This window comes from Mytilus edulis, chromosome 1, assembly GCF_963676685.1.
Source record: "Mytilus edulis chromosome 1, xbMytEdul2.2, whole genome shotgun sequence".
Classification (NCBI taxonomy): Eukaryota; Metazoa; Mollusca; class Bivalvia; order Mytilida; family Mytilidae; genus Mytilus; species Mytilus edulis.
In genome coordinates this window covers 113,970,126-114,074,101 of record NC_092344.1, presented here as the reverse complement: position 1 = coordinate 114,074,101, position 103,976 = coordinate 113,970,126, and the positions used below count along the sequence as shown (strand labels likewise).

General features: G+C 32.7%; 3 protein-coding genes across 3 annotated transcripts; all 3 read left to right on the top strand.

Moving 5' to 3' along the window:
- Window positions 1-19,877: 19,877 nt before the first annotated feature.
- LOC139500415 (uncharacterized) lies at window positions 19,878-21,988 on the top strand. Its single transcript, XM_071289157.1, has one exon. The coding sequence runs from the start codon at window positions 19,937-19,939 to the stop codon at window positions 21,554-21,556; it is 1,620 nt and encodes a 539-aa protein (XP_071145258.1). The 5' UTR covers window positions 19,878-19,936; the 3' UTR covers window positions 21,557-21,988.
- A 16,976-nt stretch (window positions 21,989-38,964) lies between these two features.
- LOC139500478 (putative defense protein) lies at window positions 38,965-44,046 on the top strand. Its single transcript, XM_071289244.1, has 5 exons — window positions 38,965-38,982; window positions 40,002-40,185; window positions 41,063-41,217; window positions 41,610-41,704; window positions 43,789-44,046. Exons 1-5 carry the CDS (start codon window positions 38,965-38,967, stop codon window positions 43,985-43,987), a joined length of 651 nt encoding a protein of 216 aa, XP_071145345.1. The 3' UTR covers window positions 43,988-44,046.
- A 6,522-nt stretch (window positions 44,047-50,568) lies between these two features.
- On the top strand, window positions 50,569-78,903 carry LOC139500405 (N-acetyltransferase ESCO2-like). Its single transcript, XM_071289148.1, has 11 exons — window positions 50,569-50,677; window positions 57,034-57,124; window positions 58,430-58,756; window positions 59,867-60,673; window positions 63,190-63,262; window positions 65,838-65,969; window positions 66,735-66,830; window positions 68,314-68,391; window positions 76,993-77,058; window positions 77,910-78,085; window positions 78,402-78,903. Exons 2-11 carry the CDS (start codon window positions 57,057-57,059, stop codon window positions 78,529-78,531), a joined length of 1,953 nt encoding a protein of 650 aa, XP_071145249.1. The 5' UTR covers window positions 50,569-50,677; window positions 57,034-57,056; the 3' UTR covers window positions 78,532-78,903.
- The last annotated feature ends 25,073 nt before the right edge of the window (window positions 78,904-103,976 follow it).

Genomic DNA, 103,976 nt, shown 5'->3' with positions numbered 1-103,976 from the left:
TTGTAATTTTTTTCATAGTTTTAATATATGAAAAATCTAGAGAGAATTATTTCCCGCCAAATTTTCAATGGCTTATATCTCGAAAACGAGCACACCGACCCTCCATTTTTTCTACTTTTTTAGTTTCTTTATTTATATACTATCAATTCATAAGTCTTTTAAAAAGCTTGTTATTTTTTAACAGAGTAGCGAACATCCTTAAGCTCGATCGCATTCGGACAAAAAATTTAGTTATATATAAACCCTACTATCACTTTCCTTCTTATTCAATGAAATAACACTACGCACACAAGAACTGAAAATACAATCTTTACATGTAAATCACCTTCCTATGAAATAACACAAATAAAGCCATATATTTAACATATCAGAGAATACTCCCAGTTACTCAAAACAAGCTCAAAGCTGAGTGCCCTGTAACATGCCATAATTCCTTACACTATAATATCCCTGACTGTATTTCACAGTAGATTATATAAACCTATCATAAACAGAACTAGAAAACATCATCTTGTGCCGTGACAAGGACAAACCGGTACATAATGTCAATGCACAAAACATACGAAGCAGTTATTTAATCTTGATTCAACTAAAATTAACGACTAAAAAGCATCTAATAAGTCTCTATATATCAGCTAATTAAGACCGAAACAAATTCTTAAACTTGATAGCCTTATACATATTGATGCCGTCAAATCTTAATATGATTTTTATCTTTAAAAAACTAAATCAAGAAAAGAGCTAAGCACGCATGAAATTTATAAAGTCTCATATTTGATGCCAAGGGTTATCTTTTGAAAGATGTTAAGCAATACAGCACCTTAACTGCTTTCGAAGACCCAAAACATTCAAAAGTTGCACATACCAACATTAAGATAAGTATAATCACAATCTAAACTTTATAAAACTACAACTACTTGAAACCGTTCAGAAACAACCAGAGTATTTTCACAAGTAATTTGAAAAAAAATCCCGCGAAGTTCGCCAACTTTTTTTTTAATAAAAAGAATTATTCGTTTAGAAAAGGACAACAATATTTCATCCACCTAAAAAAAGATTGGAAACATTGGAGTCATGTCACAAAATACACTCTTTCCTCGTTTTGTCGAAACTGATGTACACGGGAAAATTCTGATAAAAAATTGTCTTGATCCTTTTCTAAATAAATGTATGAATGTTGTAGATATTCGAATATTTCAGAAATAAATAAAAATTCATATCACAATACTACTGAAATCCGAGGAAAACTCACAAAGAAAAGTCCCTATAGTCAATTTGCAAAATCAAAAGCGCAAACACATCAAACGAAATGAGAACAACTGTCGTATTCCTGACTTGGAACAGGCATTTTCGTATGCAGAAATAGTGGATTAAACTTGGTTTTATAGCTAACTAAAACTTTTCTTGTTTTGACAACGATGTGTGAACAAAACAAACTGACACGATAAGCATAAATGTGAAAAATAGGGGTACAGCAGTCTGCATTGTGTAATCACCATAAAACCAAACAAATATTTAAACAAACATTTACCGTGACACAATAACACTATGACAGGATATATAAGTACAGAGCCATACCATATATTACAAAGACACAAAATGGCATAAAACCAAAGCATATAAGCAAGAATATAAAAATGAATAATAACATTACAAAAATGAAAAATAATATAAAAATGAAAAATAATACAAAAATGAAAAAAAATGAGAATACAAAAATTATCATAGAAAAATGACAGGATGTATAAGTACAACGCCCCGTCATTTTTCAAAGATTTACGAAAAGGCATATAGAATAACATATTGGCAAAAAATAAAAGACAATAATAAAACATTTATCATAGAAGAAAAACACAATAACGGGATGTATAAGTACAGAGCCACGTCAAATGGGTACCACCAAAAACAGACTAAACAGCAAAAGTAATATTCATAAAGACAAATAAAAGAATACTATAATACGTTATTAAGATGACACACAACGTCGGTACCAAGAATATACACAATACGCCTATAAGTAGACATTTGCGGAAACTAGGGTCTATACCTAGGATTACACTGTTAAATTAGACTTACGATTACAGGTGACAAAAACAAGGGATCATATCAAAATACAAAAACAAACCAATAATACAGATTTTCAAAATAGCAAATGGTGTCTTCTATACATAAAAAAAGATGTAAACAACACGTTAAAATTTCATGTGTCATAAGCGCTTTTCTGGAATTACCATCAGGATCGCACAAAGCCGAATATTTGATGACACGGTTTTATAAAGACCGAATGTGTAGATAGATGTATGATTTATATTATCAACAGGAGCAATAGACTTTCCCTGTGAAACAGGGTACTTTTAATACAATGGTTAGTATACGAAAACTAGCAAAAATATTGTTCAGAGGATACTCTTCAAACTGTTTCATTTGAAATAGTAATGTTGATGTCGTTTTTGTTATGCACGATTACAACTTTGTATCCGGAATTGTTGCCTTGTCGACTTAAATAGATTGTGATTTTTTTGGCAATTTCTTCTCGCCTGCTACACGTTTGCACTTTTTTTTTTTTATCTCTAACAATAAATTGAATAAATTTAAGTATAAACTTGTGTTGGAATGAACAACGTCGCAGTGAGACTCACTGAGAGATCACGGGTTGTACCGTGGATCGGAACACCCCTTTTCTTGCCAATCAATGCTTTTGAATAGTAATAAATGGTCGATATTCCTCTTTATCTTGGGTTCAGTTGTAATCCCATTTTGAAAATGGCTGGATCGACCCATGTTTCGTAAGTGCACTCTATATAACAATTCCATGAAAATAGTACCAGTCCTCGGAAAAGGGGTTAAAACTCATATTTCGCACATACCAGTCCCATCTATGTTCATGGGGGGTAATTATCGACACTGCGAAAACAAAACAAAAAACGTCTATACTTAATGATTCAAAAGATCTCTAACATCAATTGCATGAAAGAAACACAACTTGGAACTCGTTTGTCATTTTTTGTTTGTTGATGTTGAAAACATAGATAGTCAAGTATTAACTATTTGAGCACACATATTGAAACGTAGTCAGTGGATTAAATAAATTAATAATGTAACTACAAAGTCAAGGAAGATTCCAAAGCTCAAATGTTCGAATGTTCACAAACTGTCTTTAAAGTTGAATTGTTCGAATGTTCAATACCTCACACGGACACGTGATCGCATAGTGGTAATACTGTTCAGTCCTAATGGAGAACATTCGGATATTAGGTGCATGGGTTCCAGCATATCCACGAGGGGGAGACCTTGGCGTAATCTCCGGTATCAATCCGTCCTCTGGTACGAGTCCAAACTGGATCTTATATAGTTCAGAAGGGTCATCCATCAGCTTTCAACAATAGCCATAAATGTCAACAGTTTATAGAGTAGTCTAGCTATTAAATAATACATGTACTAGGTTGGGCAGTTGACCATGCACAATGCAATTAACGCCAGCAGAATACATGTACCATAAATGTCTGGAAGCTAAATGTACTTTTATTAATACACCTTGCTAAATATTGTTCTGATAACACATTGTGTTACAATATTCATACATTTCAACTGAGTCAGACGTACAGTATAAACTATATTTCGACATAGAAAAGTTCGTTGATAACTGTTTTTTTGTGTTTTTTTTTAATTGAAACCAAGAACGTAGACAAAAGTGTTTGTCCTATTCAGGAAGAACAAAAGATTTCAAAATGATACCGAACGGCAAGTGAAATTTCATGAAGAATAAATAGCTCAATAACACCTGTCTGCTGTATGTCCTCATTTTCTTTAAAACAAAATAAAAGAGAGAAAGTATGTCTTAACATAAACATGATAACATGCTCGATGGTTGATTGCACCTTTCCTAACACAAAGTATTGCTGACTTTTTTTAGCAACTGTCCCAATCTAGCGACTGCAACGACAATTGCGATATTTTGTGTGTCTTATGCTAAATTTATTTTTGAAATAATGCTATTTCATTCTCTCATACTTCGTACATTTACAGCATTTTCAACCTAGATAACACCGTATACAATAATTAATTTAAACCACATTGCTGCAAATAAAAAATAATGTTGTTCAAAAGTCCCTAAACAAATGGCAAAATGAAAATCTCAAACGCATAAAACGAATGTAGAAAATGATGAATTGAACTGGTTTTATAGCTAGCTAAACCTCTCACTTGTATGACAGGTGCATCAAATTCCATTATATTGACAATGATGCGTGAAGAAAACAATCATTGCTTTATTAATTTTAAATTTTTATTTATGTACGTTAAATCCACCCATAAACGGTTGAAAACTTTTAAGTACTGGGACCGAATGGCTAAATTGATTAACATTGGCTCTGACGTAGAATCGCGCATTTGACGTCAAATTTTCAATTCTGTTCTATGAACTATGAACAACAAAATTATGTATTATAAAAAAATGTCCGTTCTTCATTTACATTGTATACCTTACCTTATAACAAAATTATTTTAATTTACCTGAATTAATTATTCTATTTGGCGGCATTTTGTTCAATTCTGTTTTTCTGAAATTGTTTAATATATAATCCTTTATTTTATTGATTTTGTACTTATCATAGATCAATTTATTCGTTCAGTGTATTATGTCTTTTGATTGGTTTAAGCCATATTTTTGTTTTTGGGGGGGGGGGGGGGGGGGGGGGTCATATTTTAATTGATATTTTATAGTGTGTCTTTTTTATGTTGTGATGTTACACTATTATTTCGGATAAGGGTAAGGGCGGACACATATACAAAAACGTTTGAAACCCGCTGCATTTTTTTGCACCTGTCCTTAGAGAGAGTTGTCTCATTGGCACTCATACCACATCTTTTTATATCTATATCATAACCACATCACAGATTAATGCCAATTCTGATCATTTGAAGGTTCCTACTATGTATTGGTTACCTAAACTACACAATAAATCAATAAATATCGTTTCATCGCGGCCTCTAGTAAGAGTTCTACAACTAATATTTAAATGAACGTATCATAAACTTTTGTAATAACATATATGAAATAGTGGATTTAACTAACTTTTGAGTGTAATACATTCTTTATATGTTTAGATAATTACATGCTTTTGGTGGTCCTTTACATTCTGTTGAAATTTTTGACTTTTCAACTTTTTTACACTACACTTCATTTTTCAACTCATTTAAAGCCCTTTTCTATAATTAGAAAGGTAGGTATGCTAGAAATACTTACTAGGGAGTGTTGAGATGATTAAAGCTGTTAATTTTCTCCTCAAAATATTGATGTACGTTTCGACAACAAAGTTTATCGACAGGTTGTAGGTAATCATATGGGCACTAATTGCACCCCTTTAATAGCTGACTTGTTTACTGTTATGAATCACAGTTTATGACCAAACACAATAAAGACCCGTGCATTTAATTGACAAATTCAACAACACTTATAGTTATCTTGATGAAATGTTTCGTAACATAATTAAGAATTTTCGAAATACACTGCCGAAATTGACCCAAAGGAACTTACTTTAAATAAATCAATGTAAGAGTTAATAACTGTCCTTTCCTATATTTTGATATTTTAGTTTTACACCGGAAACTATCTACCAATATGTACCATTTGTATTGTTAATTTTTCTTTTTTGGATGGAGATGTTCCTTTGGCACCATCTTACGGTGCTTATACTCGTTCGCTATGTCCGTGACTGTTGAGACGTTTTAGATCTTTGTCGACGTATTTGTTTTGTTTTTTTTTTAATTTATTAAGATTATAACATAATGCTGACTGCTGTACGTACCCGTATTCTTAACATTTTAACTTATTACGTCGGTTTGTTTTGTTTACACATCGTTGTTAGTACAATGTTAATTGTATGCGACTATTTCAAGTGAGAGGTTTAGCAAGCTATACATCCGGGTTTAATCCACAATTTTCTACATAGAAAAATGCCCGTACAAAGTCAGGAATATGACAGTTTGATGTGTTTGAGCTTTTGATCAAACGAATGGATAATAAATGTCATATTCCTGACTTGGTACAGACATTTTCTTCAGTAGAAAATGGTGGAATAAACCTGGTGTTATAGCTAGCTAAACCTCTCACTTGTATGACAGTCGCATTAAATTCCATTATATTGACAAGCATGTGTGAACAAAACTTACAGACATAATACGTAAAAATGTCAAAAAAGGAGCACAGCAGTCACCATTTTGTTTTAGATAAATCACTATGAAACAAACAAATGTGTACCAATAAAGTACAAAAAGCATATAGATAAAGTATATTAGCAAAAATGAAAAGACAAGAATACAAAAAGTTACCATAGCACAATAACACAACGACGGGGTGTACAAGTATCAGGCCATTGTGGCAGAGTCATATTTGATTGATATATTAAATATGATATTGTTGATTATTAATTTTAATAATATCATAGGGAACATGTTTACTAAGTTTCAAGTCGACTGGACTTCAACTTCATCGAAAACTACCTCAGGGCGACCAAAAACTTAGAGAACGTACGTTTAATGCGCTCTGGATATACCCCCTGTACAATACTGTACATAAAATTGCATTAGGAACGGTTCTTTCTCTTTATCTTGTCTAGATTGTGGTGCAAATTCGTCTATTATACTTCGTATCTTTATGCAATTTGATAATTATCAAGAAAACGCGAATAGCTGGGTGACAACTATAAAATTGCTTATTATAATGGGCATGGAACGACTCTGTTCCCTTAATTGTTTGCTAAGAATTACACGGAATTTCTGCCCAAAGCTTAAGTGGGAACAAAGAATCTTCAGTTACATAGTATTCGGTCAGATAATCGGCGAATTTGACACATCACTTGTGTTTCCATGATGAACATATAAACAGCTTAAACATTAAACCAGTACAAATTACTGTTCATGGTTATAGTAAGGCGAGTATTATTCAACCAGGTACGTTTTCACTAAAATGGCCTAATAAAACAGGTGAAGGAATTAATCCTGTGCTAAAATGGGCTCTAATAATGTCCCCTAGTAGTTTAAAAAAATTCGCTAAAATGTCCTGTGCCCGACACCATTTATTTAGTGGTAAATTTGTAGTTCAATGGTATTTGTAATGCTGTTATATAAGTTAACATATATATATATATTAGATTGTAATTAGATCAGTTTAGAAGAACAGCTAATGTTAGGTCAATGATATTTGTCATTTGTATCATTTTGCAAAATCTGTTTGAGTTCAATCGAACAATATTTTCTTAATTCCGTTTGTAAACAGTGAGAGGTTATTGATTATAAAACTAACAAGTCAAAACTTTTTGATGATGAAGATTTAAATTTTTAATATTAAAAAATGATTTTCTAATATTAGAAAATGATTTCTTAATATTAAAAAATGATTTTCCAATGTTAAAAAATTATTTCTTAATATTAAAAAATGAATTTCTAATATTAAAAAATCATTTATTAATATTAGAAAATGAATTTCTAATATTAGAAATTACTTTTGATTTACTAATATTAAAAAGGGAATTTCTGATATTAAGAAATGATTTTCTAATATTAATAATTGATTTTTTAATATTAAAAATTCATTTTTTAATATTAAGAAATAACTTTTTTAATATTAGAAAATCATTTTTTAATATTAAAAAATGATTTTCTAATATTAAAAAATGATTTTCGAATATTAAAAAATGATTTTCTAATATTAGAAAATAGCTCTTTTTGTCCACTTTGGCTTGCCATAGTATTTTAATATTAGAAAATCTTTTTTTAATATTAAAAAATGATTTTCTAATATTAGAAAATAGCTCTTTTTGTCCACTTTGGCTTTCCATAGTATTTTAATGTATGAATGTATGCATGTATTTTGTTTGAGGGCACCGATGAAAATTAGACTAGTTCTAATGGAGTTACCCTATTTCATAGCCATACTTAACATTTTAATATTCAACATTCTATTACTTTAAGGATGTCCTTACGTGAGGTTTTGGAATAAGCGTCAAATTTTCGGACTCCTTGGTGTTTTTCCATACGATACATATGTTATTTAAATACTCTTTGAAGGGATTGAATGTATGTATTGAATGGTAAGGAATATTTGGAGTATGAAACAGTAAAAGATTAAATCATTAAATAATAACACATAGCCATATTCAACATTTTAATATGAAACATTCTATTACTTTCAGGATTTACTTACGTGAACTTTTGGAATAAGCTTCAAATGTCCGGACTCCTTGGTGTTTTTCCATACGATACAAGGTAAACTATGTTGCCCAATAACACCTATTTATTTTTTAACTTAAGACTAAATAGCTCATAAAAGTTCATTTGACAAAATTTTATTTCTTTCTTATGATTTGAGACCCAAATTATACTAATGTAAATATGAGGCAAAGTCCGAGTCAGCCTTTTCCCGCCATATTTTATAAATCTCGAAAAGGAGCTCCATGACCTATCACTATTTTTAGCTTATTTTGATCCTTAACTAATGCTGTTCCAACTTCAAGTATCAATTTTGAATTCTTGATTTATTGAATTTTACCTTAGATCACCTAAGTACATCCTTAAATATTATAAAGTTACATTAAAAGTGATAGATAGACAAATTTGGTATTTGAATAAAACAGAACTCTGAAACTACATATTTTAGATGTAGTTGTGTGTTTTATTAAATTGGTGAATAAGTCCTGTCACTGGACTTATGAATGTTATATTTTTATTTATTTAGGATATGGATTAATACCTTTTATATGAGTAGTGCTCAGATTTTATATACACAGTACTGTGGTGTTTTCCAACTAGAACACTGACCTTAGTACCATATACATGGTAAGCATTGTGTTCTATGTTGTCTACCTGTAATGTCTGTGCTGTATGTGATATATTTATGTTGGTCAGAATTTGTATACTTTGTATACAAATCTATTTATGAAATGGACAACTCATTAAGAGATCTGAGATGTATATAATTATTTATGATTAAGAGATACATATGAATATTGTATATGAAATTTAACTAAAGAGTTAGATTTGTGTGCTTAAAGGACTTATTTGAGTATATAGATATCTAATGAATAAGTATGAATTGTAGTTATTGCCCTTTGCTCATAAGTTACATGTAATGTCTTGTCATGTGAATATTTATTATTTGTTGTTATATGGTGTACGGTCTAAATATTGTATATAAAAAGGAAACAACACTAGATCATTGTTTGTGTTGTATTTACCTAATTACACCATTTCATGTTATTTTCTTGTATCAGGAACCGATCAGTTCTCATGTAACTATTAATGTAATCTTGGATAAAATAACTCAAGTTGAATTGTTATCATATACTTAGATAAAAAATCTCAAACTGAAAAAAAGTATGTTGTAACATTGTATCATATATATTTAGAGTAAACAGTTTTAATTTTTACATGCATTACATATAAATGGTTTTAGCGGGCTGATATGAAAAAATTATCACATGTATCATACTATTTTCAAATGCCTTTCCGTAACAGATCGTAACATTATCGCATTACATTCCTCCAACGTTACTTGGCAAATTTCGGAAAATACACCTCAATGGCGCGTTTTCAGTGAATATTAATACAAAGAAAGGTACACAATAATTATAAGAAAACAGGAAAATGTAAAATGTATTATGTAAAATGCAAAACAAAATACAACTGATATAATAAATGCATCTTTCTAAATTTCCAGCATAATTTAAATGTTACTATACAAACGTGACTTTTCCAATCAGTGTTCGTTATATGTTTTGCTGATTTTATTTTATCGTCAATATAAAAATTTATTAAACTGTTGCTTTTCCCCTCTGTTGAGGCATGGAATAGAAAGGTTTCATAATGGATGGAATTACTTTTGGAATCCGACGTTTGTTCATTTTTGACTTTTTTCTAATTATACTTCAGAACCACTTAAAAGAATCAATATATTAACTTGTTATGTTTCTCCATTGTTGAAGCATATGATACAAATTCAGGTATTTCACGGAGAAAAGGTTCAAATATGTAGAGAGCAATTTGAAGAGTTCAAATACAATGTGTGGTAGAATTAACTCAATCTGTGGTTAGACACGAATTGTGTCCAAGTTGACGTTTGATAGCTAGCAATGATACGATGTTTTAACGTTCTTATAAGGTTAAAGATGAATAATCCGCCTAGACTGTAACACAGAAATAGATTAAGAATATTATCAAACGAACTATATAAATTACGGAACGGCGTAACAGCATAGCTGATAATACATCTGAAATGGAAAAAAATATATGTCTATGGTATTTTTTGTTCTATCCTTCTTTGTTAAAAACTTACTATTTAGGTGTTTTGTCTGGAATTTCCGAGTGACGTCGAATTGCAATGCGATTATCGGAAGCAGCTGATCCCTATTCTGATAATATCTATAAATAACATAAAAACGACTTAAAACTGTCCAACTAACACAAATAATAAAAGAAATGAATCATTGAATGTAACTATCTATAAATATTTCGGATAACAGATATCCTTCATCAAGGTACGTTAAGGTCCGTTTTTGGCCACCCTATTTTCTCATTTTTCAACTTCTGTTTTGGAAAGCTACTTATCACGTTAAAATATTCCCTAAGGTTTGAAGTTTGTTTGGCTGAACGTCAAAACCATTGATTCCAGAAAATGGATGAGGTTAGGGGGGTTAAAGGGCACCAAAAACGCCAAAAAAGGGAAAATCACTATTTTTTGGTCATGTTTCTTAAAATTTAATGGGGTGCGCCTATGTGACCCGGAGAAAATTACATCGATTTCGACAGCTAAGAAAGTGCTAATGACATTCGTTGGCGCAGGCAATTAAAAACTAAACAGTTGTTGTACAAAACACCTGAAAAGGGATAATTATTACAATATTTGAATAATAACAGAAGTTTACCCCCCGCACCTCACCCAGTTCCTAAAATTAGTGGTTTTGAACTTCATCCTAGCAAACTTCAAACATTAGGGAATGTTTAAACATAATAAGTAGCTTTAAAAACAAAATTTAAAAAATGAGAAAATAAGGGGGGGCTAAAAACCGGCCTTATCGTACCTTGTCCTTTCTTTTCGTTACAAGGCAAAAAGAGTACCGTTATGCGTAGTCATTAGCACGGATGGATTCACCCGTGCATAATTAACGGGAATTTAAATCATTCAACGGTTTGTATTCGACCAGTCTAGACCACAGTCACTTGTTTCTGTATATTGGAAGGTCGACTATCAATATCAATAGAAGAAGGTGGCTAACGATTTTTTTTTAGTCACGACCGTCTCCGCTTTGGACGCTTCTTTTACCATTAAAGTTAATGCAAAAAATCCTTACCATATATGAATCGTTTCATTGTATAATTTTCTTTAACACTACACAAATTTTATATCCCCTAAAGTGTTCCTCTTCACGGTAAACTATCTTTAATACACTAAACCATGGCGAAAATTTGGACCAACAACTTTTCAGACAATTTGTAAGTATATTTATAAAACCCAAAGCAAAAGCACTGTACAAATTACAATTACACCTTTTCATTTATCCCATTTGTTGCCAATGCTTTTAATTTTCTTACCAAAATCCTTACCGAGTCTATTCTCCCTTGACCAGTGTTGTTGTCTATGATTGTAATGATCAATCGATTATTATCTGCTTTAGTGTCACAGGAGAACTAAAATATCGACTGAAAGGAAGATATGGCCTGATTCGTAGTCGTATCGTAGCGATGACCCGTCATACTTTTTTGGTATGGCTGTTCTGCAATACGGTTTACCATATTTACACTGTAGGAGATACATTGCATTTAGTGTCTTGCAATAGACATTGCCAAATATGGTGTATTCCGTAATAAAATTAACGGTACCAATTTTCTTGCACCAGATGCGCATTTCGACAATACATGTCTCTTCAGTGATGCTCGTGGCCAAAATATTTGAAATCCAAAGCTTATATAAAAGATGAAGAGCTATAATCCAAAAGGTCCAAAAAGTATAGCCAAATCCGTGAAAGGAACCAGAGCTTTGCATGAGGGAGATACATTCCTTAATTTATAATAATTTCTATCATTTTGTAACAGTAAATTTTAATAACACAAAAAATCCGTATAGTCATGCCAGTACCGAAGTACTGGCTACTGGGGTGGTGATACCCTCGGGGACTAATAGTCCACCAGCAGAGGCATCGACCCAGTGGTAGTAATAAAATTAACGGTACCAATTTTCTTGCACCAGATGCGCATTTCGACAATACATGTCTCTTCAGTGATGCTCGTGGCCAAAATATTTGAAATCCAAAGCTTATATAAAAGATGAAGAGCTATAATCCAAAAGGTCCAAAAAGTATAGCCAAATCCGTGAAAGGAACCAGAGCTTTGCATGAGGGAGATACATTCCTTAATTTATAATAATTTCTATCATTTTGTAACAGTAAATTTTAATAACACAAAAAATCCGTATAGTCATGCCAGTACCGAAGTACCGTAACATAGAAGTGACTGATAAAAGTCTGGATATAAAGTATTTGTTTGTAAGTCAGAAATTACTTATTTCCGAATCCCTCGCAAGAGCCAAAAGACGAAAAGCCTTCTTTGGAAGTTAAATCAGTTCTCAACAGCAAGTTTTTAAGGCTTTTGCGACTGCGGAAAGCCAGTACAGATTGCTCTGGAAAGACTTGGGATAGCTTAGGATGGTGTTTTTTTACTATCTTTTTGCAATTTACGCGGATTAAATATTTTTTATCTATATATATTAATGTGTCATAAGTTGTCACATGTTAAAAAGCTTATTATAAAATTGAAAGTCGATTTGGCTGCATGGTAATAAAGATTATTATCCTTTACCACGGACACAATAGCTCATTTGAAAGATACACCATCTACTTGCAAATTTAAATCATATGTATTGTGTCTGTATGTCATAAAGTCAAAACATTGCTTCGTAATAAAGTGATTGACTAATATTTCTTATACTAATAAAGGTCTGTCTTGGAATGCACTGATATATCGTTTCCATGTATTTGCTACCTTTGTATTAATGTTCTTTACTTGACATTGACTAATAAGTATTTCTTTTTAAATATTGGATGAAATTACGCTAACCTTGCAACAATAAAGACGTAGCCTTCTTTGTAACCAATTACTTGGAAATCATTTAAATATGAATGAGATGTTGTAGAGTATTTAATTCGGTCGCTATTTTAGGAGAAAGCACTAAGGTACTTGAATATAAAGTTGACAACAAGACAAAGTATTTCATACAAATCAAATCAAACATATCAGAAAAATGAATTATTACATAAGATTGTCTAGCAAGTCCATGCACTTGCACTGCACTATCATTTACATAGTAGAATAGAATGGATTGAAATTTGACTGTAGAGTTTTTGATATGATCTGCTATATATATAACTGGTGACATATTAATATGACAGATAACAACAAACCAGATTATGATTATCCCATGATAACATCACTACAATATCATATTTATTACGGTGATATAAAATTGTCTGTCATTTATTTATCATCCACACAGGAATTCGGCTTAGAAAAAATATAAATCTATGTACCTTAACCTAATTTTCAGGAAGAGATATTTTTTTTCTGAGACAAGTGCCTGCGACATTTCATCAGAACTTGCGGTCATCAGATGTTCAATACTTCAGTTTTGATTGAGCTATGTATTAAACGTTAAACGAAAGCATAATTCCCCATCTTTTTCCTACATCTTTTTGGTTGCTAAAACATACCCTAGTAGCTTATAATCTGTCTCGTAGTTTGGTTACTAATTTTCGTTCTGGTCGACGTACATTTCTCTTCATCACTACAAGAAGGACGAAAGATACCAGAGGGACAGTCAAACTCATAAATCGAAAATAAACTGACAACGCTATGCCTAAAAATTACAAACAGACAAAAACACTAGTACACTCGACACAACATATAAAACTAAAGAATGAGCGATACGAGCCTAACCAAAAACTTGGGGTGATTTCATGTGCTCAGGAAGGGTAAGCAGATTCTCTTCCACATGTGTCACCCGTCGTCTAGCTCATTTTATATAACAGATCCGGTAAAAAGTCTAATTCAGTTTGTCACATTCATGAAAGAGAAGGGGATTGTACTTACGACGTAAGTAACATATCCGATATCATCTGTGAAACGGTAATTCCATAACGGTCAAACAACTCGTAATGCCGACCGTAAAATTTCCTAAGGGATGATTTCAAGTTCACGATTAGGAACTCTTGGTTTAATAGCTTCCTTGTGAGCAGCGACCCTCTATCAAGAAAATCATGATAGCAAATACAAGTACGGGAATAGCGTATCAATTTGGAGATATATACCCCGTATGCAGGTGCTGCTGGAATGTTGCTACTTAGAAATAGAAAGTTCACAATTTGAAAGCTGAAATCACCTCTTGTGTCGTAAAGTTTTCAACCGACCCTAATTGTCACATTCTAGATGTAAGTCATCTAGCTCATTTTATATAACAGATCCGGTAAAAAGTCTAATTCAGTTTGTCACATTCATGAAAGAGAAGGGGATTGTACTTACGACGTAAGTAACATATCCGATATCATCTGTGAAACGGTAATTCCATAACGGTCAAACAACTCGTAATGCCGACCGTAAAATTTCCTAAGGGATGATTTCAAGTTCACGATTAGGAACTCTTGGTTTAATAGCTTCCTTGTGAGCAGCGACCCTCTATCAAGAAAATCATGATAGCAAATACAAGTACGGGAATAGCGTATCAATTTGGAGATATATACCCCGTATGCAGGTGCTGCTGGAATGTTGCTACTTAGAAATAGAAAGTTCACAATTTGAAAGCTGAAATCACCTCTTGTGTCGTAAAGTTTTCAACCGACCCTAATTGTCACATTCTAGATGTAAGTCATGATATGAGACTGACTTAACTGTATCTGCTGTATCCTTTATCTCTAGTTCGCTTGGATATATGCGTTCAACAAAGTCATCAAATTTTGATTTTTTTAGTTAGAGAACATCATCTTTATAGCGGAAAGTAAAGTTAAAGAATATTACTAACTTGTTATCGTTCTTCCTAAGTAGTTCCTGTATGAAGTCACCCTCATAATAAAAGAGAAAAAAATTCCTATCATAATGACTATGTATGTAAAGTTACAAATTGATGCAACTATAACTTCATCATAAACTACCTCGACCAAAAACTTTAACCTGACATGGGACAGACGGACCAACAGACGGATGAACGAACAGACAGACAGACAGACAGACGGACGAACGGACGCACAGATCAGAAAATATAATTCCCCTTCTACTATCGTAGACGGTGCATAAAAAGTCGACAAGAAGAGGGGCTCAATTGGTTCCCATTTGAATGACAACAGTCTGTTGAGAAACACGTTCTCCGAACGTTACAAATGTGTTGTCAATCAAGAAATCAAGCATCTTGATTATGTCAGATTCAGAGAAATTGAATCAGAGTGATACTTTACAAAGTAGGATTTATCCCTTCCTAAGACAAGATACTTGTATCTACGTTGGTGATTCTTCTTTATGAAACAAAGCAATACCAACTCTTTCAATTTGTATTTTAGTTTGGAATGGTGAATACTTACGTAAAGCGTAGAAAAGTCAAATGTTTTAATACTATTGCAAGATGAAAGAGAGTTAGATTGTATTTACTCTAAAAGATCTTGGAAATTTTTTAGTATCCACATCCGCCTCCTCTAGAATAGGCAGTTTTACAATAATTTTGAAGCCCTGCTTTTATTTCTAATAATAGCTATCAAAGGTACCAGGATTATAATTTAGTATGCCAGATGCGCGTTTCGTCTACTCATCTGTGACGCTCATATCAAAATAGTTATAAACCAAACAAATAGAAAGTTGAAAAGCATCGAGGATTCAAAATTCCAAAAACCTATGCCAAATACGACTAATGTAATCTATAAATGGGATAAGAAAATCCTTAGTTTTTCGAAAAATGCGAAGTTTTGTAAACAGGAAATTTATAAAAATGACCACATAATTGATATTCATGTCAACACCGAAGTGCTAACTACTGGGCTGGTGATGTCACGGAATAGAAGTTCCTTCATAAGAAAAGTTCCAAAAGGAAAAAATATTCTGGAATATTATTTCCACAGGAATAAATATTACAGTAAGTTTTCCTCACGGAATAAATAGTATAGAATATTTGTTCCAACAGGAATAGGTATTATGACATTGTTTATAACAAAGTTTCCAGTGGGACTTCTGTTAGGTGGAACAAATATACACTGACAGTGATACCCTCGGGGACAAAACGTCTACTAGCAGAGGCATCGACCTAGTGGTGTAAATAATTATCAAAGGTACCAGGATTATAATTTAATACGCTAGACGCACGTTTCGTCTACATAAGACTCATCAGTGACGCTCATTTCAAAATAGTTATAAACCAAACAATGATAATAAATAGATGTTAATAATTAAGAATACGATTCCGTAGAGCACTTAGCAGACCAAGCAATACCCCGTTATGTGTAAGGACACTTATGTAGTTAACATATCCAATACAGTGATGAAAAATCCAGTTCTTCACCTTTGGTTGACATTCCATAGGAAAATAGAACAGACTTATTATTAACCAGGATTTCCTCCTCCATAATTGTCGAGATATGTTGAGTTTCCAAGTGAATTGTCAATACCTAATTCGTTCGTCAAGCAGTTAATGTAATGAGTTTTACCCACAAAAACGATGTTGTTTGTGGCGTTATCTGCGGGGACAACAACGTCTTTGTCATGGAGGTACGATAAAAGAGGGACGAAAGATACCAAAGGGACAGTCAAACTCGTAAATCTAAAACAAACTGACAACGCCATGGCTAAAAATGAAAAAGACAAACAGAAAAACAATAGTACATATGACACAACATAGAAAACTAAAGAATAAACAACACGAACCCCACCAAAAACTAGGGGTGATCTCAGGTGCTCCGGAAGGGTAAGCAGATCCTGCTCCATATGCGGCACCCGTCGTGTTGCTTATGTGATTACACATCCGGTAAATAGTCTAATTCGGTAGGTCAAATTCATGAAAGGGAAGGGGATTGTAGTTACGACGTAAGGAACATATCCGATATCATTTGTGAAACGGTTATTCGGAAAACGGATAAGTGTTTTGCAATATTTGGGTCTATTCAGATTGACGTAGCACGGGCATTGATAGACTCATTCAGTTTCTTAATTCTGATTTGTATAAACGACCTCACAGCCCTAATTCATTCGGAAAGAGTGTCTACGTCTGCTTTCTCGAGTTTAGCCCATTCCCTGGCTTAATCCTCGACTGAACCCATCAAAATTTCCAATTAATGGATTTATGCTCACGATATTTTCGACCTTTCGATACACATTTCAGAGGGATGTGATAACATGGCCAGCCGGATTATATGTGAATTGGGAACTAGCACAAGTGCAATCAGGCGGTCTAGACTTAAATTCGTCAATATTGAGATCCTGCAAAACGTATTTGTAATTGAAAATTTAGTTGCAATAGGTTTAGTATAGGTATAAGAAATGATTGGTACAGACTGATCTTTGAAATTAGGAGGTATTTTCGACTGAACTAATTTATGATGAAGGATATTGCCTAAGTTGACGCCGTCGAGACCTTTGTGGGCAAAGTAAAGATTAAGAAAATATCTGAGGGATGTGTTATTGGCAATGTTGAGTTCACCGGTAATAACATGGCCAGCCGGATTATATGTGAATTGGGAACTAGCACAAATGCAATCAGGCGGTTTTGCCTTAAATTCGTCAATATTGAGATCCTGCAAAACGTGTTTGTAATTGAAAATTTTAGTTGCAGTAGGTTTAGTATAGGTATAAGAAATGATTGGTACAGACTGATCTTTGAAAGAAGGAGGTATTTTCGACTGAACTAATTTATGATGAAGGATATTGCCTGAGTTGACGCCATCGAGGCCTTTGTGGGCAAAGTAAAGATTAAGAAAATATCTTTTCTCTTTTTCATCTTTTCCAATGCGAATTGGTTTGAAAAGTCTGTGACTTGCAATATCCGAAATAATAATTGAAGTTTGTATTGGTTTCAATGAGGGTTTGTAACAGAGAATGAAGTTTTGAAAGGGGTAATGAATTAAGTTTTGTGAGAATGTGATGAATACCTAACAGGTTTTGAATAAATGGCAGCATGTCATCAATAGAGATACCATTCAGAGTACGTGATGTATAATGACGATGACCATGGCTGCATCTACATCGAGGAGTAGAGTTGAAATATTCTTTACATTCACCGAGCTAAACAAAGGACTAGATAGAATACCTAAACCATCAATTTTGTCATTGCAACCATATTGTGTCAGAGTTCCCAATTGTCTAATCCAGGAGTACTCATTTTGTCAACGGAGAAATGAGGATTGTTAGAGCTGTGGTATATTTTTCGATAATGCAATCTGTCAGAGAAACGATGGAATGACCAGGCTAATTAAAATGCTGGTAAAGAATGTCGTTTGCATTGAAGTGTATGTCTGATCTATAACCGCAGATACGTTTTTTAGCCTTCCTTTCGTTTTACCGACGTATACCAATCCACAAAGGTTACACTCTAATCCGTAGACCTCATTTATCGATTTACAATTCAGATCATCGTTACATCTGATAAAATATGACTTCATAGTTAAACTGCTAGTGAATTGAGCATCTGTTATTAAAATTTCACTAAAATAAAAAAGTTTTGCAGCCTTTGGTCTCACATTTTGAAATTCGACAGTGTTGTTCAAATTCATCAAAACTCAAAATGTCTTTAAGGAGAACTGAACATGACTGTATATGTGTAATATTGTTATTGCCACAAGTGAATGTCCAACTTGCATATGCATTTATAATTTCTTATTGAGCTAACATCGCTCCAAAACCAATTAAACTTTCATGTAGATACAGTTGTATTTCCTGGATCAAAGAATTCTATAATCCTACTATCAATTCCGAGCCTCCTTGTCGCTAATGTCGCTAATGTAACATAGTTGCTAGCTGTATGCCAAAGAGATGTTGTAGTCAACTGCACAGTTTCATGGTTCTCATAAAAGTTATTAACCAATACAAATACCACATCAAACCGAGTATAGCGGTATCTATCTTTTGAAGTAACTAAGTTTTCTGGTGACTTAAGTAAAACAACTGATTTTAATTTATTGCACTTGGTGCTTATGTCTGTACGTGTTCATCTTTTTTAGCAATGATGTTGTTTTCTAGATTATAACTGAAATATTTTACTTTTTCAAAAGATACTACAGTCATGATTGATAGTAGCAAAAATAAGTTTACTTTCAAACGGTAAAGATTAATTATATTATCCATATATATCCATTGCAATTCATTTCAATTATTTATTTGTTTACAGTCAATAATAATGATGTCAAAATTATCATTTTAAGATAAACAATAATGTCTATATTTAGCTTTGTTTTTTAAATGCCTCAATGATAAATTTTCATAAAAATACAAATATTAGCTTACGCAACACCTATAAATACAATTTTTTTTGGTTACCATTCAAAAAATGATGTTTCTTTTTAAATGTAGACTTTCAAGGAAGACAATTAAATGAAAAAAGAAAAATATTTTTTAAACAAACAATATATCTTTAAAGTTAGAAAAACAAAGAAGAAAAACGACGAGTCATGCACGCCTTGCAATTATTTTCAAATATTAACTCTACTTCGAACCGTATTTTTTAATCAATACCAAAATTGACATTTCTGCGAATACACCTGTATATATCTACATTATATATGTGTTTCGCTGAAATGGGCTATTTTTGGCATATATTTTCAGAATACGTGTACACAAAATTTAAAGTGTCATAGTCATTTAAAATATTACTTGGAAATAATTATTCGACAATACAGACGTTGGATTTTTTGGACAGATTTGAAGGATGGCATTTTTCGGAGCTCAAATGAATGTTGTATGCACAATTTGTGAAAAGGGGAATTTGTTGAAATGGAAATGCTTGACTTGCAAAGAATTATTATGTGATGACTGCAAAGTTTACCATGAAAAGTTCCGAGCTACGAAAAACCATAAAGTCATATCGATTAAAGATCTTAATGAAGATAAAATACTTCAAGCCAAAGATCAGGTCGTAACATGTCGTGAACATGGCGAGTCTTGTCGTTTATTCTGCATGGACTGTCAGTTTGCCATATGTACAGATATTTGCATCAAACATCACGACGGACACCATTTTGAACCAATAAAAGATCTTAGACGTACAATAGAGGAAAATACAAAGGTACTGATAGATGAAATTAAAGACAGGACAAAATCATACTCTACGCATCGTGATAATGAAGTGGATGAGAGACAAAAACTAAAGAATGAACTTGAGGAAAGGAAACGAAAATTAATTTCAATAATCGAAAGTAAGTACGGTAAACTAACAAATGAATTACACGATTTTTTTCAAAATTCCAACAAAGAATCACAAACGGTCAACGATAACCAATCAGTAGCAGCCCTTAGAGTCAAACAAACCGCGTTAGAGGTAGTTATGACAACAGGAGATGTAGAGCAGCTAGTAAAACGATTTGGCGAGCTCAAAACAGAAGTGCGAGATTTATTACAAAAGATACCTGATGTAAATGAAATGTCCTTTCATGCAGGTGATATGGATATAGAATTTGGTTCACTTAATATCAAATCAACTCTAATTAGAGACATTTCCTCTGTACAGAAAATTGAAATCGTAAGGAAAATTCAAACAAACCTTAGAGACGTGGACATGATTTGTCCGAATAGCAATGATACCACATGGATAGGTGGTCAAAATGATGCACTTGTCCAACTGATACGGAATTCATCAGGACGACCAATAAATAAAATCGCTAATAATTTTAGCAATGGCTATGTTAGATCAGACAAACTTTACTTGTGCAGTTTGAACGAAAAGTCTATTTCAGTAGTTTCTTTTGATGGAACTGTTTCACAAATTAAAGATATGCAACCTCTTTATCCAGTGTGCATTTATGTTACATTAACTAACGATATAATAGTAGGCGCGATAGGCGAGCTTGAAAACTACGATTTGAACTCACAAAACAGAAGAGTTGTGATTACTATGAACGACAAAGGAAAGGTTAAAAAGGAACTTACGGTCGACGTAGGTGGTGTAAAGCTGTTCTCAAAACCATATCGATGTATGGTAAATGAACAATCAAGTGACCTTGTTGTTATAGATAAGACGAGTGCAGGAAGTGCAAAAGTCGTTTGTATTTCGCCAAACGATGATGTGAAGTTCAGATATGGTGGACGAGCACCGGCCGAACTTAAATGCAAATACAATCCTTCAGGTGTCGCATTTACAAACGATTATATTATTGTATGCGATTATTCAAATAAAGCTCTGGATTTTATTGATTGGGGAGGTCAAATGTTGAAATACATCTCTGTTGATATCAACGATGTATCTTCGGTTTGTTTTGATTCATTTGGACAACTCTGGATTGGAAATCACGACGAAAATCATGCTGAAATATTTATTACGAGACTAAAATGAACTTCTGGTGAATAATGTTGACGTTTTTGTACAAAAAGCACAAATTGATCCACAAAAGACTATTCTCAATAACTTTAAATCTACAATTCAATGTACATTGTAAAGGAACTAGCTTATCTATACATATATATATATTCATGCAAAAATTTACAATTTACTTTAAAGTTAAAAATTTGGGTCAAATCTTTGAATCTTTAAACTATTTAACATGTATCTATCACAGTTTCGATACCTACATTTCTAACTTACTAACAATATTCAGTTTTAGAAAAAAGAATAGAATATTTGTATTTCCTAAATTGCAGGGCCTATTATGGGCATCAAATCAGTTAATATTGATTGACACAATGTGCATGTAAATATATATTTAGTATACTAGCATTAGTCAGAATAAGACCCAACATCATTATATATTATATGAATGAAAGAATAAAATTACATTATATACATTAATTCTCAAATTATTTACTCGACTTAGTATCCATTCTCATGGCCATTGTTATATTATAGATCGTTTCTGTGTGTGTTACATTTTTAATTGGGAATGTGTCAAAGCGGCGACAACCCGACCATAGAGCAGACAACACCCGAAGGCCACCACTGGGTCTTCAATGTAGCGAGAAACTCCCGCACCCGGAGGCGTCCTTCAGCTGACCCCTTAAAAAAAATGTATACTAGTTCAGTGGTAATGGACGTCATACGAAACTCCGAATGATACACAAGAAACTAAAATTAAAAATCATACAAGACTAACAAAGGCCGGATGCTCATGACTTGGGACATGCGCAAAATTAAACGGGCGGGGTTAAACATGTTTATGAGATCTCAACACTCACCCTTTACCTCTAGCCAATGTAGAAAAGTAAACGCATAACAATACGCACATTAAAATTCAGTTCCGAGTCTGATGTCAGAAGATGTAACAAAAGAAAAAAAACAAAATGACAATAATACATAAATAACAACAGACTACTAGCAGTTAACAGACATGCCAGCTCCAGAACATCAATGAAACTGATTAAAAAATTATGTCTTCATCATATGAATATCAGGCACAATCCCTCCCGTTAGGGGTTTAGTATCATACTATCGTAACATATATTTGAAGAACATAACCTGTGTCATGCCAACAACTGCTTTATAAAAATGAATGTGTTTAGTTCCGATGCAAAGACCCTATAAGTGAATCAATATTAAAGCCAAAATATGCAATCTTTAATGCCCTGACAACAGTTTCGTAACTAAATCCCTTCTTAATGAGTATGTCGAAAGGTTTTGTAAGCTTTTAGGTGAAAACTGACATTTTTGTGCTTTGTAAAGAATATTACTATAAAAGATTGGATGTGAAATACCTGAACGTACAAGATGTCTGCATGTTGAGTTATATTTACGAATTATTTCCTTATACAGATGATAAAATTTAGTAAATGTTTTGACTAATTTGTGATATCGAAAACCCTAGTGTAATAATTTTTCAATAATACATAAACTTCTCTCGCTAAAATCTAACACGTTATTACAAACAGGAGTGAATCGTACAAGTTGAGATATATAAACACCATAAGTTGATGACAAGGGAACGTCACCATCTAAAAATGGATAATTAACGATAGGAAATGAAAAATCATCTCTTTTATCATATTTTTTTGTATTAAGCTCCCGTTAATGATATAGATATCAAGATCGAGGAAAGGGCAGTGGTCACTGTTAGTATTAGTTTTATTTAAAGAAAGTTCATCAGAATAAATTTCTTTAGTATACATACTGAAGTCGTCATTATTGAGAGCCAATATATCATCCAAATTTTTGTATCAAATATTGTGTCGATGGGTCTTTGCTAATTTTTGGCATTCATTGTAACTCATAACAATACAAAAACAGGTCCGCAATATTTGGTGCACAGTTAGTCCCCATTGGAATTCCAATAACTTGATGATATACGGAATCTCCAAAACGATCAAAAATGTTATCAAGTAAAAATTCAAGCGCAGATATAGTATCAAAGCATGTCCAATTGACATAGTTCTTTTGTTTATTGCTATTAAAAATAAATAAAAGAGTTTGAACATATTTACTCGCATTCTGACTTTTAGGTTTATTAGGGTAGTGAATGTTTTCTTAATAAGAATATAAGGCAAAGTGTTATATAGGGTAGAAAAATCAAAACTTTGAACAGATTCAAAACCACCAATATATGCATGCCATTTATCAAGTACTTCCAACGAGTTTTTGACACTCCAAAAGTAATTAATTCCACTATTTTCAGTTTTTGGTTCTGCTTGTAAAGAAGTAGCTATATGTTTGTGTTTGTAACAGATGTCGTTTTCTGAAAATGAAGTCAGTTGGAATGTTGGTGAATTCGAGATTTCCTTTTGCAGAACCTCAATATAAAATTTACGTCAAACAATAATGATATTATTAGCAGCTTTATCAGCCGGAACAAAAACAAATTCCTTGGCTAGTTCTTTTAGTTTATGTTTGATACGCGAAATAGGGTTTTTATGGTTGTTGTTAAGAGTAAAATGTTTCCCTCGGTTTTAGTTTTTAACCCGGATTTGGTTTTCTCAATCGATTTATGCATATCGAACAGCGGTATACTGCTGTTGACTTTTTGCATACGTGATCTCCTTCATTCAAAACAATCTCCGTTATGACAGCCCGATTTTTCCATAAGAGATACAGTTGATTTGATCAAGAGCCATAAAAATTAAGCAGATTTGTTTTTTAAATTATAAAAAATGTAAAAAATGTATTGAAAAACATTTTCTTTTGATTTCATAAAGTGGGCATTCTAATAAACAATTAAGCTCAATATCAACTTTACCATGATAGCAATTTAGTATATATTATGTTTTTTTAAAGCTGTTTGTCTCAATTTCTAAAGTGAGAGCGCCTATTCTTATTTAAAAATTGACTGGGGTTTTTTAAACCCTGTAATTCCAAATATTTTTCTTTTAAACAATCTGAGTTAATTGTTTGATACTGCAGTCAATTCCAAAATGATTAATAACTTTCCCATAGTTTATTTTTAATATACTTACATAAAGAACCAATTGATTGGTCAAAATTTGATAATTTAATCTCTCTCTCTATCGTATACGCTCACGGTGTAACGAATTTATCTCATCGACTATTTTAGCATGTGGCATTGAGATATATAATGGTTTACTTTTACAAATTGTCTAAACAACACGTTTAATAATTTCTTGCGTCCGAGTCGCTTTTCTGGATTTACCTTCATCAGGAACGGTCAAAGACAAACATTTGAAATCCGAAGATTTATAAGTACCGAAACCGTTGAAGAGCTATATGCCAAAAATACCTAAAAGTAAATAGCCAAATTCATCTTAAGCCAACTTTGCCTGAGGGAGTTGAAACCTTAGTTTCTTAATAATTACAAAATTTATAAACGGACAACTCTAGTAAAGGTTGTTAGATTGCATATATCTTGTGGGTTGTCACTAGGGATAGTTTTAAAATTATTAAATTAATAATCAGTACATCATTGTCCACTACAGTGCGATGTTTTGACAGTATTGCACAGTTTAAGATCTTTACAATGCTTAAACCTTGATCTGGTTTGCCGTTTCGCTTTGTTAAATGAATTTCAGAACAAAATATAGAATTGTTTGTTAATATCTGTCGGATGACACGGAAAAGTGTTCCGAAACTTATATCATCTGATTAATGCTATTTGAGCATCGGTAAACTTCTATTGTCATATATATTTACAGCAAGACACATTTATAGATTAACCATCCGCATGTGCCCCTGTTTGAAAGGGATAGTATCTTAATAAATATATTAAAAAATAACAAGTTGCGATTTTGTACATGTTATAACTTGTATAATGCAAAAATACAAGTTATAACATGTACAAAAGTACCTCATACATGTTATAACCTGTACACAATATTGCTTAAAAATTGTTTTAATTTGTACAAAATTTAAGACAAATCTTAATGAAGTAAAATATACATTTAAATTCACCAATGCATAAAGAACAACAATAAATAGGTCAGAACGTGTCTTTTCTGTAGAGGACAATGATCACAAAGTTTCAGAAATATATGATTCATGACTTATGTTGGCAAATGTATTTTCATGTAATTGTATGTTTTATGCAGTCCATGTTGCTTAAATAAGTGTGACACTATTTACTAAAAGCTTGCATTTCCTCAATGACAATTACATTAAATACTAGTACAGGTAACTAAATTCTTTCAAAAAATTTAAGAACAATGCTTATAGATTAGACCCTTGGTTTTCCCGTTTGAATGGTTTTACACTAGTAATTTGGGGCCCTTTATAGCTTGTTGTTCGGTGTGAGCCAAGGCTCCGTGTTGAAGGCCGTACATTGACCTATAATGGTTTACATTTTTTAAATTGTTATTTGGATGGAGAGTTATCTCATTGGCACTCACACCACATCTTCCTATATCTACTAATAATTTTAGGTAATACTCCTCCCTCCCGTTTTATGGCATGCAAAGACAAAAACAATGTCTTATATGCTTACTCTGTAAAAGCAAGAGAGAGCTGAAATAGTTTTCATTGGACCACGCTTCATTATCAATATCTTTGGACCTACTCTTCAACATTTTTTACCTTTAGCATGACTTCTGTAAATTTATAACTCATTTTTTTTATAAACTATAAGATCATTGCATGTGACTAATGTCATTGTGATGTTTTAAATATATATCCTCTACTTTGAAAAAATGTATTTGTGGCCTTTGGATGTTGTCTGTAGACACATACCCCATTTCCATTTTAATTTTATTTGTAGACACATCTATCCTGGCTATCCCCTAACGTCTTTTAGTCTGTTATTACTACCACTGGGTCGATGCCTCTGCTAGTGGACTATTATTCCCCGACGGTATCACCACCCCAGTAGCCAGTACTTCGGTACTGGCATGAAAATACGGATTATTTGTGTTATTAAAATTTGCTGTTACAAAATGATAGAAATTATTATAAATTAAGGAATGTATCTTCCTCATGCAAAGCTCTGATTCCTTCCACGGATTTGGCTATACTTTTTGGATCTTTTGGATTATAGCTCTTCATCTTTTATATAAGCTTTGGATTTCAAATATTTTGGCCACGAGCATCACTGAAGAGACATGTTTCGTCGAAATGCGCATCTGGTGCAAGAAAATTGGTACCGTTAATTTTATAATTGTCAATTAGAATTAAAGTATTTTACTATTGCCTTCAAAGTGGACATTCACAATTATAATTCATCAAATAAAGATATGTCCATAGATAGTCATAAGAGAATCATAAGAAATTTCCTAAGATATATCTGATGACAGGTCTTAGAATGCTTCGTAATATCGACCCCTGACCATTAACTGTATCAAAAATGGACAAATCCCACTAACATGAAGGAATAATAAAAAGTTATGAAAATGTTATTTAGGTTAATAACATCTGTTGCGATAATAGAAACATATCCTTATTTTTCGATTTTGTACAAGTTATAACCATTGTTAAGCAATATTTTGTACAGGTTATAACATATACGAGGTACTTATGTACATGTTATAACTTGTATTTTTGCATTATACAAGTTATAACATGTACAATATTTTTGTACATGTTATAACCTGTACAAAATTGCAAATTGTACACGACATGTACATACGTTTAAAATGAAAACTATCCATTGAGTTATAAAAAAACATATGCATTATTTTTTTGAATTGAGGTTTCTTATGACTTCAACATATTAATGGAAATTTTTTGCGTTGCTTTTACATCATTGAGGCAATCTATTTTTATTACAGGGTTTCACATATTTAAATCGGAATTATAGAAAAAAGGGATGTTGTTAGCAAACTTAAAACAGAAAATTATGAACACTTGATTATTTTCAGCAATACATAAATTGGATTAAGGGTCTGTGTACTCACATTATTTGTAAAACTCTCCTTATTCCTTTGAAGCGTGTGCTTCACATCAAGGCTTGTTATGCTTTACATCGACGCCACAGTACTTCAACTAATCAGGGAATGTTCATTTAGGGGATTTGACCTATTTTAACTCAAATTTTTGCATTCAGTTTATCAATTAATTGGAATTTTAGAAAAATGGAACATTGTTAGTTCATATAAAACTCAAAATGTACACAACCCCTAATATACAATGTTATATGGAATCGTCCAACATCAAGGACGTATATTAGATTATGTTAGTTATACGTCCTTGTTCAACATACATTCATCAAACGACTCAAAATGAAAACAACCCCTAAGATACAATGTTATAGAGAATGGTCCATAGCAGATGAAAGACATATAATTTACGAATACACGGTTTCCGGTGATTTTGTCAGTTGGTATGAATGACATTAGATGAAATAAAAATAAATATGTCAGGTGATAAAATATTCAATAGTTTTTTGGTGGTTGAAATGTCCCTGAAATGTGTTGGGATTATGCAGCACATGTATCCCTGCACCAGTTCACTGGCTTCAGTTTTGAATATAGACTAGTGTAGAGACTATAAATGTGTACAAACCTGAAATCTTACTATGTTGTAGAAAATATTATCATCAATTCATCCAAAATATATACACAGAGAACAATATATTTCACAATACATATGCATTTATCTAAATTTACATCCATTCGTACGGTCTCAATAGAAGAAATTCTCGCGAAAATGTCATGTGATATAAACATGGAATTGTCCACACCGATACAGGTGAAATACGTAGAATATCAATTGTGAACACAGCAATTAGATCAGATATAAAACCCGCATGAGCTCGGTGTAAAGTAAAAATCAAGTATTAAATAAATTTGCTCGCTTAACCTTGAAATTAAGACTAATAAAAATTGCGTCTATCGAGTGAAACCCCTAGATAAAATAATGCTGTGTTCTTGACTACTTCCCACCGGGATGATCGATACAAATGATTTATTCTTATATAGTATGTTAGATATGTATGGCTAGACATGTTATTGCATATGCAAAATCAAAAAAACTAAGGATTTTTTTATCCCAGGAATAGATTACCGTACCCGTATTTTGCACAATTACGGGAATTTTGGGTCCTCAATGCTCTAGAACTTTGTATTTGTTTGGCTTAACAACTATTTTGATTTGAGCGTCACTGATATGTCTTATGTAGACGAAACGCGCGTCTGAAGTATTAAATTATAATCCTGGTAACTTTTTAAAATAACTATTTTGATATATTCAAGAAGAGTCTATTTTTGTATATGGTTCATATGGACAATTCTGAGTTAGAAATCACGACAAGAGGAGGTTGTGATTTTTTTATGTTGCCATTTCAAGTAAAACGAACAGTAGGATTGAACCACAGATCTATATCTTATCCCAATTTGGGAAAAGTGCTGTTGATGTTTCTGATGATATATGAACGAAACTTTGTTATAATGAAACAACGGTATATTTTGGTCTTCCAAGTGCTCCACGAAACCTCTTCTAAATTATTAACATCTATTTAATCAGCAATCAAAGCCGGGCTTCAAATTTATTATGAAACCGACTTTTCTAGAGGTGGCGTGAATCAGATGTGGATACTAACTAATTCCAAAGATCTTTTAGAGTACATACAATATACGACTCTCCTTCAATGGTATTAAAACATTTGACTTTTCTACACTTTACACAAGTATTCTTTATCCTAACTAAAAGAGTGGCATTACTTTGTTTCATTAAAAAGAATGGCGAACGTAGATATAAGTATCTTGTCTTGGGGTGGGATAAATCCTACTTTGTAAAGCATCAAGTTGATTCAAACAAAAAAATCTCTGAAACTGACATTATTAGGAAGCTTGATTTCTTTGTTGACAACATATTTGTTACGTTTGGAGGACGTGTTTTCAAACAGACTGTCGGAATTTCAATAGGAACAAATTGTGTCCCTCTTCTTGCCGACTTGTTTCTTTATTATTATAAGCCTGGCTTCATACAGGATCTTCTTAGAAAGTAGGATAAGAAGTTAGCAATATCCTTTGACTCTTCTTTCCGCTATATAGATGATGTTCTCTCACTAAATAATACAAAATTTTGTGACTAGGTTGCACGAATCTATCCCATCGAACTAGAGATAAAGGATACTACAGATACAGCTAAGTCTGAATCATATTTCGACTTACATCTAGAAATTGACAGACAATGAGAGACGGGTGAAAACAAATCTTTACGACAAAAGAGATGATTTCAGCTTCCCAATTGTGAACTTGCCATTTCTATGTAACAACATTCCAGCAGCCCATGCATACGGAGTATACATCTCCCAATTGATACGATATTTTCGGGCTTGTATTTCCTATCATGATTTTCTTTGATAGAGGATTGCTACTCACAAGAAAGCCATAAAACCAGAAGTTCCAAACGGTGAAGTTGAAATCATCACTTCGTAAATTTTACGGACGCCTTCACCAGTTGGTTGGCCGTTATGGAATAACCGTTTCACAGATGAAATTGGAAATGTTCCTAATGTCGTTACTACAATACCCTTCCCTTTTTACGAATGTGACATACCGATTTACCAGATTTGTAATAACATCAGCAACACCGCGGGTGCCACATGTGGAGCGGAATCTGCTTACCCTTCCGGAGCACCTAAGATCACCCCTAGTTTTTGGTGGGGTTCGTGTTGCTCAGTCTTTAGTTTTCTATGTTGTGTCTCTGTACTATTATTTGTCTGTTTGTCTTTTTATTTTAGCCATGGCGTTGTCAATTTATTTTCTATCTATGAGTTTGACAATCTCTCTGGTATCTTTCGTCCCTCTTTATGGAGGTTCTCGCTACTTTTGTATATATAAAAAAAACCAAGCCACTATACAGACAAACACAAAGTAAATTCCAGACATGAATTGGTTTGTTTAATATGATTTAATAATCTCATACAAGATACAAAGTGGAGTATTCTTGGTCAATCAAATAAAGATCAAATGTAAATAATAATTATTATAAGAAGAACTTTATCTAAAATACTTATCATTTTGCTATTTAAAAGATAATTGAAAATGTTTACTTTGTTATTGTTTTTCAATTTAAAATTATATTGTCTTATATTCTGCTTGCTTTTATTTTTTTACAAAAAGACTAAAACTCCTCCACTTAAATCATATCAACAGCTTGAACTTCTGCGATCAGATGAATTCAGTCAAGTTTAGTCGTTTAATTGCAGATCGGCAGAATTCCACAGTCTTATTAAAAAGGGGAGACAGAGTCTAGATGAAATAAAATTGAGAAAGGAAATGGTGAATATGTCAAAGCGACAACCACCAGACCATAGAGCAAACAACAGCCGAAGGCAACCAATGGGTCTTCAATGTAGCGAGAATTCCCGCACCCGTAGGTGTCCTTCAGCTGGCCCCTAAAATATGCATAATAGTACAGTGATAATGGACGTCATACTAAACTCCGAATTATACACAAGAAACTAAAATTTAAAATCATACAAGACTAACAAAGGCCAGAGGCTCCTGACTTGGGACAGGCGCAAAATTGCGGCGGGGTTAAACATGTTTATGAGATCTCAACCCTCCCCCTATACCTCTAGCCAATGTAGAAAAGTAAAAGAATAACAATACGCACATTAAAATTCAGTTCAAGAGAAGTCCGAGTCTGATGTCAAAAGAAGTAACAAAAGAAAATAAATAAAATGACAATAATACATAAATAACAACAGACTACTAGCAGTTAGCTGACATGCCAGCTCCAGACCTCAATTAAACTGATTGAAAGATTATGTCTTCATCATATGAATATCAGGTACAATCCCTCCCGTTAGGGGTTTAGTATCATACTATCATAAAATATATGAGAAGAACATAACCCGTGTCATGCCAACAACTGTTTTTTTAGAAATAAATGTGTTTAGTTCCGATGCAAAGACCCTATCAGTGAATCAATGTTAAAGCCAAAATATGCAATCTTTAATGACCTGACAACAGTATCGTAACTATATCCCCTTTCAATAAGTCTATTTAAAGGTTTTGTTAGTTTCTGAGGAGAATACTGACATTTTTGTGCTTTATAAAGAATATTTCCATAAAATTTTGGATGTGAAATACCTGAACGTATAAGATGTCTGCATGTTGAGTTATATTTACGAATTATTTCCTTATACCGGTGATAAAATTTAGTAAATGTTTTGACCAGTTTGTGATATCGAAACCCCTGGTGTAATAATTTTCAGTAATACATAAATTTCTCTCGCTAAAATCTAATACATTGTTACATACACGAGCGAATCGTACAAGTTGAGATATATAAACACCATAAGATGGTGACAAGGGAACGTCACCATCTAAAAATGGATAATTAACAATAGGAAATGAAAAATCATCTCTTTTATCATAAATTTTTGTATTAAGCTTCCCGTTTATGATATAGATATCAAGATCGAGGAAAGGGCAGTGGTCATTGTTATCATTAGCTTTATTTAAAGTAAGTTCTACAGGATAAATTTCTTTAGTATACATACTGAAGTCGTCATTATTTAGAGCCAATATATCATCCAAATATCTAAAAGTATTGTTAAATTTTTGTATCAAATGTTGTTTTGATGGGTCTTTGCTAATTTTAGTCATAAATTGTAACTCATAACAATACAAAAACAGGTCCGCAATAAGTGGTGCACAGTTAGTCCCCATTGGAATTCCAATAACTTGACGATATACGGAATCTCCAAAGCGAACAAAAATGTTATCAAGTAAAAATTCAAGTGCATAAATAGTATCAAAGCATGTCCAATTGACATAGTTCTTTTGTTTATTGCTACTAAAAAATGATCTAAAAGAGTTTGAACATATGTACTCGCATTCCGACTTTTTAAATGCCCAGTTAATTAGGGATGTGAATTTTTTCTTAATAAGAATATGAGGCAAAGTTGTATATAGGGTAGAAAAATCAAAACTTTGAACAGATTCAAAATCACCAATATATGCATGCAATTTATCAAGTACTTCCAACGAGTTTTTGACACTCCAAAAGTAATTAATTCCACTATTTTCAAAGGCCTTATTTGAACAATTTATTATCAGGTTTTTTATTGTACCAAGTGTACTAGTAAGTAAAACAGACAATTTAGTAGTTGAACAATGGCTGGAAGATGAAATAAATCTATATTTGTAAGGTTTTTTGTGCAGCTTCGGAAGCCAGTACATAGTTGGGACTTTCATTGTGTTTGGTTCTGCTTGTAAAGAAGTAGCTAAAAGTTTATGTTTGTTACAGATGTCGTTTTCTGAAAATGAAGTCAGTTGGAATGTTGGTGAATTCGTGATTTCCTTTTGCAGAACCTCTATATAAAATTTACGTCAAACAATAATGATATTATTCGCAGCTTTATCAGCCGGGACAAAAACAAATTCCTTGGCTAGTTCTGTTAGTTTATTTTTGATACGCGAAATAGGGTTTTTATAGTTTTTGTTGAGGGTAAAATGTTCTTTAAAATGTTGTATTCGAATATCAACTATCTTCATTACTGAATTAAAAAAAGAGTCCAAAGATTGTTTGTCAGCTTTTTCCCGTTTTACCCATTTCAAACAGTAGGCGCGGAGTGAGTCGTTGATGATATTACGACACTCATTCCAGTTAATAGTTGACGGGGAACGATATTTAGGTCCTTTACTGAGGAATGATTTTAACTCTCGGTCGCGAACGATGTTAAGGTCTCCTGTTATAACATGGGAAATTGGTCCATAGGTGTATTCTGAATTACTGCAATTACACGACATAGGTGTATTTTCAGTGATATTTACATCTTTACACAATTGGCTATAATTAAACACATATTTTCGGGTAGATTTCTTGTAAATATAACAAATGAGAGGGAGTTCAGTATTATCAAAATATCCAGGAATTTGGTCTTTAACAGAATGGTCGTTAAAAATACCGGCAATATTTACAAAATCAAAACCTTTATTGACATACTTTATTTTAATAAAATGTTTTTTATGATCTTCAGGGCGATCAATTTTTGGAAACAGTTTAGAATAACAATATGCCATTATAATTTGGACAATTTCATACTTAGGACTGTAATATGAAATTGTGTTGCAATCCTCTAAAATTTTATTTAATTTATTTATAGGTAAAGATCAAAGCTTGGTTAACAGATAATGTCTGCCGTTGTTTTTTGAAATGGAAATTAGGTCCGAAATATTTGTATGGTTGGTCCGAAATTTTCTTTGATTGCGATTTTTTCTGCGTCCATGAGAACGATTTTTACGAACAGTTTTAGAAACTATATCCAAAATGTTAACAGAATCGGTTCTTGATATATTGCCAATTCCCATGATATTATCATTAAGTCCGAGAGGGTAGACTGTCTGTAATTTTTTAATCCAATTTAATTCATTTATTTTTCGTGATCGTACAAACTTGGAATGAGATTCACCAGGCTGCTTATTTACTACTTCTAAAGGTTGAACTGTTAAATATTTAATAGGATGACTGTGCTTCTTAAGATGTTGATAAATGATACTTTTGAATTTATTGGGTCTTTTAAAACGATACAGGTGTTCTTGCGTGCGTTTAGATAAATATCGCCCAGTTTCACCTACGTACTGAATACCGCATCCCGGTTTGTTTCATGTGAGTAAATAAATAATACTGTTTGTTTTTCAAGTAATATCAGTTTCAAAATTTAGAGAAAATGTGCGACCATTAAATGTGGACCTTACTGTATTGTTGGTGGAAAGACGGGGACACGTAAGTCATTTTTTGGCATGACACTTATCGATAGAAGGGTAACCACGATTTTTATTGTTAAAAACGTTAGCTATTGTAGTATTTTTAGATAAGCGATTCTGAAGATTGAGACGTGTAGATACCCTTTGAACGAGTTTAGTATTTAATATTTTTCCATTTCTAAGCTTCATATTTGTTTTTTGGTATGTAGATTTATTACAAAGGAGCAAAGACTGGCGTCCAGAATATGAACCATCACACAGTAGATTAAATTGTGTAAAAATGATAAAACTGTTCGGCTCAAGACGTCAAATGCTTATTGTCATAAGTTACCCGACAAATTTAACAAAAGATAGGGTATATCAAGGTAGCGACTGACTTCTGACTAAATAGATGAATGGGGCTGAATATTAAAATACTACTTTTTGATAGATATTACTAAAGTAATGAACATAGAGAAGTTCTCGCTCGGACACACACTCCATAATCTAGTATAATATAAGAGCATAAACCTTAAGCACGGGGAGGCACTCTACTGTCTCCACACGACACTAAAGACAAACTCTGTAAAAAATAAAATTGAGAAAGGAAATGGTGAATATGTCAAAGCGACAAGAATCAATCCAACCAAGAAAGAATTAATCACTAGATAATTCATACTATATTCTGTAAAGCTTGAACAGAAAAATACTTTATAGACATAACTGTAGTCTATTTGAGAATATCAGACCATAAATCTGAGATTTTGCTTTTTGAAAATTTCCCTGGATTTGTTTCTATTTATAACTGTTACATTGAGCATTACAATTAACGATTTTCTTATATTTCAATAAAGATATAAAAAGGGTGAAAACAGACAAATCGTACTTGTTAACAATTGTTTCCAGCAATTTTCCCCATTAAACTCTCCCAAGGTTAATGAATGAATCATCTTATGGGATTAAAATGAATGTACGCATTAAAATTTCATGTGATATTAATGAATGTATGTTATAATAGTATAATCATTATTTAAGGTCTTGTTTACAAAAAATTATGACCATTAAGTGTTTGATGTGGAAGTTACTACCAACAGTTGTGTACCCATGATAAAGTATTAAATGTCAACTAGATCATATGTACATCATATCACGTGTGAAATATTAACGTGTGTGGGCGTTGAATGAAAAGCTTCTTTTTGCATGAATGTCAATTTCATAACCTTTTTTATTATTTTAAGAAACACAAAAACAAACAAAGCATAATTTATTATTGAAAATATTGTATAGCAGTGTCGAGTAGCGTTAATATAACCGTATGAATACATAAAGTCAAAAAAATTAGATCAGATATGATGCATTATGGAAAAAAATATGCATCTATCAAGTCTAAGCTCCCTGGAGCAAAGTTGACCTTCGATGTATTTGATGCCTTATACGTTGCCACGTATTATGCATAATGACTCAAATAGTTCGTTATTATATATAATCACTGAAATTGACCTGTAATTTTACATAATAACATTTGTCAATTCCCTGTTTATATTTCAGTTTATCAATAATACAAAGATCAACTGTTTGGATGACATAGTATGAAAAAATAGTTGTAAAACTTTGAGAAATCAATGTTGAAATGAAAAAATGAAACCTAGTACTCTACCATTTAGCGAATGCTCTATAATGTACTTAGGGGTAAGTACGAAGATTCACTTCTAAACACTTATTATCATAAAATTTCCATCGATACTGATAACTGTACGTGTAGTATTTGCAAAAAATCAACGTGAATGTACGTTCATGCTCTGGATGTGCATAGTGCATGCAATGAAAGGATCTGGGACACATATTTTCTGTAGGTATAGCATTTTCAAATAAAGCAGCATGAATGTACGTTTATGCTCTGAATGTGCAGAGTGCATGAAAATGCAGTAACATAAAATGACAATAAAGTTTCTAGGAAAAAAATTTCTTTTTTCCAATTAACAATAAATTCAATGTGAGAAACTTACACAAATAAATTTGCAGAATAACAAGATAAATCTAAAAGCTACAAAATAAGAAATTAAAAGAGCATTGCAGACGCAAAATTTCAAAAGTTTTGCCAAATACAGATTATATATTATATATTCTTGTGATCGAAAACTCTTAATTTAAAAAAAAGTTTGTTAAAAGTTGATTTATGATTATCTCTATTCATTACAACACAGAGGTGTAGACTACAGGGCTTGTACTATTATCGGAGGTAGACCTACCCTATCCGTGGCATCGACCTATAGTGGCTGTTAATGCTAGTCAATGAATGAAAGACCCATAAAAATGTAATAGCAATTTTAATTGATAATTTAATCTGGTTAACAAACATGGAAAAAATATCAATATATCAAAGGACAAGTTTTCTGTTGAAAGTTAATAATCAAATGTACCAGGATTATAATTTAGTACGCTAAACGCGCGTTTCGTCTCCATAAGACTCAACAGTGACGCTCATTTAAAAAATATTTATAAAGTCAAATAAGTTGAAGAGCATTGATGATCCAAAATTCCAAAAAATTGTGCCAAAAACGGCTATGGTAATCTATGCCTGGGATAAGAAAATCCTTAGTTTTTCGAAAAATTCAAAGTATTGTAAACAGGAAATTTATGAAAATGACCACATTATTCATATTCATGTCAACACCGAAGTGCTGACTACTAGGTTGGTGATACCCTAGGGGAAGAGACGTCCACCAGCAGTGGCATCGACCCAGTGGTGTAAATAGTTATCAAAGGTACCGGGATTTATAATTTAGTACGCCAGACGCGCGTTTAGTCTACATAAGACTCATCAGTGACGCTCATATAAAAAAAATATAAAGCCAAACAAGTACAAAGTTGAATAGCATTGAAGATCCAAAATTAAAAAGTTGTGCCAAATACGGCTAGGGTAATCTAAAATCCTTAGTTTTTCGAAAAAAATCAAAGTTTTGTAAACAGGAAATTTATAAAAATGAAGACTATTGTGGCAAACCCCAATGTGTATAGAATGAAAGTGTTTGTAGAAAAGCTTGGTTATTGTGCAATTTCATGTCTTTTGGTAAAAAGATTAGAAAGATTTTCATATTTTGTGATTGTTTTTCATCAAGATAGTTCATACATTTTTAACAAATTTAAGAACAGATGAAATGATAACGGACAACCCTGTTGAATTCCCTTGTATGTTAAACGAATTGTAGGATAGATAGGGAACACGCATGGGTCGCTTTAGCATATATCTAAGGTATTAATCGATATCAGATAATCTAGCTATTATGAGTATAGCCAAACAACTTAATCTAATAATACTAGCACTGGTATAGCAACTTTACCTGACCATATAGGAAAATAGGTATTTAGTCGGATCTTAACACGTACTTGTGATTTGGTTAAAACCGGTTTTGTTAAAAATATACGAAGAAATGTCGAAATGTTCAGGACTTAATTAAATCCGTATTTCGGTAGGATGGTGCAAGCATACGATTTTTATTGCGTCTTACACTTTGAGAAGCGAATAATCTTCAACTACTTTATTCAAATATTGTGTAAAAACGTTAATTTTGAGCTATAAAAGTCAAGTGGCTCGAGTATTTTTCTGAGGAAGTTTTAAAAAATTGCAAAGAAATATTTTTACATTGGGTTAGCTTTCATTAGTCTTAACTATCTATAGATTAACAACTTTTGGTTATATTCATAATTTAGAATCATCATTGAAGGTGGGGGGCGATTTCGCAGATAATTAATTATATTGATGTGCCATTTGTATGCAAGAGTGACATTTCGTTGTATTATGTGCCAATTCAAAAAATTTATGGGAGTTTTCTCTCCCCTTAACAGGTTCATTATTTTATAATTAAGTTTAGGTTTCTGATATAATTTTGAATAATTACAAAATGTATCAATTCAATATATTTCAGTTTTTGTTATTGGTGTATCAAAAACATTGATGTACGAATATAATTTCATAAATTTGAAACGTTTAAAATGATTACATACCAATATAAAGAACTGTTCATCATTTTTGAAAAAGACTATGAACGAAAATCGATTTATTTATCTTCCCTTGGTGACAGATTGATTGGGAAATGAACCAGCGTAATATAATGGTAATCACAGAGAGGGACCAGCAAGCAATTTTTAATTGTAGCTTATTCAACGTTAAAACAATTTTCCACTATAAACGAATGTTACTTTATACAAATATAAGGACTTTGTTAGCTAAATCTATAAATTTTATTAAATATTATGATTTTTTATTGCAATAGATTAATATGCTACAGACTGGTATTTGATCAACACTATTCATATCTCCGATTGTGAATGTCAAATGATATTGAAAGTACAGAAAGTAGATTATTTTAAAAAAGTAAACGTGAATATGCCAAAGTTTTTGTTCAGATTTGCTACACCAAAAAGATAAGTGCAACACAAACCATTATTGGTTTCTATATTACATTTTCTTTCAACAGTTTTATTGTTTTGCAAAGTTCACATTTGAAATTCCTTAAAACTTAATTTAATCGATATGTTCCCATAGAGATCGGATGTAAGGTTTTTTCTCTCCCTCCACCCTATCTTTTAATTAAGTGAATAGATATTAACTTTTATCATTTCCCATTAATAAGTCAAGTCCACTCCTTCAATGAAAAATGATGATGACACATAGCCCCTTTACTCTATAAATAAGCAAACATTTAATACTTTACATACAAATAATGATCTATAATGACCATGTCGCCTTCATCAAAGGTAAGGTACAGACAGTAAAACATTTTCTTTGAAAATACATTACGGAGAATTCAATTTCTTTTCTTTGTTTTTACAAATAAAAAATTCAACAGATCTTTACACTTAAAGTTGATGTGAAAGTAAGGCATGCGGGTATATGTACACATGATAAATGTTTCCAAACAAATTTAATTGTTATTTAGGTTTCTTACATCCTTTACTCTTCAATCATATCATGTAACTGGTACGGCCTGCTTAAACGATAAAAAATCACAAAATATTTGACCTTTTAGCAACTGAAGTGTAGAAAGAAAGACCAGCATCATAAATAAATTTAGAAACAAATTGTAATTTGCCAAAAGAATTATCGTTTACTTGTAATGCTTAGCTATTGGCTATACGAAAGATTAAAACTTGCAATGTTATTAATGTTAGGTGTAAGCTTTGAGCCGCTGGGAATTACCTTTTTTCTTTAGTGAAATAATGTTTTGACTATAATTTGTGGTAAAAATGGAAACGATAATTTTTTCAACGGTAAGTTATAATAATTCTTTTATTATTTTTTTTTCTTTTTCCTTTGCCATTATAAAACCACAATTTACAATTCAGAAATGTGTCAGGAATAGAGCATACTTTCTGATTAGTCAATCATAAGCAAAGTTACAACATCAAACTATACGAAGATTAAAGTTTTCTGGTTTGACACTGAACACTTTCCAAGAAAGCTATTATCCATTCTTTGAAGTGTTCGAACTTTTCAATTTGCCATTTTATTTCGGACATTTTTTTTTTATTCTTCTTGGAGTTCCGGGTTTTTTTTGTTATTTTACTTTTAATGAATATTTTTTCTTGTTTATGAATTTAGAAATACAATGGGAAATAACACGACGATTGCTTCAGTGTGAATTTAAAAAAAAAAATTAACTTTTTTTAAACTCGGACAACATTGATTGATTATTGTTTGCATTACGCCTAGTAGATCTCAACAACAACTAAACCATTCTATTATTATAACTTGGAACCATGCATTCACATTTCAGATTATAGCTGTTCTTTGTGTTTTTGTGGAATCTGTTGTTGGTGAGGCATACCCTTTTGTGCAACCTACAAAACAGGAATGTAAAGACATGATGCCATCGAACTTTCAAGATAGGCCTCAACAGACGAATCGTACATTCACAATCAAAGTCACTGATAACATATATCAGCAGACTGCTGTAAAAGGTATAACTGATATCTCCTTATTTTAATCATAAGTCTTATTTTTAGAAGTTGTAGTAGTAGTAGTATCGTCACTTTAACTATATTTATTATTATAATTATTTAATGATTGGCTGTTATTTATTTTGAATTTATTGAACCATAAAATTAATTTTTGACTCTTCACATTGAATAATCCGCGAAGCGGATTATGTTAAATGTGAAGAGTCAAAAATTAATTTTATGGTTCAATAAATTCAAAATAAATTATTGCCATTCATTATAAATAAATTTCTATCAAAAATAAGGCTCAAAGATATATATTAATACGAATATCAACGTACACAGATGTTTGCGTATGAATACATAACGCTAGAATGGGCGTGTCTCCATAAAAATTGATAACATTGAAAATAAAGCTAATTCTTTTAACCAATCAGAAGACAGTAAATACACCAAATTTATTAATACAGAATGTCTTCTTTTTTTTTACTAAAACAATATTGTATGCGCAATAATAATCCTTTAGTAAAAATGTAAGTTGAGTAATTTATGTCAAGTTTTTTGTTAGGTCATAGCTTTAAGGCCTCCATGACATTATTTATGAAATAGTTTGTAAACAATATTGATATGACTAAACCGAAGGTTTTGCATAAGTTGGTGAAAGAGCTCTTCTTTTATAATTCACATATATGCCGGCTGAAAATAAACTCTTGCTTATTGGATGATTCTTATCAAAATCGCTCAATGTTAAAGTTTGACAACTAATTATTTTATCATATTGATCATTTGTTTTCTATTCTCCTAAAGAATAATAAGAGCGGTTTTTAATATATTTTGCCAATATTTTGCCAATATTTGCTTTATTTTGTTTTCCTTTTATGAATTGATCTTTTTTCAGTTACCATAGAACGACGTGACAATTTTCCAATTAAAGGATTAATACTTCAAGCCAGAAGGGCCCAGTGTGATGTAGCAAATCAGACAGAACCAGTAGGAACATTTTACCTTGATGGTGAAAAAATATTGCAACTCTTCCACTGTTCAAGGAAAGACGTAAGTACATAGTGTGTTGCTGTTTGAATGTTTCCATTTCCAAATGAACATGCCAGAAGAAAAAAAAACACATATCCATTCAAATGCACAAATTACATATGTTACATATAAAAAGGCGGGATACTACTGTTGCCTTTATTTACGGATGGTTCTTGTGTAAACGAATCAACTTGATATCTTTGATGAATTTTTCGTTGTTAATTAGAATTTTACAAGAAAAACATGTTTATATAAATGTTCTGTCTCTCTTTTAATATATTGCACACTCTATCTTTGTTTATCATATCAATGGCTTCAGATTGGTTGGGTAAAGATGAAAAGATGAAAAAATCAATTTATCTTAAATAATTGTTGATAAAAGATATCATCTAATATTTTAATTACAACACTAGGACAGTGTTGTAAATCGAGCATGGATGTCAATAGAAAGAAACCTAGAAGTACATTGGAGTAGCAATAATATAGACTTTGGACGAGTATATTTCATGTAAGTTATGATAGATCTATAATTTTTTTACTAGAAGTGGTCTATAATTTTCAGAGAACTAAGACTTTATTATTGTTACATCTAAATTTAAGTATTACTACGAAATGATGAACATACGATTTTTTTTACACTTCAAGTACCGACTGCATTTTTCTTTTTTAATTGTTGTCTGAATGACATTGCACAATATTTAAACCCCATCACATGATTAGTGATAAACGTGCATGACTTTTCTATTCCTGTTATGTCAATTTAACCATATTCTATTTCAAATTTCTTTCTAATAAGTCCTTTCTTGCACAGGTGAAGAATATAAATTAAGAGTATAAAAGAGTAAACTTTAAGTATCATGTCAAAGAAGACATAAGGGGACGCCAATTATGTTTCTGTTGGAAGGGAGGGACAGGAGGATTTTTCTCGAACGGGGTATTCATTTTCATCTGTTACTAGGCCGTCTTATATGTAAAGCGATACAGATCCACGTAAAATGTCATTTTCACTATTGAACACAACTATTTCCTATATATACACATGGAAAAAAGTATTGCAACAGCTTGATTTTTTAAAACTTGACAAATCAGCCTCTTATTTTGGATGGAATATGATAAAATATTCGTAAAATAATATTGTAACCTAGTTTATGATAACATTGGCATTTAAAAGAACAAAAAAATGTTTGGAAAAAAATGATTTATCTAATCACAATTTTAATAACAAAATGAAGTGTTTTTTGTACAAAATAATGCATTTTACAACTTTTACTGTAGTCGAACTTTACAATGTCAGACATTTCAAAATAAATCTTAAGATGATTGTTCACATCATCGTTGATCGTTATACGACAAAGAATTAGTACTTTGTGCGCAGCCTCAATTCAAACAGATAACCGCCTCTTGACGTCTTCTGATTTCTACCATAAATCGACTAATTTGTTGCTAAGGTAGCAGTAACCATTTCTAATGAAGGGCATTGTTTATTTCATGATGTGTTTGAACTGGGGTGTCCTTCCGCGCACTTTACGCCCAATAGTGTCCAATATATGCTCGATATGGTTCAAATCCGGGCTTCGATCGGGCCACGAGAGATGAACCGAATTCAATTGGAACAATGGATCTTCCTCCACGATGCTAATTTCCAATTTTGGCGAGCTCCACACTACATTGGATACGGACAACTGTGTGTCTGTTCGTAAGCAATGGTTCCCAAAATGGTCTGCTCGCACGATAACCAGTAACGATGAGTAAATCTTGAACAGTTCTTGTTAAAAGCTTATGTATGCCCACCACTCTCTTCTTAGGATTGTATTGTATGCAATGGCTTTTCTTCTGACCAATCTTCATTATGCTTGATTTTCCCTAGCAGATGGTATAGGAGGTCTTCTTGATCTTGGAAGGTCTTCAACACCGTTTATTGCCTGATTTTTATTCTCAAACGACTTATAGTGTGATGGTGATGACCAACAATACGTGCAGTTGTCACAGCGACATTCCTACTTCTCTTATGCTGATTATTTGCCTTATTTCTGCAGCTAAGACTTTTGGAGGATCCATTACAAGGTGTCAATCACATAACTTTATAAACTTGGTTATTTTAAGTATTGAAAACAATGAAGATAAAAACACCTGTTTTGCTGTTTACGGGTACAGTAGCTGCATGTGCAGATAAGAACTTATCGAGTAAATATTTATTGATTAAACTCAGGTGATATTTTAATAATGTTGAACTAGTTCTATTTCAACAAATTATATGACAAAAAAATAAAAAGCGTTTTTTTTTTTAATTTCAATTTCAATTTGGTGTTGCAATACTTTTTTCCATGTGTATATTTAGAAATATTCATTTCGATACTGTATCGGGCAAGATTATTGTTATTTTCAGTTCTCGAAATATTTTTCTAAAAAATTCTCCATGGCGTACATAGAATAAAATTAAATGCTAGTCCCCTTTAGTAGATGTGAAAATAAGTCACTTGTTAAAATATTTGTTTTAACTCGATGTTGAGTAAGGTCTGTTATCACTTATTTTTTCATCAAGATTGCTATTTTAAGATCTTATAATGTTTGACAATTTTCTTCTTTCAACAGAGCTACGATTGTTGCTACAGACAAATTATACTGGACAGATGTGACCAGTGAGATTATAAGACACTTATCAGATACCGATGCATCCACAGGTGAAGTTTGCCCTGCCTCTACAAGTAGACTAGGAAGTAGTTCTAACAGAAACAATGCCGCTGGTACTCTATTGTTGTTCTCATGTGTAATGTTTTATTTTACTTTGTAGTTCAGAATCTATCTTTTGTCTGAGTCATTGTGTCATAACATTGATAAAATTTACATTTATACTGTTGTGTTTCTGTGCAATTAGATATATAATTTGTTATTACAACATGACACTGAAGCAGATATATAAAAAATAAATATGAATTAGAGGAAGTTTCACCGTAAAAATCTACGAAACAGCAACCTACAAAACACAACTTTACCAAATAAGATAAAGAGTTAACATATATGGTCAACAATTGGTAGTTCTTGACTATTTTGTCATCTAAATGTGCTGATATTAAAACATTTGATAAAAAGACTAATCAGAGATTATACAAAATATGCCATCAAACACAATTTACTAAATGAACAATAAACAAATACAACATCTCAAGAGGTTCCTGACTTGAGGAACAGGACATCAATTTGTGTCAGGTTAATGCAATTTGTTTGTGCAATAACTTTCTTTTGCTGTAACTGATAGTATTCATTCAGAATGTATGATATATCGATCTCATTGTGTCCAAAAAGGGGCGGATCCAGGATTTTCAAAAGGCTTTTGCTGTACAAAATCAGAAGAAATAAAGAGGGTATCAAAACTACCCATGTAGGAGGGACTGTACTACCTTGCTCCCAACCCCATCCCCATCTGAATCACTAAAAAAGAATGTAAGCATGCAACTTTGACCACAAATCTTGAATAAATGTCACATTGAATATAGAAAATATTAAGAATCAACAAGAGAAATTTTATAAAATGTCTGTTTTTTCTAGTCTATATATGATTTGTTGTTTAAAACTAAAATTATTGATATAATTATACAAAACAGATATGAATAAAACGCTTTAAACTACTATTTTATCATATTGTTCCATGTCGGAAATCTACAACCTCGCTACTTAACTCATATTTAGTAATGAATACCAGGTAAGTGATTGTGTTTTCTTTTAAAAGTATGCTAAACATTTGCAATTGGTAGATTTGCAATTTAATGATGAACGTATAAAATAGTTCAAAATTAGTTCCAAAGAAGAAGGAAAAAGTAAAATAACAAAATAAACGAATTCAAATGAAAATTCAGAACAGAGAGTTAATAATCAAATGGCAAAATCAAGCACTAAAACATATCAAACGAATGAATAACAACTGTCATATTCCTGACTTGGTACAGGCATTACCTTAAGGAGAAAATGGTGGACTAGACCTGGTTTTATAGCTAGTAAAACCTCTGACTTGTATAACAGTTGCATGCAATTCAATTATATTGACAGCAATATGACAACAAAACAAGCAGACATAATAGGTAACAATGTCAAAAATATGGGGTACAGCAGTCAACATTGGGTTATCATCAAAATCAATATAAAAAACAAATAAATACGTCAACAAAGAACAACAAAAAAAGGCATCTAGACAAAGCACATCAGTAAAAACGAAGTCAAGAATACAAATATTTACAATAGCACAATAAAACAATATATATAACAAGATGTATAAGTATCGAGCCACGTCAAAGGGATAGTATCATAAATAGACTTAACAGTAAAAGTGATAATTTACAAAGACAAAGAAAAGCCATGAAGATGATAAATAATGTAAGTATCTACAACCTTTACTTCCAGACCTTCGTGTATTATTTGTGAAGTTGATACAGAATATTTATCAACAAGTCTTGGTTTATTCCGATTAAACTTTTGGGGAAAGGACGAGACGTTCTTTGGCATTGTCCTGGTTCGTCAACTTTTTGCCCAGACACTGGTGCCATTGTATATAAAGTATGTGCTTGACTACCGTATAAGTTTCTTAATGTATATCCAATATGCAGGTGAAGTTGATATATTACTACTAAGGTGGGGGGGATTGATAAGTTTAAAATCAAAATTGTCTCGTTTATTTTAAATTCTGGTACTGAGATATTCGCTTATGTCAAATTTGAGGTATATTGAATACAATATCTTGTCGAGGCAAACAATTTGCAGCAATGGAAGATTTAAGGGTCAATTCTCAATACCCTAATTCAAACACTCGACGTTTGTAAAAACTGCAAAACATGGAGATAACATTTCACTATGAAAACGTTGATGTTTTTGTTTTGTTTGATGCAAATTAAATTATATTGACAACGATGTGTGAACAAAACAAACAGACGTCATTGGTAAAAAACAAATGTCAAAAATACCATGGGGTACATCCGTCAACATTGTGTTATATATTGTACTAATAACCTTAATAATTATATATAAGCCAAAACGTACGAATCAAAGAGTACTATCAGTTACTGAAGCTGGTTCAGAGCCAATTCGATCATGTTTCACATGCCTAGACTTATCAGTACAGATACAACGGATTTAGTGTAAAGGATCATAACAGTGTGATAAAAGGTACTACCGTGTGCAATGCCTATGGATTGGTTATCGAAATAACAGTATAGTTCGAATTTTTAACTTTATTTCTTGAATTTGACAATTAAAAATATTTATAAGATTTCTATACAACGAACAAAATCCTCAAAGAATACTTAAGACATCCCTTTACAACAATATAGTATGTTCATACGAATATTTGTACAGGTTTTATATACACAGAACGAGGAAGACCCAGTTCGACCTCTTTTGTTTATACTCCAAAAGGAACAAAATATTAACAGACATATGATAGTTCAGAATTAGTTCTTTTAAAAGTATTAAAAACTGAAAGCAACACGTTATAAATGTCATGCAAACCTTAATCGGGAACGCTCAAAGCCGAAAACTTGAATTAGGCGTCGTGGGAGTTTGTGTTAGGTTACCCAGCGATACTTTATTACGTGTTGTTTGTGGGGACAACAACATATTGTCTAAAAGATAGCACAGGTTGTGTTTAAAGAGGGACGAATGATACCAGAGGGACAATCCAACTTATAAATCGAATTAAACTGACAACGCCATGGCTAAAAATGAAAAGGAAAAACAGACAAACAATAGTACACACAACACAACATAGAAAACTAAAGAATAAACAACACGAACCCCACCAAAAACTAGGGGTGATCTCAGGTGCTCCGGGTCAATTGTGTAATTGAAGATACATGAAACATAAGTGTTCATATGCGTCCTCAAAATATAAATATAAGATGGGGCTTTGTTAATTGATACCTATTTTGTTTTCCAAACGTAAGTGGCAAATAAACTCATCATAGATAACAGGATTGAAAGACGCGCATTTCGTCTAATAAAGACTCATCAGTGACGCTCGAATAAAGTTAAAAGGGCCAAAAAAGTACGAAGTTGAAGAGCATTGAGGACTAACAATTCCAACAAGTTTTGCCGAATACAGCTAGGGTAATCTATAGCAGCTTTTCCTTAGGCAGTAAAGCCTTAGCATTTCACAAATGTAAAGTTTTGTAAATAGTTAATTTATAATTATAACCATATTAATGATAATTCATGGCAACACAGAAGTGCTGACTTCTAGACTGGTGCTACCCTCGGCGAATAAAACCTCAACCAGCAGTGGCAACGACTCAGTGTTTGTAAATAAACTCATCATAGATACCAGGATTTAAATTTTGTATTTGCACCAGATGCAAGGGATTGGACCCAATTTATAACAACATCATAGTGACGTCCTCTCTCTTTCCAATCAAACAACTCTCAACAATAGACAAAATGAAATAGAACATTCTACATACGGTCTGTTGTTTTTGATTTATAATTTTGATTTGTATCAACATTGAACAAATCCTAAAGAAGTGAACTTTCGATAGTAGTTAATATATAGTTTCGTTCAGATGTGATGTATACCTAAAAGTTACTTCTTAAAAGTGATGTCCGTTATAGAAAATCAAGAGAAGAAGGTGGTATTTAATGAAGATGACAATAACTCCATCAACGCCGAGTTAAACAAAAATATTCACTGGTTTACCAAGCAGCAATAGAAGATAACATACATGTGTCGTCATGTTTTCATTACAACCATGGAGTTTTAAAAAAAAAGTAAAATCACAAAAATACTGAACTCAGAGGAAAATCTAATCGGAAAGTCCATAATCACATGGCAAAATCAAATGACAAAACACATAAAAAAACGAATGGACAAGAACTGTCATATTCCTGACTTGGTACAGGCATTTTCAAATGTAGAAAATGGTGAATTAAACCTGGTTTTATAGTCAATGTTTCAAAATCTGGTTGTGTTCTACACTGAGAGGTGATGCAAATAGAGATTATATAGTCCTGTGTTATATTTTTTGATGTTTCGAACCCGAAAATATGGTTTAATGATAAGATTGGTGTAATGAAAGATGATAAACATTAATTTAGCATTTGCAGTTATCGTAATCGTATCTTTTCTTGTTAAGTCGTCTATAACGATGGAAGTTGTAATCCTATGTAAATCAACCAACTATTTCCATATGGTTCGTCGTTCGTTTCAATGCCAGAAATATTAGTCCCGATATCAACACAATAAAGGTACCACAGTGGTGTTTTACACACGAAATAAACAAATATTTTCTTCATTTATTAACAGCTGCATACTGTAGGTTTATAATATAGTTCTTCTAGCAGATATATATTCTCTTGTCCAAAATGAATATTATGATAATACCACCGTTTTTCTACAAGACTTCGACTATTAAAACATATTGCAGATTGTTTAATTTCAAAAATGAAAGCTGTGCTCAAATAATCATAAAGAAATTAAAATAAATATAAATAGCCATTGTATTGAACCCTCCTAAACGGGACAAAATGTGTTTATGCTTTTGTGTTAACTTTTACCATACCAAAATTCTTGTTAAAAACTAATTATTTTGGGGGGTAAAGAAACCAAAATATTAGAAATTATTAACTATAGAATGGTACAGTATTTTAAAAACTGTTCATCATTGTAGCTACGGCATTTTCAAAGGTTGTTTTTAACGTAACTTGAGCTTGGTCAAAACATGATCCAATATATCTGAAAACCCGAAAATGATTTATTTTTTGTTGATATGAACCATGTCTTATAATCAAACATATTAAAAAGTAAAACAACAAAAAATACCTAAATCCTATGAAAACTTAAAAGGGAAAGTCTGTTATCAAACGGCAAAACCATAAGTCCAAACATGTCAAACGAATGGACAACAACTGTCACACAGCAGTCACCATTGTGTTATAATCTTAATCACTATAAAAACAAACAAATATTTAACAAAAAAACACAAAAAGGCATATAGACAAAGCGCATTAGAAAAATGAAGACAAGAATACAAAAATTTACCGGAATAGCACAATAACACAATGACTGGATGACTGTATAAGTACACAGCCACTTCTGTTGGTTTTTTTTTAAAGGGAAGAGACATTTTTCGACATACCACTGGCTTATCAACTTTCTAATGAGACACTAGTGACATTTTACAAATTCTGTGTAGTAGCTGTACATGTAGGCACTTGAATACCGAATCAGTTGGGATATATAGATTCCATATGCAAGTGAAGTTGGTATATTGCTACTAAGGCGGGGGAAATTGATGATTTTAACATTAAAATTTTCTCGTTTGTCATAATTTCTTGTAGTAAATGACTGTGTAGTCAAATTCCAGGTAAAAGTCCAAAATGAGGCGGAGAAAGCCGTGTCTTTTGTTTCTTTAATTTCTAGTTTTGGGGATACATCTATTTATTACATGTATCGTCAATGCTTCTAGTGCCATACATCCCATTCGTTTGTTCTTTTTTAATCGTAAAAACTGTAGTAAATTGAGGGGTCATATATACCATGTATTTCCCTATGCTTAAAAACAAATAGTAAAATATTCTGTTGTTTCTGTTTGAAAAGAAGGGTTCTATATTCAGTCATAGTCAATATCAAATGTTTGAAAGGCTTCTGTATAAGTACCCTTTCTGAATCGTAAAATTAAAGGGGGTAGACCCATAACCTGAATAATAATATTAAATCTCTTCGATACTCCTTTGTAATTTTCTTAGTGTTATTGTGTTTTAATATCCACAAATTTCACCTCTTTTGACAATTTGGTTTTCCACTTGTCCAAAACACCACACACGAACCCCAACTAATATGGAAAAAGGTTACATTTCAACTTGCGCAACATATGAAAAGGTGTATGATTTTTAAAACTAAATTATATAAAAAGAATTGCGTAATAGAACCCCCACGGCATCCCTATCAATTAAGTATTGAAGCCCCCTAGATATTAACGAACTACAGATCATAAAATAAAGCTCTATATAGAGCTTGTAACCGATACGACTCATAAAGTGAAAGAAACATAATATCACAAATGTTTAAATGCGTAATCATGCAACTGAGCAAACTATAAAGGTTGGCATAACTATAAAAAAGCAAATTGGTGTAAAATAAGCATAGTAAAATGAAAGGAAAGTTTATTTACATCATGTCTTTTTTTCACAGTAATGATGGGTTTTTAGAGAAAACGGACAAATAATTCAAGTACTGGATATTGATTTTTTAAAATTTTTACTAAGCCAATGGTTTTAACTACTAACTTAGATGGCTATATACTTATTATATCTATGCTACAATTAAAATTTAGATATTATTACACTTTTTTCGGTGCAATAGTGAAATACGGAAAAAATATTCCGTCATTGTGCCGTAAATTAGACTAGCTAATTGGCGGCAAATTTATTTTGGAGGGACATGTCAATTTAGCCCGATTAAATCCAATCTCAGAATATTTATCAAAGAAAATACGTGAAGCAAGTATGTGCATTATTTAACGGAACTGTATAACCACTATTATATTTAATGTATGTTCAAACTAGAAACCATAGCCGAAACGAACACTTCTTTTCAGATAAACATTCAGAAAACAATAACAAAACACAGTATCCACAGCATGGTTAGGATTCTGTCCACTAAATAGCCATGGCTGAACATTGAATTAATTTCACAAGTTTAATTATCTTATTTTTTTCCACGGAAACAAAATTGATAATCGTATTGGTATGAATTTGAAAGAATGATCATGAGCATGCATTAGTCCAAATAATTATGACGTCTTGAAAGGCTATTATAATTTTTTTCTTTGACGCCTTACATCAAAGAAAAAAATTATAATAGCCTTTCAAGACGTCATAATTATTTGGACTAGAGCATGCATGTAAAAATTGCTAAAATGCATAGGACATAGGTTTGTGACTGAATTGATTATTTTGAGTATTAATACACAGCCAGGTGTATATTTTTAAGCAGTTTAGCATGTTTTGAACTTAAGCTCAGTGCCATAGTGGGTTGTACTTGTAATTCCGACTTCATACCCAGGTCCTAGTCCAAATTATTATGAAGTCTGGCAAGGTTATTTTAATTTATTTCTGGGAGGCCTTCCTACGACGTCACAACACTGAAGCCATTTATTACGTCTGGAGTTTGAGCACAGGGGCTTGTTACAATTGCCGGGTTTACTATCCATCCGAACCCCTAAAAAAACACAAGGGAGGAAGCTCATTTGCGACAATGCTTCAAATTATTGCTGTAAAATTTTTCTAAGACTTTCACTTACTTTGTGACCTGAATAAATCTGTTCCCATTTGAATTATCTCTTCAATGACATATATTTATTACCTTAAGTAACCTCTATAACTATTGTAATCCTTAAAACAAACTCGACATTTCTGAAATAGAACGAATCGAGGCCCTACATTTTAAAATGAAAGTACTAAAGCGACACCTATCGGAAAATATATTTTCGGCACTCTCTGGTGTTTACCATAAATGTTATGTTTTTCGGAAGTCTACTGTATTTTAGATTTCAATAATGTAAAAATTGGCGGGAATTATTAGGTACACCAGTGTTCTCCCCAGGATTTTAGGATAGCACCAGGGTAACGCGTGTCGAAATGATTTGTACAATATGTCGTGTCGTGTTGCATCGCTTATTTTTTAACTTGTTAGTTTTTGTGCCTTTTTGTCTTTTGTTTTGTTTACTGTTTTATGTAGACTTTGGGTAAAAAAAAGTAAATCAAACAGTTTGTTTACTTAAATATCTTTTAAGAATAAATAACAGAAAGCACTTTTAGTCTTTAAACTAGTCACTTTTTATACTTTGATCAAGCCAATTTTGTCCTGATACTTGTATAGTTACACTACACATTCCCCACATTCCCCATTTTTGTTAGATTACACCATAACAATTAACTTTAAACAAGATTAAATTTTAATGTAGAAGGTTTAGTAAATTAAATACTATTTTCCAAAGCTTTAGACATGATTCTTTTAGACATCGATCTAGCTGTCATGTCTAGCTAAGTTCCAATCATTGTAAATTTATTTTGTAAAAGTTAATCATTAAATTTTTTTAATACTATTCAGCTATATCAACAGATGTTTTCAACAACCTCATTTTACTATACAGCCCTAACTCAGTCAGTAGATGTGAAACAACAAATGGAAGTGTTTAACGACCTTGACTGGCTATACAGTCCTCGCACGGTCGGTAGATGTGAAAATGAATATACTACTTATTTAATATAATATGTCTGTGCTTTAATAAAAGTATGATTGTCAAAAATAATTTGCAATATATTTTTGTTGTATACTCAAAGAAAGTTTTTGGGATACGATTGCTTTTAAGCAATCTGTAGACTTTTACCGTTGACTCAGGGCTCATTCCCTCACGTCAACTGTTTTATTCTAAACATTCAGCAACATCTCAGATTCTTATGATTGTCTTGCTTTAAAAGATAAAAACAAGCAAAAGGATTGAACATAAACAACTTTCCTGTAATGTTCTTCTCATAATCTCCATGTTTGATTTTTCCCTTGACTTATATGCGTGTTTTTAACAACACGGAAAATCAGATTTAAGCAGTATTTATATTTAGTGTTTTTATAAATTTAGATACACGTCAGAGGGAATTCCCCAGTTTTGATAAATGCGAGAGTTCTTTGAATTCCGATAATTCTATTTCTGTCATATAAGAACTGAAGTGGAGTTTTCAATATTTTACCGTTATGAAACTGATACTGTACTCTCATAAAGAAATTGAGACTCAATCATCATATCATAAATTAAATAAACGTTCTTGTTCCAAATCGCAAGTCGCGGGTTTGTTTATGTATTAATGCGCATGCGTATAGTTTTCTTGATTTCAAGGGGTATCAGATTGAGTGGTTGTTCTGGATTCCCCGCTTATTAATTAATTTGAAACTCGTTGGATTCTTTCTATGTCTGCCTGCTATTGAGGGTTTAATATTGTTGTTGCATAATTTAAAATCATATGCATCATTTATATTAAAATCAATGAAGTTTTACCTATAACACCCCTTTAGCCGAAATTGAGTCTTCCATATTATCGTTTCGAGTTGTCTCCCTTTCAGAAGTATTTCCCGTCAAAAAAAAATAACTCGTTAGATGTCGATAAACGTCGTATTATATTAAGAACGGTCTCAATTTAAACAGAGGAGTGTGTACGGAAGGATACATGCCCACTGACCCAAAGGAAATTAATAATTAAAGAGTTAGAAATGGGGTTCCTCCTAGAATTAACGGTGATAAGATACGAAGTGAATAGTCCGAGATTACTGGGTACAAGTCAAATCGGCACCCATAGAAAAAGTCAAATCGGCACCTGGTTAAATCGGCATCTAGTCAAATCGGCACCTATTTAAGAGTCAATTCGGCATCCAATAATATTTGATATAATATATGGGACTGGGAAATGGGGTTCCTCCTAGAATTAACGTTGATAAGATACGAAGTGAATAGTCCCGAGATTACTGGGTACAAGTCAAATCGGCACCCATAGGAAAAGTCAAATCGGCACCCATAGAAAAAGTCAAATCAGCACCTGGTTAATTCGGCATCTAGTCAAATCGGCACCTATTTAAAATTCAATTCGGCATCCAATAATACTTGATATAATATATGGGACTGGGACTATTTAAGTTTGTAATTTAAGTATAATAGCATAAAAGTCTCCTACGGTCCCAGCTTGTCTGGCAAATCAGCCGTCGGACATCAGAGTAATCTCGAACTATGAAGTGAAATACCTTCTCTCTCTCTCTCTCTCTCTCTCAGTGACTGCTGTGGAAAGTAAACTTGGAATTGATAGCACACAAATAAAACACAATAAGTACATTGCTCGTACACTTGTATCCGGGATTAGCTATTTTTAAAGTTGAGTGACTATTCAGATTTATATTACCTTTGCATGTGCAGTTGAATTAGTTTTGAAAATAATACTATCCAGCTGTACCAGGCCTTGCGGTCATAAAACTTTCGAGTCAGTTTTTTTGTACTCATACTCGAAAATCAACCAATGAAATCAATGAAATTGCTTGATTTCTTGTTTCGAGCATGATTTTTGTGCTCCAAGCACTGAGCAAAGTTTTATGCCTTCAAGGCCGTAGTCCAAATAATTATGACGTCTTGGAAGGCTATTATAATTTTTTTTCTTTGAAGCCTTACTTCGACGTCGAAGTTAGGCGTAAAAAAAAATATAATAGCCTTTCAAGACGTCATAATTATTTGGACTATCAAGGCCAGGGCTGCCAAAAATGTGTGAGACTCACGCATGTTCATGCTTTTTTGCAGCAGTATCCTTGGATCAATTTTTTCCTCTTTGATCTTTTCTATTTTGGCCAAATCTCACGAATTTGCTTAATGAAAAGTTGGCAGAACTGCTATACATGTGTCAATGAAAACTATATGGCAATCGTATCCCTCAGAGCATTCTGCTCTTTGATTTTCCTTGAGGTAACATCCTTATATAATTTTGCATTCGATTTGTACTTTATTTCTATTTTAAATGATGGGTAATATTTTAGGAGCACATTTTTGTAATACGCTAAATCAGGGGAAGTAACTAACGTTTTTAAAAATACGCAAATCTTTTATGACCAAAGGCTAGAGTAATAGAGCTTATTAACAAATGTCTGCTTGTCCCTCAAAAGTCTCATAAGTCTGTGATCATTAAGTTATGATCTCTTAATTAATTAAAACACAAGAATCATGTACATCGATTAAACCCAATCATCAAGGTTAATCGATCACGTGGTGTAAACAATCTTGGTTGTCAGAACTGGATTGAACTGGTTTGAACTGGTCAATTTTCATCTGAAATTTTATACCCCATGGAAAGGTTTACCGTTATATGATTTTTTTTACCGAAAATTTTAGCACCACGTTGAAAAATTATTCATCGCGGCAAGAACGATACCACCACGGTATAAAATTATACATCGCGGGCCCGTGGTCCTTTCAGGGCCTGGGGAGAACACTGGAACACACCGTCTTTCATTGTCATATTGTGGTAAACTCCCGAGAGAGCCGAAAATATATTTTCCGGTAGGTGTCGCTTTTGTACTTTCATTTTAAAATATAGGGCCTCGATTCGTTCTATTTCAGAAATGTTGAGTTTGTTTTAAGGATTACAATAGTTATAGAGGTTACTTAAGGTAGTTTTCCTTGCAGGTTTAAAATTTTTACCTTTTTTTGTGCTTATTGATGTAAAATATTTCCAGAAATATCCAAAAAAGAAATGATAAAAGAAGATACGATTCCATTTGAGTCAGGCAAATATTTATTTTGTTTAAAAAAGATTTCCCACAATTATCAATGAAACGTCACTTCCCACTTCCGGTGAATATAAAATATTAAATTTTGACGGATAATGTAAATCGCCGATTTTAATATTTGTATTCACCGGAAATGACGTTTCAATGATAATTGTGGGAAATGTATGGATGGAATAAGTATGGTATCGACGAAGACCCAAAGTTAATGTAAAAACAACCCACTAACATGAACAAGGACACAGTACCAGTTTAAACAAAATAAAGGTTATCTTAAATATTGTCTGGTTTGGAAGAAGTTGTACAAATGTATTATATTCTTTGAAATTGAAATTACAAAATCACAGGAACAATAACTATGATATTATTAGGGCCCCGCCTTTAGCCGGGTCGCCCTATAGTGATCAGTCTGTCCGTCCGTCCATCCGTAACACTTTAACTTTGTGTCCGCTCTATATCTAGAGAACCATTATGATTTCATACTTTATAGTTTACATGTTTATTAACCACCACCAGAGGGCGTGTCATGATGTATGTACAACTTCCTAGGTCAAAGGTCAAGGTAAAAAAACTTTGGTTTCAGTTGACAACCCTGTGTCCTGTGGTGAAGATCGTGTCCGCTCTATATCTTGAGAACCGTTATGATTTCAAAGTTTATACTTGACATGTATATGAACCAACACCAGAGGGTGTGTCATAATTTATGAACGACTGCCTAGGGTAAAGTTCAAGGTCAAAAACTTTGGTTTCAGTTGACAACCCCATGTCCTATGGTAAAGATCGTGTCCGCTCTATATCTTGAGAACCGTTATCATTTCAAAGTTCATACTTGACATGTATATAAACCAACACCAAAGGGTGTGTCATAATTTATGTGCAACTTCCTAGGTCAAAGGTCAATGTCAAAAACTTTGTTTTCAGTTGACAACCCCATGTCCTATGGTAAAGATCGTGTCCGCTCTATATCTTGAGAACCGTTATCATTTCAAAGTTTATACTTGACATGTTTATAAACCAACACCAAAGGGTGTGTCATAATTTATTTACAACTTCCTAGGTCAAAGGTCAAGGTCAAAAACTTTGATTTTAGTTGACAAACCCATGTCCTATGGTAAAGATACAATTTTTTAATGCACATTATTCACATTGGGGCCCACATAGATGGCTCCCATCTCAATGATATCTAGTTTATTTAGAAACATAAAGGTACATTGTAAGTATCACCACCTCTTTGCTGAATTATACACTTTTTATCTGGGCCCATAAAAAAATCCTTCCAGATCACTGCTTCTGTATATAGGGCAGCTTTCTGTGAAAGGGTTAAGTATTCAGTGAAATTTGTGGCCTACTACCTCACATCCAAATGCTGCCATTTAAGCTTACAGAACCATTCTTTACATCATCAGAACCCAGGAAGAATTAAATAGAAGCCATATTAAGCCTTTCAAAATTCTGTTGATTCTGCTTGAAAACTTGGTTACATGAACATCTAACATATATATGCACATTAAGTTGAGCAATGTTAATTTTAAAATTCATTTCAGAATACTACAGATTTGTATTTTTTATGATAATGGATACTAGACAAGCCAGAAAAAGAAGATGGACTCCGTCACCAGAAAAAAGAACAGCAAGGTAAATATACTGCAGAAAAATATTACATGAATTACCAGTCTGCACCGTTAGCCACAAGTCCGATGCCCCAGACTAGTAAATATTGATTCGGACGTAAAATTTTTCGAAATTTTATATAGTCATATAGGAACAAGTTTTGATATTTAGTGTCCAGACTTGTATAGATGAAAAAGTTTTTGGTGCAGACTGAATTACATGAAATATTTATAACAAACACATTGATTGAAATACATAATAAAAGCATGAAAAAGATTCCCATAAAGGAATGGAGACTATCATGTATATTACAATCGCCTTTTCATTTTGCATACTTACACTTAAGGCATGCGGGCTACATGTCTTGCAATCACTTTATTAAGTATGATATAAAATTAAGAGATGTGTCATTGCTGATGGCTCTACACATGACATGGCTATAATCAACTGTATCAATGTGCTAAAAGCATCCAATGTAGATAATGAAACATACATTAAGAATAAATACATTGATTAAAAACTCGTCTTTAAAACGAATGTAAGACATAAGCTGGAGAGAGTTTGGCATATATTACGTACTGTATCAGAGTCTATGTACTAGTTAAAGTAAACAAAAAAAATGGATAAATCTGTGTATTGAGATATGTAAATTGATTTTGCACACTTTCAAATGTAAACATACACATGGAGACCATTCAATCTTAGATTTTTACTGAGCTGACGATTGTAATTCAATTAGAGAAAGTTTTACTGAGCTAATGATTGTAATTCAATTAGATAAAGTTTTAAAAAATCTGATACAGTTGTTGTTCAGAAGAGGGACATAATCCAAAATATTATAAACATCTGACAGATATTTCATACCAGTCACTTATTTCATATATATAATAGCATATTTTTAAATGATGCATGCCTTGGACTTACCATAAATTACAGTAACTTGCCACTGAACTTAATTATATAACTGCAATCAGGAGGTACTGTCTGATCTAAGATAATATATGTCATAAAAGTTACACAATAGTTAATCTACAATATCGAGTATAGTATTTCAGTGACAATGAAATTGACAACAGCAGTTCTCTGAGAACAATTATTCTTCAATGTTTCAGTCACCTATATTTTTCACATTTATTATTTTCAACTTCAAGTATGTTTTGATATTTTACAGCTGTATTCTGTATCTCATCAAGATCTCATTTCAAATGAAGGTATATTGTGATCTTTCAAGTGTAGAACTTGAAAGTTTTCAATTTATTAAAGTCTGCTGTAGATTGATTGATATTTTTTTCTGGTTCTCTTATTTTAATGAAAATATTTTGTTTATAGGACAAGTTTGGACTTTACAGAGAACACACCACCACCAATAAAGAGGTTTAGAGAATCATCTACAGAAAGTGATGATGATTCAAAGTTTACAGTCAAATCATTTTATGGTGGACGGGAAAAGAAAAGCTTCCCACATTCCCCAGGAAGACGCAAGGCAGCAACAAAGGTTTTGAGCAAGTTGGAAGGAGAAGAGGAAGAAGAATTTCTAACACTAAGAAAGAATGTGCCAGGGAAGATCTTAAAAACCAGCAGTAAAGTGAAGAAAGATGTCTTCAAATTGTCTAGTACAAGCTCAGATTCAGAACCTGTCCAAGTCCTGAAAGATAGGTATATATACATTGTAGATTGGCTCAGAAAGACCAACTAAAATTTAGATCTAAATTTTGAATTTGTATAATATAGCACACATAATGGACTAATAGCCTCAAAGATAAGCTAGTCTAAAACACTTATCTGCCTTACAAATAATATTACTTGGGAATTTTGTTTTAATTTCTGTCAGACATCTTGCAAAATGCCTGACATTTCAGATACATTTTATACCTCTTATATTGGACTGAACCAATACCATTGCTTGACCATTTTAAATTCTGGTATTTAAGTAAACTTATATAGGTCGCATTCCTGCTGCCAGTTACAGAATGAGGGTCAGCTGCATCCAATCATTTCCAGCACTTTTTATACGCCCATCAAAATTTTGACAGGATGTATTATGGTATACAAAAGTCTGGCATCCGTCTGACCGTCCGGCATAAACATGTCCCACCATAACTTGAAAACAACTTATCCAAATTTCATGAAACTTAACATAGTCTTTTCTTATGATGGTCAAACGATCTGTTGATTTTACACACTTTCAAATATACATGTATATAATATACAAAGGGAGACAATTCAATCCAAGTTATCTGATCTCATGAACAGTTGAAAATACAATTTTTTTATTGAGCTGATGATTGTAATTCAATTAGATAAAGTTCTGTTAATGTTTTCACTTGATTTTGATTAATCTTATTACAAACTTGACTGAATGATTTAGCAGAAACAGGATTCCTAGCTATATAAATGACACAAAACACTCTTTCTTAAATCTTGTTGTAGAAGGTAAAAAAAGTTGGGGTCAGCAATTTCTATCTTAGTTTTGGTTGGGAACAATCGGATCAATTAATAATCAAATTTTCATGGTAATGATTTTTTAACAGTAATAATATTTAGAAAATCTGATAATCTGTTACTATATGGTAATGATACCGAATCCATGCTTACATGGTATGTATGAAAATTTTCTTGTGGGATGTATGAAGAAGATATATGTTTGAACTTGTATTTACTACTACAATATTGCATGTATCATTGGTTCAGTGAATTTTGTTTAGCCTTTTGATACTATTATACACTTTGTTTTAGTTTACTTTAAAAATATTGGTTTCATTACAGAACAAGAAATAACAGGTTCAATAAAATTTCACCAAAATCAAGTGGAAAGAAATCTGTACCCAGAAAGAAGAAGTCATCACCAAAATCTGCTAAAAAAGTGACAGCTGCCAACAAGAAAGAGTCAAAAACTCCTGTAACACCTGTCCCCGCTGAGGTTCAGAATATTATTAATGAGCAGATCCCAGGACGAAAGTTTTTTAAGTCTAAAAGTCCTGCATCAGCATCAAAAGCCATGGGTAGTGTCATCATAAGTAAAGGATTTAACTTGAAATTTCTTCCCAAGAGGAGAAGTTTATCAAGTCTTCCTAAACTGAGTCCTTCAAATATTATTATGAAGAAAAGTAAAGTTACAGAAGTGTTTGATGACTCACCTCAAAGAAGTACCAACCAAGTCAAAGAGTCTATCAAGGATTCTTTTAAAGAGGTTGATAGTAGTTTAGATTCTGGATTTGATGGAAAACTGTCTGAGCCTCCTAGTCAGTGCACCCCAAAAAAGATAATGCAAATAAAAACACAAAGTCCAGCTAGAAGTCCAGCTAGAAGTCCAAGAAATAAATCTGTATCAAATAAATCACCTGGAAAAATAGTGAACAAAAGTTTAAGTCAGACACAACAAGACAGTGACATTACTTCATTAGATGGGTCAGCTGATTTGTTCACAGACAGTACCAAAACTGATGATATTTCTGAAACAGGAAGTGAGATTTCTGGACCTTCTGTCAGAAAAAGCAATAACTTTTTCTCTATATTCAATGGTACCCCAAACACTTCACCAATAGTTCAAGCTGGGCCAAATAAATCACTGAGGTTGGTTAACTCATTTCTCCTGTTATCATGTTTATAGTAGCTTATTTCAAGTGCAGGCACAAATATTTCTGAAACTGTAAAGACCAAGAATAACAGAACCCCTTCAGCAATCTTCAGAATATACTAAAATCTGCATGAACTTATTCTTCTGCATCACAAATAGTCTATATATGTCATGAAAATACTTGGAATTTCAGATACTATTCATATTTATTGAGTTGTGTGTACATGTACTTGTGCTTTTTGTCGAGCCTGAGACTTTTGTCGCAGAAAGCTCAACAAAGGAAAAGTGATCTGGCAGTGGCCGCGTTAGGTAACTTCTTAAAAGCTTTATATTTTAGAAGGTGGAAGACCTGGATGCTTCATACTTTGTATATGGATGCCTCATGTTACGAAGTTTCTGTCATTCACATGTCCAATGACTATGTCCTTGACCTCATTTTCATGGTTCAGTGACTACTTGGAAAAAAAGTTAAGATTTTTTGTAATGTTAAATTCTCACTTATTACAAGTAATAGGATATCTATTTTTAGTATGTGCGTACCTTGTGAGTTCCTCATGCCTGTCAGACAGTTTTCACTTGACCTTGACCTCATTTCATGGATCAGTGAACAATGTTAAAGTCATAAGAAATGAGTGACTTGAACCAATGCATGTATACTGTAAATTCAGAAATAAATGCGAGGTTTTTATTATTGCGAAAAATGCGACTGCGTTGTAAACGCAATAATTTAAACTCGCATTTTGAAATATTTTATATGAATTTAACCGGATTTTTCTCAAAATCGTAAAAATTAAAATCGCATTTAAGTCTAAAATGACAAAATCGCAATAATAACTGCACGCAATAATTTCTGAATTTACAGTATATCATAAACTTAGTCTTCTGTGCACGATTTTATCATTTTTTAAGCAACCATATTGTTTAATCGTCAATTTTCTCTCTCTCGCCGTCTGTTATGCAGTGAAAAATGGCAGCTACTGAAATGTCCTCCTGTCTAGAAGCCGAAGTTTACCGATTGACACCTTAAAGTAAACAATAAACAATTTAACGTGGATGTTGAGCACGTGTTATAATGTACAATCAGATAATATAAAAAAGAAGATGTGGTATGATTGCCAATGAGACAACTATCCACAAAAGACCAAAATGACACAGATATTAACAACTATAGGTCACCGTACGGCCTTGAACAATGAGCAAAGCCCATACCGCATAGTGAGCTATAAATGGCCCCGATAAGACAATGTAAAACAATTCAAACGAGAAAACTAACGGGCTTATATTTATAGTATAAGTGGGGCTATAAAAAAGAATAGGTTTGTTTGCCCAAACGCTACCTACCCAGAAAAAAGCTGCCTACTCAAATTCTTTTATTGTCCTGATTTGAAGAAGTTTTTTTTTAATCAGATAGGCATGAAGACTAATAAACAACCGATACTTCAATTTCTCTTTTTGAAAAAAAATAAAAATGCCTACCTACCTACCCACTGTCTCAGCCTTTGGGTAGGGTTTGGGCAAACCAAATTTTTTTTAATTGTGGCCTGGGTCACGCTAAGGTCACTTTGCATACGGAAAATATATCGGTGAATTGAAGGAAGCAATTCAAATAAAGTAATCTTCTTCCAATTATGAACAAATTAAAGAATTTTCTTATGTACATAAGTTTTATAATGAAATCTATCTAATTAGTTATAAAAAGCATATGCATTATTTTTTTTAAATTTGAGGTTTCATATGACTTGAAGTTTTGGTGGTCAAGTCCATATTTCAGATACTGTAAGCAATAGATCTAGTATATTCAGTGTATGGAAGGACTGTAAGGTGTACATGTCCAACTGGCAGGTGTCATTTGACCTTGACATCATTTACATGGTTCAAGTTTTTAAGTTTTGGTCTTTTTTTCTAATACTTTATGCAATAGGTCAACTATATATTTGGTGAATGGAAATATTTTATGATCTATATGCCAGTCCTGCAGGTTTTATTTGACCTTGACCTCTTTTTCACGGTTTATTGCTCAGTGTGAAGTTTTGTGTTTTGGTCTGTTTTTCTTAAACTATAAGCAATGGGTCAACTATGTTTGTTGTATGGAAGAATTGTAAGCTGTACATGCCTGCCTGGCATGGTTTATCTGACCTTGACCTCATTTTCATGGTTCATTGGTCAATTTTTAGTTTTCTTGGTAATATTAGGTTTATGTGACAGTTGTAATATATATAATAAAGCTTTATATTTAGGACTATCAACATAATATTAAATGATTAGTAAAGAAGGCGAAACATTTCAGCGTGTGAACTCTTGTTTTTAAAAAATGGGGATCTGCACATACATAAAAATAATGTAGTTATAAACGGACACATACTTGTATTTCTTTATTCTCTGCACTAAAAAAACAATAAAAACACAAAAATTTGGCAAAACCTTAGGATCATGGTGGCAGTAGCTATATGTAATGCATTGTTTGAATTAAGAAAAAGTTATGGCCAGATGAAAAATAATATATATATTACAGAAAAATGTCACCAAGACAATCCCCCAGAATAAGAACCAGAATGGATAAAGAAAGTAGAGAACAAATGGTTGTGGTATGTACATTATTTAGTAATAATACATCATGTATATCTGGATGCATTTTTGACAAGATATCTAATTGAAATGTCACCTCTATCCCACTTCCCTTCTCTTACTGAAAAACAACAGGAAAGCCTCATTGCCCACCATCGTGAGTCATCATTCTCAATTTCACATTTACAAATATATTCACAGATTCTGGTTGAATTAGTGTTTGACACATAGATGTCAACCATAACGATTTTTCCGATTTTGTTATCAAAACTACGCTATTTAAGTCAAAAGTGGAATAGTAACGGATTCCCAGTCATCGCTGTTCAATTTTGTAAAATGCAGATTTTTATCTTTACTTTTCCAGCCTGGTTTTAGAAAACGCAAATGTAATGCTTTCGGTTTCTCGGGAGTTATGGACCTTTCGTTTGGTAAGGCCTAAAAAAAAATAATGTTGTGTTTCCAATCACCCCCTTGAAATTTTGAAGGGACGGTAGGTAGGGATTTTTTTTTTTTTTTTTTTTTTTTTTTTTTTTTTATAATATTATGAAATAAGCTTAAGTTATATAAAACTCAATTTCCAGTTACCAGACAAAAGTTTGGGATTTAATAGAAAGAGATTGATTACCCACTTTAAAAATCTCCCTGAGATAACTTTTAGTTTACCCCTTTTAAAATCCCCCTGAAATAACTTTTAGTTTACCCCCTTTTAAAATACCCCTGAAAAAAAGTCCAAACCTAAAAAAAAATTGGGCAGCACTTCCCCTAGGAAATTAGCTTTTTAAACCCAATCCCCCTATTTCAGGACCAAAAGTTTGGAATTGTCAGAGAAAGAAATTGAGAAGATGTGGGGCAGATTCATTTATAGGAACATGAACCAAACATCATCCAAAACCTACAGATAGACAAAAATATTATATACACTGTTGCCTGGCAGGACACTTTCTTTTGGCAAAGCATCTGTGGCTTTTCATCAGAATGTCTAAAGCGTTGATTGGCTGACCAGTTTCAGATGGATTAATATCAGGTTCATTTTGAAGAAGGGTCTGGCATGAAAATTTGATAAATTTAATTCCAAAAGATTGCATTGTTCCAACAGTTGTGTTATTGTCATCAATCTCGGTCCAGTCATTTTTGCCGGTGGCCGAGCACAAAATTTGTGTTGTGTATTTTTTTCATCGATGTTAGACATTGGATGAATTTCATTGCTAATGTCAAAAAAGGTGTTACTTTCTGCAAGGATTTGTATAGTACTATAGTTACTATACAAATCCTTGCTTTCTGTAAAATTTAGAAATATTTTTTTCTCCGCGAAATGGTCACACTTTCCGCGTTGAACATTGAATAGGACGCGTTGTGTTGCCATGTTCAAACACTGACAAACGAAAATAACTACTGCGCATGCTCCCGCATATATAATTAGCCAAGAAGATTCCACTTTCCAGTACAATCTAAAAATAAGCCTCGAGTTTAAAATTAGCGTTGTTTTCTTTTGGGGCGATAAAAAGATCGAGGGACTTAGAATTTTTTATTTTCTTTCAGAAAAAACGGTCAGTAGGTATACAAATTATTTTTTTTCCCACATCAGCTTTAAAAACTTTTGAGTCGGGGGTCTGAAGGACGGTCAATCTGGTGACCGGAAACACAACATTTTTTTTTTAGGCCTAACTAACTGACTTCCGAAGAACTTGCATTAAAGTAGCTTCCCCCCTTTGCCTACCCTTGACAAAATGAAAATGTACGAGTTCAGAATTTCTCAACAATAAATGAATTGAATACATACTACAGATAACATGTTAACGAAATGTTAGTGCACATCAATTTGCAACCACTCTTCATTATTTTTTTTTGGTAAATGCATGTTTTTGAATGATTATTGAAAACTTTTCAAAATTACAGATTTTTTTTTACTGATTGTGTCAAAAGGGGGTTTGCATCTATGTACTGTACAGTGTTAAAGACAATATGTTGATATTTAGAAATCTCTTGGTTATTTGTATGGTTTGATTGCTGTCTCATTAACATTCACTGAGTGGTTGGTATACATTGTACTGCAATCACATGCTCTGTCTGAAATTTCACCCATCTTGAGTTTGAAATCCTTGCAGACTTTCACATTACACAATTCCAACAAAGAACAGCAAACTAAAAGAGCAATTATACGGTAAATTATTTTATTGCAAGAAAAAAAGGTCCAAACGTGGCAATAAAATACTATAAGTTGGAGAAAGACACAAATGAACAATATTGTTTTACAAAGAAGATTAAGAGATTATGACTGACCACTTCAAAAGATATGCAATGTATATATAGATTCCTACACTCCAACAAGTGTATTACGACATTTCTCCACTCGAGACAGTTAAATTTTATTATTTAAAGCGCGAGGCTTGCCGAGCTTTTTAAATGCTTAAAATTTAACTGTCAAGAGTGAAGAAATGTTGTACATGTAATACACGAGTTATAGTGTCAGAATCTGTTTCTCTGATGATTTTTATCCTTCTTTTTCAAAGATTTTCAGAAACTTTTAATCTACTTGGTATGTTAATCAAGACTAAAAATCTCTTGTTTTGGAATTTATTAAACTGTTATATTTAGGATGCTGGCCAGAAGAAGTTTGGAGCAGTCCAGTGTGAAGTATGTGGAATGGTATACAGACATGCAGATCCAGGGGATGAATCCACACATGAAAAGTTTCATCAAGATCTCCTTAGTGTTTTAAAATTCCCTGTAAGTTACTAGGGCAAAAAATTATCAAGATCATCTGAATAGATAAAGATTACTACCTGTTCTCCCAAATTTCAGTATTGTACATTTTAAAGGTGACAAGCTTTATCTAATGTTTAGTCATTAAAAAAAAAAAAATTCTAGTTCAACAAAAGTTTTACTGAATTTCTGTTGGACTAGTTTCCTAATAATACCTGTTATTATTAACAAAGTTTGAACCAGGAAATGCAGATGGTAACAGTATCAATAAAGGGACAGGAAGATTTTATTTCAATTATATGTACCTCAGTTTGGTTTCAGCATAGGCTTGATTATTGTTTATGTCTGCAATTGCAGTTATATTTAAGGAAGTTCGCTACTCAGTTTCAAAATAAATAGCTTTTCATAAAACAAGTATATATTGATAGGGGATTAATATAGGAATAAAAAAATCAAAAAATATATAGAGGTCAATGCTCTTATTTTCGAGATATTAGCCATTGAAATTTTGACGGGAAAATGTTCTGTCTTGATTTTTCATAGCTTTATCATTGACAAGTTAAAGTTCTGAAAAACTATTAAAAAATAAATAAGATTTTATAAGACTTTTACAAATCGCTTATAATTATACATGCAAAAGATTTATAATAAGAAAAATGGGTGTCAATGGGCAATTTTTTTAAGGCATTCAAATGGATAAAACCAGAGGATTCCGAAAATCTGACAAAAATTCCAAAACATGACAAGCCAACATCCTTAATACATTTTGTTAAATTATTTATTGAACAGGGTTGGAAAAAAGAAAGAGTTGTACAAGAATTCTCAAAAGATTGTAGTAGGATTATAATGGTGGTACATGATGATCCAAAGTATGCTGTTAAAAAAGTAAGTAAATTCATTTACTGTCAGGATATCATTGCAAACAGATCACCATATTAAAACAAAAACAAATTAGTCAATAAAAATAATGTTGATTTAGGAAAGGAGAAGGTTGTGACTTGTTTATTCATGGTATTACACCTAGGATAGAATTTTTGTCCCCTTCTAAATGGGTTGCAAGGGACAGAAATACCTGATGTCTGTCTGTTTGTCCCTTCTAGTAAGTGCTCTAATGTGAACATTTCTTGCCACAGTTTTATCAATTTTTTATCACAGGTTTATATAAGCAAAGTTTCAAACATGAAAGAGAATATTAGACAGTGATCGGGAAGGTCGTGCGCCCTGCGCCTATAGCGCATATTGACCAGAAATGGCGTATAGAGTGACAAATGTAAGCGTCCATGTGGCGCACGATATTTTTCACATCGTTTCGAAACGTTTAGATATCGTCAAATGGATTTCCGATCGTGTTCCGTGCCGCCATGTGTGTGTACACAACTGTATAATGTTGCTCCAATCATAGGAGTACCTATATATATATTTGGGACGTCTCATTGTTTTCCTATGGTAATAGTACCATGCGGTTTAACGTCTCGGGTGTTTTCCTATGGTAATAATAGAACCATGCGGTTTACCTGATAACCCAAAAATCGTAATTAACCATCATTCATGATATAATTTTTTATAAACAACTTTAAATTTGTGAAATTTGGCTATTACAGACGAGATGTAACTCTAATAATAATCTTTAATTTAGTTTAGCTTGCTATTATTTTGATTGAAAACCCCTGAAGCCTTTTTATGAATATAGTTTTTGTCTCCATAAAAGGCGCTTAACTGTCCTCGTCATTTTATGGTCTTTGGCAAGTTTTGACATTTTGTAAACATGACCAGCAAATTATTGTTTTGTTCTATCAATTAGTGGTACTCTCTACTGTTATTTTTGTCATCGTGATAAAGTAATAATAATAATACATGAAGTGCAGAGGAAGTGCCTGAAATGTCCTCTAATACGGAACGTCTGGAATAAGTATGGTATCGACGAAGACCGAAATTTATTGTTAAAAAAAACCAACATGAACATGAACAAGCCAAGGCAACAGTACCAGTTTAAACATTGTAAATAAAGGTTATCTTTAATATTGTCTGCTTTGGAAGAAGTTATTGTATGTTCATTGAAATTACAGAATCACAGGAACAATATCAATGATATTATTTAAAATCGTAAAGGTAAGTACCAACACCTCTTTGCCAAAAAATAATGATACTTTTTATTTTTTTTACCGAAGTCAATTCAAATGGCCCACTCATTTGACAATATGGCCCATTATTTTTTAAAATGGCCCATTGAATTTATTTTTGAGGGGCCCTGGGCCCATAGTGAAAAAAACCTTCCAGATCACTGATTAGATGAACAATAGTTTTGAGACATTTCATGATTATTAGTTTCAGAAAATATTGATATGATATATTTACTGTCTTTCTGTAGATTGAAGATATCAACAATATAATGGGGAAAGAAATGGGATTTCCTGAAGCTTCTCTAGCCTCCAAGTCAAAATATAAGGTAAACTGTCAGTGATTATTATACTGCTTGGTCCATGTATGAACTATTGCCAATGCAATCACTTATCATCTATTGTCAACATTTTCAGAACTCAGTTTGCAATATGAATTCAATCTTGATTGGCATTTTCCATATTTGATGCACGAGGATAATTCTGTCGCTAGGATAGGACCAGAAATCCCACCGAGGATAGGACCAGAAATCCCACTGATATATAGCATATTAATACCGTTTACCTAAGCGAAAAAAAATAGTTCAAGAAGTGAAAGTAGGGGTCAGGAAATGTGACAATCCCTTGAATATCATGGAATGCACTGCATTAAAGCACGGAACATATTAAATGTATATGTCAACAGTGTCATTTACATGAAACATATGGTATTTTGTTAGTTAAAGCTTACCACAGTATATAAATAGAAAATTGCTTTATAAAATAACAGTTTGGTTATCCAAGATCCCAGTAGATAGTGTGCTTTTGCTCCATGTTGAAGGTCTTAATGTGACTGAGATGAAGAAAAGCAATTAAAGACCTGTTTATAGTTAAATGAAATTACCCCTGCTCCTATCTGGCGCTCCTATATATTAAAACACACATACAGTCAATCACATGACATTGGGTTACCCCTGGTCCCCCATAGAAACTTACATACAAATATAACATTGGGTTACCCTTGGTCCCTATATTAACTTACATATAGACATAACATTGGGTTACCCAAAAACTTACATATAGACATAATTTACATATAGACATTGTATGGGTTACCGCTTGGTCCCCTATCAAAACTTACATAAAGACATAGCATTCGGTTATTGACCCCTTGTCCTCTATAGAACCTGCATATAGAAATAACGTTGGCTATCCCTGGTCCTCTATAGAACATGCATACTGAAATAATATTGGAATACCCCTGGTCCCCTAGAGCAACATACAGAAAAAACATTTAGTAACCTCTGGTCCCCAAAAAAACATACATAAAGAAATAACATTGGGTTACCCCTGGTCCACTTTAAACATACATAAGTCGTATAGACATAACATTGGGTAACTCCTTGGTCCACTATAGAACATGCATATAGAAATAAATAACATTGGGCTATCCCTCTTCCACTATAAACCATGCATATAGAAATAACATTTGGGTACCCCCTGGTCCCCTATAGAAACGTACAAAGATCATATAGATGTCACATGGGGTTAACCTTGGTCCCCTTAAAAACATACATAAGTCGTAAAGTCATAACATTGGGTTTTCCCTGGTCCCCTACAAAAACTAACATATAGGCATAGCATTGCGTTACCCCTGGTCCGTAATCATAATGGAATTACATAACATTTAGTTTCCCTGGTCCTCTTTCAAAAATTACATAAGTCGTATCTATAGACTTAACATTGGGTTACCCCTGGTCCCTATAGAAACTAACATATAGGCATAACATTGCGTTACCTCTGGACAGTAATCATAATGGAATTTCATAATCCTAATTCGGATCTGTATCAAGCTTGAATGTAGTGTCCTTAAATATTGGATGGGGGTATTTCTTAGTTAGTTTACTCATATTTTTATGTAAATCTCTCATAATGCTAAATACTATCCATACTGGTCTGTGTCCACTCTTGTTATACACCTTGTCCCCATATACACAGTAATAACATTCGGTTACCCCTGGTCCCCCATATAAACTTACATACAGTAAGTACTGGTTTACTTGGGTCAACACCACCAGAGAGCCCGCTTTCAAGAAACCCATTCTTCGGTGATATTGGTTTACCCCTGGTCCCCAAAAGATACTAACATACAGTAATAACATTGGGTTACCCCTTGTCCCCCATATAAACTTACATACAGTTAACATTCGGTTATTCCTGGTCCCCTATATAAACTTATATACAGTAATTAACATTCGATTACCCCTGATCCCCCATATAAACTTACATACAGTAATAAATAATCAATTACCCCTGGTCCCCCATAGAAACTTACATACAGTAATAACATTTAGTTACCCCTGGTCCCCTATAGGAACTAATATTTTGGCATAACATTGCGTTACCGCTGTTTCTAAATAGAAACTTTCATATAGACAGAACATTGGGTTTTTCCTGGTCCCTTTAAAACTTACATGTTGACATAACATTGGGTTACCCCTTGGTCCACTATAGAACATGCATATAGAAATAACGTTGTGCTATCCCCGATCCTGTATAGAACATGCTTATAGAAATAATTAGGGTATCCCTGGTCCCCTTGCCTCAAAAAGAAATATATAAGTCATAAAGACGTATTATTTGGTTACGCCTGGTCCCCAAGAGATACTTACATATAAGCTTTCATACAGTATTAACATACAGTAAACCTTGGTCCCCAATAGATACTTACTTACAGTAATAACATTCGGTTACTTCTTGTCTCCAATATAAACTTACATACAGTAAGGCAACAACCATTTTCTTATCTGGGGGGGGCCTGGGATTTTTATTGTGTTCATAATTTTTTTTTCAGAACCTTCTTCCGATTTTATGAGAAGGAAAGCAAAATTTCTTTTCCTATAATGTGGAACAGAAATACAATTTTTTTTTCACAAAACCATAAAGTTAACATAAAATTCATTTTAATTTTTTAATTGATGAAAAATGTAAAGTGCATGGCTCTGTCTATATCCTGGCATTGGCTGTTGTCTCAGTTGGTTTTTTTTAGCCCACTTTCTACATTATGATATTCTCGGAGTCCGTCATACAGGTATCCTTAAATTTTAATACTGCAATTGAAGTGGCCACCATTGCCATATGTAATGGCAAATAGTGAGTAGCTCCAACTTATAAAATCCACTGTTTCCAACTATGATAATTGACATTCCAAACAGAAAATACTACCAGTATACAAGTCTGTGTCATACACAATCAGGGCTATCTTAAAAGACTGCTTATGATACCATATCTATTCCTGTTATAAAATGACCATTTCATGTTTATAATAGTTGCAGTTTTAAGTATGGTCTTACAGTAGTAACATATATATATGCGGGAGATTTGGAATTCTTATAAATATTTCTGGATCAAACACTATTATAGGAACATACAAAAAGTGATAAGGTATAAAGATCTATAAATAGAAATCTTAGCTTAATCTGTATACTAGACAGATGTTTATAATCTGCTGTTTTACTGTCTCGTCTGTTGTTAGTTTCACCGTTCTCAAATTCAGCAGTGCAAAAAAAATTTTCAAGCAGGTGACAGCATACAAATTTTTTCAGCTTCAGTGCAAAATATAATTTTTTTTTCGGTCAGCTAGGCCATCAAAATATTTTTTTCAAAAAGTTGTTGCCTAATGACATTCGGTTACCCCTGGTCCCCAATATAAACTTACAATATACAGTTATAACATTTTGTTACACCTGCCAATATTTACTTACATACAGTAATAACATTGTTTTACCCCTTTTCTCCCATTTAAACTAAATATACAGTAATAAAATTGTTTTACCCCTGGTCCCCATATAAACTTACACACAGTTATACAATTGTTTTACACCTGGTCTCTCATAAAAACTTGCATACAGTAATAACATTGTTTTACCCTAGTCACCCATATAAACTTACATACAGTAATAACAGTCGGTTACCCCTGGTCCCCCATATAAACTTACATGTATACAGCAATAACATTGGGTAACCCCTGGTCCCCCATATAAACTTACATACAGTAATACCATTGGGTTACCCCCTGGTCCCCTATATAAACATACATACAGTAATAACATTCGGTTACCCCTGGTCCCCATATAAACTTACATACAATAATAACATTGGGTAACCCCTGGTCCCCCATATAAACTTACATACAGCAATAACATTGGGTAACCCCTGGTCCCCCATATAAACTTACATACAGTAATACCATTGGGTTACCCCTGGTCCCCCATATAAACTTACATACAGCAATAACATTGGGTAACCCCTGGTCCCCCATATAAACTTATATACAGTAATACCATTGGGTTACCCCCTGGTCCCCTATATAAACATACATACAGTAATAACATTCGGTTACCCCTGGTCCCCATATAAACTTACATACAATAATAACATTCGGTTACCCCTGGTCCCCCATATAAACTTACATACAGCAATAACATTGGGTAACCCCTGGTCCCCCATATAAACTTACATTCAGTAATACCATTGGGTTACCCCTGGTCCCCCATATAAACTTACATACAGCAATAACATTGGGTAACCCCTGGTCCCCCACATAACATGAATGATTACTACGCATTTGCCGGTACTATTTCTGCGGGATTTCTGGTCCTATCCTAGCGACAGAATTATCCTCGTGCATATTTGATTGCCTTCATAGTTACCATTTAGTTATGGCTTCATTCATTATAAGGTGCCTCAAGTGTCCAAGCTTTTTAGCTCACCTGACCTGAAGGGCTGAGTGAGCTTTTCGTATCACTTGGCGTCTGTCTTCGTCGTCGTTAACTTCTACAAAAATCTCCTGAAACTACTGGGCCAAATTTAATCAATCTTAGCCACAATCATCATTGGGGTTTCTAGTTTTAAAAATGTGTCTGGTGACCTGGCAAACCAACCAAGATGGCTAAAAATAGAATATAGGGGTAAAATGTAAATTTTGGCTTATAACTCTGAAACCAAAGCATTTAGAGCAAATCTGACAGGGGGGTAAAATCATTTATCAAGTCAAGATCTATTTGCCCTGAAATTTTCAGATGAATCGGACAACCAGTTGTTGGGTTGCTGCCCCATAATAGGTAATTTTAAGGAAATTTTGTCGTTTTTGGTGGAAGAAGACTTCAAGTCTTCTGAAGGCCAATGGTGACGACTTTAAAATCATTGAATTCTCTGTATGCCGCATTCGTTTCTGTGTATTACAATTTCATAACAACTTCTGATTCCTGACACCGATTTTTATACATGAGTAAGCATCTGAATCATTTAATTTGTAAATTAGGATTGAAAAACAATCACTATCGTAAATATGTGCCCTTTCATTTATGTAAATTATTAAATTTCATCTCATCTACATGAACGTTATTTGTTTACTTGGAACAGGATGTTTTTACTGTAGATATTTGAAGTACTCATGGGTGTATTTGGTATCGGAACAACTCGCCCTGTTTACATGTTCGCCCTTGAAGTTACGAATTTGCAGACAAGATTTTGTTTTTAATAAATAGAAAGGATCTATTTCTTATTAAATTGTTTTCTTTATTCATTGTTTTCCTTTGTCATGTGAATTAGATGCCCTTCTTCTTCAAATGGTTTGAATCTATTTATAAAATTATTCAAGACTCAGTTGACAAGAGCAGTACGTTGCTGTTGGGAGAATTTTGATTAAACTCTAAATGCTCATAGAATAAGAAATATAATGTAAACTGAATGTACCTCCTTCTGAATAATTTATTGCAATATAAATATAAATCCCTTTTGACAAGAGAAATCTGACTTTTGTCAGAAATATTTGTTTCACATGTGCAAAGGTAATCACGTGTGGCGGCCATATTGGTTTGTTTACAAATATGTGAAGAAGCCTCTAGAACCATGACCTAAACATAAATAGTCTTCCGAAAACGTAAACTTTATGCAATACTATTTTATCAATCATGATTATTTTCCTAAATTTAAATTTGATTATTTAAAGAAATAAAATTATAACAATTACTATTTTAGATTAGAGATTCTACACAGACTTCTATTTATAGCCAAATTAGTTTACCTGTGTGAAAATGTAAATAATGGTCTAAATGGATGTTAATTTGTTTACTAAACAAGTAAAGACAAACTATGGATGGAAGATAATAATTCACATAAATATTTCAGGACATTTGATTTATTTTGATAAATACAAGATTTAAAAAATGCAAGTGCAAACAAATTTAATGTCTTCTTCTTTGCTTAAAACTTTACATTTGCTTAAAACTTTACACACTTCTTTTTTATATTTATCTAAACATCTGTATACTTTTAAGTAATGATTCGAAATTTTATTTTTCAGTTATTTAGTATTTTATATAAAAGGGGGAGATTTTTTTACATGTCTCGCCGTATCTCAAAAACAATTTATGATTATTGCTTAAAACTTTACACACTTCTTTGTTATATTAATCTTAAGATCTGTATACTTTTTGGTTTTGATTCAAAATTTTATTTTAGTGATATTTAGTTTTTTTGAAGAAAAAAACGAGGGGGGGGGGGGGGGGGGGTTCATATGTCCCTCCGTATCTCAAAAACAATAAATAGAACAAAGCAGCCTGAGTTAGTGGGGCTGCTTTTATGGTAATTCAAATTACCTTTTATTCACCTTTTTCCACCTCAGAGCTATCAGCTCTTTGATTTGGTTATTATTTTGAATATTTTTATAGATAGAGATAAACTGTAAACAGCAATAATGTTCAGCAAAGTAAGATCTACAAATAGGTCGACATGACCAAAATGATTAGTTGACCCCTTAAGGAGTTATTGACCTTTATAGTCATTTTTGTCGAGCCTGCAACTTTTGTTGCAGAAAGCTCGACATAGGGATAGTGATGCGGCGGCGGCGGCTACGGCGGCGGTGTTAGCTAACTTCATAAAAGCTTTATATTTTAGAAGGTGGAAGACCTGGATGCTTCATACTTTGTATATAGATGCCTCATGTTACGAAGTTTCCGTCAGTCACATGTCCAATGTCCTTGACCTCATTTTCATGGTTCAGTGACCACTTGAAAAAAAAGTTCAGATTTTTTGTAATGTTGAATTCTCTCTTATTATAAGTAATAGGATAACTATATTTGATATGTGCGTACCTTGCAAGGTCCTCATGTCTGTCAGACAGTTTTCACTTGACCTCGACCTCATTTCATGGATCAGTAAACAAGGTTAAGTTTTGGTGGTCAAGTCCGTATCTCGGATACTATAAGCAATAGGGCTTGTATATTCGGTGTATGGAAGGACTGTAAGGTGTACATGTCCAACTGGCAGGTGTCATCTGACCTTGACCTCATTTTCATGGTTCAGTGGTTATAGTTAAATTTTTGTGTTTTGGTCTGTTTTTTTCATACTATATGCAATAGGTCTACTGTATTTGTTGTATGGAATGATTGTAAGGTGTACATGTCTAGCAGGCAGATGTCATGTGACCTTGACCTCATTTTCATGGTTCAGTGGTTATAGTTAAATTTTTGTGTTTTGGTCTGTTTTTTTTCATACTATATGCAATAGGTCTACTATATTTGTTGTATGGAATGATTGTAAGGTGTACATGTCTAGCGGGCAGATGTCATGTGACCTTGACCTCATTTTCATGGTTCATTGGTCAAAGTTAAGTTTTTGAGTTTTGGTCTATTTATCTAATACTATATGCCATAGGTCAACTATATTTGGTGTATGGAAATATTTTATGATCTTTATGTCAGTAGGGCAGGTTTCTTTTGACCATGACCTCATTTTCACGGTTCATTGCACAGTGTTAATTTTTTGTGTTTTGGTCAATTTTTCTTAAACTATAAGTAATAGGTCAACTATATATGTTGTATAGAAGCATTGTTAGCTGTACATGTCTGCCTGGCATGGTTTATCTGACCTTGACCTCATTTTCATGGTTCATTGGTCTTTGTTTAGTTATTTTGGTTAATGTTAAGTTAATGAGACAGTTGTAATAAAGCTTTATACTTAGGACTATCAACATAATATCAATGATTAGTATAGAAGGCGAGACATTTCAGCGTGTGCACTCTTGTTTACCAATTTTTGTAATCTTTTACTAAAATCTTCTCATCTGAAACTACTGGGCCAAATTTAATCAAACTTAGACACAATCATTATTAGGGTATCTAGTTTTCAAAAATGTATGCAGTGACCTGGCCAACCAACCAAGATGGCTGCCATGGCTAAACATAGAACATGTCAATATCTATCTGGTCTGAAATTTTAAGATGAATTGGACAACTGGTTGTTTGGTTGCTGCCACCCAATTGGTAATTTTTAAGGAAATTTTGCCGTTTTGGTTATTATCTTCAATACTATCATAGATAGAGATAAACTGTAAACAGCAATAATGTTCAGCAAAGAAAGATCTACAAATAAGTCAACGACCAAAATGTTCAGTTGACACCTTAAAGAGTTATTGCCTTTTATAGTAAATTTTTTCCTCTGTAACTAAAGGGTGAAGTTCATTACAGATAGAGAAAATTGTAAGTAGCAAGAATGTTCAGTAAAGTAAGATCTACAAACACATCACCATCACCAAAACACTATTTTGTCATGAATCCATCTGTGTCCTTCATTTAATATGCACATATATCAAGGTGAGCGACACAGGCTTTTAAGAGCCTCTAGTTTTTATTAAAATTCATTTCTGTCATTTGCTAATCAATTTATTGACTAAACATGACTTCTTCAGATACTTGTTTCTTCATGTGTCTTCATTATTTGAGTGTAATTACTTTTTATTTTGAAAAATTACTATAAAAGGAATGTTAATGACCTTGACTGCCTAATTTCAAATGTTGGGCGGTGATAAATTATTTTCTTGTATAAATTGTTCTAAAATCTTTAATTGATAATTCACTTTACGGATTCCTCTATGATTTTCTTTACAGGCATTCTTATTTATATCAGAAGACAAGAAAGTGGATGGGTGTTGTATTGCTGAACCAGTTACTCAGGTAAGTTGTCTTCAAGAAGTGACTAAAACACTACCGTACTTGAGACAAACAGAACTTTTTTCAAATGATTCTTAAGGATTCTTGATTTATTGTTCATGACAATAGAAATATCAACAATATCGTCAAAACTTTCCCCTATAATGACAAACAATTTGTCATTAGGATGCTCATAATAAGACATTCTCTGCAAATAACCACCAACCAGTGACCTTTTCAGGTTAAACCACCATAACTATGTCAATTTTAAACTGGATTTCTAAAGGACATGACAGGCATCCGGCTACCAAATAGTATCTGTTCATGAACTTGAAAAAGCCTTAGCCACAATATTTTCTAATTTAGATATGTTTTTTCCTCTAACTAAATGAGGGTTCATTTCGATTTTCAAGATTTCGGATTTTATAGTTGTTCAGTTATAGACCTTTCAATAGCGGAAAAAGTCATAGGTAGAGCCTTCTCCATGCAATAACTGTTTGACAAAGTCTTTTCAATTTTGATATGATGTTTCCTGTGAATATATGAAGGTTAAGTTCATGTTTTATTATTTTTTGACAATTTTGGCTTTTATCGTTGTTGGTTTGATGACCTTTAAAGTAGTGAAAAGTGATACTTTGACCATTGTCCATGCAATAACTTGAAACAATTTGACGAAATCTTTTCAAATTGAGATATGTTGTTTCCTGGGACAATATAAATCTTTTATTGATGTTAAATGAAAACATCCTTTGCTTCATAGTAATAAAAGTCAGTTTGAATTCTTAAATTGTAGTATAAAATGGTAAAGAAATTAAGTTTGAAGTTAAAAAGACAGATCTGCCAGATATATTAACCTTTTTAATACTACTTTGTAGGGTTACAGAGTGATCCCAGAGAGTCAACCTTCCCAATCTGACAACCCTCAGCCTGGACACAGACCATGGTATTGTAACTCTGATCCAGAACCAGCTGCTGTGGGAATCAGTAGGATCTGGGTATTTGGACAACAAAGACGGACAGGAGTAGCTTCTAAATTGTTAGATGCTGTTAGGTAGAAAAAGAAATATATTATTTTGATATAAATTTAATTTAATAGTAAATGCAATGATGGTTTCAAGTTCATATAATGAATAGCTCTTTGATTTGTTAAATGTTTGTTTCAGTTGAAGTGAAAGTGAAATTGACAATAGCACTCCAGTAATATTTGCCTTACAGATTTATTGATCTTTGCATTATAATTCACTATCTCAATATCAAATGCCTTTCACATGAGTGATATTCTTTTGGTTCTTGAGGCTTTCTTCACCATATTGAATAAAAAAAACCTTGAATTTCTTAAAACTTAATTATGACCTTTTACATTTCAGACAATGGTTTCAATATGGGTCATACATTGAGAAGAGTCAAGTGGCATTCTCTGATCCAACAGGTGATGGGAAAATGTTTGCCAGTAAATATACAGGAATGGCAGACTTCCTGGTTTATAAGTACGGTTAATCTGGGACAGATTGTTAGAGACAATTGGACTTTGGTTATACAGAAAGGGTAGTCACTTTATAGAAAGAGACAATTGTACTTTGGTTATACAGAAAGGGTAGTCACTTTATAGAAAGACCATTTGAATGAGATGACAATGGAGATTATCGATGTATTATTTCTAGTCTATAACTTTGTATCTAGAGTAGTTTTACTGTGATCTTTATAAATTGTTAAGCATGATAAAAGTTTTAACATCAAATCAATGTATGTATGTTATATTGATTGGTACAAGTTTCAGTACCATAATAGCTATTTTATCTTCATGCAATTATTTTTGTTCCCTGTAAAATTGATTTTTACAATTGGATGATAAAAAGATATCTTGCATTCATTTAAGGTAGATAGGGTGTCTTCCTCCATCTTGGATTTTGAAATACTAGAAAACAAGGTCTAGATCTTTGATGAAATGTGCAAATTTTTATAGTAGTAGGTAATTCATGTGTAAGAATTTTCATTTTAATATAGAAAATGCCATGTTTGATCATATTTATGATTGTATTTTACAAAAATAAGAATTCTTTTGTTTGATTCATTTTTTTCCCAACTTTGTCAAATAAGGGGAGGCAACTCAAATGCAAGGGCAGATAATCCAGATAGTGTTACTTTTACAATAGAATGTGTTAGGAATTTACCCATTTTTACATGTAGCAAGAAAACGAGTCCGGTGACCCCATTTTTTCTTTTTCTTATCTGAAAGCATAATATTGAAGCTATCTTCTCATATTTTATCTCAAAATTCTATGGTGTGGTTTGCGTTTTATGGCGGAAAAATGGGTTTTCCATGCATAATCTATACAAAATCTTGACAATTTTGAACAACCTGTAGCGTGAAAATAAGTCCGGTGACCCATTCTTTTTATTAATGTTTTTAAACAAGCAGGATATGAACTACATTTTGGCAAATTATTAAAAGATTCTATGGAATATAATTTAGACACCCCATCTACCTTAACCACTTTAAAAAAAAATCATGTATGTTAATACCAACACATGTATATTGACAAGGAGCAGGAAATAACATCTTTTTCTAATAAATGATTGAGCAGATTCATAAGAAATATACATGGTACCTAGGGAAAGCATTTCAAAATCTCAAATATGTTTTTGGTGTTAAATGTAATAGATATTCTGAAATTTCCTCTAAAAATTGTTACTTATTTTCAGATACCTTACCTGCATACATGTGAACCTCCCGACGGGAGTACAAAACTCCCGTTTTCAGGGGTCTCCTCCCGTCCTCCCGTTCAGGAGAAAAAAACTCCCGTGTATGAAATATTTCATGAATGAGAATTTTCCGACGCCATATTTGATCATTTCTTACTACTGTACGGGTGTAATTGACACCTGTGTTAAATTTTACCTGTACATCAAAGAAGATGTATAATTAATTGGCTTCACTTGACAGCTGGGGTGTCAAACATACTGGTAATCAACAATGTTTACCTCTGGCTAACTGCCGTTGTGTTATAAAAACGATGTGTATTGGGAATATTGAAATACATTTTTGTTACTTCCCTTTGTTTTATCCTGTTTTCAGTTATTTTGCTTTTAAAAATGTAAATTGTAAAAAGACTATAAATGATTAATATTTTAATCAAATAATCATAAACGGATGTTGATTAAATGAATTTAAATGTTTGGGACAAATAAAAAAATATAAATTTATAAATTATTTTAGCAATCTAGACCTCCTTTCAAGGATTAAATTGAAGTTTATATTATAAATCTGTTTATCATTTATGTGATTGGAATATACAAAATGTACATTTAGTGCAACAAAAGTTGTCAGTTTTATTTGATAATGTTGATTCGGACAAATTTGATAATTTAGTGTATGAAGAGGTATTTATGTTTGGTTTATTTGGATCTATCAAAGGCGTAAATGTAAGTTTTGTCAATTTCATGTTATCTGTAGCGAGATATTGTATCTTCAGAAGAAGGAATTTACTTAAAAATTTAAACAGTAATGTTGATCTTATTAGACTATTTAAATACACTGTAAAACATTATATAACTTACCTGTATGAATACTTGTGTGATGCAAGATGTATGAGAAATATTTTTGAGAAACACTTTTTAAAGAATAATATTCTGGTACAAGAAACCGAAGGTGTAATAACATTTAATTTCTAAATATTGTGCTGATTATATATGATTATACTTAAAAACATTGCCTTGTGATATTTTGTGTAATATGTAATATATCTGTTGTATATATATGTTGAAGAATTGAATAAAGATAAAAAAAAAAAAAGTCTACTAAATTTCTAGTTAGTTTAATTTGGATTATAAAACCTTGGGTTTGAGAATTGTAGATGTTAGAATATATAAGATTTTATTGTGTAAGCTAGAAATAGCAAAACATTTTACAATGTTTAAATCTTTTTAAGTTTTCTACAAATAAGACTTTCATAATGCTTAAAAGCCATGCAGTACTACTGTTAGTGTTTGTTATTTTTTTAATTAATTTATGATGTTGCAAACAAACATGTAGAGCTTATTTCTTTCTTATTTGTCTATATATTTACCAATGATAAGGAGATGGAGACATGAATAAAAATCTATACAGATAAGATAGATAAATATAATGATTTATTTGCAAGCAGTGAACAATCATTTATCAAAAACAAAACAAAACTAAACAGGAAACAGATTCTTCTTAATATTTTATTTTATTCAAATAGAAAGGCAATAAAGGTACTTTAAACATTTTACAATTTGTAGAAAAAACACAATTTCTACTTCATATGGTTTACGACAAAATTTATGTCGATAAAAAACCTCCTGATCTGAGTCCTAATCTCCTGACCAAAATTTCCAAATCTCCTGATCTGAGTTTCACAGTCCATCACATGTATGTACCTGGGTAGCATATATGGTTTAATGGAACAGCCCTGATTAAAAAAAAATAATGATATGCCTTCTTAAAAATATTGTGAACAATTTTATGATTTTTTTCTTAAATATGATTGTGGTCTTATATATTCAATATTTTATAAAATATGTATACGATTACCAGTAAACTGAATGCAAAAGTATAGTTTGTTGCAGTTCATCTTTATATAACTTATGTAAGATAAACACTTGATAGCTGTTTATTTGATAAAGGGAGATACATACATGTGATGGACTGTGAAACTCAGATCAGGAGATTTGGAAATTTTGGTCAGGAGATTAGGACTCAGATCAGGAGGTTTTTTATCGACATAAATTTTGTCGTAAACCATATGAAGTAGAAATTGTGTTTTTTCTACAAATTGTAAAATGTTTAAAGTACCTTTATTGCCTTTCTATTTGAATAAAATAAAATATTAAGAAGAATCTGTTTCCTGTTTAGTTTTGTTTTGTTTTTGATAAATGATTGTTCACTGCTTGCAAATAAATCATTATATTTATCTATCTTATCTGTATAGATTTTTATTCATGTCTCCATCTCCTTATCATTGGTAAATATATAGACAAATAAGAAAGAAATAAGCTCTACATGTTTGTTTGCAACATCATAAATTAATTAAAAAAATAACAAACACTAACAGTAGTACTGCATGGCTTTTAAGCATTATGAAAGTCTTATTTGTAGAAAACTTAAAAAGATTTAAACATTGTAAAATGTTTTGCTATTTCTAGCTTACACAATAAAATCTTATATATTCTAACATCTACAATTCTCAAACCCAAGGTTTTATAATCCAAATTAAACTAACTAGAAATTTATTAGACTTTTTTTTTTTTTATCTTTATTCAATTCTTCAACATATATATACAACAGATATATTACATATTACACAAAATATCACAAGGCAATGTTTTTAAGTATAATCATATATAATCAGCACAATATTTAGAAATTAAATGTTATTACACCTTCGGTTTCTTGTACCAGAATATTATTCTTTAAAAAGTGTTTCTCAAAAATATTTCTCATACATCTTGCATCACACAAGTATTCATACAGGTAAGTTATATAATGTTTTACAGTGTATTTAAATAGTCTAATAAGATCAACATTACTGTTTAAATTTTTAAGTAAATTCCTTCTTCTGAAGATACAATATCTCGCTACAGATAACATGAAATTGACAAAACTTACATTTACGCCTTTGATAGATCCAAATAAACCAAACATAAATACCTCTTCATACACTAAATTATCAAATTTGTCCGAATCAACATTATCAAATAAAACTGACAACTTTTGTTGCACTAAATGTACATTTTGTATATTCCAATCACATAAATGATAAACAGATTTATAATATAAACTTCAATTTAATCCTTGAAAGGAGGTCTAGATTGCTAAAATAATTTATAAATTTATATTTTTTTATTTGTCCAAAATCATTTAAATTCATTTAATCAACATCCGTTTATGATTATTTGATTAAAATATTAATCATTTATAGTCTTTTTACAATTTACATTTTTAAAAGCAAAATAACTGAAAACAGGATAAAACAAAGGGAAGTAACAAAAATGTATTTCAATATTCCCAATACACATCGTTTTTATAACACAACGGCAGTTAGCCAGAGGTAAACATTGTTGATTACCAGTATGTTTGACACCCCAGCTGTCAAGTGAAGCCAATTAATTATACATCTTCTTTGATGTACAGGTAAAATTTAACACAGGTGTCAATTACACCCGTACAGTAGTAAGAAATGATCAAATATGGCGTCGGAAAATTCTCATTCATGAAATATTTCATACACGGGAGTTTTTTTCTCCTGAACGGGAGGACGGGAGGAGACCCCTGAAAACGGGAGTTTTGTACTCCCGTCGGGAGGTTCACATGTATGGAGATAATTCAGTCTACTTTTTTTTCAAAAAAACAACCACCAATTTGAAACAGCTGTCAATTAGACAAACATAGCTTCATACTACTGATATTATTGTTACAGTGGTAATTTATGTAATCTCACCTTTTTTAATATTTATAAAGAGAGATGAGAGGTATATGTTAATGAGGTAACAACCCAACAACAAGAAGACATCAAGAGGTCAACAAAGGTCTTCAACAATAGACAGTATGTTATGATTGTTACTGTCAATTTATGTTCAATACAATCAGCAAATGATAACTACTTTTTATACATGTAACAACATTTTTTAAATGGTACATAACATTGCAGGGACATAACTCTGTAAAAATCAGCTGAACATTTTAATCACTTTCTATTATTTAGGAAATATTAAGCTTCTCTTTGATCAAAATTAGTGTTTCTCAAACTTCTATTTATCCAAAGAGCAAGGTTCAAGTTTTTTGAAATTTTAATATTTTTGTCAAAAAGGTCAAACGTAAATATTTTATTAAAATTTTATGAAAATTAAGTGAGCCAAATTGATTTTAGTCAGTGTTTGGTACATCCTTAATCAATTTTTTTCATTGATAAAAATGTACTCTGCATTTCATTGCTCCTAGAGTGCAAAACTTGTTGGTTGACAGCATTTATTTGACTTCCCTGGATGGAGGTTATTTATGGAACTAATGTATATATAAAAAATGACTGGCACTGAAAATATTTGGTGTGTTTGGTACAACAGCGCTTGTCATAGTAAAAGTTTTATATAATTTTTCATAATAATGTTTTTGTAAATTGTTTCAGAAATCATTTTGCATGAACTCAACTAACTGTTCATTATGTCACAATATTGAAATATATGGAATAATTTTAGTGTATTTTATTGCCTGATAACTTTATGTGTGTAGTATGATGTAGCTGTTTGTTTTTAAAGTTCAAACCCTTATTCTGTCCATTTTAGACCTTATTTCTTTCCATTTGTAGACAACTCTGCTTTGAGGATCAAGATTTTAGTGCTGTTATTGCTTTAATTTTACAGTAATTTCACCTTTAGTTAAACAATTCCCATTCTTTTGCTGGTCTAAAAAATTAAGTGGTAGATATCACAAAATAACTGAAATAACTATTGTTAAATATTTCAATATTTATATTTATTTACAGTAATTATAGATTATCATTGATCATCTCAACGAGATTAATTTTCTTGCTTGAACCAGTATGGCGAAAGCGAGAAAAGCAATCCAGTTGAGATGACTAATGTTAATCTGTTTATCGCTATTTTACCGATTTCGTTAGTAACGCCACATGCCTCCTAGCGATAATTTTCCATCTCTAGCAAGTATCATGATATGAAAAATTATCACAATTATCACAAAAAAAGGATCAAAGGAAAAAGGCACAAAATAGCGATAAAAGTATTCTATTTATGAAGAATAAGTGATGATAATGATATTTAATGTTTATTTAGATAATAAGTACCCTTAGCCTTGATCTATTTTATAAAATTAAAGATAATGAAATATTCTTGATAAAACGAAGCAGAAAAATATTTTAATATTTTTAATATTCAGTAATCTCTCACATCCTGAAAGAAAATAAATTATATGACAAATACACAGAATTTTCATTTTTATCAGTTATTCTGTCAGATGAGAGGGTCCAGCTGAAGCTTCTCATAGGGAATTTCGAATCATTACATACTAGTCCTGTTGTTTTAAGTAATGCCACACTTTGTTATGCACATCTCTTTGACATCAGTTGCACAGAATTGAACCAAACTTGCACATATTTCTCTACAGGATATTAAGTTGTCATTCTGCTATTTAAATGTTTTTGATACATGATATTTGTCTTGTTTCAATTCAATTATGTTATATAATTGGAACTTGTTTGTTTTGTTTCTATTTGTTGTAAAGGAAAAACGTTGATTGTATAACCTAAATGTTTGTTAACTTTTTGTAGGAATTTGTTGATGGTTTGATAAAAATAAAAGATATCCATTTAAATTCAAGTTGTTTTTTCTTGCCTGCATCGTAACAAAGGCATGACATGTGCCTTTTCTTTTCAAAGTGCTCTCTCATCCACTAGTTTGGCATAATTTTTATGAAATTCATATCATCTCCAATATATCAAGACAATTTTGAAACTCATTGTCAATTTACTCTTTTTAAAGGAGTTATGCTCATTAAGAATGCATTGTAAGTTTTCTCGTGTTTACTTTTATAAGTTGTGACTTGGATAGAGAGTTGTCTCATTGGGACTCATACCACATCTTTCTATATCTATCAGGTGCACAATTTCTTTCCAGGTATTTGTGAAATTAACATTAAAGGTTATTTCAAGAAAGTCTGAATGATGTATTGTTTTTTCAGGAGTATATTCCTTGGAAATGAAAACTGTATAGAATTGAATTATGTTCTTGAGTATATAATTCTTGCAAAATTAAGCAGGGGAATGGAACACAAGAAACAAGAAATTAAAGTACATGTAGGTAAGTTATCAATCAATCAATTAAGATATGTGGCAGAAATCAGGAAGTTGCAAAGATTGGTGAGATGCTTAATGGTGTTATTTTTGTGTTGTCTTAGATTTATAATTCCGCTTGATCTTCTAACTACCTTTACAGAAAAATTAAAACGGGGAGACCAATTCATAAATTGTAGACTGGAAATGGTTATGCTATCAACAATCAAAAAAATACAATGTGAAAACAGGCTTAACCTCTGAATAATGCCAAGATGCTGAGATAACAAGATAAACCTCTGTCCAATCCTTAAATACGATGTTAACCGAATAAACCTCTGCCCAATCCTTAAATACGATGTTAACAGGATAAACCTCTGCCCAATCCTTAAATCCATGTTAACACAATAAACCTCTGCCCAATCCTTAAATACTTTAATAATAGGATAAACCTCTGCCAAATCCTTAAATATGATGTTAACAGAATAAACCTCTGCCCAATCCTTTAATCCATGTTAACAGAATAAACCTCTGCCCTATCCTTAAATACCATGTTAACAGGATAAACATCTGCCCTATCCTTAAATATGATGTGAACAGGATAAACCTCCGCCCAATCCTTAAATACCATGTTAACAGGGTAAACCTCTGCCCCATCCTTAAATACCATGTTAACAGGGTAAACCTCTGTCCAATCCTTCAATACCATGTTAACAGGATAAACCTCTGTCCTATCCTTCAATACCATGTTAACAGGGTAAACCTCTGTCCAATCCTTCAATACCATGTAAAAAGGATAAACCTCTGCTCAATCCTTAAATACTACATCTTTAGATTGTGCAAGGATTTCTCTGCCTAGTGCTGCATATGTGGATTGTACAGAGGCTTACCTTGCTAACACTGCATCTTGGGATTTTCAGTCGCAATGCAACAGCTTAAACCGTTATCAAAGCATCATGGAAAGGTGCAAAGGCTTACCCTGATAAAGCTATCTGCGGATTAACACTACCGCATTTTGAATGTATACAGAGGATTAACCTGCTTACACATGGATTGTGTTGAGGATTATCCTGCCAAAACTGAATCTTGGGATTTTATTGAGGCTTGTCCTATAAAAATACGTTTTTGGGTTTATGCAGAGGCTTTTCCTGTTAACACTGCACTCTGAGTATATGCAAAGGATTACCTAGATAACATAGTATATGTGGATTGCACAGGGGTTACCTAGTCCAAATTATTACGACGTCTCAGAAAAAAAATAGCATTGCCAAACGTCATAATTATTTGGACTAGGGATTACCCTGCTTACACAGCATTTCTTGGGATTGTACAGAGAAACATGTTTATTCTGTTAACATCATATTTTAGTATTGGACAGAGGTTTATCCTAGCTGTTCACATAGTATTAAAGGATTGGGCAGATGTTAACAGGGTTGTCATTTGCATGTAATCCAATGATGCATTATTAACAGGATAACCCTCTGCGCAATCCAAAAACGCATGGATTAGTAGGGTAGTTCTCTGTGTGTGTGCACATTCCCAAGATGCTTTATTGACAGGTCAAGTCTGCAAAATTCCAAAATGCAATGTAAGAAGGGTAATCCCAATATAGTCTGTACATTGTAAGCCTCTGCAATATCGATGCTGTGTGAACTGGTAATCCCCAGCATGTTTTAACAAGAAAACCCTCTACAATCCCAAGATGTCCTGTACATATGAGTCATCTTCTTCGCAATCCTTAATATGTATAACAACGCTATTCTCATTGCAATTCCAAGCTGCTGTGGGCAGTTCCGAGTCGGTGTACCCTGTATAGTGTAAGATTCACAATCCAAAGATATTGTGTTAACAGGTTAAGCCTCGGTGCAATCTCTAAACGCTAGTGTGTTAACAAAGTAATAATTTGCGATCACAAGCTAGTTTAACAAAGTAAATCTAATCATTTGCGATCACAAGCTAGTGTGTTAACAAAATAATCATTTACGTAATCGAACGATTCTATTTGAACGGAAATTGTCTGCGCATTCCGAAGACGTTGTGTAATTAGCAGATGAATCCTCTGCAGTGCGATCATGGGTAATCTTCTATACAATCTTATGATCCTATGTTAACAAGGTAATCTGCATTATCCCGATATGTTGTGATATCAGGGTAATCCTCTGCCCAATCACATGATGCAGTGTGATCATGGGTAATCCTCTGTACAATCTTAGGCTCCTATGTTAACAAGGTGATCTGCATTATCCCGATATGTTGTGATAACAGGGTAATCCTCTGCCCAATCACATCATGCAGTGTGATCATGGGTAGTCCTCTGTACAATCTTAGGCTCCTATGTTAACAAGGTAATCTGCATTATCCCGATATTTTGTGATACCAGGTTAATCATCTGCCCATTCACAAGATGTGCTGTTTTAACAGGGCTATACATCCTCTGTGATATCAAGATGCTGAACATTTAAGCATATGTGCAATTCCAAGATGCTGTGATGCGCATATATTCAAATAAGCTGTAATAACAGAGAAAGCCTCTGCAATAACTCAAGCCAGTATGTCCACTTCACAATCCGAAGATGGTATACCATTAGGATTATAACCCCTGTCATCCCTGCATAATTCACAGATGCCGTGCATAAAGTAATCATTTGCGCAATACAAATCATATAGATACAAAGATACACTGTTTTTAAGGTTCTCTATCCGAGAATTTTGTTAAAAGAGTAATTCTCTTCGAATCCCCAGGGTGTTGAGTTAAAAGCATAATTCCGCTGCACAATCGTAGTATGCCGGCAGTATCAACAGGATAAATATGTGCACAATGTCAAGACGCTTTCTACAGAGTCAGATTTTTCATAACCCCAAGATAATTTGTTAACAGGGCAAATCCTGTTTTATTTCGAGATGCTGTGTTAACAGGTAAGCATTTGCACAATCCTAAGATGCCCTGTAATACATCTGGATAGACCTAGTAAACTTACTAGATACTTGTATCCTTAGTATATTTTTTTTCTTTGCGCAACATGGTGGACATAGAAAAATGTTAAAAAGCCAGAATAGATTCAGGAAAGTGCACTCTGTTTTGTATAAATGTATGATTTTAGCATCTCCTTCCGAGGACCTCTTATGCATAAAGCCAAGATTCCCTCCTTGCAGATCAGACGGACAAGAATTATGGCTCGAGAAACTTTCAATTAAAGATAATAAGTACAATATAGCTCATGTATGCTTACGAATTGTTAAGCGTTAAACAGTCTGAGTATTCGGCTTTCAGGTATGTAAATATTCTGGATATGCCTAATGTATAAAGACGACCCGTTACAATAAAAACAAGTGTTTCAAATTGGCTGCCGCAACTTTATGGCCTCGGACGGCCATCCAAACCATTTCAGGAGTGACAGGAGTGAAAAGATTTTTTTCAAGAAAGTCATTCTTGTTTGGTCCTGGGACGGTTTGGAATACCGCAGTTCTGCTTGCAGATAACTCTTGAGCTGTTTATTTATTCACTAGTAATTAGTTTTGCGTTTTGTTGCTTTGACTAGTATTGGTGTATTTCCGCATAATTATTTTTTTTATATTCTAAATTTTAGTTTCTGGCGCATATTTCATTGTATTTCCAGAAATCGTGTTGGAAATATTTTGATCCAGTGTGAAATGTCTCACTGAGTATTTTCGAAGCATATGTTATATTTTCGATACTTTTTTATTTGATGTTAATCATATACAATTAAGTACGCTATTCATTTTGGATAGCATATGTTTAATCATAACTTTTTAAAGAGGTAAAGCATATATATATTGATATAATACTTCAATCTAATTAAATTTGCTCATTAAATTTGTATTGCATGCTCTGTGACAATCTTGGACTATTTTTATAGTATGTATATATGTTTTAATATTCAGTCAAAAGCTCCTAGGAGTTTGTGTTGTATACTGACTTACGCCGAATCAAACTATTTTTTTCATATCTTATCTTGTAGCATCTGCACAATCCAACAGCAAAGATGCTCTGTTCAGGATAAGCCTCAGAGTCAGTATGATCCAAAGACGCGCCCTACAGGACAATCATTCATAGTGTGCGATACAAGATGATATTTTGACTAGCAATACGGTCCCAGTATGTTGTGTTAACAGGTTTAGCGCACTTTCCCAAAGATGCTGAGTGACGGTTAACACTGTTAACAGGGTAGTCCTAAATGAAACAGCTCATGAAATGCCAGGATACATGAGAGTAGTAATGTCCTTTAACGTCAGGCGTCAACTGTGACGGTCAGTTTTGGCTACTGTTAGTCTAGCGTCAAATTAGTTAAAATTTTACCGTGATTCGTCGTAATATCCATATCGTGATTCGTCAGAGGTCTCAATTAACTATCATAACCGTCATTTATGGGGAAAAAATAACCGTTATTCGTGAAAATTAGCAGATTTTTTCTAACTTCTAAAAGAAAGTGAATTTAGTGTGCATTTTATCGTCATGCACCAAAAATTACCGTTCACGTCATCTGGCAAGAAATTTTACCGTTATTCGTAATGAAGGTACCCTCATTACAACCCCCATAAATGAAAGAAGAAGTCCTGGCACGCATATGGTGTACCATTTGGTTCAAAAGGTATTTTTATCGGTTAACCGCTATCAATATACCGGTTAACCGCTATTTTTATCGGTTAATCGCTATTTTTATCGATTAATCGCTATTTATATGTCGGTTAACCGCTAATTTTATCGGTTAACCGCTATTTATACCGATTAATCGCTATTAATATGTCGGTTAACCGCTATTTTTATCGGTTAATCGCTATTTTATCGGTTAACCGCTATTTCTTAGTGTAAGTAACTTCTAATTTATTGTCTATGCACAAAACAAATAATTATTAAAAATAAGTAAGTGATTGATGGAGGAGGTTTTTCGCTTAACCTGTTTACACAGTAATTTTAATTGCTTACTCCTCCCATTCTGGCCAATTAAAATTATTTGAAGAACGCCCACATGTTCCGAGCGTTGAGCACGTGGCAATATTATAGCACATAACACTATATCGCACGTCAGTAATCTTTATTTTATTTATGACAAAACGGATTGTTTTGCATGAAATAATCACTAAAAATGGATTCATTTACTTATCAGCTTCCCCTCTTCTCCCACCCTACCTCCTTTTTATATTTACACCGACATAACCACACGGTAGACGCTTTCCTGGTGGTAGAATTTCCCCTCTTCATTCCTTAATATATCATCATTTCTAGATCGATTTGTGAATTATAATTGTTGGTTGGTTCATTCTCTTTATAAAAAATGGGAAAACATATTAAGCGCTAGTTGTTTTTGGCTTTTTAACCATCTTTAACGCTTCCAAAGGATACGTAAGACGCAGAAATTAACAACTATAGGACACCTTCAACAATGAGTAAACCCCATACTGCATAGTCAGCTATATAAGGCCTCGAAATGACAAACGTATTTAACAATTCAAACGAAAAAACTAACGACCTAATTGATGTACAAAATAATAAACGAAAAACAAAACTGTAACACAGCAACAAAAAGTAAATAAAAAAACATTGGATGACAATAAAGTAGAATGTGCCATGGGAGTTTACAAAACATTTAATGGCACAAGTTACTTGATACCGAATTGCATATCTCCCGATTTTTTAAATATTTTGCACACTTTTTGACTTTAATCCGAATTAAATCGGAATATGAAATACAAAATAGAGGTCACAATTTTTGTTTTCTTGTAATTTTCATTGGAAACTTTATGCTAGGTTCACACTGCCGATCAGATCAATTTGATGATCCCTATTGTCCAAAATTCCACCACCAAGCGAAACCAAAATCTTGATCGGGCCTGTTTGCGACTTCTACCCGACTGTTATTCGACTGTACACGACTTTTAACTCGACCATTCACGACTCCAACCCGACCACTAATTGATTAAATATTCGATAATTCCGACCAATTTACGATCTCTACACGATCTTTACTCGACTAGTTAGACCAAATAAACTATACTCGATCACAGCCTGATCTCTATCAAACCAGATCGACCGGATCGTATAGATAGTCGTTGGGATAGTCGGGAATTAGTCGGGTATATACAATTTTTATATAAAAACATCATATTTTTTTATGCGACGCCGCAGCGAAGGGGTCATTAAGACTAATACCGTGTTCACACTATAAAATTTATACCTCAGCTTTGCTACACATACAAGTGAAGAAACGGGGTATTAGTGTTGCCTTTGTCCGTCCGTAAATACATTGTGTACGTACGCTCTCTTCAAGCTTCGTCACAATCTTTAACCTATCTCTCTGTGCTCTATAAATCCAACTGCTTTATTTCCATATAAATATATTCTAAATGTATGGTTTTACTCGGACCTTCTGTGCACTACTGAATTTAACCAAACAACCGAAGAATGTGTCCATGGGACATAGATAATGCCCCAGCTTGCATATAACGTTATAAAGGTTCATTCCCCAAGAACGACAAAAGTGACGCCTACCAAATTCGAACTTGATCTGTGTTTTATGATAATAAGTGTTGTGTGTACGTTTCATACAATTTGATTGAGGCTAATCAAAATTAGAGAACGGAAACTAATTATGAGGACGTACGTAGAAGACGAACAAGAAGGCGTAGACAGCAACGGATGCCGAGACGTCTAGGTGAGGCAGTGTGTAACACGGCGACCACTGTGTGGGTAGCATCAGAGACTTGCAGGAGTTCGACAAAGAGGACCCCAATGGTTGAAAAACTTCTTCAGAGTCTAAGCTGATATGTTTTGGGAGTTTAACTGGTCTATAAATTTCTTGAAAATGATACCACAAAATGAGATTTGTCACTGGATTAGTACTTATGTTAGATAGCAATTGCAATATACATAAATTTGACCATCCCCTTTTCCTTGCTTTTTTACAAATGAAGCTTGCTGTTTGTGTCATATATATGCATACATGTATGTGTGTATCCATGGCAATTACCTGTTGGCTAAAAACTATTGTAGAAAGGTGGTAAAGCTGTCATATATTTCCCAAAATTGACCTAGAGTAGACTTGTAATCCCCTGGAGTGAAACCTTTTCTGAAACTGTTTACGTATAACTATCAAGAGATCAAATCAAAATCAGTTGTCTTTCGTCGTATTTTCTGTAAAATTGCGTCAAAAAGTTCGTTTGTACGGTGGCAGATAGTTGTTCATTTCTGTATCATTTGGTGTCCTGTGGAGAGTTACCTCATTGGCAATCATACCTGATCTTATTTTTATACTACACAACAGTCAAACAGAAAATAGTTCATAAAACAGGTAAACCCCACTTTGGAGGCTATATTAGTCATTAGCATTCTAATAATGATTTTTTATTGCACAATTATTTTCATATCTGAAAAAACCCAAGGGACCAAAATGCAGAATCTATTTCCCTTCCGGAACACCTGCACGAGATAGTCCCAGGTTTTGTAAGGTTTCGTGTTGCTAATTAGTTTTTAGCTTTCTATGTTGTGTTATGTAGACTGCTGCATGTTTGTCTTCTTGTCGTTTTTGTTTTTCGTAATGGCTGTGTAGGTATTTTCGACCTTTCAGTTTGATTGTTCCTTTGGTATCTTTTGACTCTCTGTTATAATTTTACCCCTCCTTGCAAATGTACAGACCAGTACTGTACATGGAGGATTTTTGGTACAATTAAAAATAAATAGTGACAATGTATTTTTGCGAAAGCAAAGTTATGAGAGTTATTCAGATCTGCAAACATTTTTACTCAATCGTGTAGCAATCATGTGTACTCGTGTATGGCCGAGTAAAGATCGAAGAGATGTCGAATGTGGTCGCGTAGAGATCGGGTATTGGTCGATTTGGTCTGGGGTCAAAATAATATAGAGGTTGCAGTGATCTAAGCGGTCGGGCATCGGTCGAGTTAATCTGGACCACAGATCAAACAGGTTGCCGTTGATCGGGAAATGATTTGCTACTAATCGAGCAAAGGTCGAGATGATCGAGTAATGATCGGTAAAATATTTGTATTCCACCCAAACTCGATCTTTACCCGATCAATTCGACCGTTACTCGACGAGTAGTCGATCTCTTCTGGTGTATATAATTTTATTCTGGTATCACCTAAGTTGAACAAAGGTACACAGAAAAACATATTAATTAACATTACATTGCATTGTACATTTGTCGAGGAAGCATTAAATATGAGTGACTGGCTTCTCAATCCTTACTCGAATGTTTTTAACATGTCAAAAATTATCGGGTAGAATTTCAGATTGATGACGACCAAGATAGACAACCCCGAGCATTCTTGTCGATTGAGTCAGACCAGTCTCCCGATTACTTAATTTGTCATGATCGGGATTGATCGAGTTGATCGGATCGGTAGTGTGAACCTAGCTTTAGTTACCCGCACAAGATCAGCCAGATTCACACAGCCGATTAGATCAACTCTATGAACCCGGTTTCTCAAATTCCCACGATCAAGCGGGACCACATTCTTGATCAGGCCTGTTTTTTACGAAAAACTAAGGATTTTCTTATCCCAGGCATAGATTACCTTAGCCGTATTTGGCACCACTTTTTGTAATTTGGGATCCTCAATGCTCTTCAACTTTGTACTTGTTTGGCTTTATAAATATTTTGATATGAGCGTCACTGATGAGTCTTATGTAGACGAAACGCGCGTGACGTACAAAATTATAATCCTGGTACCTTTGATAACTACTGTTTACTACTTCTACCCGACCGCAATCCTACTGTACAAGATTTTAACTCGACAATTCACGACTTCTTAATGACTACTTCATGACTCCAACCCAACCACCACTAGAATAAACATTCGACTATAAGACGAATTCACAATCTCTACAAGATCTTTACTCAACTAGATAGAACAAGTCAACAAAGCTCGAACTCAGCCCAATCTCGACCAGAATTAATAGACTTGGTGGTAAAAGGGTCGTAGGGATAGCCGGGAATTGGTCGAGTATGAACAATTTCCTTAGAAAAAAGTCGGATTGTCTTATGCCCCGCCGAAACAAATGAAACATTTAGTGTTACACTTGTCAATCCATTCATCCGTACGTCTGTCCATTCCACATATTAGTTTCCGTTCTCTATAGCTAACTTTGGTTTGCCTCTCTCAACCTAATGTTATGAAACTCATACACACTGCTTGTTACTAGTATCCTAATCAAATATCACAGATTAAATATCGTTATATGCGAACGGGGGGCTAAAGCGTCAGGATAAAGTGCACAAAGGACTCTGGTACACTGTACTGCAACTACAAAGAATTGTTCTCAGTCACAATATTAGCCCTCGTTGACGCATATTACAAGTTTATATGGTACAGAGATGGAAGTGCGTCTGACTCTTCAACCATTCTGAATAGAGGACTTTGATTGAGGAACTAGAAACACCCACTGCCCGGCGATATGGAGAACACTCATACCGGTACCCCCATGATTGAATATGATGCATTACCATTGAGATCTGGATGAAGCCGTACTCAGAGATATCAAAACCGAGACTTTCTTATGCACTATTTCAAAATGCAAGCAGGTTCAGTTGAGTGGCAAGAGAGTATGATTTTGTTCATCAGTGCTATTGTAAAGCTACTTGTAGTTTTATCGTTAAACCACTGATGTATTTATTTAAGTATGGCATCTTGTTTTCATGTGTTATAAAATTGTCAAGGTTGATTTTAAAATAAAGGTAATTATGCCTTGTTTTGTTTAAAACTGTACTAAAGCTTTGGTAGATGTTTTGCCTGTTTTTACGTTTCAAAAATGATTCGAAACGTTTGTATTTACTTATTTATTAGATATACTGCTCTTTTCTTGAAAATGACACCACTAAATGAGACTTGTCACCGGATTGGTACTTATGCAATATGACAGGTGCAATGTGTATTTGGTGGGTTTCGTGTTGCTAAGATTTTAGTTATAATGAGTTGCGGACTGCTGTTTGTCTTGTCGTCGTTTTTAGCTTTTTTCCATCGCTGGGTCGGTTTGTTCTTGACCTCTGGGTTTGATTGTTTGTTTGGTATATTTGCCTCTGTTAAAGTACAGCTAAGTACTGTAAACGGGGAAATTTTTGCGGATTTCAAATTCGTACATTTCAAAATAACAAGGACAATATATTCTTGCGGGAAAAGTTATGAGAGGTAATTAGATCTTCACATCCTTTTATAGAAACTTGTAGCAGCATCGTATATTACCGAGTAGAGATCGAAAAGTGGTTGCGTTTGGTCGAGATCGGGTATTGGTCGAGTTGGTCTGGGATAAAAAAAAAAAAAAAAATAATACTAGTCGCAGTGATCGATGACGTTGGTTGAGAAACGATCGCATTTTAGTCGAACAAAGGTCGTGTTGATCGAGTATTTTTTGTTCAAATATTTGTATTCAGACCAAACTCGATCCCTGTACGATCGTTTTTCGATCAAATCAATCGCTACTCGGCGAAACTCAGATCTCCTTTGAGCGACTGGCTTCTCGATGCTTACTCGAATGTTTTTGACACGTCAAAAACTCTCTGAAAGAAAGTCAGATCGATGACGAGTAAGGTAGACCACCCCGAACATTCTTGTCGAACTAGCCAGACCAGTCTCCCGATCACTTAATCTGTCTTGATCGGAATTGATATAGTTGGTCTGATCGGCAGTGTCAACCTAACTTTAGCTTCAAAATTACTAAACTTCTTTGTTACTTAATTAAATTTTCATCAAGAAAATGACCTTTAGCTGTCATATATCACAATTTCAAAACCAAATTCAACTAAATTGTTGAATTAAACAGCTTTGCATAAAGTTTAACCTATAGAAACCGCTAAATTATATCATCTTATAATTATTTTGCATTAATTTTTTATCCATCATTTTTTTGCCAAGCAACAACATCAAAAGAGCCATATAAATGTTCGTGAGAGTCGGGCTCGATGATGTTAAAATTGGCTTTGACTTCTAGTATTTTCATAGATTGAAATGATTTCCGCACATATTTTATTATCATGCATAAAACGATGCAACCTTGCATCCAATGTCGTCTGATAGGACCCGACACTGTTTTAGTATGCCGGCAGTTATAGCTTGGGTTTGTCCTCTAGCTTAGACTTGATTATAATTAAATATAAAAAAAATATATTCATTTACCAGTACATGTTAAATCAGTTATAAATCTATAAATGATTCATCAATACATATCATGACAGATCTGCCATCATTAGGGGTACAACTATCAATTGTTTGTTTTAAAAGTCTTGATCTATAGTTAGCATTTCCCCTAGACTTTTGTGATTGCTATACATAACTAATGGTTCAACATTCAACACTTGTCCTTGTCAGACTGCAATAAATTTATGCGAATATTTCATGATACTTTATATTTTGCTATTAAAAAATAATGAATATATAATTTATTTTTTTTGTTTAAGTTTCTGTGCTGCAATATTTCAGTAGAATCAATAAATAACAATAATACATATATATGTTTTGTAAGGGACGACATCAAAAGATCGATGTAGGATAAAAAAACTTAAATCAAATAGTTTGGGGGTGGGGGGGGGGGGGGTCAACATTGCTGCAAGTTTTGTTAATCGAAAATCGATTTTACATATATCCCTATTGGTCAATCAATTTTTCCCAAATTAAGTTAAGAAGGGGGGTGTGGGGGTCAGTGAAAAAACTATGTGAATTAAGTTTTTTTCATTCATTGAACTTTTGATGTCGTCCCTAATTATACTAGTTTCGTCGTTTTTGACGTTATCATAACCACTAATACTAATCTAAAATTTGTTAGATTTGTATTAAAAATTAATGGTCACCTGTTGTTTCTGTATCAGTCGCTTCATCTTTAATAAACCCTTGGAATACATGCTGTGATGGACAGCTATTGTGATTCAGATTGATAACATTTGTTTCTTTTAAATGTATTTCAAGGTCAAGAATGCCATATGTTGTAAATCTTAAACCTTTAGTTACAATAACACCTACGAATAGTTTGACCAGACGATGCTGATTTGATGCTCCATTATGTATTATAAATCCATCACCCTGTATTTTCCGTGACGTTTCGTTTTCAGCAGAAACTATCTTATTCATTATTTCAAACATATAAAAATTTGCCACAGATTTCAGGTTAAAAAACTGCCGTCAATTATCGTACCTAGTACATTTATTGTGGTTTTTATTTTTATTTTTTAATATATTTTTTTCCAATAAATTCAAACAAAAAGTAATCTATAATGAGTTTCAGTCAACAGGTGTATTTTATTACATTGGCCGTTTGAACATCGACTTTGAATAAGTCAGTTTGGATTTTATAATTTTATATGGAGCCCAGGGCCGTAACCACATGGTCTGATGTTGGAAATAAATTTTAAAAAGTTGAAACAAAAGCTTTTCTTCAGATCATATTGTTTTCACGGCGAGTGTCTTGCAAAAATCAGCTAATTTCTCTTCACTTTTTGATTTTGCCCCTGTATATTTTTCGTGATCCATCTTTATAATCAGTGTTAAAGGTCTATTATTGTAGTTATGTGTCTTATCTGTACCCGGGTTTGTTTTTTGTTCATTTATTGTCCTACTTTTTGACTAAATTCTAAGTGTTGATTTTCTTTTGCAAATCTAGGGATTTTTCTTATACTGAAGGACCTTTTGTCTAATTAAAAAAAACTACATGAAATTGTTAGAATATTATCGAAATTAGAGCTACGATGACGGGTGGACGGTTGTGTGGTTTGACAATGCTTCATGTCCACCGATGTCCAGATATTGTGCGAGAAAATATTTTAAGAAAATACGATGCTACTGGACACAGAAAAATTTATCCTTTCTTCATGGGAGAATTGACTTAATATTAGAGAATAAAAACTGGCCCTCTTTTTTGTAGATAAAACTATATAGCTGACATGCGTTAAACTAACATGAGGCCACCAATCTCTCGGTATCAAATCAATCAAAAAAACAACATCAATGTATTGCCATATGACCTTTTACATTGAAGGACTAAACTTGCATTAAATCGTGCGAATATCAATCTTTTTAGGCCATATGTAGATCTTATTTGAGTTGTTGGGTTACTGCGTGTTGACGTTTAAATCCAAAATCATTAATATTATTTACTTCTTGAATAAGAAAAGTCAAACAAATTTTAGTTAATTGCATGAATTCACCGTTACAACGTACGTCCATGGTTACAAGAAGAATATAAAATGAATGAAGTGGTTATCGCGCATTAAATTACATATAATCAATATTTCAAAAATATAGTCTCATCATTTTATGCCATTTATATCAATACATTATGCATTAAAATCTTTTATCTTGAATAATGCAGTTAGGTGAAATTAAACAAATATCTGGAATTAAGAATTGATACCAGTACTTTAAATCCGAAGAGTATTAGTACAGAAGCGTATTAGCGCCACACATTTTTATTTTTTGTTTTTCTTCCTATCTTATCGTTATAACACAAACCTTTGCGAAATAGCACAAACATGTGCGTTCTAACACAAAGTGATCTTTGCGATATAACGCAAATTTTTGCGAAATAACGTAAACCTTTGCAATACAATGCAAATATCTTGATTGCAATCATTCATTAAATTTTGTATAAATGTCCGTCTGTCATTCATTTCGGTTGTAATTTACTAGTAGATAAAAAAAAATACATACATACAAGGCCAAATCATTATAATAAATATGCATAGGAATAATGGAATACTTGCAGTACAATTATACATAAATTAAGACTGATTTGTGCATCAGAAAAGTATATAATTTAACAAGAAAATAGATATAGTATAGTATATAGAAAAGATCAAGAATAATGTCACACAATTGTGAAACTTTATCAGTGGCGGATCCAAAGGGGGGCGTAGAGGGCGTACGCCCCCCCCCCCCTTTTCCCTTTTGCTCGGGCTTTTTTGTGTGTGTAAAAGGATTTATCAGACTATAGTCTTCGTGAACCTTGCCATTTCCCGTGTACTCTAGTATTTAATTTTTATGCGACAATTCTTTACTTATAAAGATATTTTTCGGTGGATTTTCAGTAGTGATTGTCAAAGTTATGTGATTCGTTATGGTGGAGTTGACCAGTGCGTCGAAAAAAACGTTTGCCGTCAACATTGCTGCAAGTTTTGTTAATCGAAAATCGATTTTACATATATCCCTATTGGTCAATCAATTTTTCCCAAATTAAGTTAAGAAGGGGGGTGTGGGGGTCAGTGAAAAAACTATGTGAATTAAGTTTTTTTCATTCATTGAACTTTTGATGTCGTCCCTAATTATACTAGTTTCGTCGTTTTTGACGTTATCATAACCACTAATACTAATCTAAAATTTGTTAGATTTGTATTAAAAATTAATGGTCACCTGTTGTTTCTGTATCAGTCGCTTCATCTTTAATAAACCCTTGGAATACATGCTGTGATGGACAGCTATTGTGATTCAGATTGATAACATTTGTTTCTTTTAAATGTATTTCAAGGTCAAGAATGCCATATGTTGTAAATCTTAAACCTTTAGTTACAATAACACCTACGAATAGTTTGACCAGACGATGCTGATCTGATGCTCCATTATGTATTATAAATCCATCACCCTGTATTTTCCGTGACGTTTCGTTTTCAGCAGAAACTATCTTATTCATTATTTCAAACATATAAAAATTTGCCACAGATTTCAGGTTAAAAAACTGCCGTCAATTATCGTACCTAGTACATTTATTGTGGTTTTTATTTTTATTTTTTAATATATTTTTTCCCAATAAATTCAAACAAAAAGTAATCTATAATGAGTTTCAGTCAACAGGTGTATTTTATTACATTGGCCGTTTGAACATCGACTTTGAATAAGTCAGTTTGGATTTTATAATTTTATATGGAGCCCAGGGCCGTAACCACATGGTCTGATGTTGGAAATAAATTTTAAAAAGTTGAAACAAAAGCTTTTCTTCAGATCATATTGTTTTCACGGCGAGTGTCTTGCAAAAATCAGCTAATTTCTCTTCACTTTTTGATTTTGCCCCTGTATATTTTTCGTGATCCATCTTTATAATCAGTGTTAAAGGTCTATTATTGTAGTTATGTGTCTTATCTGTACCCGGGTTTGTTTTTTGTTCATTTATTGTCCTACTTTTTGACTAAATTCTAAGTGTTGATTTTCTTTTGCAAATCTAGGGATTTTTCTTATACTGAAGGACCTTTTGTCTAATTAAAAAAAACTACATGAAATTGTTAGAATATTATCGAAATTAGAGCTACGATGACGGGTGGACGGTTGTGTGGTTTGACAATGCTTCATGTCCACCGATGTCCAGATATTGTGCGAGAAAATATTTTAAGAAAATACGATGCTACTGGACACAGAAAAATTTATCCTTTCTTCATGGGAGAATTGACTTAATATTAGAGAATAAAAACTGGCCCTCTTTTTTGTAGATAAAACTATATAGCTGACATGCGTTAAACTAACATGAGGCCACCAATCTCTCGGTATCAAATCAATCAAAAAAACAACATCAATGTATTGCCATATGACCTTTTACATTGAAGGACTAAACTTGCATTAAATCGTGCGAATATCAATCTTTTTAGGCCATATGTAGATCTTATTTGAGTTGTTGGGTTACTGCGTGTTGACGTTTAAATCCAAAATCATTAATATTATTTACTTCTTGAATAAGAAAAGTCAAACAAATTTTAGTTAATTGCATGAATTCACCGTTACAACGTACGTCCATGGTTACAAGAAGAATATAAAATGAATGAAGTGGTTATCGCGCATTAAATTACATATAATCAATATTTCAAAAATATAGTCTCATCATTTTATGCCATTTATATCAATACATTATGCATTAAAATCTTTTATCTTGAATAATGCAGTTAGGTGAAATTAAACAAATATCTGGAATTAAGAATTGATACCAGTACTTTAAATCCGAAGAGTATTAGTACAGAAGCGTATTAGCGCCACACATTTTTATTTTTTGTTTTTCTTCCTATCTTATCGTTATAACACAAACCTTTGCGAAATAGCACAAACATGTGCGTTCTAACACAAAGTGATCTTTGCGATATAACGCAAATTTTTGCGAAATAACGTAAACCTTTGCAATACAATGCAAATATCTTGATTGCAATCATTCATTAAATTTTGTATAAATGTCCGTCTGTCATTCATTTCGGTTGTAATTTACTAGTAGATAAAAAAAAAATACATACATACAAGGCCAAATCATTATAATAAATATGCATAGGAATAATGGAATACTTGCAGTACAATTATACATAAATTAAGACTGATTTGTGCATCAGAAAAGTATATAATTTAACAAGAAAATAGATATAGTATAGTATATACTCTAGTATTTAATTTTTATGCGACAATTCTTTACTTATAAAGATATTTTTCGGTGGATTTTCAGTAGTGATTGTCAAAGTTATGTGATTCGTTATGGTGGAGTTGACCAGTGCGTCGAAAAAAACGTCGCTCAGTCATTTTGGAATTCAGTAACACATTGCTTAGGCTGGGGATGAGAATGACAATCATAACCACCTGCAAAGCGACAAAGGATTGAGCAAGAACGTATTGACCTCTATTTCACTATTCAACCAAACAGAAAGTAATACTATATAGACTATTACACTCTTATGAAATAAAGTTCCACGGCAATATTATTTACCTATAAAACATATTTAACCCTAAATGTCCCAGACTATTTTAGATTAACATAGCTGAATAATGATCCCCAATCAGAATAAACTCTAGATATATTTAAAGTATAAGGTACGAACAATTTGATTTGAGGAGACAGTCTGAGATATTTGAGAGAAAAAAATTGACTCTGATTTTTGCCTTAAACAAAAACTCTGGCTGTATCTGGATTGAAAACAATAATCTTGTCCACTGTTTTTGCTGTGAGAAACAAAAATTTCTAATACAGTTATTTAGTATTAAATGAATATGAACGTTAGTTTTCTCGTTTTAATTGTTTTACATTGTCATATCGGGGCCTTTTATAGCTGACTATGCGGTATGGGCTTTGCTCATTGTTGAAGGCCGTACGGTGACCTATATATATAGTTGTTAATGTCTGTGTCATTTTGGTCTCTTGTGGACAGTTGTCTCATTGGCAATCATACCACATCTTCTTTTTTATATGATGAATAAAAAACGGGCATCTTTTTTTTGTTGCAGGTGTTTGCATGTCTGACCGGAATTTCTCAGACTGTTTCGCCGAACTGACATATTAAATACTTTTTTCAAGACCAGATTGAACCTGCCTGTTGGGTGTGGCCTTTATGTCTCCATTCGTCTACCATTATACATAAATTCCTTGTCATTTCAGACTCAACCTTTGGTTGATTTGGAACCCCTCACTTCTCTTAATTACAAGCATCGAAAATGTCCAACCCTTACACTTTACAGCAACTACAAAATATACATGCCACACGCCAGGAACCGTTTAAAAAGTGCATACTAGTATTACACTTATTTGATGTTTTTATCCCCAAAAAGGTCCCAAAAAAATTTTGCGGTCTTTATAAACTCCCCCCCCCCCTTTCCAAAATCCTGGATCCGCCCCTGTTAAAAGTCAAATAGACAAAATAATATTTTTTCTTTAAAATGATTTATTAATAAGGAAACATTTTTTTTTAATTTTGAAGCAAAAATCTCAGAATAATTTTTTATGATAAAGATTTTTTGATAGAAAGTTATTGAATTTTCATTTCAATATAGTTAAGTATTTTTAAAATGCCTGGGTAGCAATTTGAATGGAGAGAACATAATTTTATTAATTAAACATCTTCATTCTATACATTCATTATTAAAGGGTAGCTTGTTTGAATCTAATCAACTTTACACAGTTCTCAAAGAGAACTTACTTTGGAAGTATATTTATATTCGGTTATAGCTATATTAGCAGGATTGATTTTTTTCTTCGGTATAACCTCAATTTTCTCAATTTTCTTGGTAAAATATATACTAGTAGTAACATGGATATCGTTTTGGGGGACCTTTATATAGTTTGCTGTTCGGTGTGAGCCAATGCTCGGTGTTGAAGACCATACTTTGTCCTAGTATGATGGTTTACTTTAACGAATAGTGACTAAGATGGAGAGTTTTCTCATTGGCACT

Bases quoted from the DNA above. Each gene is read 5' to 3' on its own strand.
- LOC139500405 (XM_071289148.1), top strand. From the start codon at position 57,057: ATGATAATGGATACTAGACAAGCCAGAAAAAGAAGATGGACTCCGTCA. The intron at 57,125-58,429 runs GTAAATATACTG...TTTTGTTTATAG, and splicing joins CCAGAAAAAAGAACAGCAAG to GACAAGTTTGGACTTTACAG. The intron at 77,059-77,909 runs GTAAGTTGTCTT...ACTACTTTGTAG, and splicing joins TTGCTGAACCAGTTACTCAG to GGTTACAGAGTGATCCCAGA.
- LOC139500478 (XM_071289244.1), top strand. The intron at 40,186-41,062 runs GTATAACTGATA...ATCTTTTTTCAG, and splicing joins TCAGCAGACTGCTGTAAAAG to TTACCATAGAACGACGTGAC. The intron at 41,705-43,788 runs GTAAGTTATGAT...TTCTTTCAACAG, and splicing joins TTTGGACGAGTATATTTCAT to AGCTACGATTGTTGCTACAG.
- LOC139500415 (XM_071289157.1), top strand. From the start codon at position 19,937: ATGGCATTTTTCGGAGCTCAAATGAATGTTGTATGCACAATTTGTGAA.